The sequence below is a fragment of the Triturus cristatus genome, chromosome 5_2, assembly GCF_964204655.1.
Source record: "Triturus cristatus chromosome 5_2, aTriCri1.1, whole genome shotgun sequence".
Taxonomy (NCBI): domain Eukaryota; kingdom Metazoa; phylum Chordata; class Amphibia; order Caudata; family Salamandridae; genus Triturus; species Triturus cristatus.
The window spans coordinates 746098590-746242768 of record NC_140588.1 but is presented as its reverse complement, the minus strand read 5'-3'; the positions used below and the strand labels follow the sequence as shown (position 1 = coordinate 746242768).

The window sequence follows — 144179 nt, the reverse complement described above, 5'->3', positions numbered from 1 at the left end:
AAGCAAGTAGCGATTCATATCCACATCTTTTTGTAACAAAATTAGTCGAGAATTCCCTGCCCCAGGTTAAGAACAGAGTATTGAAAGTTGAGAGCTCTTGGCAAGCTAATACCCCGTCATAAATGTTACAAATGTTACAGTACCACCAGAATAGAATTAGAGAGGAACATGAACACGAACAAAGACGTATGAAAGACACGAAAATGAAAATGCTCGTCGCCCAGTCAGTTCCACCTGACGGTCATAAAAAGGGTGCGACACAGTCCAGTAATTCAGCGGCTCCTGTTAAAGGGACATGCAACTATTGTAAACAGCCAGGTCATTATATAAACGATTGTGCAGTTCTGAAACACAATATCTCTACGGGTAAAACCAAGGAGAGACCGCGTCCACCTAGACAGGATCAGATCCAACAACAAGTACCTCAGAATGTACAGCCTATGCAAGCTTCACAACAGGCCGTAGCAGTACCACAGCCACAGCCTAGTGCCGCAACACAAAACACGACACAACAGATGTACCAGTATGCACAAAATGATTATCCCGATTATCAGCGATACACATGAAACAGCCTAGAGAGGGAGGTTGGCTTGCCTCTTATTGAGGTTCCCGTAGATCAAGAGGGTCCTTATGTACATAGTCAGGTATTAGGGAAAGACAGAAAGTTTTTAATTGATACAGGGGCAAGCAGAACAACTATAAGTCACGACGAGGTTCCAGGGGCACCCCTCTCAGGCTCACAGAATGTTTCCCTTGGATTTTCAGGAAAGCCTATTGTTAACGAAGTATCGCAACCTCTTCCTCTTGCAGTTGGTCCATTGACACGGACTACAGATTTATTGCTTACAAAATCATGCCCAGAAAACTTGTTAGGTATAAAGACACTGAAAGCTCTAGGAGCTGTAATATGTTGTTCCCCGGAAGGGGTACGACTATTTTTGCGTGACTTTAAAGGTCACTACGTATTTAGAGACATGGATCACCGGTTACAGAATGTCCCTGCACATTTATGGGCACAAGGCCCCACTGATGTAGGTGGTATGCACATTACACCATATCGAGTCACACTCAAAGCAGGAGTGGTATTACCACGAATTCGCCAATACAAGTTACCTCCAGATGCTGTAGTGGCTTTGCTGCAAATCATTGACGAGCTCATTGCACAAGGAGTGGTTGTGGAAACCGACTCCAATGTATGTAATTCTCCTATCATTCCAATTCTTAAACGTACTGATCCAAATGCACCCCCAGTTTATCGATTAATTATTGATCTGCGCGAATTGAATAAATGCATTGTACCACAGTACCCCGTGGTTCCAGATATCTCTTCATTATTGACAGCTATTGATTCAGAAGCAACGTTCTTTACTGTAATTGACCTCAAGAACGCCTTCTTTAGCGTCCCAATCGATCCGGAAAGCCAATATTTGTTCGGATTCTGTTTAAATGGACGAAGCTTCAAATTTGCACGCGCACCTCAAGGATTCACAGAAAGCCCCAGCATCTACAGCCAAGCACTGAAAAGACAACTTGACAGTATCCACATGCCTGTTAACACTACCCTGCTTCAGTATGTCGATGATCTGCTGATCACCGCCCGAAGCGAGCCCGAATGTGAAAAAGCATCACTGACGGTTTTACATTTTCTGGCCGACAAGGGGCACAAGGTGTCCCCTTCGAAGCTGCAATTCTGTGTTCAGCAAGTTGTGTACCTTGGGCACTTGCTGTCCAAAGGGGGGAGACAGCTCACACCTGACCGCATCCAGTTAATTGTAAACATGTCACCACCCAAGACACAAAAAGAGGTGCGGGCCTTCATAGGCCTCACTTCGTACTGTAGACAATGGATTCCCCAATATGCATTTCTAGTAAAGCCACTCATTCAGTTGACAACCCAGGAGGCAGCGACGTCGACTGTCCTCCCTTGGACTCAGGAACATACACAAGCTTTTGAAGACTTAAAGAAAGCTTTATGTCAAGCACCTGTTTTAGCGACACCATGTTACAGTAAGCCTTTTACACTTTTTGTTACAGAACGCGAAAGTACTGCCTTGTCAGTACTCACTCAGGAACAAGCAGGTTCACACAAACCGTGTGCTTACTTTTCTAGCACATTAGATCCAGTAGCCCAGGCTCTGCCTACGTGCCTGAAATCAGTCGCAGCGACAGCTTTAGCGATCAGACAAAGCGATTCCATAGTATTAGGACATCAATTGACAGTGCAAGTTCCACATTCCGTGGAAGTTCTTTTAAACCGAACTCAGACCCAGCACTTGACTATAGCACGACTGACAGGTTATGAATTGACATTGTTTCAGCCCCACATAGAAATCCGACGCTGTAGTACATTAAATCCTGCCACACTTTTGCCGTTAAGCGGAACAGACCCATTGGCACATGATTGTATTGAAGTCATTACTATTACGACGAAACCCAGACAAGACCTGACAGACATTCCATTACCAGATCCAGACCTGACACTTTATGTGGATGGTTCATGCATGAGAACAAGTACAGGAGAGTTAGTGGCCGCTTACGCAGTCACGACAGACACCGAAGTTATTGAAACGAATTGTATTGACACCTTGTCAGCTCAAGCAGCAGAGCTCATCGCTCTGACAAAAGCCTGTATTCAAGCCAAAAATAAAAGAGTTAACATATACACAGATTCGCGTTATGCATTCGGAGTTGTACACGACTTCGGAGTCCTCTGGCGAGAGAGAGGTTATTTAACTTCTCACGGTGCCAACATTCAACACGGTCCCCTCATTCAAGCTCTGTTAGATGCAATACATCTGCCTACTGCGATATCTATCATGAAGTGCAAGGCCCATACAAAAGTCACCGATATCATTTCCCAGGGTAACGACCTAGCAGACCGAACAGCTAAGCAAACAGTGCAGAATCGGACTCATGCAACTGACTTGACAAAGACAATAGTTCCGACATCGACACACTGCATGACAGTTAGGGATCCCGCCCTTGATGTAATTGACATACAGACACATGCTACACCAGAGGAAATCAAGAAATGGACTGAACTAGGAGGGATCCAAACAGATCAGGGATGGATGACGAAGGGAAAATCTACATGGTTTCTCCCCGACTCCATGGTTCAAGTTATCATTAACACAATACATAGTCCAGCGCATCTAGGAGAAAAAGCTATGTTAGACAGTATTCAAAACATTTGGTTCAATAAACACTTACGAGCAGCAGCCAAACAGAAAGTGCGTACTTGCATGATTTGTTGTCAGTTCAACCCAGGTAAAAGCATTCCTGTAGAGCAAGGTGGATTTCAACCTCCCGATCACCCTTTTGAAGTCCTCCAGATGGATTATATCCAGATGGAACGTTGTCGAGGATTCAAATATGTCCTCGTAGTTGTATGCGCACTTTCCCGATGGACAGAAGCATATCCAGTCCCAGATTACACTGCTCCGACCACTGCCAAGCAGCTGGTTCGTGAATTCTTCCCACGGTATGGTTTGCCCCGTATCGTGTACTCAGATAACGGTCAGCCGTTCTCATCCGAGCTAGTGAAACACATTACACTCCTGTTAGGCTATCAGTGGAAATTCCACTGTGTCCGGCATCCCGAGGCAGCAGGTCTCGTGGAGCGTCATAATCAAACTCTGAAAATTCGACTTTCTAAAATCTGCAGAGAGAAAGGCGTCGACTGGATAGTAGCTTTACCAGTTGCGCTCTTTTACATGAGAATGATAGCACATTCTCGAACAGGGCTATCCCCGTACGAGGTGATCTTCGGTAGGCCACCAAATATGTGGGGGACGCCTATACCTCGTAAAATCACTGATGTTGATTGTAATATGCTGACAGATTACCTTGCTTCCTTGATGTCTGCACTACAATCTTGCCGTTCACAGGTAGCTGCAGCCTTTCCCGACAACACCGAGGTGAAGCCCCATGAAGTGGTCCCCGGAGACTACGTGTTTATAAGAAATTTCGACAGGAGGAGCCCGCTGGAGCCTCGCTGGCAAACGCCGAAACTAGTACTTCTGACCACGAGGACAGCAGTGAAGATTGAGGGTCGCAAGGGTTGGCTACATTCGAGCCATATCAAGAAATTTCACGGACTGCCTTCTGATTTGAACTCTCAGCCCTGCCCTCCTCCACAGACTGACTCAAAACTCCCCCTGGCCGAGAGAACTGCTTCCCAGGAATATAAACTGAAACTAAGGTCTAGCAAGTCAGACAATTTAATTGTTTAAGTCCTCTCCTAGGTGAATCGGTTAAATTAGTTTCTGACATGTATCCTCTAGACCGAAATCGAGAGAGAGATAGACAGAAACAGCTCAAGAAACGTGCATATTGTAAATCACTTTGTAGTCACTGTATAGTGACATTATTGATTATGTTTTTTCTAAGTCTTCTGATTATTGCTGCAAGTATACTGTTGCACATATACTACCCTATTTTCAAGCGTGCACATTCTGCTTTCAATGTTACTGCCGAACACTCTTTTAGCGAATTACCTCCGCATGAATTGCCCTACAGACTTGCGCTGTGCAACAACACATTCATTAGTATGTTACATCACTCCCATCAGACCAACAACGCCACAAATTGTTGGATATGTGGCCGACTCCCTCCCTATCAGAAATACAAGGGAGTTCTGCCCCTCTTTCCGTATCCGTTCACACACAATGGTTCCTGTGGTGCATGGTTTAGTTTGATAAATTCTTTGGATTCAAATACCGTAGTTTACCAGAGCAACTGGGTATGGGGAAACCTGAACCTAGTTTTGCTTAAAGCCTGCTATCCTAACAAGGAGGGACTTCCCAAAAGGACAGGAACTGATCTAGAAAATGAAGTATATGGATTAGGTAACTTTACACTTAACCTCATGATTCTGAATGTTGAATCCGAAGCTGCACCAGTCTTGCCTGCTTTGTCAGTATTACCAGTCAAAGGTGAATTATGTGCAAGAAAGAATGGTTCAGTACACCTGGGTCATAGTAAATGTACTACTGTGATCGAATTCAGTGATCAAGGCAAGTCTACATTTAGAGCTTCCCGTCATTCCTACTTCATTTGTGGTCATACCGCATATATATATGACCACAAATGATTGGGATGGTACCTGTTACATTGCATTCCTTCTGCCACCTGTTTTCCTAGCCCCTCCTGATTATCATAGAAATACCCATCTAGTACACAATAGACCCCAGAGAGATCTCCCGATTGTCGACTACACTGAAACGGCATGGGAACAATACACAGACTTCAATAAAGGTCTCTTTCCCTACATAGGTGTTGTCTGTAATAGTAAACTGATACGAAAATTAACCAGAACCCTTGAAGCAGTAGTGAATGAAACTACCTCTGCCCTAGGCAACTTAACAGAGGAGCAGTCTGCGATGCGGATTGTTGTTCTCCAAAATCGTCTTGTCCTTGACGTCATCCTGGCCGATAGGGGCGGAGCCTGTAGAGTCATCGGATCGAGTTGCTGTGTTTTCATTCCAGAAAACGCGCCATCAGTATATAAAGCCATAACTCGTCTGCATAAGATTGCAAGTCAGATACACCAGAATCCAGGCACCTGGACCTGGTCCGGTTGGTTCTGGAGTGTGTTGTCAGCCTGGGGATGGAAAGTCCTATCCTTCCTAGGTATTGCCCTTCTCATAGTATTCAGTCGCTGCCTGTGTCTACAATGTGGGCCAGCGATTTGCGGCCTGTGTGCCACATCATGTATTCCACATTCAAGTTCTCATTCAAAATCCCGTAAGAAGAAAGAAGAGCAAATGATGTTACATGAACAGATTGATGGATTCCTGAGGATCGATATATCATGAAGGGTCCGTAGGGGACAAGGAGGGAATGAGGAAATATGAATTCTTATGATCAATTGTGTCCCCTATCTTAGACCCCAACGGCTCCATGTACGTGCTACAAGTACATGTATGTTCCCTCCACTTCCAGCTATGAAGACGCAAATACATTTGTGTCCAACGTTAACATGTCCTCTTTCAGATCCACCATGAATGGGTCGAATATTCCGTTCCTAAGTATGCCTTGCCACCGTCTTTATATGGTGTACCTTTCACGTTTTTCAGCTCTGGCAAGTTAGGCCCTGAATTCTGCCATCGAGCCTTTTCCTGCCTTCTGCCTCTGAATGCTCCAGCCTGGACCTGCATCTGTATCCATGACCTTTGTCTTACTCCCTGCGCGGCTAACGGTGCCCGGCTCGGCCTGTTGCCTGCCAAGACTGAATTTAGCCTTCAAGTTATCTGCTCCGCTCCTCGAAAATACATTCCTGTCTAGTAGTTTAGGTAAACATCCTTCCAGCTACAGAGCAAAGGGCCCGGCCTTACTGTCTCCGTGCAAGTAATTCATAGCTCCTGTTACCATGGTAGGCCCATGCCCCCTCGCATCTCATGTAGACACGTAGACGCTTATACACGCACTAGCAGTCAGTATAGGATAGCCTCTGCCTGAGAAACCTTTCCTTCCAGATAATACAGTTCCTTAAACACAAGATATTAGATATGATTTGGGATTAGGTTGTTCTGACATCCCAGACTTCTGTCTCCTCATGAAGGGCTAAATGTCAAGTCCCCTTCACCCTCCAGTTATACGTCAATCACACGTCATGCTGCTGCACGCGCATCTCTGCCATGTATTTCTGCTGACATTGTAGGATTCTATTATGGATCCACCCACCTGTGTCAACCTCAGAATGACGTTTCTAGTACACGCCCTTATGCACGCCTATTGTAACGCCTTTTTCATTACGTATGTGTATTCTTATCTCTCTTCTCAGCTGTTACGCCTTCTGCATCTGCCGTTACTGTAATGCATTGACTATATATATGATAACCTGTCAATAAAGTATGCTCGATCCCTTCCCGAACCTTTGTGGTGACGGAACCCGATTGCCTGGTTCGAACCAATTCCTTTCTAAGGAATAAATCCCCTTTTAAAACCTCAAATATCACGGATTCTGCCTCTTATTTATTCTGAGTTATCCTTATTGAACTTTACCGCATAAATTAAGCACAGGTAATTAAAATTTACCACACTTACCCTGTTATTGTTGGTATTAGGACTATGCACACTTTACCACTGCTTATTAGTGCTAAGTGCACTCACTTGCCAGGCCCTAAGCTTCCCTTTTCTTACATGTAAATCACCTCTATGGTAGGCCCAAGGTATCCCCATCGGCATGGTGCAGTATATGTTGAAGGTAGGACATGTACTGGTGTGTATCATATGTCCTGATAGTGAAATCCTATGCATTTAATTATTGACTGTTAAAAGGCTGTCTGCCCCATAGGTTAACATGGCAGCTGCCTTGTAACATCTTACAAGTGTAACTTCCCATTGAAACAAGACAGAGAAATGGAGTTTATGCTCTCAGAACTTGGAATTTAATAACACACCTTTTAGTGAAGGTGGTTTTCAAATTGTCTGTTTGAACATGCCACTTTTAGAAAGTGGGTGTTAGACCTGGCTTTTCCAGCAGGTTCATCCCCAGACTTTTTGACCTCCTGCTTTGGACCCTGTTTTTGTTGGTTTTATGACTCTGGGCCCTTTACCACTGCTAATCAGCGCTAAAGTGCATATGCTATCTCTGTAAATTGTTATTCTGGATTGGTGTTTCCATGATTGGATTGTTTGACTCACTACTAGGTTGCTAGTACAGTGCATTGTGTGTGCCCAGTGCTTGTAAGTCAAATGCAGCTAGTGGGCCTTATTACGAGTTAGGTGGTCTGATCATTCGACGAACACTGAACCAGAGACACCAGTGCTCATCAGATAATCTCAAGGGAAAGGAGTTTGGGAACAAACAATAAACTAAAATAAATAGTCAAAACAAAAAGCTAAAATAAAGAAAGAAACAACTGGTGCGCATTCGTGCCGGTGGAGAAGCAAACTCTGGGTCACAGAACAATCTGGGACATCTGTCCTAAAGCTAGGAATGAGTATGGAGACCATCTCCTGCAGCAGTAGTAAAAGACATATATGTGTCATTGATTATTTGTGTTCTTATTGATGTCTTTTACTACTGCTGCAGGAGCTGGTCTCCATACTCATTCCTAGCTTTAGAACAGATGTCCCAGTGTTTGCTTCTCCACCGGCACGAACGCGCACCAGTTGTTTCTTTCTTTATTTTAGCTTTTGGTTTTAACTTAGTTTATTGTTTGTTCCCAAACCCCTTCCCTTGAGATTATCGGATGAGCACTGGTGTCTCTGGTTCAGTGTTCGTCAAATGATTTCTGGGGATTGTTAGGCTCCAGCTGTCTCTGCGTGTTCAGCAGAGAGAAGAACGCGTTCCAATGTTCATCTTCCCAGATTGGTTCCTGATACCTTGGCAGAAACAGCCAGTGCAGGCCAACCCCAGACAGCATCAAGCTAAGGGGCAGTACTTCTCATTCAGTCTCTCCAACTCTTCTCCTTGGCAAAGGTTCCTCTTTAATTCCAGAAGTAATCTAAAGTTCAGGAGTCTGAGCCCCACTTTTTATAGCACCAATTCCTTTGTTCTCTGGTGGCAGAGATGCTCTTTGCCCAACCAAAACCAATCTCTCCTCCCTGGTGCAGCTGGCCTGCAAGATTTGGAGACAGCATTGTCCAAGGCAGACCAGACCCATTCAGGTGTGGAAGAAATCTCCTCCCCCTACCCTGGATGCAGCCCAGGTCTATTCAGCCCAGCCCTGACTCATTCAGGGAAGGCAGGAGATTTCCCCCCCGTTGTTGTCTGAGAGAATGCACATCCCCAACCCCTGTCACTCCAAAGCCAGATAGTCAATCCACAAACCAGCAGAGGCACACAGGATGGCTAAGCAAGAAAATACCCACGTTCTAAAAGTGGTATTTTCAAACACGTTTTTGTATTCTGAGTTCAGGCATACTAAACTCCAGCTTTCTATTTTGTCCCAATGGAAAGTTATATTTATAAGATGTTATAAATAAACTCCCATTCTATCGAATAGGACAGATAGCCTTTCAATAGTGAAAAAACAAAATTGGAAGTACTTCACTATCAGGACATGCCACACACATCACGGCATGCCCTACCTTTCACATACACAGCACCCTGCCCACAGAGGTACCTTGGGCCTACCTTAGGGGTGACTCACATGTAAGAAAAGGGAAGGGTAGAGCCTGGCAAGTGGGAGCACTTGCTAGGCCGACATTGCAGTACCAACTGCGCACAGACACTGCAATGGCAGGTCTAAGAACCTTTTGCAAGGCTGCTTGTGTGGGTGGCACAACCAATCCAAAGGATCACATGTGCGACCACTCTGAGAATGCTGTACCTGTGGCCTTCTAACTGCTGTATTATGTTATGTTATAGCAATTTATTATGTGTCAGCAGCTTAATAAGAACACAAATACCAGAGGTGTCTTGGCGCTAGCAGTCCTGAGCAAAAAAACCTAGCGCTATTTACTAAATAACCAGGTTTTAAGATCCTTCCTGAGTGTCGTTAATGTAGTCAGGGCCCTTATGCAGGTCAGTTGGCTATTCCAAAGTTTGATGGATCCTGCTATAAAACTTTTGCCTCCCGGTTGGCCTTTCGGATTCTGGGTAGTAGCATGAGATTTGCCCCTTCCGAGCAAAGGGCAGAACCATTTTAAAGGCAGCCTCAAACTCAAAAACTGTAGGCCCATGTTGTGCAATGCCTTATAGGTGATGCATAAGGCCTTGAATTTGATACAACTTCTTACCGGAAGCCAGTGCAGATTTGGAATGTCCTTAGCTACAGATTAGACCTTTGGAATGCCCAGGAGAGGCCTGACAGCTGCATTCTGCTCCATCTGGAGCTTTCTCAAATGTTTTTCCATGTGAGTTCAAGTAGAAACCATTGCAATAGTCTAACCTAGATAAGAATAAGGAGGTAATTATGGTCTTTTTGCTGTGATCAGGAATAAATTGCAAGATTCAAAAAAATGTTTTGAGTAGATAAAAACTGGAAGAAGTGATAGCATGGTCTGATGCCCAAAATACAGCTTTTCATCAATTATCACTCCTACATTTTTAGCCTTGGTCACTGGAATGGGTAAAGGACCTACTTCATCCAGCCACTGCAGGGGGCCAAATAGGGCACAGGTTTCCATACACGACTATCTTGGTCTTTCCTGAATTCAGCTTGAGGCAGTGCAAGCTCATACATGTACTGACAGCTAACATACATTGTGAGTTTCCGGAGGGGCCAGCTGTGTGACTAAAGCAGTATTGCGGTAGTAGGCAATGTATTTCCATATGTATTGATGCCTGTGTGTGCATTCTGACTGCATATGTGTTGAATGCATTATATTTTTTCTTGTCTCAGATATACCTTGGAGATATAATAGGGGACAGGAACCTCTTATCACAATCTAGGTTAGTATCCCTGACCCTGTTTTTTATAGTCCTTCTCTCTTTTGTTAGTTTTAATGCTTTAAAAGGAGAGTCAGAGAAGGCTCATTCCCTCGTCTCTCTTCTTTGTGACTTGAATGCACACATATGCCTGATATATGTGGAAAAATGCCACCTACCTATTGCCGGAGTCCGACCCATATGTGGGCAGTCCCAGTAATGAGTACATGGTACCAAAGCACTTACCTGTATTGCATCAAAACCAGGGCCATATTCCTTGGGGTGAAGATGTAGGGGGGACCTGGAAAAAGGCGGTCGGCATTGTGGTGGCAGTGCAGGCGGTCCAGCTACCATTTTTCGAAAGCCAATCTGCCCAAAGTGTTGTATGGCTGATGGCCTAGTGCCATCAGACCGCCACCGCTGGGACAGCTGTTCACGGACCGCCAAACTCATAATAAGGCCATTGGTGTTGTGCATGAAGTAAGCAAAGGGACTTGTGCATTAGGGAAGTTATGAATCATGCACAGTTCAAGGTAGAAAGCATTATGAGGGTGGAGAATTGTGCGCTGCAGAGGATTAATGTTGGTTGAATGTCACAATATCGACTACAGAAATATCATGCAACAAAGAAAAATGCAGTAACAGTCCAGATTTACTACTCTTAACTACACTTCTATGAAGATATGTATTTATTGTCAACGTACATATATGTGGAGTTAAGTATAGTAAACCCATACTTCCCAAATATAATTACCTTGTAGTTATTTTGGAAATCAGTATTGTTTCTCTAATATTTTTGTAGTATATATAAAAAACTAGATATTCTGGTATCGTGCCATTGGGTGATGCACTGAGAGGTAAAATGTGCTATGTACTGGGAGGCACACATCAATATGTTTCAAATGATCATAGAGTCATGCACAGCTTATCAGCTTCCGTTTTCTTTCTTTCCGTTACGGAACTTACAGTATTCTTTGCAGTATTTTTTTTCAATACAGGACTAAAAGTGCCAGAAGGCATAGAAACATGTAAAGTCTGGATATGCTCACATACGACTATTAGGAAGAAAAAAAGACCACATGCAGTTTGTCTTTCTTTGAGTAATGTATTTTCATGACTTGCTTATATGAGTAGAAAGTTGTTTGGAGTTATGGAGGTACCATAGTTGAACCAGGGTAGCTTTGTGAAAATCTTAAATTACTTCCCTTACTGTTGGGGACACATATTTTGAACAACAGATGGGTCTAAGGTAATTATCTGTAGCTAACCTGCTGCTCTCAATTGTTTCTGTGGGCAGTGTTTATGTTGTCATGCAGGCATGACGCCTGCTGTGAAATAAATCATTACAGCGAGATATGTAAAAGAGACGCCCTAAAACTTCCTCAGTGCACTGCCTGACAACCGCTTTCTGCGTAGGCTGTATTTATTTCCAATAACATCTTAATGAAAAGATGTGAGGCAGTATTTTCAAAGGGACCATGGAGCATAACAAGGCTTTAATGCTGGGTCTCTCGTTTTACAGAGAATAAAAAAGACTTTTATCTGGCCGCTTCTGTGATGCTATGCACAGACGGCGTTCCATTATTTCCACTGAGACATGGCACAATGAAAATAAAGCAACACCTTTATTCATGCACCTGCTCCAAAGTTAAGAAGTAGAAAGAAGCGTGAACAACTGAGGAGAAGACCTTTTGGAAGGGGCACTGGTTGCAGGCCTCTGTGACAGTGATGGTTCTCCAAAGGCAAGCCACATTTATTCCTGAGTATATCCTGATATTGCAGCAGGAGCTGTCCTGCCAGTGTCTTTGCTGACACACTGCAAGCTCACCTCCGAAGGGGGCCTCAACACTGGAAAATCAAAGTATACTGTGGTGTGCATGATGTACCTGTATGTGTCAGCATTGTTGGAAAGAAGTACTTGGAGGGTAGTCAATAATGATATTTTTATGATATGTGTGAATTGTATCTAAGGAATACACAAGTGTCTGTATTGCGCACATGGATTTGTTAATAATGAAAAACTTTGTTGAGATACAAAAATGACAAGCAACGTTTGCCTTGATGACAACTTTTGTAAAGCTGATCATTATAGTGATTAAATAGCAGGACTGTCTGATTATTATTATAAATAGGACATAGTAAATCTTTTGTACAAAGGCAGTGCATTCTGACAGGAGATGTTGAATGGAGATACATGCAAAGAAATAAATGTAAAGTTACAATCGTACAATTACCTTTATGAAACCACTTGTTGAAGAATGTTCTCCTCTTTGTCCTCCATCGACAAAGATATTCTCGCATTAGTTATTAGTGAATATTCATGCACACACCTTTGTTTTACCCTTATAGAAAGGAAGAACGGAGGTATGATAACCGTGTGATTATTTTCTTGAGAGAAAATAAGAAAGGGACTCGATTAACCTCTACAAGAAAACATAAGAGTCATATCAGTAGTCAGTGTGAAACGAGAAATTGAACGCAATGAGGCTCTTGATAAAACTTCTCTAATCATTTTAACCGGAGTAGTAGGAAAAGATTTGAAACAAAGACATCTTACCAATCCACTCCTCATTGATGCAGAAACAGTATTTTTTGCCAAAATAATCAATAATATACTTTATGTTCTTCTCGTCAGGATAGTGGTGGATCAGAAGGAATGCTGCATTGTGTGAGGGACTTTGCAAAGTAATTTGCTGAAGAGAACGACACCAACTCCTCCACCCTGATCGCCAACCTCGTCAACCTTGGACTCAGACAACTCGTCACTACACCCACCCACTCTGCCGGCCACACACTTGACCCCATCTTCTCCGCAAGCTCCCACGTATCCTTCAACCACACCACCGAGCTCCACTGGACCGATCACCGCTGCATCCACTTCACCTTCCGGAAACCCACCACGCACCACCGCACCCAACAGATGCCGCGCCGCTGCTGGAGCAAAGTCACCGAAGACCAGCTTTCCACCTCCACCTCCACCTCCCTCGCCCAGAACCCACCCACAGATCCGACCAACCCCGCCACCGCCACTCGCAACCTCAAACAGTGGATCAACGACTGCGCCAACACCCTCGCCCCCCTCAAGAAGCCCTCCAACACCCACACTAGCAAGAAAGCAAGCTGGTTCACCAAAGACCTCCAGGCCTCCATGCGAACCTACCGAAAACTCGAAAAAACCTGGATCCGTGAACGAACACCGGGAAGCTACACCACCCACAAGAACGCCACCCGCAGACACCACCACCTCATCAGATCCGCAAAAAGAACCTCCTTCAAAGACCGCCTAGACAACAACGTACACAACAGCAAAGAGCTCTTCAACATCGTGAAGGAACTCTCCAACCCCAGCTCCAACACCAACGACATCTCACCTTCACGAGACCTGTGCAACTCGCTGGCCACCTTCTTCCATCACAAGATCGCAGACATCCACGACAGCTTCAACACCGTCACCACCCCGGCAACCACTGAGACCCCCGCTCCCACGACCACCACCCACACCAACTGCCTGATCTCCTGGACCAACAACAACAACACCATCAAGATCATGAACACCGTCCACTCCCGATCCCCAGAAAACCCCTGCCCACACCACATTTTCAACAAAGCCAGCAGCACCATCGCACCCCATCTCGGAAAACCATCAACATCTCCTTTGAGACAGCGACCTTCCCGGAGAGCTGGAAGAATGCAGAGATCAACGCCTTACTCAAGAAACCCAAGGCAGACCCCAAAGACCTCATGAACTTCCGACCCATCTCCCTGCTCCGTTGAAGATCATCAAAAAGGCCGTCAACAAACAACTGACCAGCTTCCTCGAGGAGAACAGCATCCTGGATCCGTCCCAGTCCGGGTTCCGCAGCAACCACAGCACCGAAACTGCCCTCACCAAGGACCCCCACACCACCAAAACCAACCTCCACGAAGCAATGAAGGCCATCGCCGACTGGATGAGGAACAGCCGACTGAAGCTGAACTCGGACAAGCATGAGGTCCTCATCCTCGGATCAACCCCCTCGGCCTGGGACGACTCCTGGTGGCCGACTGCACTAGGAACATCCCCAACACCCACTGACCACGCACGCAACCTAGGGGTCCTCCTTGACTGTACCCTCTCCATCACGAAGCAGGTCAACGCCATCACCTCCTCCTGCTTCAACACCCTCCGCATGCTTCGCAGGATCTTCAAGTGGATCCCCACCAAAACAAGAATGAAGGTCACCCAGGCCCTTATCAGCAGTAGACTGGACTACGGAAACGCACTCTATGCAGGAGCCCCGGCCAAACTTCTGAAACGGCTTCAACGCATCCAGAACGACTCCGCACGCCTGATCCTCAACATCCCTCGCCGCAGCCACATCACACCCCACCTGAGAGACCTACACTTGCTCCCTGTCAACAAGAGGATAACCTTAAAACTCCTCACCCATGCACACAAGGCACTCCACAACACCGGTCCAACGTACCTCAACAGCCAACTCAGCCTCTACACCCCCACCCGCCAGCTCCGCTCCACAGACCGCGCCCTCGCCGCCATTCCCCACATCCGAAGAGTGACCGCCGGCGGCCGATCATTCTCCCACCTCGCCGCCAAGACATGGAACACCCTCCCCATCCGCCTGCGGCAGACCGAAGACATTCTAACCTTTAGAAGACTTCTCAAGACCTGGCTCTTCGAACAGTAGCAGCTTCCCCCCTCCTCCCCCTAGCGCCTTGAGACCCTCGCGGGTATGTAGTGCGCTTTACAAATGCCATGATTGATTGATTGATTGATTGATTGATTGATTGATTGATTGATTGATTGATTGAGATAGGTCATGCTGAAATTGTCTTTGGGTTAGTTGACAGCAGCTCCACAAATCTTTCTTGCAATAAAACACTTACCAATAGATGGTTTTCTTGCGTGAATCTAATGTGTAGGCATGTGAGAGCGAGGCCTTCTTTCATAGTTAAGGAATCTAAAGGTACTTGTACTAATCTTCCAATTAGCAATATGGGAATCACTAAGGTGATAAACATTATAAGCTTTCCTTAATTTATATTTGTGCATGACAAGCTTCATTTTGCTAACCCATGAACCCTTATTTCAGGAGTAGGAGGCTCTGCAGACAGCGAGTGCACCATATGTTGAAAAAAGTGATGGAATGTTTCTAGGATATGGAGTTGACAGACTTAAGACAAAATCCTAACTTTACTGCTACTAAATGCCTTCTGTGAATACCAAAAGTAATAAGGATTTTCTCTCAGATTACTTCTGTGAATCGGGCCCTACGTTTCTGTAACACCTAGACCACATACTTAGTTTCAGGTCAGCTCCCTATGTCTGGGGTATGAGTAATAATGCGTGACAATGTTTTGCATTGTTGCTGAGGCTCTCCCACTTTTGCTTGACTTTGCACCCATAGTCATTCCCACACCTTAGTTGTATTCCTTCCTTCACAGTTCCTCTTGGTTTATGTCCGGAGTCCTCTCTGTCCTTAGTCCTTATGTTTTTTTATTACATTTGTTTTGATTCAAATTGTGCCTCATTCTAGCAGGTGGCCTTTGTTTGCTCTGGCATCCATGGGTATTTGAGTACCCGGTCTCTCAAAGGCTCATTGTTGAACTGTACGCCGAAGAAAAGGGTAAGTCTTTCCTTCACTACTCAGGGCTATATTTAACCATTCTTCTGATTATAACTCCCTTCCAATTCCTGTTCTCCTCTTCTCTTTAATTGGTCCCCCTATTCCTTTTGCTAGATGAAGAATCCAGAGAAAAAGGGCTTACTCTCAGTACTAAGACAATTCCAATACGAAGACTGTTTTTTCACACCCATATTCCTGCTTTCCTTTCCCTTGTGTCCGCCGATATCTCTCTGGTGGTGCTATATTCCCCATTATGATGCTATGTGATTATCAGAAACCTGACAACTTTTTATTTGTTTTCATCTCTACTTGTGACAAGCTATTTATAAAAACATGAACGTGTTTTTGAGTAAAAAATGATGTCAACTTGCATTGGCAGGCATTCTCAGGGATCAGAATTTTGCATAAAAGCCAGATGAATGCTGTTCGAAATTGGGTCTCTGGTTGGCAGAGGTTTGCAACCTGACCAAGTAGGGACCACAATCATAGTCAGGGTAAGCTAGATACATACTTTGCTCACCCTCTGGTAGTTTGGCACAGAACAGACAGGCTTAACCTAACAGGCAATGTGTAAAGTATTTGGTCCAACACGTATACACAGTAACACAATGAAAACACCACAAAAAGACTCTACAAAGGCTTAAAAAAATAGAGAATATTTGTCTGAGTACCATAAGACCAAACCAACAAAAATCCAATAAGTAGAAGTTGAGATATGAATTTGTAAATATAAAATCTAAAAATAGTGGTTAGAACTCAATAGCGCTAAAAGGTTACTTGAGGTTTTGCTGGGCTAAAGTAAACCCAAAGCTCAGGCCGACCGCAATGGAAGGCTGGCTGGCAACAAGACCTATGCAGAGTTTGCTGAAAAAGGACCTGGGATTGAGCAAAGCCTCATCATCAAGAGTCAGTCCAATGCATTGGTTCCACTACACACAGTCAGGTGGATGCATCTGAGTCAAGCCTCACAGTCAGACATAGAATTGGCGCTATGTCTTCGTCAAATCTTGCAGTCATATCCCGCGCCATTATTGAGCCCTGCAGTGATATCTTCAGGTCAACACTGCATCGGCGTCGCAGGGCACTGCATCAGTTCTGATAAGCACAGAGGTGACAATGCATTGATTTTTTAGTTTCTCTCCTATTGATTTGTTTCTTTCCAATGCATTTGCCTTCTAAACCATAACCTGTTGAGACATTGTTCATTGTGAACCCACTTCTGAGGCACAGGAATAGAGGGACATTTCAGGTAAAGGTAGGACTCACAGATGGCATAGTACAGTGGTAACAGGAGAATAGCAAGAAGACTTTCGTGTCCCTGAAACTTCAGAAAACAGGAGGCAAGTCAGCAAGCCCTTGGAGTCCCTCTTGGTGCAAGTATAATTGTTCCAGTCCTTGTCCTCAGCAGGGCAGAGATAAGCATGAAGCACGAGTAGATCAGCACAGCAGTGAAGCTGTTTCTTGGAACAGTCAGTCAAGGAGAGTGGCAATCCTTGCAGTACAGCAGTCCTTACTGCTGGCAAAGTGCTTTACAGGTCCAGTAGTGTATTGTCCTGGTTTAAACCCAATTGTGCCTTTGAAGTGGGAGGTGACTTCAAAGCAGCTCCTTGAATTGCACAGGCCCCCTTTCATCCCAGCTCTGTCTGCCAGGCTATCTTTGGATGGTAATCAGTCCTCTGTGTAGGGACAGGACGCAGCCTTTTCAGATGTGTCAGCTCCCTCCCCCTATCCAGGAAGACTAACAGACTGGAGATGAATGCAGATGAGTCCTCTGTCACACCCACCCTTCCTGTGCATGTGGCTGTCTAGAAGGAATGCACAAAGTGTAGCTGTCACCCAGCCCAGATGTGTATTGGAGACAGGTAGAAGGCACATAGAGTCCAGCTAAGAGCAGAGAAATGTTGACTTTCTAAAAGTGGCTTGTCTAAAACAGGAATGTCAAATCCCACTGTACCACTGAAGAGGATTTAGCATTACCATTACGAAGATATGAAACATGATATTTAGCTTCTCCTTTCTAATCAAGAATTTCAGCTTAAAAACATTTTATGTCATTCTCAATGCTAGCCTATGAGAGGAGTAGTCCTCACAGAAGTGAAAAACAAATGTGCCTGTTTGTTACTACCACTACATTTAAAACTTAAAAGTACATGCCCTACCTTTAACTTACACAGCACCCTGTCCGTGGGCCACCTAGGGCCTACCTTAGTGGTGAATTGTGTTTAATAAAATGTGAGTTTATGGCTTGGCAAGTTGTTTTAAACGCTCCGTTGAAGTGGCTGTAAACTGTACACAGTGGCCTTGCAATAGCAAGCCTGAGACATGTTTGAAAGGCTACTTGTGTGGGTGGTACAACCTGTGCTGCAGGCCCACTAGTAGCATTTAGATTAAAGACCCTCTGTATATGGTATCCCACTTTACAAGGGACTTAGAGGTAACCTAAATATTCAAATCAGGTATTCACCAATGTCACCATGTTTAGTTGAGAAGAACATGAGCTTTAGCACTGGTTAGCAGTGGTAAAGTGCTTAGAGTCCTATGGCCAACAAACAGATATAGCAAAAACGGGGAGGCGAGCAGGCAAATAGTTGGGGGAATCCCACGCTAAGGATGACAGGTCTAACACGATCTACTGAAACTTCTAGGGAGTTCACATTACTAAGACGGAAATTCCTAGATAGACTTCAGCATTGGCGTGGTCTACCCCTGTCCCATGTTCCACCCTGAAGTCCTTACCCTTCAGGGAAATGAACCACCTCAACAATTTTGGATTCACACCCCTCATTTGCATGAGCCACCCAAGGGGCCTGTGGTCCGTCTGAATCAGGAAATGAGTATGGCCTTAACTTCTTCAATACCCAGACCACAGCAGAAGCTTCTCTCTCTATTCTACTCCACCTCTGTTCCCTGGGCAGTAATCTCCTGGAGATGAAGGATACAGGTGGGGCCAGTTCCTCTTCATTTAGCTGTTATAACACTGCCCCTGTGACATGCTCTGATGCATAAACTCCTTGGAGAAGTCAGGAGCCCTGAGCACAGGGGATGTGCACATGGTTTTCTTCGGGGAGTAAAAAACTGTTTGTCATACTTCTGTCCAAATCACATTTCTGGGCTGCTTCTTCGAAGTAGGCCTGGGTGAAAAACTCTGCTCAGCTCGCAGAGTCTGTAGAATTCAGCAACTCCACGTTCCAATGACAATGTGGAGTTACCTATAATCTCTGCATTCCGCAATGGAGCGGAGTTTTTTTTTTGTCGCGCTCAAAGTTTCCTTTTGCCTGTGCTGCAGTGACTTGCCGGGCACTCGCGATCGCCCGCAAGATTTCCTAGCCATTCGGAAGTGCCACAAGATTTGCTAGCCGCCCACAAGCTCCTGTGAGATTTTGCAGTCTCTAAAATGTCTTTCAGCCGAGCCAGCGACTTCCGGCGGATGTTTTGTGATGCATGCGATGGCAAACAAGCATGATCTACCATGGCTGCAATCTGGAGAAGATTCTCTTCTCGAGAAGCATCAGAATCTCCCAGAAATTATGATTTGGAGTAAAAAACTCCTCAATTGGACAGTTGGCATTGGATTTATTTCCAACAGGAAGGTAGTGCCTCATAGTCTCCAACCTCCTAATTCTGTCCAGCAGGCTCCTCCCAGTGCATTTTTCATCTCCTGTTCACTGTTCATTTGGATTTGGAGCTGGAGCTGAAAGGATCTCTCTTTGTGTCTGCTGCATTTATACCATTGGATTTAAAGACTTTGTATTTTGACTTCAAAGGTAAGTTAAAATGACTGTTGTATAATGGTTTTGTTACTTTGATAGAGGGCATGTACCACAATTTCTTTTTTAATTCTTTTTTTTTAGAAATTTATTGTGGTGGGGTTGGCCTTAAGTTTCGGTAGGAGCCGTAGTTAAAAAATTGCAATAATGTTTTAATTCACTATGTGGCCTAATCTGCTGATGTTACAAAAAAGTGGGGCATAACCCAATAAGCCACTGGGACCTGGGTAACGTACAGTACAATAGAGGGAAGTGGTCCCAGTAGATCAACTTCAAGAGCACAATTAAAACACCTGACAGGTATTGAATTACTCGCACTCAAATTGCATGCTCAATATTATCTAATCATATAGAACATCCTAAGATGTTGGCAAGCCAGCAAAACATCTGGAAATTATTTACAACCTAAGTGCCCCAGGCGAAGAGGAGGGGGGAGGTATAGGTGGGGCAATGCCTTTGGAGTATGTGTGCTATTCTAAACATTTTTAGCCCTGATAATTTTCATTTTTGCCATTGCTAAATTAATGCTATGTTCTCTGGGTTACCATGTCTCCTTTGTCTGGCCAGTGTGTGGGTGTATTTGACATAGGCCACCATTTGTATTTGCTCCCCATGCCATGTGGCCAGGGGCCATTTTTTATGGTCAATGTTCATAGGCCTGCTTGTGTTCTTTGTTTTCCAGGTCTCCTGCTTGTTGTTGTGACTATGTGGCTGGTGCTTTTGCAATAGGCCTGCATGTCTTCTTTGTTGTGGCCATGCCACCTTGCTGGTTGTTGTTGTTGTTGTGACCATGTAGCTGGTGGTCATTTTGTGTAGGCAGCCAGTGCACTTTTTCCATAGGCCTGCATGTCTTCACTTTGTTCCCAATTTCTTCTTGCTCATTGTTGTTGTTGATGACTATATTGCACTAGCTGCCAGCCATTTTGTGCATCCAGCCAGTGTGGCCCTTTGCCGTAGGCTTACATGGATGGTTGAGAAATAAGATAGCAGTTTAATAAATTATATGCTTGAGGATAATTTCACTTATTTATATATATTTTTTTATTTTAGGTTTTTTAATTGTATTTCTTTTGTTTTGTTTCTTTACATTAAATTTTTATTTTTTTATTTTTTAATATTATTATTTATTTATTATTTTAATTTTGTAATTATTATTTGTTTAAAAAATGTATATACATGTTTTAATTAATTTTATTTACATTTGTATTTTTTTCCATTTTCAATTTTTTTCCCCATTTTCATAAAAATCTGGAATTAATCAACCCATGTTTGCACAACAGTATTCATTGTCTAAGGATTATTCCTTTGTCATTTGTCAACTGCACTTTACATCTGTATGTTGTTGTTGTTGTTCTTTCTTATCCTTCCTGAGTGTACACCATGAAAGTTTATGTTGATGTGGTTTTACGAATGGATACACTGTATTGTTAACTATTCATAATAACTGAAGTAGCCAGTGACTACACTAAATTATATTGTTTGTATTCTACTAATTGAACTGCAACAATGCCACGTTTCACTGAGGTCCCTCCTGCTTCTTTTCTTTTAGGTGCACAAGAGACATCACCCATAGTACTGCCAGAAAGAAGGCCTGTGAACAGTGTGACGTGTCAGTGACCCACACATCACAGACATTTCTTCAACTTGTGCAACTAAGTGCCACTGCTAACAGGCAGCTTCAAGATGGCCTCAAAGCACCCCTTCCAATGATCTAGACACCACTTGGATTCTGTCTCAGTCTGAGAGTGAGACAAACCACGAGATGAGACTAGGGAAAAGAAAGGTTCCAGAAAGCCTTAGAGTTACAGAGGCAGATGTAGAAGAGGAGGATGACAACGAGCCAGTCATCATGAATGTTAGCCCAGCCCCAGTAGAAACAAGCTTTGCAGCAGAGTGCTATTTCTGCTATCCACTTGACCACAGACATATGGACCAGTTGCCAAGCCACTGATTACATGTGCATCATTGCACACTGGATATCTTTTGTGGGGGTTTGAAAAGTAATATCTTCAGGTTTTGACACTGTTGAGATTTATAATGGCACTCGAAAGTATGCAACAGTAGCCATGTTAGGTATGGAGAAAACCCATACTGCTGCAAATATCTTGGAAGACTTTAACAACAAGGTATTTGAATGGCTGCAACCAGAAGGGCTTAACATTGGATTTATTGCCATGGACAATGGCAGTAATATAGTTAAGGCCATGGCAGATGGTAGCTATTTCAGGGTCCTATGTTTGGCGCACTGCACCAAAATCATTGTGTAGGACTTTAAAAAAAAAAGGACCAAGTCAGCAACTTACTGCCCACCAGTAGAAAAATCTGCACTCATTTCAGCCATTCTTTTAATGCCGTAGAGCAGCTGAGGGTCATTCGGCATGATAATAGAATGACAGTTAAAGCACTCTCACAGGAGGTGCCAACAGGAGGTGCCAACACGTTGGAACTAAACTTATTACATGTTGGGGTACAGGATGATCAATGAATATGTCATGCAAAGAGGGGATGCAACTGTGAAAGGCATTATCATTGAAATGGACCGATGGGGCCTAGCAAAATGCCTGACTGAGATGCTGCTTCCTTTTGAGGTTCTCACAGGGGAAGTCAGAAAGGAGGACAGTGCCATGGGCCAAGCTATCCTGTTGCATATGCTACAGGTACAGCCAAAGGAGGTCTCTGAAATGTACATAGGTGTGGACCAAATAAGATGTGCATGAATTGGTGGAGTGCTTAATCCTATGATTATTTGCTAATACTAGGGTGCAAAGAGACATTGTATCATCCAAACAGTGTATCTGTGCCACAATTACTGATCCACAGTACAAACAATTACTGGCCACTTTCATTCCTTTTTCAGACGGGGATGTTTCAAACTACAAAATGAGGATTGCTGTGCAAGCGAGTAACCTAGAAAAAGAATGGCTGGAATTAGAGGCCCACTCCTCCAGGGTACAAGTTCTGCAGTGCAGCCTTCAACTTTAGAGTCTGAGCTGAGTGCAGTGCTGTTGGCTAACAGCAGCTAAAACCAACAACAACACCAGCAACAACAGGAACGGGCGCATCAACCCTAGAATCTGCATACAATTGGTTTCTAAAGGTGAATCTTAAGTCCAGTGCAGAGGCAAAGGCAAAAGAGGTTGAGGAAGGTCAAGCACCAGTGACTATTGAGAGGATGGTCCAAGCCTATCTAGATGACCCAACAGAGGTCTATCTTGATCAAAAACCATTGGTGTATGGTTTTGGGAAGTGACACCAATCGCCAGGGCTCTGCATGGTGGCAAAAACTACCTGGCTTTCCCGGTAACCAGTATGTCTGCTGAGCATGTTTTCAATGCTGCTGGTACAATTGTCAAAATGAGAAGGACCAGTTTCTCACCCAAAATGTGAAGAGATTAACCATGGTCAAAATTATTCTACACTTTAAACCACTGATTTACACCATACATAAAGTACAACAAGAGGAAGATAAAGGTGATTGGTCAGACTCGGGTCAGGATGTAGTGTTTTAGCTGACATACTTCTGGTTGAATCACCTGAGTTTGATGATGAACTCTACTTCCTTGACCACTAGGCCTAGGCCACCAACGATATAACTTTCTCTCTCTATCACCAAACTGCTTTGTTGACCAAAAAAAAAAAGATATAGCTAGAGGAACATTATTTTATTTTTTTGTTTGTGTCCAACTGACTAATGAAGCCCACTGTTTACGGCATATTTTATTGCCGAATTGGAGTTCCCACCAGTGTTCAGTGAAGAAGCCTTCCCCCGCCATTTCCCTTCAGGACATTGGAGATACAAATTGTGCCTGTCTCTATCCCATGCCTATCTTTCCATTCTTAGTTTATTTCCCTAGCCGGTCTGCCCCACATTATTTAATTTACACGACAGGCATATGTCTGTTTAGTGAAACAATTGATCGGCTCAGTACCATGGCGTCCATGCTTGAATTAGAACAGATAAATGGCATGCATTGCATGTTGAGTATGCTGCTTTTGAGTATGTTGAGATGATTCATGTGGTGGCAGGCAGTGACACTGGGTGCTTATTTAACTATAACCAATAAGCTTGATTTTTTTTGTTATGATTTGCAATGTTGGTGGCCTAACGATGGGCAATCGCTATTTTCCTGAAGGTCATTTTTTCTTTCTCCTTTGACACTTAGCAAGATTCTCCTGCCGGGTCCACACTGCTTTGTTTTATGCATCACACTCCTCAAAGACAGTACTAGTCCTGTAGTGTAGTTCCTATATCCCTTGTAGTGTAGTTCCTATATCCCTGATAGGCTCTGCGCATTGAATTAACATACACTATAGATTTGACAAAGGACTACGGTCAGTATGTCTCTATCTAGTATATTAAACTTAATTACTTGTGTGTGCCAGCTAACTCAGAGGTCACTAGAAACTTCTTGAATATACAGGAAGGGATTAGTCTCTGACAACCGCATAAACATGACAACTTTGTTTCCCTTTAGAATCAGAACAGTCTCAGAATCGTGGAAACAATAGAAATCAGTTTCACTCAGTCAATCGTGCATGCTTCGTTTCTAAAGAGTTGCACAGAAATAGAGAGATGGGCGTTTCAATAAAAGGGTTTAATGAACAGTCTTATTTCTCATGCAGGAGATATGAATTGTTAAAATGTTAAGACAGACTGCGAAGTACAATATGTACGAGGTTAGCAGTAAGATAAAATAATAATGCAATAGCATGGTTTGTGGATATGACATATATTAATCAAAATACATACATAAATAACATAATGCTAAAATGTGATACTCATCTGATGCTTCTAAATTGTTTACCCCAGTGTACCTAACCTAAGTGCAGTACGAGGTTTGAAGTAGGTGTTGTTTCTAAAGTATAGCTACCTATATTTTAGTTTAGCCAAGAGTTGCCAAAAGTTTCTCTAACATCTAGTCAGCTCCATACCTGAGAATGAGAGGGGTTGGAATCTCTATTCTGGACTAGATAGTCTAACCCCCCACAAGGGAAGTCAGAGAGCACTGGAGGTGGATTCTCTGCGAGGAGGATGGCAGCGTCAGGTCTGTGCATCAGGCTGGAACTCGATCTCCTTCCGAACTTGCCGTGGCGAACCACGTAGTTTGGATTGGATCGAATCCTCCGGGAACCACAAAGCAGAGTATCGATATCCATAGGCATGACTGATGGGAATGTCAGACAAATGTCCAGCATGCATTCTTCACCGCATAGCAGCCAGCATAGAACAGGTAAGATGCAATCTTGCCAAATTGGTCTGAATGACAGAAACCAAGTGGTGTTTAATTCTCGTAGACGAGGTAAACCCAGAATTTGGACGATGCGCACACGACACTTCATCTCCAATAGAGTTTTTCCATTGTGAGCTGGGGGTCGCTGGTGATTTTTAATTGCCATATCGTAGCAGTAGGAACAAAAATAGTATCCCTTAACAAGTGCTAAAAGGAGCGGCAGTCCACCAAACACACGAAGTTTGGAAAAATTCCGAGGACTGCTTGAAAAGGTGCAAACAGTCCTGCACACACGTTCTTAAATACATGTACAATACCGCTCGTATCAGATATGTTTAAGATACGACCTAATATTTCCGAGAAATACACAGGGCAGTTTGTATACAAATGGGTATGTATCTCCGCAGAAGTGCTTGCGACTTGGAGATCATAGGTTTCTTTGGCAGAGGTCAAAGGCACAGTTTTTTTGCAAAAGAATGGCTTTCATTCTGCTTTGAGTATCAATTTGTATAGAAGAGATATTCAGTGAAGGCCATAAAGGCGAATCCCTGACTATGTCTATTTGTGGGAAAAAGACTTGCATACAGCAAGTGACCCTGGATGTAACTGTTACTAGATATGGGATACCTGGCAGCATGCCACAGCAGCTGTGATCATTCAATATAATGTAACTCCGTGTAAGTTAATACCCTGACAAAGGAGAGAAACGCTTAGTGCGTGTTCACAGTTTTCACCGCTACGAAACACTTCACATCCCCCACTCCAACATCTGTGTGTGTGAGGTAAAACCCAGGAAGTCTTGATGAATTCTTTACCCAACCTTTCATATTTGTCTGCTGGTATATTTTTTAGGCAATACTGAAAATGGAAAGTCGTAACAGGCAGAGTAATCTTACCCTGTATGATCCACTCAGTAGCTGGTTTTTTCTGCCATTGTGAATGTTCATTTCTCCACTTTTTCAATGCTCAGCACCGTATAGTCTGCTCCCCTTTGTGTCAGTTTGATCTGTCTATCAGTGAGATTGAATTCTGCAAACAGTGACGTAGTATTGATTAAACGCCAAGGCACATAGCCAGAACGCAGGTTTTGAAGCGTCCAGCCTAATAGCATGATAGAACATAGCTGAGACTGACCATGTTGCAACATGACCAAGTCTTGTTCCATGATGTCTATGACAGAGGATACAATGCTGTCCAAAGAATATATCCTGGACCACAGAGTCGTTAACCCATTGTCTACTACAGAGAGAGATTTCTCTAAATTAATATGATCAATTTCTGGTATTCGTTCTGCAGTCTCTGCTTGGGTGACCTTCCATGCTTCATTATAAGCAGCGTAGATACTGGCATATATGAAACGTTTTTGACGCGGTTTTCTTGGACCTAGCAAGAATTCCCTAAGGTCTGCACCTTCTTGAAGTAAAGTTAAGTGTTGTTTTACATCCACTAGTGTAGCTTTTTGTAGCCAATCAAGGCAAAGTTTCCCTACACTGTAAGTTGTTACTACCCCTGGATGTTGTCTTTGGACATAACGTTGGTCTGGCCTATGAAAGGTAAAACCTTGTGTTTTGTTCAGGAATCTATCTTGAGAGTTGTTTGTATCTAAGGGCCAGAGCAACCATATTTTCCATTCAGGATCTGATCTGTTATTTTTCAAAATAGTATGTACGTCGACCTCCCACTGTGTAGTGCTTTCACTTGTAGGTACAGGTATAGACGGAGTGTTCATGTCTTTTATCTTGGCTATTCCAAGGCATGATGTTTGTTGGACAGTGTCGTTCAAAAACATAATTTGCTCAGGGATGATACAGGCTCTAAACAAAGCTTCTATTCCCTGTACTTGCCAATCTTTAGAACCCCAGACAGTTTTTGTCTCAATGTTGTCTTTCCAAAAGTCGTAACCCTGTCTAGACAATTGGGCAATAAAGGCTGTAGAATAAATCTATTTGGTATTCGTCAACATACTTTTCATTCTTGTCTTATTGACATTCTTAAAGTAAAATGTCTCTGCATTCGAATTATTAAACCCTGAAAAATAGGGAAATTTCATTGCAAATGTTTTTGAGCTACCCTTTGGTGGCGTAGGACAATGTTCTCATTGGGTATACATAAATACATTTCTAGGTGTTGCAGATTTATGCAAGAAATGATGACCATAGTGGTTATAACAAAACAGTTGTTCATAGTCTGAAGAACCTTGTAAACATTCATTATTAGTAAATGCAGTTGACATCTCTAGATCAGACATCATATTATTAACAGTCTCGAAGTCCCAATCATCAGAAAAGGTACTGGAGGTCATAAAGTCACTTAATGAAATTTTAAACAAATGTGAAATCTTCAAAAGCTCCGACGGACCAAAACTGTCATCTTCAGTTTTGTACTAAACTATACCATCTGGTATAGGAATGGCTGTGATGTTCACTGCTGACAAGTCTCTTGCTTCACGATGGGATGATTTGTGTGGCTGGAGAAGTAAGTTCACTCTTTTACTTGCTGTGTCCATTTGAATATATCTTCCATTAATTAGCATACCCAGAGTTATTACCAGAGCTAACCAAAGTAGAAAGAAAAATATTCCCAAAACAATCCATAGTTCAATCCATGGTGACACCAGATAAGTCTTTTTCAGTAGATGAAAAGAGTCTGTTGCTTGTTCTTTGAAAGTTCTTTGAGCTGGCTTCGTTTCAGGCTCGCTGGGATCCTCAGAAAACGTATCAAAGTTCATGAAATAGCCAGAAGCAGTTCTGTCAATGGTTGGAATTGCATCCGTATTTGATGAAATTGCTGGAACCAGTTGATCACTTGTTACTTCATTGTAAATAGGTGTATCTGGACCAAACCGTTATTTGGGTCTCAAGAGGTACAAGGTCCATAGCATTGTTACTTAGTTCTCTATTTCTTACTGTTGAATCTTCAAAGGTGATGAGTCTCTCAGTTTGAACCTCTTGGATTGTGGCTAGAGGAGTGCATCTGCTACATTGGCAGAGTCCACTTGGCCTTCAGTTCAGTATCGGCCACATAGTGTGGTTTGATCAGGTCGATGGACACAAATCTTTCCTCCTTTTTACCGGCAAGGGGCGGCAAAACTACTGTTCTTGATCCGTGGATTACTAGGACAGGTACTGGTTCTGAAAGAAGGTCCAAAGTCCTTCTTGTCCGTGATCTTTTCTCTGAATAGATTCCCATGCTTTGGTATCCAGACAGGCCTTGCTGGCACGGCCGGATTTTTCTCAGTGGTGGTTGGCTTCAGGATGACGTTGCTTTGTTGCTTTCTAAGTTCATTTAAGTCCTGTAAAACAGCCAAATTATCTTTGATATCAAATTGTTTGTTTTCCACCACTGTGCCTTTCATATCTAAGTCCGGAACCAACATTCTAGTCCCAAACAGGACCTCATATGGAGTGACACCCCCTAGAGAACTATTTGGCAAGTTGTTAAGTGTGCGCTGGACCCCATATAAATGTTTGACCCACCCATCACCCGAACCTAATACCCTAGCTGTTATAGACTGCTTTATGTCCCGGTTCTATCTTTCCACAACAGAATTTCCCTCATGATAGAATGGAGAAGAAAACCACAATGCTATGCCCAGACTGGCAATGGCTTCTTTGTAAACCCTAGAGCTAAATGCAGGACCCTGGTCAGAATGTAGTGTGCCTATTGCATATGTGCCGATAAAGACTGGCAAATCTTTTATAACAGTTCGAGTGTCAGCCGAGCGCTGAGGCCACATCCATAGGAACCTAGAGCACGAATCCACTGCGACCATGATATATTTATAGTTCCCATCTCTTTGTAAGGGACCGCAGTGGTCCAGGTAAACACAAGCTAATGGTTTATCTGAAATTAACAGGGGCGTCTGCGCAGGACGTTTCACAGTACAGACTTGCATCTTCGGCCATTTCTCACAGTCCAAAACATAATTTCTAGTTTGTTTTCTAATGCCGGGCCACCAGTATCTTTGTTTTAATAATGCTACTGTGGCGGAAACGCCTGCATGGGCAGAGGCGAGCCCTTCATGTGCTGCTAGGATTAGCCCTAGTCTATGTTCCATGTTTGGAATTACTCTATTCCCCACTCCAGGGATTCGAGCAAACGGAACATTGTTCGCGTCAATTATATATGGGTATTTGAGTGGAAACCTTTTTGGTAATGCCGCACCGCTGCCTTTGCTTGATGCATTGACAGCCAGCATTATTTCGCTGTCTATTTTCGTTTTTGAACGAGTGATTGCAGCTACAGAAGCCGTTTGCACAGCCCCTTTCGTGACTTCATCAGCCAATGAATTCCCTTCAACGTGAACACCATCACGTTGGTGCCTCAGCGTGTGTATCACGTGAGTGTTTTGCAGTCTCTTTAGCAACTGAACTACTTGTTCCAAAAGCGTTTTACGCTTGATTGTGCCACCTTTTGCATCTTTGAAACCATTTTGAGTCCAATTCTGTAAATATTAATTGTAAGCTTGAACACAGTAAAAAGAATCGCACACTATGAGTGTGGGGAATTCGTGATCCGTGTTTTCAGTGCCATCTTGAATGCTTGTTGCTCAGCTCGCTGAGCTGTACAATCTCCTAGAGATTGTGTTTTTGTGACCATTGGTCTGAATTTGCCATCTCGCATGCGACCTTTAACAATAGCACATGCTGCACTGTAAGCTTGTTTACTCTCCGTAGCGGGTTGTGCAGATCCGTCTGTATAAATTATAAATCCGTACTGGTCAAGAGGGAGAGTTTCAGTAGGCAGATGACATTTGTGTTCATATTGCAGGAATGCTTGTGTTTTTAAATATGGATCAAAAACGTATTCAACATCAGTTGCAGCAAGAGAATTTAGCCATTGTATCCATCTTGGATGTAAAGCTTTTGCATTTGGAATGATAGCCTTTGTAACTGCCTCTAGGGCTGGTACAGGTGTCACAACCATAATGTGTTTCCCCTGTGCTAGGGCTCTTTCTTTTGCTACAGCGGTTTCAACTGCTGTCAGAATTTTTTCTGTAGAAGTGAATTTCATTTCTGCTTGTGTATATAAGTGGGATTTGTATGCAATTGGTACTTTTTCGCCTTCGTTAAATGTTGAGTAGGTGAATCCGCATTGACCCGGAAATATTAGGATCAGTAAGTTGCGTACCTTTACGCGTGTTTGCAAGTGTTTCGTTGCTAACATGTCTGTTTGGAGTGAACGCAAAATGTCTGTGTGTTTTTGTGTCCAATGTGTGATTTTAAAATCAGGTTTGATTAATTCGTAGAGAGGTTTAACCCTTTCTGCAGAGTTTAGAATGTAAGTTCTTCCAAAAGTCAGGAAACCTAGAATCGACTGTAAATTTTTCAGCGTTTTTAACGGTTGGAGCAGCGCACACTTTTCTAAAAGGTTGGCTGCCAGGCTTTTGCCTTCACTTGATACTTCATATCCTAGGAAAAGAACGTTGAGGTGGGCAATTCTTGACTTTTTAAAGTTGAATTTGTAACCCTCCGAGGCGAAGCCCAATATTATGGTGCTCACCCTGTTCAAGTGCCTATCCAGGTCATCGTCTGTCAGATATATATCATCGACATATGACAATGCCTCGTCATCATAAGTTTGTAGTAACTCTGTTACCCTTGCTGAGAATAACCCCGGGCTGTTTTTGAGTCCCTGGGGCAGTCGACAAAATTGACGCTGGGTCCCCATTATTAGAGAAAGCGGTCAAATATCTGCGTTCTGGTGCAATATTTTGACAAAAGAAACCATTTGAAATATTTAATGTGGTTTTATATTTTTCACGCACAATGTTATTCATTAATGCTGTACTATGTGCATTTTGCACTGCAAATGTTGTGCAGCAAGAATTTAAGTGTCTGTAATCCAAAACTAGACGATATGTGTTGTCTGGTTTGGAGACAGGAAACAAAGGATGAACCAGAAATATACACCTGATGAAATGGCTTGTTAATACAGAAGAAAAGGGGCCGAAACAATTTCATATCAGGTTAACACAAATCAATTGTTGATGTGACAAGGTGGCATAATGTCCCTGTAAGTTTTCAAAGAATTCTGTTCTCTATGAATAGTTCTACTATAAGCAGATTACCATGCCAAAAAAATGAAAAAATAGAAATGTGGAAAAAAAAATTAATCATAGGAAAAAAGTTCCAAAGTTAGTCCCTTGTCTGAAAAGAATGAAGGTCAAATTCAGAGTCTCATAGGAACACTGTGTCCCTGAATCAAATGTCAGAGTGTGGGCCTAGAGAAAACATGAAATCTTCTAATCCTGTAGACAAAAAGTTGTCTACCGTTGTAGGTGAAAGTTGGAATACCTCGTTTAGAAGATTAATTGAACGTAGATCTTAACTATCGCCTTCAGCATTGGTCGCATCAGCAATGTTCGAATCGAATGTTACCTGCATGCCTGTTGCTTCCTCACATACCTGAGCAGTAACAGTTTTCGTCTGTGAGATCTCAATGAATGCCGTCATCAGGATTGGTAACCTCTGGGGACAACACACAGCACGGGCCGTAACCGGGTCAAGCAGAGTATCGATATCCATAGGCATGACTGATGGGAGTGTTAGACAGATGTCTAGCATGCATTCTTCACCGCAGAGCAGGCAGCGCAGAACAGGTAAGATGCAATCTTGCCAGATTGGTCTGAATGACAGAAATTCGCGTAGACTAGGTAAACCCAAAATTTGGACAATGCGCTCACGACACTTCATCTCCAAGAGAGCTCTCTCTATGGTGCCTGGAGTGACGCTGGTGATGAGGATTGCCATATCGTAGCAGTAGGAGCAAAAATAGGATCCCTGCAACGAGTGCTAAAAGAAGCGGCAGTCCGCCAAACACAGAGTGCACGAAGTTTGGAAAAATTCAGAGGACTGCTTGAAAAGGTACTAACAGTCCTGCACACACATTCTTAAATACATGTAGAATACCGCTCGTATCAGACATGTTTAAGATACGACCTAACATTTCTAAGAAATGTACAGGGCAGTTTGTATACAAAAGGATATGTATCTCCGCAGAAGTCCTTGCGACTTGGAGATCACAGGTTTCTCTGGCCGAGGTCAGTGGCACTGTTTTTTGTAAAAGAATGGCTTTCATTCTGCTTAGAGTATCAATTTGTATAGAAGAGATGTTCAGTGAAGGCCACAAAGGCGACTCCCTGACTGTTTCTCTTTGTGGAAACAAGACTTGCATACAGCAAGTGACCCTGGATGTAACCGTAACTAGATATGGAATACCTGGCAACATGCCACAGCAGCTGTGATCATTCAACATAATGTAACTCCCATGAGAAAGTTGGCCAAAAATTGGAATAATCACTGCAGCCGGTGAATCTTGCAGGTGACAGGATAGGTGTGTAGTGGAACCATCACAGGCCCTGTGTAAGTTAATACCCTGGCAAAGGAGAGAACCGCTTAGTGTGTGTTCACAGTTTTCACTGCTAAGAAATACTTCACGTTCCGCACTCCATCATCTATGTGTGTAAGGTAAATCCCAGGATGTCTTGATGTGTCCTTTACCCAACCTTTCATATTTGACCACTGGTGTTTTAGGCAGTACTGAAAATGGAAAGTTGTAACAGGCAGAGTAATTTTACCGTGTATGATCCACTCAGTAGCCGGTTTTTCTGTACCTGTGAATGGTAATTTTTCCAGTTTTTCAATGCTCAGCATAGTGTAGTCTGCTCCCCTTTGTGCCAGTCTGATCTGTTTATCAGTGAGATTGAATTCTGAAAACAGTGACGTAGTATTGATTAAAGCCAAGGCACATAGCCTGCACGCAAGTTTTGTAGCGTCCAGCCTAATAGCATGATAGAACGTAGTTGAGACTAACCATGTTGCAACATGACCAAGTCCTGTTCCATGATGTCTATGACAGAAGACACATTGCTGTCCAATGAATATATTCTGGACCACAGAGTCGTTAACCCATTGTCTTCTACAGAGAGAGTTTTCTCTAAATTAATACGATCAATTTATCGTATTCGTTCTGCAGTCTCTGCTTAGGTAACCTTCCATGTTTCATTATAAGCATACCGGCATATATGAAACGTTTTTGACGCGGTTTTCTTGGTCCTAGCAAGAATTCCCTAAGGTCTGCGCCTTCTTCAAGTAAAGTTAAGTGTTGTTTAACATCCTTCAGTGTAGCTTTCTGTAGCCAATCAAGGCAGAGTTTCTCTACACTGTATGTTGTTACTACCCCTGGATGCTGTCTTTGAACATAGCATGGGTCTGGCCTATTGATAGTGAAACCCTGTGTTTTGTTCAGGAATCGATCTTGACAGTTATTCGTGTCTGTGGGCCAGCGCAACCATTTTTTCAATTCTGGATCTGATCTGTTGTGATGCAAAATATTATGTACATCGACCTCCCCCCGTGTAGTGCCATTACTTGCAGGAATAGGTATGGTCGGTGTGTTCATGTCTTTGATCCTGGCTAATCCAAGGCAAGATGTTTGCTGGACAGTGTCATTCAAAAACATAATTTGCTCAGGGATGATACAGGCCCTAAATAAAGCTTTTACCCCCTGTACTTGCCAATCTTTTGTACCCCAGACAGTCTTTGTCTCAATGTTGTCTTTCCAAAAGTCGAAACCCTGTCTAGACAGTTGGGCAATAAAGGCTGCAGAATAAATCTGTTTCGTATTGGTTAACATATTTTTCGTTCCTGTCTTGTTCACATTTCAAAAGTAAAAGGTTTCTGGTTTAGACAAATTGAAGCTTGAAAAATATGGAAATTTCCTTGCAAAAGATTTTGAGCTACCCTTTGGAGGTGTAGGATAATGCTCCCATTGGTTATACATAAATTCATTTCTAGGAGTTGCAGATTTATGCAAGAAATGATGACCATAGTGGTTATAACAATACATTTGTTCATAATCCGATGAACCCTCTAAATATTCATGATTTGTGGATACTGTAGACATCTCTAGATCAGACATCATGTTATTAACAGTCTCAAAGTCCCAATCATCAGAAAAGGTACTAGAGGTAATAAAGTCACATAATAAAATCTTAAATAAATGTGGAATCTTCAAAAGCTCCGACTGGCCAAAAATGTCATATAAAGGGGCATATTATCAAGCCAGGCGATAAAATTATCGCCGCTTTAGCAGCAGAAAACTGCCGCTAAAACGGCGATAATGGGCTTGATAATATGCTCTATAGAATTCCAATTGAAGCCCATGTTAGACGTCCTTCACATCTAACATGGGCTTCAATTGGAAAGCCCATGTGGAAATCTTTTAGGTAATGCTGCACCGCTGCCTTTGCTTGAAGCATTGACAGCCAGCATTATTTCACTGTCTATTTTCGTTTTTGAACAAGTGATTGCAGCTACAGAAGCCGTTTGCACAGCCCCTTTTGCACCTTCATCAGCCAATGAATTCCCTTCAACGTGAACGCCTTCACGTTGACGGCTCAGCGTGTGTATCACGTGTTTTGTAGTCTGTTTCCCAACTGAACTACTTGTTCCCAAAGCGTTTTATGCTTGATTGTGGCACCTTTTGCATCCTTGAAACCATTTTGAATCCAATTCTATAAATATTCATTGTAAGATTGAACACAGTAAAAAGAATTGCACACTATGAGTGTGGGGAATTCGCGATCCGTGTTTTCAAGTGCCATCTTGAATGCTTGTAGTTCAGCTCACTGACCTTAACGATCACGCATGCTGCACTGTAAGCTTGCTTACTCTCCGTAGCGGGTTGTGCAGATCCGTCAGTATAAAATTTACATTCGTACTGATCAAGAGGGAGAATTTCAGTAGGCAGAGGACATTCGTGTTCGTATTGCAGGAATGCTTGTGTTTTCAAATAAGGATCAAAAACATATTCAACATCAGTTGCAGTAAGAGAATTAACCCATTGTATCCATCTTGGATGTAAAGCTTTTGCATTCGGAATGCTAGCTTTAGTAACTGCCTCTAAGGCTGGTACAGGAGTCACGACCATTATTCGTTGCCCCTGTGCTAGGGCTCTAGGGCGGTTTGAACTGCTGTCAGAATTTTTTCTGTAGAAGTGAATTTCATTTATGCTTGTGTATACAAGTGTGATTTGTATGCAGTTGGTACTTTGTCACCTTCGTTAAAAGTTAAGTAGGTGAATCCGCATTGACCTGGAATGATTTGGATCACTAATTTACGTACGTTTACATGTGTTTGCAAGTGTTTTGTTGCTAACATGTGTGTTTGAAGTGAACACAGTATTTCTGTGTGTTCTTGTGTCCAAGTTGTGGCTTTGAAATCAGGTTTGATTAATTCGTAGAGATGTTTAAACCTCTCTGCGTAGTTTAGAATGTATGTTCTTCCAAAATTCAGGAAACCTAAAATCAACTGTTACTTTTTCAGCGTTTTTAGAGGTTGGAGCAGAGCACACTTTTCTAAAATGTTGGCTGCCAGGCTTTTGCCTTCACTTGAAAGTTCATATCCTAGGAAAAGGAAAGTTGAATTTGTAATCCTCCGAGGCGAAGCCCAATATAATGGTGTTCACCCTGTTCACGTGTATGTCCAGGTCATCGTCTGTCAGATATATATCATCGACATATGACAATGCCTCGTCATCATAAATTTGTAGTAACTCTGTTACTCTTGCTGAGAATAACCCTGGGCTGTTTTTCAACCCCTGTGGTAGTCGACAAAATTGACCCTGTGTCCCCTTTATTGAGAAAGCGGTCAAATATCTACTTTCAGGTGCAATGTTTTGACAAAAGAAACTATTTCAAATGTCTAATGTGGTTGTGTACTTTTTACGCGCAATGTTATTCATTAATGCTGTACTGTGTGCATTTTTCACTGCAAATGTTTTACAACATGAGTGTAGGTGTCTGTAATCCAAAACTAGACGATATGCATTGTCTGGTTTGAAACAGGAAACAAAGGATTGTTCATTGACAAGGTGCATGTTTCAATCACCCCCAGGTATTCAAGTTGATCTAAGATCTCCCTGACCTGTTTTTTAGCTTTTGCTTAACTGGGTACTGCCTTTGTGCAGTTGGTTGATTTTTTAACTGGATTTTGTGATGAGGTGAGTCCTCATCCCATCCTACATGATTATTGTATAATGCTGGGGTCTGGGCCACTGCCCATTTACTGCCATAAGTATATTTTAAATGGATTGGAACATGATTAGAGAAGGCTGGCATAATGATGTCTTCACCATGTGGGCACTCCCTGACAAATTCTGGTGGCCAGTCTCATTCTGCTAGATGTATATCATAACCCTTTGAAAGATGCTCCCAAAAGAGTGCTTTCACTTTTCTTGGTATGTCTCCCTCCATCCGGAGTGCAATTTCATATAACCTATGCGGAGAACTAACCCTGGTGTCTGCAGTTTCAATTTGAATGTCCTCATTCATGTCCACTGTCTCCAGAAGCCCCTTCAGGTTCTGGCGAGCTACCATAACTTCTGCTGCACTGTCCAACATTGTCTGAGCCCATGCTCCGTTCTTGAGTTGCGTTCTCAGAATCCTCTGCATGTCTGATCTTCAGACCTGTTACCTTCTTTTTGAACAATTGAGGTTTTTGTTTGTTTTTCTGAACGTGTTGATCGTCTTTGGACTTCACGCGTTCTTCTTTGTTCTCTGACCGTCCTCTTCTTTCGGATGTCTGTGATGATATCTGAAAGATACGAGAGGAACGTGTATCGATATCTTGATACCTGTCAGGTTTTCTCAAATTATCCCTATTTCTGAGGTTATACCTCCTTTCAGAGGGCTCCTTTTGAGGAGACCTACCTCGGGATTGAGAATCTTTCTCTTTTGAATGTTGTTGGTTATTTTCCCACTTCTTTTTAGAAGAGGTAGGATTGTTTTTAGTAAAGGCCTTATCAGGACTTTCAGACAGTTGTGGTTTTACTGGTTTCCCTCCCAAACTGTCTCTGTCCAATTCTTCATAGGATTTTTCAATTATTCTGGCTAGTTCTTGTGCTTGTTCTGTTGCATTAAATTCCCTTAATTTCTGGCGGATTGCCACTGATGCTGCTTCTCCTTTAATATTGGATAATATTATTGTTGAGACCTGGTCGAAATTGTTAAGTAACTTCATACCTAAATTCAGAGCAGGCTCCGCCCCATATTCGTTTTGAATTTGTTTCAGGACATCAGGTTTTACCGCCATAGATGGAACACCATGTGTTTCAGTGTAGATAGCAGCAAGGACTGTGCCCCAAGTGGTGCAGTCTTCCAGATGTGATGTGATCCCCATTGGTAAACATTGTTAAAATTCTGTGCTTCTCATAAGGGCTAGTATTAGGAAATACTGCTTCGATTTGAGTAATTTTTTGAGCTATCCAGAACAGAATTTGTTCACGTTTTGTGGGCATTTGTCCCATGACTGCGTGTAAAGTCTGTGGAGTGATTTTTAATGTATTGCCCTGATGAGGGGCTGGATTTTGAATGGTTAATGGTGGTTGGACTGTAAAAGTCTGCATGACATATTGAACCAATTGTATATACATTTTGATTAGCTCTTTGAGTTGAGCTAGTAGTTCCACATCTGACATTTGTTCAATGTCAGGATGAGGTGTGTAGCCGGCTAAAATCGGCCATGTTCCTCCTGGTCTACCTAGTGCGTTTTAGGGCGCCTTTAAACCAGAGCTCATGCTCCTGGCATGTGAGTGGAATTTCAATATCCTCGAAAGGAATATATTCTTCAGGTGGTTCATCTTCTTTGTAGAAGTGAAACGGTTTAGTTACTGGATTTGATTCTGGGAATACTATCCATTCATACAATACCTCTGTCTGGTGAGATTCATGTGCCTCTATCACAAAAAATGCTCTACCACCTCTTGGTGTTAGGCCATGTTTTATAAGTTTCAGAGTGATGGCTCTCCTTAAATTTGGATGGATGATTATAACATCCTCGTCGGTTTCTTGAAAACCGGTACGATTAAAAGCTGCTGTGACTTGGTCAGCCACAGCTCCACCAGTATCGGTGTTTGTGCCGTTTTCGGTCATTGTTTAATGAAAGTTTCAGAGCATGTTTCAAGGGAACAAAGATAAGGTGCACAATATTTTGGAACACTGTATCCTTCAACGTTGAACAAACCAAACAGCTAATACATAGGATTTTTGTCCTACTCAGCCATGGCAGGTATTATCCCTACCCACTCCAGACGTCTTATGGAGTATTATGAGTAGGGGTCTCTGAGAAAAGCACGACTGAGTTACTTCAGTATCTTGCATCAAATTAGTGCCTTACCAAACTGTTGGGTGCCATGTAGTGTAATTCTTATATCCCTGATAGGTTCTGCGCATTGGAATACTATACACTATAGATTTGACATAGGACTGAGGTCAGTATGTCTCTATTGAGTACATTAAATGTAATTACTTGTGTGTGCCAGCTAACTCATAGGTCACTAGAAACTTCTCGAATATATAAGAAGGGATTAGTTTCTGACAACCTCATAAACATGACAACTTTGTTTCCCTTAGAGTCGGAACAATCTCAGAACCGTGGAAATAATAGATAACATTTTCACTCAGTCAATCATGCATGCTTATGACAGGCTGCGAAGTACAATATGTACAGAGTTAGCAGTAAGATAAAATAATACTGCAATAGCATGGTTTGTAGCTATGACTTATATGAATTAAAATACATACATAAATAACACAGGCTAAAATGTGGATACTCATCTGATGCTTATAAATAGTTCTACCCCAGTGTACCTAACCTAAGTGTAGTACGAGGTAAGAAGTAGGTGCTGTTTTCTAAAGTATAGCTACCTATAGCTATAGTTTTAGTTTTGCCAAGAGTTGCCAAAAGTTTCTCTAAGTTCTAGTCTGCTCCATACCTTAGAATGTGCAAGGTTTGAATCTCTTTTCCGGTACTCGATATCTAACACCCCGCAAGGGGAGTCAGAAACACTGGAGCTTGATTCTCTGTGAAGAGGATGACAGCGTCTGGCAGTGCGTCAGGCTGGAATTCGATTTCCTTCCGAACTTGCCATGGCGAACCGCAAGTAGGCTTGCCAGGGCAAGTGCAGGTGTATTTATACCTTGAAGGTGTTTAGGAATGCCTGTATTGACGTAGAAGTCGGTCATCGGAACGTCATGAATGAACCCCTAAGGAATAGATGTTCATGCATACTAAATGAGTTCTTGGAGAAATCAATATCCAAGCAAGGAAAAATCCTAAAGGCTTAAGAGTCCGGTTTTCCAAGAACTCATTGTTACGTGGATGGTCAGATGTAGGAGACCATGCCTGTATTTGGTTAGCATGGACAATGCCTAAATAAGGGCTGGATTTTCTATGCCTAAATAGGGGCAATATGAATTGTACCTATATAAGGGCATAAATCAGGAAACCTATATACGGAATCTAAATCTATACACGACAGTCCCTTTAGGTAACAAACTCAAATCTAGTCTATGCAAAAAATGACTCAATATTCCTCTTGTTGTACATCATGTCACACAGGTTGATCTATCGCATTTGATTCAGGACTAAGTCAGTACTGAGTATGGAGTTGGACACATTACTTGGTGTCAGGAGGATGATGGAAGGACTCCGTGCATGGCTACTTCAATAAGTGTCACCAGAAGAAGAAAGTTATCAACTTCACTGAAACCAACCAATTTGGTGATGACTTTAAAGAGGACTACCCAACTCTCTGGAGTGGTGGTGAGGTGAGATTGGTGTGTTGATTTTATTTGATTTGGAAAATGCAATGTTGCTGGGTGTGTGTCCTAGCTGGCTCAAATTTGAAACTATGTGGTGGTTGGGTAGGGGCAAGTTGTAGGTAACTGGAGATAGATATGGGATCATGATCATCACATTATGCACATGCTGTTATGCTACATATTGTTATTATGATGGTGAATTAATGATCATGGCAGTTGCGAGTTTGATCGGCCCAATACATGTGGCCACTTGTGTGTGATTGTTGGTTGTTGTTAAATTGGTCTCACCTAATTGAGCGCCGATCAGTCATAACATGAATAATTGCAAAAAGGACTATTCCTCTCTCTTGCACTGCCTCTGAGTCTTCTTGGTGCACTCCTTATGAAGTTTACCATCCGTCCTTCTCCTTGATTCTACAACATTATTTTTGTTTTATAGTCCGCAGGCCGTCTCTTCACCAGCAGAAAAAGGGAAAAGCACCATAACACCCACGCTTATCTTACTGGACAGCATCAGACAGTCACCCAAGAATGACTGACAGTCCAAGAAGAAGGCAGATGCACCTCCCAATTTGGCAATACAGTGTCATTTGTTTTTTAATATTCATTTTTTAGAACTGTGTGTGTTGTTCACTTAAGTTGTCATGTATTTGCTATTTTTCAAACTTAGGTGACAGAACAGTTAGATATATAACAATATAACTTGGGTCTCTCTGAGTTTGCATTGCATTTAAGTTACTTTACCTGCACTCATTCCTTCATTTCCTTTTCATCTCATAACCGATTGATGATGGTTGGCTGCATATCGGCCAGAAGAATATTGTCTTTGTGTAGTGTTTGTTAGTGTTTGTCTTTGTCACACCTTACCCAAAATCCTGTTTCCCATCCATTCATCAAAACCCTAACCCTCTTCCCCCAGGCTGTGTGATTTATTGAGGTGTGACTTAATTGAAACCATTAATTGATCACACACTTTGTGGTGCGGATGTGGTGAAAGTGTGGAAATATGGATTTTTCTGGTCAGTTATGTCCCCTATCTTGGACCCCAACGGTTCTATGTACATGTTACAAGTACATGTATGTTCCCTCCAGTTCCAGTTATGAAGACGCAAATACATGTGCGTCCACCGTTAACATGTCCTCTTTCAGATCCGCCATGAATGGGCCGGATATTCCATTCCTAAGTACGAAAGGCCACCGCCTTTATATGGTTCACTTATGCCATTTTACAGTTCAGACGAGTAGGCCCTGATTCTGTCATCAAGCTTTTCTTGCTTTCTGTCTCTGAAGCTCCAGTCCGAGCCTGCATCTGTGACCATGAACTTTGTCTCATCCTCTGCGCGGCTCACGATGCCTGACATCAGCTTGCTGCCTGCCAAGAACTGTATTTCACCTTCGAAATTATCTGCTCCGTTCCCTGCCCAATGCATTCCTGTCTAGTAGTTTAAGTAAACATTCTGCCAACTACCGAGCAGAGGCCCGGCTTCTCTGTCTTTACGCAAGTAATTCATAGCCCTGTTACTATGGAAGATTCCTGCCCTCGCATCTAGTGTAGACACTTAGACGCTTGTACACGCACTAACAGTCAGTATAGTCAGTATAGAATAAGATTCTACTCCAAGAAGGCCTCTCTTTTGGATAACATAGTTCTTTAAACATAGGATGTTAGATATGATTTGGGATTAGGTTGACTTGACCCTCTAGACATCTGTCGCCACATGTAGAGCTAAATGTCAAGTCCCCTTCACCCCCTAGCTGCACGTCAATCACACGTCATGCTGCTGCGCGCGCATTTCTGCCAAGTATTTCTGCTGACATTGCGAAATTCTTTCATGGAACCACCCCATTATGACATCATACCTGATGACGTTCCTTTGTTACGCCCAATCACGCCCATTTTCATTACGCATGAATAATGTTATCTTCCTTATCAATTGTTACGCCTCTCGCATTTGCTTCACTGTAAAGCCTATTGTATAAAAGTAATTAATTATCAATAATGTATGTACTTCACTTCCTGAGCCTCCGTGGTGATGGAACCTGGAGTCCACGATTTCGAAATCGTCCATTGGAATAAAGCCCGTTCCTAACCTCTAATACCACGGATTCTGCCTCTTATTTATTGAGCTATTTTTTATTATGTTCTGTATCAAATTAAGTCCCGGTAATTAAATTATTTACCACATAAATGGCGCCCGAACAGGGACACTTTCTCATCTCACGCGCCGGCGGTGCGTTGCAGGCCCGGTCTCCTGCCACAGCTGGACGGACAGCAACGCGTACCAGCAGGATTTCCTGTATCTCCCTCCGGTCAAGCGGGGGCGACTGAGGCTGCGATCAACACCCAGACGAGGCGGTGAGAAGTGCGAAGTATCCCGACCAGAGCCTAGCTGAGAGAGCAAGATCCGAGGTATACAGAGGCCCACCAGGTTTCCGATGTCCTGAAGTGTCCGAAGTTGTCGAGTCGAGTCCAGTCCGGTCCAGTTCAGTTCAGTTCCGTTCCGAGGCCTTCCGTTCCGAGCTACCCGGTGAGTACCATTACTGGGGAGGCGTTCTGGCGTGCACATAAGTTGTGCCGGTCCAGACGGGTTTGGGTACACAAATCCGGTCTGCACTGTTTTAGCAGTGTATCTGTACTGTTTAGCAGTATATCTAGTATATCAAGTATATAAATTCAGAATAATTTCCGTTAATGTCGAGAATTATGTTTTATGATTAAAATTTCTTAGATCATCATCATCATCGCTGCTCATTAAATATTAAATGTTAAATGTATTAATACGTCCTGCATATTGTGGTGTGAATGACTGTTCATTATCGTGGTTTATTGTATTAAGTTTGTTCAAGATCAAGTATCAGACCAGTTCTCAATATGCCGCTCTTTTCGAAACTAAGACAGATCACAACTAGAAAAGGGGTACTCGAAGAAGCTGTTCCCATTCCTCCTAGGGACACTCCAGGGTACTTCATGTATCATAAACACGGCCTAGACGCTATATTATTTCTCGATCTATGGGTAGACTACACTAAGGAATTACCAGAAAGTCAGAGGTGGCCCGCAGCTGGGACCTGGGATGCAGATTGCATCGTGAAAGTAGAGGAAGAATTATGGAAAAAGAAAGCCAGACAGTCACAGAAAGACGCCATTGAATTATGGCGTAAAGAATCGTATAGACGCACAGAAAAAGTACGTAGACAGGAAGAGAAGAGTAAAGAGAATTCAAATAAAGTTCGAGAAAATCTATTAATTGAAGAAGGTATACGAGTAAAATCAGAACAAGTAGACAGACAAAGAAATGCCCTTATGAAGGGTATGTATCCCCTTCTGGCCGAGGGATTACCTAAGGCTACCCCGGGGATACCAAAAGACTTGCCACCCCCATTATTTCCAATAAAAGTACATCCTAAGGGGCATCCTAGAACAGCAGAAGATGTTTTCCTTTCCTCATATTTAGATGACGCAGCTCCCGAGTATGCTAACCCCGCCCCACATAGACCGTCGGCCGGGGAGGTTCAACGCCAAGATCCTGTATCTGTATCTCTACAACAACAAAACCTGACACAAAATCCGGCAAGCACGTCCGTTTCCACATCTGTTCCTACAGCTACTTCTATAACTGTGTCCACACCTATAGTTGCTGTATCGCGTTCTACGAATCCTTTCACGCCCGATACTCCAGACGGGGCTACTGGAGGTGCTACCAACATTTTTTCTACGCCACCCAGAGTAAATAAACTTACCTTTCAAGAGTCAGCACATCCACGTACCCCCAAACTCATAAATGCCCGCACGCTTAAGGAACTTCTAGTAGATTGTAGATATGACCCTGTGCCCGGCAAAGAGGACGAAATGATCATGGCATCATTACGTATCAGACGAGCCGCGGTGTATTTAGGGAAGTTACCAGGAATGACTGTGCATCTAGATAATATATATCATTATGTCCAAACAGGGCGAGATTCTGAAAGTATTAACAGAGCTATGGAATACCAGAAAGTGGAGATACAGGGGGAACTGTTACGTTTCCTCATAAATTGTGTGATCAGAAATCAAGACCGACCGGGGGTAGATCCGGAAATAATGCAAACTCTTACCAGATGGAGCCAGAATATATCAGAAGGGAGACATGATAGGCAAAAATGTATAATAGCCATGTGCAGAAAGATCCGTAAAGAATTAGAACGCCTACACGAAGAGAGATTAGCGGTAGACCAGTTTGAACAAAACGAGGAGGAGGAAGGATCAGGACTGTCCACAGGACAGTCAGAAACCATAGCCTATGTAGGTAGAGGAAGATCTTGTAATAGTACTAGATATTTTACTGACCCGATACGTCCGATATGTCCAGATAATAACAGGAATTTCCAAACACCTATAATAAATATGAGATCCCCCGAGCATTCGTTCCAAGCCGCTGACAAATTACTGCGAGAACGAAGGGGTTATCATTTACTCGATTCTATGGATGAACAAGAATTAGCCAGGTCAGCCGTTCATTGGGTTGACAGTCCCGGAAAATATGGTGATGATACAGTAGCACACACATTTTTGAACCTCACCCCAGATGAACAGCGTTTATCTGGGATTTATATGATTCAACAACTTCTTATACTATATAAAAGCCAACATTCAGATCCTGGTCCCTTACCTGATATATTGACTGAATTACTCACGAATAGATGGAAAGGTTCAGGTACTAAGTTAATTAAGGAAATACTAGAATCCAGAAGGCAGTACATTCTTTTTGTATGTCCAGAACATGATTCACTGCCCATCAAGGAAAGACCGATGTATTACATGGACAGACAGAATCCCTTACGAGAAGTACACCCAATAAAGGGCGAGGACAATCAGTTTAAACGTGTATATGTATATACGCCCATATCAAAAATAGAATTGTTAGAAATGAAGAAAGTGGTACCCAGTCATGACAAAGACCCAGCGGGTTTCCACCGAGAAATTAAAGACATGTTACTCATGGGAGAGTATACCTATCCCGACATTATGACAATATTAAAGGTATTAATGCCTGCTGGCATTTATGAAAAACTCAAGGAAAAAGAGTGGGAGGTAGGAGACCAAAAGATAGATTGGACAGCATTAGAAAATGAAGAAAAGGCCCGAGGTCCAGGTTCGGGGCTTGGGGACAAAACTAAAGCACTACCAGGTTTACTAGTACAGGTACTGCCACGTTTATTAACCACGAAAAAGGAAGACTGGGGTGCAATCTCAGCCTGTAAACAAAAGCAAGATGAAGACACTAGTGATTTCTATGCCCGATTCGAAAAATGTTTTGGTATAAATAGTGGTATAAAAGCAAGTAGCGAGTCATACCCACATCTGTTTGTGACAAAATTAGTTGAAAATTCCTTGCCCCAAGTGAAGAATAGAGTATTAAAATTCGAGAGTACCTGGCAAGGTAATACTCCATCACAAATGTTACAAATGTTACAGTACCATTACAATAGAATTAGAGAAGAACAAGAACATGAACAAAGACGCATGAAAGACACAAAAATGAAAATGCTAGTCTCCCAGACAGTTCCAGCTGAAGGTCATAAAAAGGGTACGACACAGTCCGGTGATTCAGCAGGACCTGTAAAAGGGACATGCAACTATTGTAAACAGCCAGGACATTACATACACGACTGCCCAGTCCTGAAGCATAATATCGCCACAGGTATTACAAAAGAAAGACCACGGCCACCTAGACAGGATCAGAATGAACAAGGAGCACCGCAGCATGCACAGGCCATGCCAGCTCCACAACAGTCTATACAGTTTGTGCCAGCCGCACCAGCGTTGCCTGCTGCTGCCACACAAACCACGACACGACAGCTGTACCAGACCGCACAGTATGACTATCCTGATTATCAACGATATGCATGAACCAGCCTAGAGAGGGAAGTTGACTTACCCCTTATCGAGGTCCCTGTAGACCAAGAAGGACCTTATGTACATAGTGAATTATTAGGCCAAGATAGAAAATTTTTACTTGATACAGGGGCAAGTCGAACAACTATAAAACGTAGTGAAGTTCCAGGGGCACCCCTCTCAGGCTCACAGAATATTTCCCTTGGTTTTTCAGGAAAACCTATTGTTAATGAAGTATCACAGCCTCTTCCACTTACGATAGGACCCTTGACCAGAACTACAGATTTATTGCTTACTAAATCATGTCCAGAAAACTTGTTAGGTATAAAAACACTGAAAGCTCTAGGAGCTATAATATGTTGTTCTCCGGAAGGAGTAAGATTGTTTTTACGTGATTTCAAAGGTCACTATGTGTCTCGAGATATGGATTCCCGACTGCAGACTTTACCGACACATTTATGGGCACAAGGCCCTACAGATGTTGGTTGCATGAACATTACACCATATCGAGTCACACTAAAGGCAGGAGTGGTACTACCACGAATGCGACAATACAAGTTACCCCCAGATGCTGTAATGGCTTTACTGCAAATCATTGACGAGCTTATTGGCCAAGGAGTGGTTGTGGAGACTGACTCCAATGTATGTAATTCACCGATAATTCCGATTCTTAAACGAACTGATCCAAAGGCTCCCCCAGTATATCGATTGGTTATTGATCTGCGCGAATTAAATAAATGTATTGTACCACAATACCCCGTAGTTCCAGACATCTCTTCATTACTGACAGCTATTGATTCCGAAGCAACGTTCTTTACTGTAATTGATCTCAAGAACGCCTTTTTTAGCGTCCCAATAGATCCGGAAAGCCAATACTTGTTCGGATTTAGTTTAAATGGACGTAGCTTTAAATTCACACGCGCACCTCAAGGATTTACAGAAAGCCCCAGCATCTATAGCCAAGCACTGAAACGAGAACTTGACAGTATACACATGCCAGTCAACACTGCTCTGCTTCAATATGTCGATTATCTGCTGATCACCGCCCGAAGCGAACCTGAATGTGAAAAAGCATCACTGACGGTTTTACAATTTCTAGCCAAAAAGGGGCACAAGGTGTCCCCTTCTAAGCTGCAATTCTGTGTCCAGCGAGTTGTTTACCTTGGTCACTCGCTGTCCAAGGAGGGAAGGCAGCTTACACCAGATCGCATTCAGTTAATAGCTAACATGCCAATACCCAAGACACAAAAGGAGGTGCGGGCTTTCATAGGCCTCACTTCATATTGTAGGCAGTGGATCCCTCAGTATGCATTTCTAGCAAAACCACTCATTCAATTAACAACACAGGAGGCAGCCACATCGACTGTCCTCCCTTGGACTCAGGAACACACACTAGCTTTTGAAAGCTTAAAGAAAGCTCTATGCCAAGCACCTGTTTTAGCAACACCATGTTACAGAAAACATTTTACACTCTTTGTTACAGAACGAGAAGGTACTGCCTTGTCAGTACTCACACAGGAACAAGCAGGATCACACAAACCGTGTGCTTATTTTTCTAGTACATTAGATCCCGTAGCTCAGGCTCTGCCTGCGTGCCTGAAATCAGTGGCAGCGACAGCTTTAGCAATCAGACAAAGCGATGCCATAGTGTTAGGACATCCATTGACAGTACAAGTACCACATGCAGTAGAGGTTCTTGTGAATCGAACGCAAACACAACATTTGACTATAGCACGACTTACAGGTTATGAATTAACATTGTTTCAGCCACATATAGAAATCAGACGTTGTAACACATTGAATCCTGCCACACTTTTACCTGTAAATGGAACAGACCCACTAGCTCATGATTGTATTGAAGTTATTACAATAACGACGAAACCCAGACAAGACTTGACAGATGTCCCATTGTCAGATCCAGACCTGACGTTGTATGTAGATGGTTCATGTATGAGAACAAGTACAGGAGAGTTAGTGGCCGCTTACGCAGTCACAACAGACACTGAAATTATCGAAACCAAGTGTATAAATACCTTGTCCGCTCAAGCAGCAGAGCTCGTCGCTCTGACACAGGCCTGTATTCAAACCACAAATAAAAGAGTCAACATATACACTGATTCACGTTATGCATTCGGAGTTGTACATGACTTCGGCGTGCTGTGGCGAGAGAGAGGTTATTTAACTTCTCACGGTGCCCACATTCAGCACGGACCCCTCATTCATGCCTTATTAGATGCAATACATTTACCCATTGCAATATCGATTATGAAATGCAAAGCTCATACGAAAATTACTGATATCATTTCTCAAGGCAATGATCTAGCAGACAGAACAGCTAAACAGACTGCTCAAACTCAAACATCCGACATGACAAAGACAATAGTCCAGACACCAACACATTGCATGATGGTTAAGGATCCCGCTCTTGATGTAATTGACATACAGACACATGCTACTCCAGACGAAATAAGGAAATGGACTGAATTAGGAGGGATCCAAACAGATCAAGGATGGATGACGAAGGAAAAATCTGTGTGGTTCCTTCCTGATTCAATGGTCCAAGTCATTATTAATACTGTCCATAGTCCAGCGCATCTAGGAGAGAAAGCTATGCTAGACAGCATTCAACACATTTGGTTCAACAAGCATTTACGAGCAGCAGCGAAACAAAAAGTTCGTACCTGTATGATCTGTTGTCAGTTCAACCCAGGAAAAAGCATTCCCGTAGAGCAGGGTGGATTTCAGCCTCCTGATCACCCTTTTGAAATCCTTCAGATGGATTATATCCAGATGGAACGATGTCGAGGATTCAAATATGTTCTCGTAGTTGTCTGTGCTCTTTCCCGTTGGACAGAGGCATACCCGGTTTCAGATTACACTGCCCCGACTACTGCCAAACAGTTAGTTCGAGAATTCTTCCCACGATACGGTTTACCACGTGCTGTCTACTCAGATAACGGCCAGCCGTTCTCATCCGAACTAATGAAACACGTTTCACTTTTGTTAGGCTATCAGTGGAAATTCCACTGTGTCCGACACCCCGAGGCAGCAGGTCTCGTGGAAAGACATAATCAGACCCTGAAAATTAGATTGTCCAAAATATGCAGGGAGAAAGGTGTCGACTGGGTAGTAGCATTACCAGTTGCACTCTTTTACATGAGAATGGTAGCACACTCTCGAACAGGGCTATCCCCGTATGAGGTGATCTTTGGCAGACCACCAAATATGTGGGGGACGCCTATACCACGTAAAATAACTGATATTGACTGTAATATGCTGACAGATTATTTGGCTTCCTTGATGTCTGCACTACAATCTTGTCGTTCACAGGTAGCTGCAGCTTTTCCTGACAACACTGAGGTGAAACCCCATGACGTAATTCCGGGGGATCTCGTTTTAGTGAGGAACTTTGATCGAAAGACTCAGCTGGATCCTAGGTGGAGGTCGCCGCAATTGGTCTTGCTCACCACAAGGACAGCCGTGAAGATCGAAGGCAGAAAAGGCTGGGTACATTCAAGTCATATCAAGAAATTTTATGGACTACCATCAGATGTGAAAACCACACCTCGCGTGTCTTCACCCATTGACTCAAAACTTCCTTTGGTTGACTCAAGCAGTCACGAACATTATAAACTAAAACTCAGGTCTAATCAGTCGGGCAGTTTGATTGTTTAAGTCCTCTCCAAGGTGAAGCGGTTGAATTTGTCTCTGACATGTATCCCTTAGATCTGAATAGAGAAAAAACCCGAAAAATGTTGAAACGACATGCATACTGTAGATCACTGCGTAGTCATTGCACAGTGACGTTATTAATTTTGTTCTTCTTAAGTCTTTTAATAATTATTGCAAGTATATTGTTGCACATATATTATCCTATTTCTAGACATGTTTATAATGTTACTGCTGAACATTCTTTTAGTGAATTACCTCCACATGAATTGTCTTACAGATTTGCGCTGCGCAATAACACTTTTATTAGTATGTTACATCATTCCCATCAGGTTAGCAATGCTACAAATTGTTGGATATGTGGCCGACTCCCTCCCTATCAGAACTATAAAGGAATTCTACCTCTTTTTCCATACCCGTTCACACACAACGGCTCCTGTGGAGCATGGTTTAGCTTAATTAATTCCTTAGATTCAAATTCTGCAGTTTATCAAGACAACTGGGTATGGGGAAATCTGAACTTAGTTTTACTTAAAGTCTGCCACCCCAACAAGGAGGGACTTCCCAAAAGAACAGGAACTGATCTAGAAAATGAAGTATATGGATTAGGTAATTTTACGCTTAATCTCCTGATCTTGAATGTCGAATCCGAAGCTAATCCAAGTTTGCCCGCCATGTCAGTATTTCCAGTAAAAGGTGAATTATGTGTGAGAAAGAATGGTTCCATACATATGGGCCATAGTAGATGCACCACTGTAATAGAATTCAGTGATCAAGGCAAGTCGACATTTAGAGCTTCCCGCCATTCCTATTTTATATGTGGTCAGACGGCATATGTACGTTTGCCTCTAGACTGGGATGGTACCTGCTACATTGGATTCCTTTTGCCACCTGTTTTTCTAGCTCCTCCTGATTATCACAGAAATACTCATTTAGTACACAATAGAGAAAGGAGAGATCTCCCAATAGTCGATTACACTGAAACAGCATGGGAAAAATACACAGATTTCAATAAAGGTCTCTTTCCCTATATAGGTACCGTTACTAATAGTAAGCTGATACGTAGATTAACTCGAACCCTTGAAGCAGTAGTGAACGAAACTATTTCCGCCTTAGGCAATTTAACAGAAGAGCAGTCTGCTATGCGGATTGTTGTGCTTCAAAATCGTCTTGTCCTTGACGTCATCCTGGCCGATAGGGGCGGAGCTTGTAGGGTCATCGGATCAAGCTGTTGCATTTTCATACCAGAAAATTCGCCATCTGTATATAAAGCTATAACTCGCCTTCATAAGATTGTGAGCCAGATACACCAGAATCCAGGCACTTGGACTTGGTCCGGGTGGTTTTGGAGCGTGTTATCAGCCTGGGGATGGAGAGTTCTATCCTTCCTAGGTATTGGCCTTCTCATACTATTCAGTTGCTGTCTATGCCTGCAATGTGGACCAGCGATTTGTGGTCTGTGTGCCACATCGTGTATTCCACATCAAAATTTTCGTTCAAAATCCCGGAAGAAGAAAGAAGAACAAATGATGTTATATGAACAGATCAATGGATTGATGAAGATTGATATCTCTTGACGGGCAAGTAGGGGACAAGGAGGGAATGTGGAAATATGGATTTTTCTGGTCAGTTATGTCCCCTATCTTGGACCCCAACGGTTCTATGTACATGTTACAAGTACATGTATGTTCCCTCCAGTTCCAGTTATGAAGACGCAAATACATGTGCGTCCACCGTTAACATGTCCTCTTTCAGATCCGCCATGAATGGGCCGGATATTCCATTCCTAAGTACGAAAGGCCACCGCCTTTATATGGTTCACTTATGCCATTTTACAGTTCAGACGAGTAGGCCCTGATTCTGTCATCAAGCTTTTCTTGCTTTCTGTCTCTGAAGCTCCAGTCCGAGCCTGTATCTGTGACCATGAACTTTGTCTCATCCTCTGCGCGGCTCACGATGCCTGACATCAGCTTGCTGCCTGCCAAGAACTGTATTTCACCTTCGAAATTATCTGCTCCGTTCCCTGCCCAATGCATTCCTGTCTAGTAGTTTAAGTAAACATTCTGCCAACTACCGAGCAGAGGCCCGGCTTCTCTGTCTTTACGCAAGTAATTCATAGCCCTGTTACTATGGAAGATTCCTGCCCTCGCATCTAGTGTAGACACTTAGACGCTTGTACACGCACTAACAGTCAGTATAGTCAGTATAGAATAAGATTCTACTCCAAGAAGGCCTCTCTTTTGGATAACATAGTTCTTTAAACATAGGATGTTAGATATGATTTGGGATTAGGTTGACTTGACCCTCTAGACATCTGTCGCCACATGTAGAGCTAAATGTCAAGTCCCCTTCACCCCCTAGCTGCACGTCAATCACACGTCATGCTGCTGCGCGCGCATTTCTGCCAAGTATTTCTGCTGACATTGCGAAATTCTTTCATGGAACCACCCCATTATGACATCATACCTGATGACGTTCCTTTGTTACGCCCAATCACGCCCATTTTCATTACGCATGAATAATGTTATCTTCCTTATCAATTGTTACGCCTCTCGCATTTGCTTCACTGTAAAGCCTATTGTATAAAAGTAATTAATTATCAATAATGTATGTACTTCACTTCCTGAGCCTCCGTGGTGATGGAACCTGGAGTCCACGATTTCGAAATCGTCCATTGGAATAAAGCCCGTTCCTAACCTCTAATACCACGGATTCTGCCTCTTATTTATTGAGCTATTTTTTATTATGTTCTGTATCAAATTAAATCCCGGTAATTAAATTATTTACCACAAAAGCATTACCAACTCAGTGCAGGATCTTCAGTTTTACTCCTATTACTGAAGCAATAGTCAACACTGGCCCCATTTACCCACTAATGCATAAAATTTATCGATATTTTAGTCATAGAAGATAATCATTTGTCAGTATCATCAGTCAGGCATTGCATGTTGAGTTAAACCCTTAACCAAGAACCATGTCCATTCTAGACTTTAAGTCCTCTTAATGAATCACAATTCAAGTGTTACTTTTGTTCACTTGAAATACTAGCTCTGCATTGCTCTGAATAATTTAGTATTGTTTCTTGTTTCTTATTCAGCATCAGGTAATCAATTGTTGTGTAGTAGTCTGGTCTCAAGGGTTTTTAAAGCTATGATATAATATATAACCCACTAATTGAGTATTTATTTCAATTTAGTTGCCTGCGATGAATAATCCTTCTAAAAGTTCAACCTAGGTGGAAGTGGTACCTGACTTCTGATTCCTGAAATATTGTTAGTGGGCTAGCCTGCTACTGCTACCACAACCATGGCACCTTGGAAAACCCTGAAGCCCTTGCTTCTTGCTTGTATTCAGTAAGATAACTATGGTTCATTGTTCTACTAAGTTGTTGTAGGGAAGGCAATGGCAACCCCCCCATTAGTGGTCAATATAGTACTTGCAGGCTGCAGACAGTAGGAGAGTAGTAGGACAAGGGTACCACATAGGCATTGCACATATCTAATTGTTGTTACACACGATCAGCAAAGTTTAAAACTAGGTTGCGTTAAAAGCCAGCAGTGAAAAGTAAATCACCCCCGAAAAACCTAGATTTGAGGTATAAATAAAGAAACTTAAATATTTATTAATCACCCAAACAAAAAGCCCACTCCTTCAACCCACCTCCAACAACTGGCACACCCCTCTCTATAAACAAATGAAATGTCCCAGGCCCCAACTATTGTCGAACAAAAATTAATGTCCATTTTCCCTGAAAAAGTCCAAACTGGAGAAACGGAACCCCGATCCCAACTCCTACATCCCCAATTCCCCCAGCCACAACAACAAACAAGTACCACCTACTAAAATACAAGTTAACAATGGGGAGAGGCAACTAGGAATGGCGGACCAGGCTCAGGAGCTCATTGAGGTGCATGTCCATTTGTCTCTGCCGGGCTTCAATCCATGTCGGCCGTGAATGGACACAGCGTAGAAGGGTGCTAGGTCTGAGAAGGGGGCAGCAGTGTGTGTTTGCTGGTGGGCAGGTGCCTGCAGACTGTGGTGCCGATATTGTGCATGGAAAGCTGGAGGTGCTGGGGCCTGGCTGCGACCTTGGGCAACTGACTCCTCCTCCTCCTCTTCCTCATCCAGTGCCTACCAGCTGCTGGTACTTTGCCCATATTGCCACCTTTTTCTGCTGCCGCCGCTTGGCTAATACATCCTTGCGAGATGGTGACCTGGAGTAGCTAGAAAGAAAAAAGACAAATTTTAAACAATGCTCTGTACCAAAAGCGTGTTTAAGATTATGTAGTGGGTGGCACCGTAGCAGTACATTGATGGTCCCCTAGGGTCATTCGATTTGATGGGATTAGAGTCACAACCACACAACTCACAATGTGCCCAACTGGTCATAAACTAGAAATATAAAACATAGGAACCACAATACATCTATATAGTTTCCTATATGCAATTGTATGTGAGTTAGGAGTGTTAGATAAAACTATCTCCAGGGGGCAGAATACATTTTCATTCAGTGGTCCACTGGGATAGGATTAAAAAGGAGAGGACTCAGGGTTTTAATTAAATAGACCCCTGTATTTGATTAAAACTCTGAGGGCCATATTATCAAGAATGGCAATAATATTGTTGCCTCTTTAGCGTCAGGAAACTGCCACTAAAACGGCGTTAAGGGGCTTGATAATATGCTCTTGTGAATTCCAATAGAAGCCCAGGGTTGATGTCTTTCACAGCAGAACCTGGGCTTCTATTTGCATTCACAAGGGCATATTTTCAAGCCCCTTTTCGCCGCTTTAGCGGCAGTTTCCGGCCGCTAAAGCGGCGATAATGTTATCGCCATTCTTGATAATATGGCCCTGAGTCCTCTCCTTTTTAAACCTATCCCAGAAGATCACTGAATAAAAATTGATTCATCCCCCTGGAGATAGCTTTATCTAACACTCCTTTTGCACTCTGCCCCCCTTGCACCCTAAAACATTGCTCATCTTGAAAACACATCAGTTCTTTCCACAAGGGCGTTGTAGCCCACACCTAGGACTTTGCAGTCCAGGTGGGAGGAGGAAACCCAATGATGAAGCATGTCACCTTCGGGTGAGTGAGGGTTCTTGTCCTGATAGGAAGTCTCCCCTGGCAGCTTTTGCTTATACTCACATACAATTGCATATAGGACACCATAAAGATGTACTGTGGTTCCTTTGTTTTCTATTTCTATTTTATGACCAGATGTACCTATTGTGAGTTGCACGCAAGATAGGGAGTACTATGTCATTGGTCAGGCCCCTTCTGCCAAATTCTCTGCATAGACACACACTTAGAGTCACAGCCACCATTACCCACTCTCATAAAACTAAAGGCAAATGGCAAATGCTCGAACTTTCTGAAAGGAATTATGACAGAATAAGCACAGCAGCACACCAGTTTTAAACAAGCATTTGCAATGGAATCGGTCTTGCATTTGTGAAAGTTAAAGTCCTTGGTGCTGTATATGACAATGTTTTTTATTTTTGTTTGCAGTGGAGTGATCATTGTCCTTAACATTACCAGGATTGTGCATTAGATATTTACGAAGGTTGTTAGATAGCAGATGAGAGCACATGCACCGGATGTTAAATGAGCAAAGGGAGTATGTAGGTGAATGCTGGGGCGGCTGGTGACATTTGAAAGTGGTGAGCATAAAATGATTGGCATAGTGCACCGTTGCAAGCGAGTGTAGCGAGCGAGCCAAAATCACCATAAGGGGGGGTTCGTTGCGATTCTCTTGCCGTGAAAATTTTGAAAAAAGAGAAGATAAATGGTGCATTTCAAGCAAATTTGAGAAAGCAGGAAGGTTCATAAAGCAATTGTGAAAGTGCCTCTGGGAACTGTCACTTTTCTCTTTACCTATCTCTCTCCCAGAATTCACCACCTTCACCTGTAAGTGGCTGCGAGCTGCTCTATCGGCGTCACTCTCTTCCAGTGGCACTCTCACTTTCCCATCATCTAAGTATCCCTTCCTAGCTTATCTCTTTCGCTATCTCAGCATATCCCCTCCTCTGTCACTGGCTGGGTGCTGCTGACACTGCCCGGTGACTGTCTCTTGCTGCCCCTGTCATTGTCTTGCAACCCCCCATGCTCTCCTCTCTCCCTATCTTGCTATCTCTTTCTATCTTGTTGCTGTCACATCCATCTTGCTTGCTATCCCTCCCTACATCTCAGTATCCCTTCCTCCCTCGTCTCTTTCTCTGTCTCCACACCTCCATTCCCCCATCATAGCAAATGACAAGTAGTTACGACAGAGCACATCTCACACAAGAATCGGATGGACTATCTCTAGACTCTACTATAGCGCCTAATATGTACCGGTGATTGCAGGTGGTGGGCGCTTAGCGCTGCCACTCTTTTAAGGTCCAGCGTCCGGTCCAGGGCGTATATTTCCCATCATCGGCCTTCACCCCCGGCGCAAGAGAGAAAAGTCAGTTAACCGGGGAATAGAAAGAGAAGGAAACAGTGACATAAGGGAACGAGGGTGCAGAAAGGAACGTGTGAGAGTAACGGAGCTGACCTAATGCCCATTGCTTATATCATTACAAAACGAAATCAGAATGGTTTAAAAAGACCACGTTTGTGAATACAGAGCCGCAGTATGCATTTTGTTTTCCAATGCACGCACTCAACAAGTAGGTATTTCAGTACCTCCAGGAACAGTGTGCTTTCCCACCCAGGGAAAACATGGTTGTTCAAAGAGCGATGAGGCAACAAAAGTAGGGCTTCACTGGCAAACACTGTAATGTGGCGCTAATGTGTTTAGGTGTGAATAAATTAATATGGCCACCTTGCTTTAGTTAGTTAGTTATTTTTCATATTTTTAATGTTTTATTTCTCTCTTTACCTTAGGCTGCACTTAGAAATTGAAAAATGTCAGCAAAAGACTACGTTTCCAGCAAGTGTTTTTCTTTTTTGGATCCATTTCACAAGGAAGCAAATAAACGAAAGGAGGAAAGAGAAGGTAATACCTGTTTGTTTTTTGAAGTCTCAGACCGGTTTTTACTACATGAGGAGGAGCGAGACAGAGAGGGAAGAGGGGGAACAAGGGAGAGGGGGGGCAGCTGCCAGCAGCGGGAAAACTGGACACTGCCCTTGTCTTCTTTGGGCACGAAGGAAAAGACAGAGTTCTTTTCCTTCTCTGCCCGTTTCTCCCGTCTCCAAAGGGCAAGCCTTAACCATCGGCCTTGCCCCCTGGTGAATTCCGCCATCGGGGAGGCATGTTTAAGAAAGTAGGGGAACGGACTCAAGCAGTGACTTACAACAGAGCACATCTCACACAAGAATCGGTTGAACATCATGAACTATCTATCTATAGCGCCTAGTGAGAGTAACGTAGCTGACCTAATGCCCATTGCTTATATCTTTCGAAAGCAGAATGGTTTAAAATGACCACGTTTGTGAATATACAGAGCCGCGCGTGTATTTTGTTTTCCAATGCACGCAAAAACATTCTTCAAAGAGCGAGGAGGCAGTCGCTTGGGGGGCGTTGCGAGGGGGGTCGCGAAGGGGGTCGCGAGGGGTCGTGCGAGGGTGGTGGGTCGCGCGGGGGTGGGGGGCCGAGGGAGAATAAAATTAAAATTAAGAAGAAAACTTGCCTGACCGCCTCTGCTCCGCGTTGGCAATGGCACCTCTTGGGTTGAAACAGGAACAGCACTGGGGTGGCAACCCTTCAGCCTCGATTGGCTGAGGGCACAGCTTACTCTTCTCCCGCCACCTGCCCATTAGGAGACTGAGGGGCTCCTAATGGGCATACGCAAGTCAGTGAAAACACAAGTGCGCATGACTGGGCACGGGCTAAAAATTAGCTCACCTTGCCCACTCATGCGCACTTGTGCTGCAGTGCTGCCTGTCCCTGGCTGGTCTGACAATGCATGTCAGTCAACATGACACCGGACCGCCCACGGTCTGACGTCATGCTGACTGACATGCATTGTCAGTTCTCCCTTGGCGTCTCTGAACTTAAGTAAACTAAGTTCAGAGACGCAGAGAGAGCTGCGGGCACGGGCGCAGGCGGGGGCGGGGGGCAACGCCCCAACGCCCCCAATGGACACACCGCACATGGGTGAATGTTAATTGAACAGGCACAATGTCGTACCACTTGTAGGAGGCTGGCTTAGTAAATGGTGTACACTTATTTAAGTGAAGCACCTTGCACTAATCCAGACAACCCTTATGGTGATTTTAGTGGTCTTAGGCAACCATAGAAAGCTCTCTAAGTGGTAGCTGTGAAGTGCAGCCTTCAGGCTAAGGCCAGAAGGAGTGTTAAGCAGCTTGTTTTACCAGAACTAATCATGTAGTGTAGGTTAAAATGAAAAGAACCACAAGTGTAGTTATAAAAAATAGTTATATTTATTATACACTCTCACTAATACAGTGGCAGAGATATAAACACAATACACAGACTATTTCAAAAGGAAACAGCTTAGTAAACACAAATACTCAGTGGTCTCCAGGGGGAGACCAGACGATATACTAAAAGAGTGGAATGCGAACTAAGACCAAAGTTGAGACCTGACCCAGAAGACTTAGAAGTGCTAGGGACCCAAGGAACCACCCGAGGTAAGTTCCTAAGAACCCCACAGAGGATTTGTGCAGAATGGAAACACAGCCACCACCTCAATGCAAATCACAGAGAAGGTTGCGGTTGCAGTTTTGAAGAAGGACCCTTCCCAGTGAACCCTGAAGAATCCCTGTGGAAGATGGAAGGTTGGAGAGTCACCCACCCGTGGATACCCCAGGAACCAGGATACCTACTACAGGAAAGCCAGGTGCAGACGTGTGAAGTGACGTCAGAAACCGCTGTAGACCGTGGATACCCCAGGAACCAGGATACCTACTACAGGAAAGCCAGGTGCAGACGTGTGAAGTGACGTCAGAAACCGCTGTAGACCACAATGGAGGATTTCAGTGAAGATGCCTGCTGGAGAAGAAGGTGACAGAGCCATGTGGAATCTAATTGTGGGTTCTTGAAGAGGAGTGCCTGCAAGCAGAGGGGAAAAGAGTCTATGCATCTCGGGAGTGACCAGAGGGCACAGAAGACCAATGGTCACTGATAATTGAAGCTGCAGGAGAGTTGACGGTGACATTGTCGCTGCAACTCTGAGGACTAGGTGATGCTGTGCAAAATCAGGAGCCTCTCACAAGCTGTCCCACATTGGAAGTCGAGAACTAGGGGGTTGGTGTCCGGCAGGAGCACCAACAAGCATTGGCTGCAGCAACAGATGTGGAAAACTAAGAAGGTGCAAGGTCCAAGGGACTCACCAAGTGCAGGAGAGTCGTAACAGACCCCGAAGAAGCAGGGGTGCCCACTGGAACCAAAGAAGACGCTCAAGAGGACCCACAGGCTGAAGGCACAGGAGTTGCTAGAGGACATCGAGCAGCTCAGATGCATGCGCACAGTGCAGAGGATGTGGGGAGGACTAGGACCTTTGAAGGAAGCGATGCTGGAGGCTGGAGCTTCTTGGAGCCCAAAGATCTCTGGAGAAGAGAGCCAACAACCCTTGGCAATGGCACATCAACACGGTGCACAGGGGTCCTGTTCTAGCAGTTCTGATGAGCGATACTGGCCTCAAATCTGGTGAGCAGGCCTCGACAGAGTTGCAGAACCACCACCTGTGTTGCTGAACCTTTTCGAGTCCGTGGGAGCTCAGGAGCAGCAGACCGGTCAGCTTTGCTGTGGTGCCTACAGATGCAGAGAGTTACTCCTTCACTCCAGGGGGGATAACATAGGAGGTCTTTGACGCTAAGAGGCCTGGAGAAGAACATGGGTGGAGCACAGGCACAGATGAGTCAGAAAACAGGCAGGACGACACGACCAGGAGCAGCAGGAGTCTTCCTTGTTGTAGTCTCGGTTCCACGCAAAGTCCAAAGAAGTCCAAGGTGCCCAGATGGTTGAAGTGGAAGTGGTTTCAGATCTGAATCTTGTCTCACAATGAATTTGAAGAGCCACCCACAGGTAAGCCTTGAAGTACCCAAATGAAAGGGTTGGGACACTTCAGGGGTCCTTCCAGAGGAAGGGCTCGACAGAGGGAAGGATACTCCCTTGTCCTTTGTCCAGTTTTGTACCAGAGCAGGAGACAACGGCTCCATGAACTGGTTTCAACTGGAGTATGCAAAGAGGCTAGCGCCCCAGCCCAATACAATAAGTTCTGTCTGGGAGGTGGTCACACCTCCATGTGACAGGAAACCTTTTGTTCTACCTTCCCCTGCTCGAGCCTGGCTCAGCAGCAGTAGGGCATATGTGTCTTTGGTCGGCAGCAGCACTAGCTTGCTGTTATACCCTGAAAGGCTGGTACCGGGAATACAGGGGGCTTTCTAGCGAACCCCCAGTACCTGGACTCCTACATCTAACTCTGGAATCAGTGTTGGGGTAGGGGTAGGATTCCAACATGTTTAATATCGAGCATGACCGGTTTCGGTGCAGCCAATATATAGTTAGACATCTTGTAATTGACTTGATGTCCACTATATGTATAAAATGGCTGACCGCACTTACAAAGCCGGGAGAATTGACTCCTGGGTTTGTAGGGGGTGCCCTTCTCATTCAGGGCACCCTCACACTTAGAACCGAGCACCCTGCCTTCGGGAGTGAAAGGCCTTCCTAAGAGTTGAGTTACAGGTTTGAAGTGCAATGACCATAGATATAAGGAAACTTATATCTGTTGTGAGTGGTGCTAGCAGCAGCTCACTCGGGCTGCAATGGCAGGCATGTAGTCACAGTTTAAGTGGTCTATAATGGGTGGCATAATACATGCTGCAGCCCATGGGAGACCCCTGGTGTACCTATGCCCTGGGTACCTTAATACCATATACTAGGGACTCAGAATGGTACACCAGTAGCCAAATAGTAAGGTACCAACGTACTTACCACAGTCCAATTCAGGGAGACAGCACTGTGGAGTCTTGATTAGCAGGATCTCAGTCAGACTAATCAGAAAACAGAATGACACCAGCAAATAGAGGGGGTAACCATGAAAGCAGATCCTACTTTCCTACATCTCTGCTCACAGAGATAGGTAAAAAATGAAAGTGGGAATGAGTACACCTAATGAAAACACATGTCTAGTGAACACTACTTAAAGCGTGCTAAAACAACCACATAAACAGTCAAGGCGTGTAAGTAGCTGTGTATAAATAAGAAAAATATTAAGATGTGTAAATCCTATTCAGCTGACCGCTGTGAGTAAAGGGAAAATAAACAAGCTCTGTGCATTCGTGCACATTAATGCTGAGGGTTTAATCACTATGGTGTGAAGGTTTAAAAGTCCAAATCGCTGCCTCATTAATCTGTGATTGCTACCGCAGACATAACATTACATCCCCGAGTGCCCAGCATTGTCATATATTACTGTGCAGAGTTTAGCAAAAAACAAGATGTTATACAAAAAATGTAGCCTCACCGTGCATATGCATATAATGTGGGAGTAGAGTATGAATGTTTATTCAAAAGTTCAAGTTTGGTGCCATGGTAGATGAGTGAATTTCCAGATTTTTGTATTGTGCTTATGTAGGCTGAGTTTCAAGAACAGAAAGGACTCAATGTCAAAGAACAATCAGTCACCGCCATTTTTAAATGGTGTAAAACTATACAGCGAAGCACTGTATTATAGCTCGTTCAAGTGTATTTCATGGAACATTTTGATAATAAGCATGATTGAGTAATAAATCAAAACGACCAAGCGAATAAGGGTGTGGGTAGCACTTGTTCTAGATAAGAACAAGAAAGTCTCAATAATTATGTGGCAGGACCTTGGAGGAGTGAGCTGGGTAACAGGGCTATAGCACACAAGAATAAAGCTTGGCTCTGGCTAAAAAGGAATCGCTAAGAGTAAATAAGCAAAACCAAAAATGGAGTAGAGCATCCAGGGCAACTCCACTAGATACAGTTGAGGAGCAGAAGTGTGAAAGTAAAGATAACTATATTTTTACTGGAGCACAGTAAGGAAGGACAGGGCATCGGTAATGGTACCTCAGATGAGAAAGGCTAAGAAGCTCATCCCAGCAGGTGACCAAGTGTCATGAAAGTGACCTGGGGCTGAGCGGGTGCCCATGCCTCTTGCTGCCTCACTCCAAGCACACGGAAAGGGAGGGGGTGGGTAATGGAAATGCTGAGTTTGTTCTCGAAGGGTGGGGGAGGGCTCCAAACATGAAGCAGCAGGGAAATACCTAGTAAAGTACATGAAATAAGTGATCTAAAATAAAGAGTGTGCAGTGCACGCTGATGTACATACAGCACTGTGAATGATACCCCGCATTGCGGGTTAGGGGGCGCAGAGTTGTGAAAGGGCAATTCAAAACAAGCAGTTTCACTGTAAGTTAAGAGAACATATGTTTTGTCAGCATCTAATGCAAACAAGCACAAATGGTGTGAAGCGGGCGCCGCAAGAGGCCCGGAGGTAGCGGCCGCCATTTTGCAGGAGAACTAGCTGCAATTAAACAAAAAACAAGTAGTTAAAGTACGCTGCTCATGAAACGGGTGCCGCAAGAGACTCTAAAGCGCAGAGTGCTGGGCTGAAAGTGCTCGGTGTCAATAGATAATAAGTATTTAGCCATGCAGTGCAGAAATGAAGAAAAGCGTGTGCAGCAGCAAGCCACCAAACGTCACCTAATATGAAAACAGTGCTCACAGAGAAGTCCATACCTGAATACAGCATGTCTCGAAGAGACAGTGCAAGCACTGCCTAGACAAGACCAAAAACATACATTTGCATTACTGATAACCGATCCTGCAGCAGCACACTTGTAAGTCTCATAGATGCCAATAGACCCGATGCAGGCCGCAACAAAAGTTAATGGGAGAATACATTTTCACGATTATTTTTTTAAGAGTCTCCCACTTTCCTCCCAAAATATTGGCATGTATGTGTATGTGACAAACATCTTTGAAGGGTTTTCAAATGCTTTTTTGCATAATAAATATTAGGAAACGCAATTTAAGAGACTACTGGTGGACTGCAGCATCCTACGCACCATTGCTTCATGGGAACGGATTGAGACTGCTGGTGGCTGGGCAAGCAGCACCTTTGGTATTCCACGTGCACCGGTCTAGTGATTGGGAGAGTGGTGGCCTGCACTGTGCAAAGTGAAGCACTTGTTGTGGGATCATTATAAGGGGAGCCTGATTTCAAGATGTAATGGACACTCCAGAGCTCCAGAGTAGTGAAAGAGCCTGAACAGTAGATACATAACTCCCCTTTGTGGTTTTAGAAATGAAACAATGGGGTATATTTACAAAGGGATAACAACACCAGAGTGTCACATTTAGTGACTTTCTGGTGGTGCTCTGCCCTTCTCCATATTTACAAAGTGGCGCTAAGCCACTTTGAATGACTTAACATCGCCTTGTAAATACGACCCTTTTACACGCATCACTTTGCGTGAAAAGGGCATGCAATGAGTGTTGCTGTGGGCGTTCCACCGCAACACCCATTGTTGTTTGACACTGCCCAAGATTTACAAGGATGTGTAGATATGAGGCAGTGCCAAAAACTAACGTCATGCAACAGCAGGCATTAGATTGGTGCTACAAAGAGAAATACTTTTATTTCTTCCCGTTTTTGCTTTTTCCATGTGTGGTGCATTCTGCTGCATACACAGAAACTGCAAAACGACAATAATGATTGTTTATGTGCAGGAGGGTTTCCTTTGATGCATAATAACAATCGTTAAATGAATTTTTTTTTTTACAGCGCACTGCTGCCCCAGCGACGGGGCGTCCTGGCGCTTGTACTCATACCGCTGTGGAACCCTTCCTGGCTTTCCCTGTGAAATGTCCACTCCTGGGCACCCCCAAGGTGAAGCCAGGCATCCCCAGCGCTGTTGGGGCCGTTGTGGAGATTAAGCAAGCTATTGCCCAGAGTTGGACCCATGATTAGAGTAGGTACCGAGGCGAGAAGTGACAGGTTCGAGGAAATTGAGCCCAAGACCCGCCGAGGCAGGAATAGAACCCTGGTCCCGGGCCAGATCTCTGCATGATGGTCTGCCGCTCTAACCATTGAGCCACACTTCTCCACTATATACACAAATAAAAGCAATTTGCTACTTCTATATGTGCTTCAGAATACAGCACACATATTAGTAACAAATCGCCATTATTGATTAGCATGCAGGCATATAACTAACCCCGGGTGGAGACCTCCACTCTGCCTGCGGAGTGTGCGGAGATTTTCCTTCTCCGCACTCCGCGGAGAACACGGAGAAGGAAAATCTCTGCACACTCCGCAGCGGAGCGGAGTTGGCCAGCCCCTGCCTCCACCTCCATTATAAAAATTAATTAAACATCATTAAAAAAAAAAGTAAAACCACTTACCTGACAAGCGGCATCTCTGGCCTGTCCTCTTCCTCTTCTTCACCGTCTTGCTAATCCCTTTTAGAACTGCGCCCGTGCATGCGCATTTTCTAGCAAGATCACACTAAGCTCAGGGTTACATATAACAGCCACATTTCTATTGCTGGCGTTAGAGGTTTAAAAAAAATGAGGTCACTATGGGGCATATTATCAACGGCCAGCGATAATTATCGCTGGCCGTTCATCGCTGAATATTATCGCCATGATAACACTATATTTACAATGCATAGCGCTATGGCGATAATATTTCAGCGATAGCGGTGTTTTCAATGGAACATCGCTGGTTTTCCAGCGATGTTCCATTGAAAACAGCGATAACATTGCTGATAGGACCCTGTGGTCCTATCAGCATAATCCATATCCCATTAAAAGTATGCCTTAGTCAGGAATTTAACAGGTGTTAAATTCCTGAGTTAAGGCTGAGGTAGCGCGATTTTTTTTATCGCTGCACCTCCTTGTTAATATCGCGAAGCTGCCTTCACGATATTAACATGTGTTGTTTTCACAGCTACGCCTCTTTTGCATCTCATTAGCGAGGCGAGGCTGTGAAAAAACGGGCTCTGCATCAAGGAAACACGCGTTAGCATGTCCTTGATGATATTGCGATATAATTATCGCCGCTTTTCGCCCAAAAACGGACGCTAAAGCGGCGATAATTATATCGCCAGCCCTTGCTAATATGCCCCAAAGTAGTTACAGAAGGTAAACTTATGAGCTTCATTGCAGATGGAGAGAGAATGGAGAGGGTTTTAAATCTTTTTATAATTGAAGTAGGGAAGGAACAAGAATCAGGTGAGGGGATGTCTTGCTGCAAACAGAGATTAATCCTTTGCTGTGAAAGGAATGTGTGGGCTATATGTGCCTATGGGGTATGTGTGACATTTAACGATGAGCAAAATACAGAACACTGAAGCATATGCTAATCTTGACGCCCAAAACCTCTAATGCTAAACATAATGTCAATTAGCCCATATTAATTTTTGTATGTGTTATCTTTAATGGTAATCTTACTGCTAAACAAACACTAATCCTACATCAGTTTTGAACCTGAAGTAAAAATAAACCTAAATCTAATCTTATTGCTGGCCATAAGAGTGACTCGAAAGTAGTCTCACATAAATACAAGAGGGACAGATGTCAAGCACACAATACAATTTATTGAAACTCATTTGCATAATAAGTGATTAATCTGAAGACCTGATGGGAATGAGACCAACTAATGTTAAAAGGTGGGCGTCCTGTTGGAATTTCACTTAGAGACTAAAAAACAATGGGTAAATACTTGAATGAACGGGAACCACTAGCAATTACTCTCAGCACTGTCCCATTTGATAAGCTACGCCCTCTGAACAGGAGCACAATTAACCACAGGCATGCCTCCTTCCAGTGGGCTCTGCACTCTGTGTACAGTAGAACTCAAGCTGCACCTCAGTGGTGGCTGTCATAAGGGGAAACATTTGGGTTTGCATATGTTCCCATATAGATGTGGCCTTGCAGTTTGAGCAGGGCCGTCTCTCTGTAAAACAAGTGAGGCACCGGAATGCGACACAGAGTATCTATGACTCAGATTGATTCTATCAATAAATCCGTAACTTTAGTTTTATCATTTTTCTGATGGAATAACATGAACTTCGAAAAACAGCAATGTCAACAGTTCAGCATGCACTCAAAGGATACCAGAATTGTACCCATTCACGGTTCACCCGAAGTGAACTCTCGCTGCACTGCTTTGTGCACACAAGACCTCTGCCGGGGCTGAGAGTGCAAATCTGGCGCTGAAACTATTTGGCAAACTCAGATAAACCTAAAGTTGGAGCTCAGTATATTAAGTCGTATTGATATGCACTAGCACCCCTAAATGTAATGTGTACTTTGTTTCTTTTGAATGACTTATTATTGTCTCAATAATGTCCCTGAGAAGAAATTCGTATCACCTTATCGATCTCTAATAATGTCGCATCCTATGTATATCTTGAATCAAATGTCAATCTCTCACAGTAGCTCTTGCAGACGGATAACAGAGGGTCAACAATCTCCTACACCTTCATAACAAATGCTGGCAGAACAGTTCGTAAAGCCTCATTAATCTTGATGGCTGGTTAAATTCGGGTTACACAAACCTGTACATTTTGGTGGGTTTGTAGACACTTTAATGTACACTTGTTTATTGGGGATCCATTGGTTGGGAGCGGTTCCTACCCCCTCTTGGGGGCAGGACGCAAGCCACACCGTGACAGATGCTTCATTATTCTTGAGGTATTAGGGGGGAAGGGAGGAGGTGTGGTTTATTGGAAGTTACGTTATTTTTAATGTCACAATGTAGTATTACATGTATAGAGTCCAATCGTATCATACCACCCTCATATTGGTCGTTTTGCATGTCAATTAACCGATATGACTGAATCCCAGCCGCAGAGTTAAAACATTGTTAGTTTGAATGTCCTCAGCCTGCTGGATAAGATCAAAAGAGGGGCCATACTCCGCCAGGTCTAGCGCTACAATACAGATATTCTTATGGTAGAAGAGACCCATTTACTGGGAAATAAGACACCCTGCCTTCCGCGCTTTGGCTTTGTTCAGACCTCCCTCTCTGGATTCACTAGGATATCTAGGGGGGTTGCGATATTAATTCATGGCAGGGTGCCATTTGTGCAGGACCGGACCTGGTCTGACCCCCAGGGCATGTATATAGTGGCGACAGGCACAGTATACGGCGAGTTTCTCACCCTAGTCTGTGTATATGTCCCCCCACCCCTGTCGTGGAACTTGGTGGAACGACTGACTTCCCATTGGGCAGAGATTTTGCAGGGCCTGATGATAGCGGGGGTGATTGGAATGATGTTATGTCCCCCTCAATGGACAGATGGCGTAGGACAGAGCGAAACTCCAAACATTGACTCAGGGTCTAAGATGGGTGGATACCTGACGGAAACTACATCCGACTCTGAACAAATACACATACTTCTCAAGCATTCATGACTCCTTCTCTCACCTTGATTATAAATTCATCTCTGCTCCCCACAAGCACAAAATTGTGACAGCCGGGATCTTGCCCCAGGGCTTGTTAGATCACTCTAAAGTTACACTAATATTACACTTTGGCCTCAGATGCTCCCTATCCCGTTGGTGCCTATCCTCATGGCTACTACAGGATGATTACTATCATCACCAGATGTATACTGCCATTACCGAATATTTTTTCAACAATGTCGGCACCGTTGACTCTTTCGAAACTTTTTGGGAAGCTATGAAACCAACGCTAAGGGGGGTGGACATTGCCTTCTGTACTGCAAGACTTCGGCAGCATCGTGAAAAGAAGTAGTCCTGAAGATGGCGACGGGACTCGCAGTCAGCTCTCCATAACACAGCAAATATATGCTAGTGATCTCTAGGACGAGGCCAAGACGTATTGGCTCGCTGCGCTTAGCCGGATCTATCCGTGGGGAGACAGATCTAGTGCCCTTCTACATTGTCTATGCCAGCAGATGCTCCGACCCGTGACTCTTTCCGAAATCCACAGCCCAGATGGTGATGTGCTTACAGACCCTGCTCAAATCGCTACCAGCTTTGTGGATTACTTCACAGACTTAAACACACGCTGGTGATTCTCCCTGAGCCCACAATTGACCGATTCCTGACTGATCTGCCCCCGAGGTCCTTGCCAGACTCCATGAGCGATGATCTAGATGCCCCGATCTCGACTGAGGAAGTTCATAGTACTCTCATGGACATGAGCATGGGTAAAGCACTGGGCCTGAACGGATTTCCTTGTGAATTCTTTAAGAAATACAAGTCTCAAATATGTGCATACTATTTGGCAGCACTCCATGCAGCGATGGAGGACGGCCGGCTTCCAACTGTCTGCCGCCATGACACAATAGTGATTTTCCTAAAACCAGACCAGCCCCCGGAACTGCATACCTCATATAAACCGATTTCCCTTCTAAATGTCGAAGGCGAAATTGTTGGCCAAAATCATTGCAAATCGCATTGTCCCGCCAATAACAGAATTAATTCACCAAGATCAAGCGGGCTTTATGCCCAGCCGCGCCACCAGACATAACATCCGTCGTGCCCACAATTCTATTCCCTCTGTGGACTGTCTGAATGAGCCAGCAGCGCTCCTTCTTACCAATATCGACAAGGCCTTTGATTCCATTAGCTGGACCTACCTCTTTGCTCTTCTAAACCGCCTGAACATTGTCCCTCGACTGCTTAAATATATTTGCCTTTTATACACAGACAGCACTGCCTCGGCCCAGATTACTGATTCAACCTCGCAGCCATTTTGCATCGGAAGGGGCACAAGGCAGGGATGCCTTTTATCTCCCTATCTCTTTGCACTTGCCATGGAGCCACTTGGGGCGTGGGTAAGAATAGATGCCCAGGTATAGGGCTTCGAGTGGTCAAGTGAGGTCTCTGATTGTATAGCGTTGTAAGCCGACAATGTCTTATTTTTTCTCACATGCCCTATTAGTTCTGGCCCAGGCCTGCTTAGAATAATTCAAATTGTTGGTGAGAATTCCGGTCACTACATGAATGCTCATAAATCTTTTCTATGGCCCATGCGTGGGGTTGATCAGCTCGGGACTTGGACACTTGAGGTTACGGTAGTCCCAGATGGCTTCAAGTATCTTGGGGTGTTTTTGTCCGCATTACAACCCGCCTCCTGGAATAGGAATCTGGCCCCTCTGACTCAGATCAAAGAACAGGTGCATGTCTGGTCACATTTGCCCTTATCATTGTTCGGCAGGTCGGCCATTTTGAAAATGGTGTTGTTACCCCGTCTTCTTTATCAACTTCAAAATCATCCCTCACCAATATTGCATGCATGGTTTCGGCAATTGAACACAATCCTCTGTCATTTCTTTTGGGGGGGCCCCGTGCGCTTCGCACTAAGAATGTGCTTACAGTCCACATACTGCGGGGGCATTGTGACTCCAGACATTCAGGCGTACCATGCGGCATCTCATCGCCTCATTTTAAATGATTTGTGGTATAAGGATCGACATGACCCTGCATACGCCGTCAAGCATTGGTTAATGAACTCTAGGTCTTTACACACAATTCTACATTCTAGTGTGATGCTCAAACTCCTGCCCCCGCTACTCAGACGGTCTTTATGATATGGTGACAGGTGCTGCGTAGGATGGGGTGTGGAGCAAACTCACGAAAAAGACTTCTCTTTGATGCAATGGCCTCCTGGCCCAATTAGCTGACCTATAGGGCTTCGTGGGATTGGATTCTAGAGGTGTATCAACAGTCGGCGCTGTCCTCCAGGGTCAGACCCTGAAGTCGTCCAGCAGCTGCAAACCAAATTTCAAATGCCATGGTCTCAATTTTATAAATATTTACTATTTTTCCACTCGTTCTACACATACCTTGCCCAGCAAGACAATATTCCCGACTTAAATCCCGTCGAAGCCAAGGTTTTCCTTGGTGAGGTGGGCCAGCACAAAATCGCAAAGTTATATCGCACCTTGGTCACTAATCGCCACACTACACTCATTAAGACCAGAGAGGCCTGGCAGAAAGATCTTGGTCCACTTGATAAGAATGACTGGGTTGAGGCTCTAGAATCCCCGCGTGGGGCGGCCATTGCTGCGCGCCTTCGTCTTATACAATTTAAATATCTTCACCCTGTGTATTTCACTCTCTATAGACTCTGGCACGCCGGGATGATTAAAATCCTCCTCTGTCTGTGTGCTGGCTTGTCTATCTGAGGTGCTGGGTTGGGACATTCCACAGTCACCGCATCTAACTATGCTTCATATTACGGTGGGTATTGGAGGTAACAGATACAAAAGACATGCTATTCCTGGGCCTTACTCTCGCTAAGCGAGACATTGCTAAGTCTTGGAAGGCAAGTTCACTGCCATCCGTAGGGGCCTGGAAACGGGGCCTCGATTTTTTCCATGGGGTTAGAAATACCGATCTTCTTGGCATGTGGATGTCCTCAGAAACATCTGAAGTTTGTGAAAGCAGTGGGCTGATTATCGGGGTCTGTATCTTGAACCTGTTCCCCCTGCAATACGTATTGAAGATTTGCCATAAAGATCAAATGTGGGGAATATATTTTATGAATAATTGTATCAGTACTCAAATGTTGCGATTGGAGACTTTGTATGACAATATACATATGGACTCTGTGACATCGTTGTTTCTAGTTAATAATGTTTATATGCATTTAATTCCGTTTTCTGCATATTCCATCCTGCAACAACTGTATATTGTTAAAATTGACATCTTTATCATCGCTATAATATGTATACAAATGCGGCCCTGGTGCTACCTGGGCCTACAGTGTCTGTAAACAATAAAATCTGTTGTGAAAAAAAAATGTCAATGTAAAGCACTGTCACGTCCCCCAAGATAATGTTTGTGCTTCCGGAAAAACTGGAGATAAAATATAATTCAATCACAGCAACAAATATGTCCCACGCAATGCCATGTGCATTGCTGCTAAGAGAATTCTGACTCTTTTAAGTTCTGCCAATACACAAACAAGATATCCATTCATTCATTCATTCACTTAATGCAATATATTGCTGGAGTGGTAAAGGAGAGTGGGCTAAATGTTTTAATGGCTGCGATTTCACACCACTCTTTTTCTGTTTATACTGTCTCTATACCTGCACATCCTTTCATATGTCAATCTGTCTACCCAGCCTTCTTGTCTGACTTACACCACCTATCTGTCCATCCATCTGGGTTTGTCTTCTCCTTTGTCCATGTGTCTGTTTACTTACTCAGCCATTTACCCGTCTATCTACCTACTACCCATCTCTAGAGTTATTAAGTATCCCCTCGCCTCTATTACAATGCCTTTGCCCCTGTTTCTGGAGATGAGGGGTGGATTCCACTCTGGTTCTTTGCCTTTGACTGCGTGATGATGTGTATGGAGCTTGGCTGCAGCCTGCAGCGTGCGTTTGCAGTGACGTATTTTTGGCACAACTGAAAGCAGCACAGGGACGTTTATAGCACCGTGGCAGATACAAGTGCCAGCTGCGGTTTTTGTTTAAAAAATTGTCACCAAATTGCAAGAGGTGCAGACCATATTTTGTGCCCAACAAAGATTATTGTTCCCACCACTTTGAGGTCTACATTGTGTGTTGGTGAGTGTGTGCGTGAGCGGGTGAGAGGTGTAAGTGTGTGTGTGTGTGGAGGTCCTACTGGATGTGTGCATGTTTGTTTGTTGTTGTGTACGCGTGTATGTGCTACTGTTTGACTACCTTTGATTGTGTGCATTGGCCTGTGGTTTTCTCATAGTGTCTTATTGACAGTGTGTATGTGTGCGTCTGTGAAGTGTCTGTCTGACAATGCGTATATGTGTGCCTGTGAGTGCTGATGTGTGTCTGTGCTTGTGCTTGATTTGCATTCCTGTATGCATGCATGTATCTCCATAACACTCTAGTGGTGTGTGAGTGTGTCTGTGGTTATATCCCTGTGTGCCACTATTTGTTTGGCTGGCTGAGCCTAAAACATAAGGGCACAGAGAAGTGAGAGAACGCGTTAGCTCACTAATGGCAATAACTACCACTATCTCAGTGACAGGACACGGGAAGCTCTGCATGACTTCTTAAAGAAACAGTCCAAGTGAGCACCAACGCGTAGGACTAGGTAGCACCGCAGAGCACCTAGCTACTCTAGGATGCTCACATAATATTTGTAGCATAAACTTAACTTACCTGAGTGTGAGCAGCATGCTTGCTATTTGGGATTGTATTTTAGCATAGATAGAACACAACAAATAAATAATTATTACTCACCAAGCTGCCAACGTCAACACCTAGCGGTTCGTCCTAGTCCCTATCAATGATGTCCACCCACAGGTGAGTAAGCTGATGTTTAGTGCACTGGATCCTGGTGCACAGCCTGATGCACCCTGCCCCACCGCTGCTTATGCCTGGCGGTCTGGTGCCAGGGTGGAGTGGAGGTAGCACGCACATGAAAAAACTACTACAGCCACCTCCACCATTGTGAATAACATGAGGGGCTGCCCCCCATGCTGATTCGGGGAGCCTGGTGCTGCTGTTCATCTGCTCTGTCATGGCACTGGTTGTGGGCAAGGGAAGAGAAGAAAGTAGATAAAACAAGAAGGAAAAAGAAGGAAGGAAGGAAGGAAGGAAGGAAGGAAGGAAGGAAGGAAGGAAGGAAGGAAGGAAGGAAGGAAGGAAGGAAGGAAGGAAGGAAGGAAAAAGTAAGACATTAAAGTAAAAAATACAAAAGTACTACAAAAGTCATGCAAAAACAAGAAAATGAAAAAAAAACATACAAAGACACAGGGTAATGTAAAGATAACAAATGAGGGATAGAAAGGGTTCAGAATGGTAGGAATAAAGAGAATAGGCTGGAATTGAAAAGTTTGCTCAGTACCATAAACAGAGCAAAAACCAAGATGGCCACGCCCACATAAACTGCGTGGTGCTGTTTGCATGCGAATTCCAGCATGAGAACGCACTTTGCATTAAGTATGCCAGAAAGCATCACTTGAGCAGGCGTGACAAGCAACTCTACCCGCTTGTGGAACTCTGCCCAGCGCTGCAGAGGTTTTTTTTCACTCTACAAAGTTCCACGTAGTGCGGCTAAGTGAACTCCGCCCAGGCCTACTTAGGAGTGAGCTCTGTCAATGGAGCAACAATGGTACCATATTCCTTGACAAACCTCCTGTTCTACCTGGTGAGGCCCAAGAATGCTATGACCACAATCTGGGTTTGGGGGGGCTCCCAGGCCATGATAGTCTCTATCTATGGCTTGGAGGGACTGCACGTACCCTTGCCCACCAGGAGTCCCAAGTACACCACAGACCCCTACCCTATCTGATAAACACTGACCTTGATAGTCAGACTCGCCTGCTGCAGAGCTTACAGAACTTCCTGGAGGCAAAAAAGGTTGTCATTCTAACTGCTACTGAAAAAAGCTATGTCATTCAGATAAGCAGCTGAGAAGGCCTCCATACCAGCAAGTACCTGGTTCACCAACCTCTGGAAGGCGGCAGGGGCATTATTGAGTCTAAAGGGAATCACTCTAAATTGATAGTGACCCTCTGGAGTGGAGAAGGCTGACCTTTCCTTAGCACCTTCTGTTAGGGTGATCTGCCAGTACCCCTATGTACGATGAAAGGTACTTAAGTAGTGGGCAGCCCCACCCTGATAATCCACTCATCCCCTCTGAGGAACGGATAAGCATCAGTCTTTGTCAAAGAATTTAGCCATCTATAATCCACACAGAACCTCAGTTCAGGTGTGGTTCCAGCCGGGGTAACCTTTGGTACCAGAACCACCGGACTGGACCTGGGTCTACTGGAGGGTTCTATCACCCCCATTTCTAGCATCTTAGAGGCTTAACTCTTGATGCTGGCCCTCACCTTAACTGACAATCTGTAATTTTTATTCTTAACAGGGAGCCTGTCCCCTCTCCACATCACGGGTAAACAGGTGAGTAGTCATTGGAATAAGGGATAACAGAGTGTACTACTGTCCAAACATTTGGTGACAATCCCTCTGCTGCTGAGGAGTTAGACTAGACCTATCCTTCTCCTTGGAATCCAAGAGATCAGGGAGAGGTTCACTCTCCTCTTCCTTTTCTCAATCTGTCAACAATTGCCTGGTGACCTCAGACCTCTTAAAGTATGGATTTTGGTAGAATTGATGTGAAGTAGCTGGTGGGGTTGACTGGGGATCCTAGGGTCTTTCAGGTAGGTGGCCTTATCTTTCTTTTCAATCACCTCAAGGAGGTCCCAGTTTTCCACAGGTTCCATCACCTACACTTTCTACCCAGGCTGTAATTTTGGTTATATCAATCTTTCATTACAGCTCGAAGTTGTCTGAAGCTTGCTTCCACAACTTAGCCATCTGGTTTCTGAAGGCCAGCATGCAGCTCATGACAGAGAGCCTACCTGTGAGCTTGCTCTCACCCTACCTTCACCAGACTCAGAGGTCACCTAACAGCATGCCCATTGAGAAGCTCAAAGGGGCTAAAGCCCACCCCTTTCTGTGGTACATTCCTCAGGGCCTAAGGTAGGCCTCTACTCATGCCTTTCAAGGTCTTGTTGATGGTAATAAGAAGAGAACTTGTAGATTACCCCACACTTCTTCATCATTGACTGCATGTATGCAAACATGAAGTTTGTGGCCCAGATGGTAAATATCTGATCAGGGCCTTTGCCACTGTAGGTGCAGTAATGGTCCTCAGCAGGATTGCCTCTGGGTACCTAGTGGCATGATCCACCAGAACCAGGATGAACCTATTGCTTCAAGCAATCTGGGGATCTACAGGCCCTACACAGTTGGTGCTCACTCTCTCAAAGGGTTATTGGGGGCTGTAAGCCTTTGCCCTGTCTTTCCCCTTGCCTTGCAGGTTGCACAGGTCCTGCAGAATGCATCAGAGGATGTCTTGATATTGGGCCAAAGGAAATGTGGGACAAGCCTTACAAATGTTGTGACTTTGCCTAAGTGTCCTTCCAGCCATCTCCAGTAGGAAGGCCTGCAGCACTGGGAGACCATCAGGGCTCTTGCTGTGCCATGCACAGGAGACTTAGGCTCACTATAAATGACTCACTCTAAAGGAAGTTTTCACCCAGTCAATGTGATAATTGCCAGAGACATCACCTGCTGCTTGGGCTTCAGCCTGTTTCCTCATGCCCTCAAGGGTTGGACACTCCCTCTGTGCCCTACAAAACTCCTCTTTGGTGGGTCCTCCTTCTACATGCAAGCTATCAAGTACAGGCAGGTCACTAAGGGAAGCAGTGCCCACCTCATTGGACATTGGGGTGGCCACCGCAGGTGCCCCATCCACCTCACTGGGAACACACTTAGGGACTGGCTTACCACACCCTTTGCCTTTCTGCTTTTTAGCAGCTGACTGAGCCACGGTTCCAGGTCCCATTCCTTTTTGACTCCCATCCTGGGCAGTCATGGACTTTGTCTTTGCACAGATTTAATCAGGTAACCCCAACATCTCCACATGAGCCTTGAGCTTCACTTCCTTCCAGATACTTTGCGCATGGTCATTACCCAGCAAACGGTCCACAGGCATGACAGGGCTCACAGCAACTTTCAGAAGACATGTAATCAACCGCCACTCAAAGGGGACAAGGGCTAGTGGGCAGTGACCCTCTTTGTTGTCAGCCGCCACGACCTGGTGGAATGCATTTGGAATTACCAGCTAATTCCTTAACATAGTCATGCTGGTACCTGTATCCCTCAGAGCCTCAACACCTTGCCGATTAATGGTGACCCATGCTATTGACTTCTAAGCAATGCTTTTGTAATTTTTATCTTGTTTTACTCAGATAGTCTCTATTTTTTCAAAACCTGTGTGGAGACTTTTTGTGGTATTTTCATTGTATTACAGTGTGTATTACACAAATACTTTACACATCGCCTCTTACGTTAAGCCTACCTGTTCTGTGCCAAGCTACCAGAGGGTGAGCACAGCTTAATTTGAGGTGTGTATCGAGCTTACCCTGACTAGGATTGTAGTTCCTAATTGGACAGGGTGCAAGCCTCTATTAAATAGAGACCTAATTTCTAACATTGATGGCAGCAGTGGGATTCACAGATGGCAGAGTCCAGCAGCCCCAGCAGAATTGCAAGAAGTATTGTGTGTCCCTGAAACTTCAGCAAACAGTAGACAAGCCATTGGAGTTACTCTGGGTTCAAGTGAGAAGGGTACAGTATTTGTCCTCAGCAGGGCAGAGATCAGCAGGCAGCAGGGGCAGATCAGCACAGCAGTGAAACAGTTCCTTGGAACAATCACTCAAGCAAACTAGCAATCCTTGTAGCGCTGCAGTCCTTACTCCTGGCAGAGTTCTTCACAGGTTTAGTAGTGTACTCTCTTGGTGGGGTCAGAGCCCCAGTACTGGTACTCAAATGTGCCTTTGCAGTGGGGGTGACTTCAAAGCAGCTCATTGAAGTGCACAGGAGCCCTTTCATCCCAGCTCTGTGCGGGTGTAATCAGTCCTTTTTGTGGGTATTCAAATGTGTCAGCTTCCCTTCCTGCCAGGAAGGCGATCAGACTGAAGGTGAATGCAGAGGAGTCCTCTGTCACACCCCCCTTCCTTTTTTTGTGGCTGTCTAAAGGGAATGCACAAAGTATAGTTGTCACCCAGCCCAGACGTGTATTGGAGATAGGTAGCAGGCACAGAGAGCTCAGTTAAAAGCAGAGAAATTCTCACTTTCCAAAAGTTACATTTCAAATATAGTAAAGTCAAATCCCACTTTACCACTAAAGAGGATTTATTGTTACCATTCCAAAGATATGAAACATGGTTTAGCTACTCCTTTCTAATCAGGAATTACAGATTAAAGGTGTTTTAAGGAATTCCCAATGCTACCTATGAGAGTAGTAGGCCTCACAGTAGTAAAATAAAATAACTTGGATGTTTATCACTACCAGGAGATGTAAAACATAAGCGTACATGTCCTACCTTTTACTTAAACAGCACTCTGTCCTTAGGACTACCAATGCCTAACTTAGGGTGACATGTGTAATAAAAGGGGAGTTTAAGACTTCGCATGTGGTTTTAAATGTCGAAGTGGCAGTAATCTACACCCACAGGCCCCGCAATGGCAGGCCTGAGACAGGTTTGAAAGCTTACTTGTGTGGGTGGCACAACTAGTGCTGCAGGCCCACTAGTAGCATTTAGTGTACAGGCCCTGGGTATAAGGTATACCACTTTACAAGGGACTTACAAGTAACATAAATATGCCAAACAGGTATACACACGTTACCCTATTTAAGGGAGAATCACATGCACTTTAGCACTGGTTAGTGGTGGTAAAGTGTTAAGAGTCCTAAGGCGAACAGAAAGATACAGCAAACAGTGGGCGTGAGTAGGCAAAAAGTTGGGGAAAGACAACCCTATTGATGACAGCTCTAACAAATGCATTAATAAATGTGTAGAAATATCCAATTGAAGAATGTAAGAAGTTCCATTTTTTTATTTATCTCAATGGGTTTGTATGTACTTACGCTTAGGATACCTTTTTCGTCTTATTTCCAGCCATACTTGCACAAAAGTGCTTTAGGAGATTCTGCTTGATAGACCCGACATCCTTGGCATGGATTTCTCCCAATTTGTTCTTTCAATCCTCCTGTCTTTGCTGACTTCGGTTTTGCTGGCCATAGGACTCTGTGCACTTCAACACTGCTAACCAGTGCTAAAGTGCTTCTACTGTCTTCCTAAAACATGGTAACGTTTGCTTACACCCAATTGGCACATTTAGTTTATCTGTAAATCCCTGTGTGTGCCCAGGGCCTGTAAATTAAATGTTACTAGTGGACTTGCAACGCTGATTTTGCCACCCACCTAAGTAGCCCTTTAAACATGCCTCAGGCCTGACATTGCAGTCTGTGTGTGGAGTTTTTAAACTGGCATTTTGGCCTGGCAAAATAAACCTTTTACCAGGCCTAAACCTTCCTTTTTGATACATATTGGTCACCCTAAACAGCCCCTTGGGCAGGGGTCAGTATATTTAAAATATTGGACATGTACTTCTAACTTTTACATGCCCTGGTAGTAAAAAACAAAATGTGTTTTTCAGTACTGCAAGGCCTGCATCTCCCATTGAATAACATTGGGTTACATTATTACATAGCTTTCAATTTACAGCAGGTAAAAATATCGAATTTGGTGCCTCCCATTTGGTGCCTTCAGCCTGTTTCTAGGGTCACATGACTAGTTGTAGTTGGCAGTTGTTCTTTGTATATAGCTCCCAGGCAGTGAGACTAAGGGGTATTAAGAATTGGCAAGATGGGCCATGACCTAAAAGTGGGTGGAGTTGTCACCTACCAAACTTGCACATCACAAAGCCTCTGTCTCAGCACACTCACAAAGGGTTTGACACTAGTCTTTTGTGACCCCAGATAACCTGGGGCTAGCGCAGGAAGTCAGGTAATTTCAGGCACCTCTGGGGTTGAAACCCTCTAGAACTTCTCCTACTTCAAGCTGGCACAAATATTAATATTGGATCCTCAGACTCAACTCTTCAGTGCACCAATGGAACTGTGGAAGACTGAGAAGGACTGCTATGCTGCTTTTCTTCAAGAAGGAATGCTACTCTGTTGTCCTGCTACTCTGCTGCCATGCTGGCTGAAAAGGAAGGCTGTACTGTACCCTTCTTCCCATGCTGAAGTGACTCCAAGGATCATCTGACTGACCACCTGTTCTGAGTTACAGGGACAAGGGACAAAAGAAGCTCCCTGCATCTGACCAGATGACCTGCAAACTGGACCTGCCTGCGCCCTGCTAGCATCTGCTGGAGTGAGTTCCTAACCCCCAAGAAGTGCCACTCAGGTCCTGGACCCTTGGTAAGGCATCATGTGAGGTCCCCCTTTTTAGAAAAGGAGAACATTTGAAGATTTTGGTGCTTCCCGACAGCAAACAGGCCTGTTCATATTAAGATCTTGCCGCCCAATCCAACCGCCAACCCGAAACTCCGACTAACCTGACTTTTCGTGCTACAGCAACCGCTAGCGATGACTGGCAACACAAGAACTGCATTTTGGACTACAGCCTGGACAGTACGTGATGGCTGCCAATGCGAATCTCCAGCAGCAATGGTCTACAAAGCCTGACAGGATCTTTGCACTACAGCGATGGCGGCCCGCAGCACCTGACCAGCTCTTCATGCTACAGCAAAGACCATCTACGATGCTTTCCCTGCTCCTCGTGACCTGCTTCATTCTGGAAAAATCTTTGTTCAACTCCTTTTTGTTGGACCACATTCTTACTTTTTCCAATATGTTTTACACAAAACGTTTATGGTGGTATAGTCATTTTTAGGTTTCACCCGTACAGCGCTTGCCCTGTACTTGCAAAATCACTTGCAATTAAAAACCAGGCATTCTAATTCAATAGGTCTCGCATTTTATTGTGCTAGAGCTATTGGCATTGTAAATGGCTTAAAGCAGCATGAAAGATCACATGCATGTTATTGCTGTGGGCTCTATTACTAAATAGTTTGATTTATTGAAAATAGATACAATGTGAAAGGCATCTCCAGAGGGAAATTATTCTTTGTGATTATATGAACACTAAAAAATGGGGGCAGCTGCCAAAGACTGGAAACCTTTCGGAAGACGGGGCCATGGTTGACTGCACAGGGGAGAAATGGGAGAGAGGCTTAAAATTTCTTATTGGAAATATTTTAGGTTTTCCTCTTTTTCTGAGAACCTGCTGTAGGTGCGGTGATAGGATTGTGCCTGGAAGGGCTGCAGGAATTTAATGAATTAATCAATAATTGCGTTGTTACTGGCACTACGCACAAAGTTTAGAATATAAAAATGTCAGAAAAAGACTGCAATCCATCAAAACTGTTTCTTTCTTTTTTGCATCCATTTCACAAGGGAAAAAAGAGTAAGAGCTATTTATTGTAGTATCAGTTTTCATTCAGCAAGTGAGGAGGAGCAAGACAGAGACTGAAAGAGGAAGAGAGGAAGATAAAGAAAGAGAGATGGGGTGAAGCTAGCAGCGGCAGAGCAGGAGATGCGGACACTGTACTTGTCTTCTCTGGGCAAGAAGGTAAAAGACAAAAGAGAATTGTTAGAAATGGGATTGCTGGTTGGCTAAGGCTTGCGCCAAAGCCAGGCAGAACCACCACTCTAGTCAGGGTAAGGGGGAAACACACTGTAGAAAACCCCTTGGTAGCTTGGCACGAGCAGACAGGCTTATCCCCAAGGCAATGTGTAAAGTATGTGCACCAACACTCACAGTAATACAGTGAATCACCCCAAATGGACACTACACCAGATATCATAAAAAATAAAGTTATTTTTATATATAGATTAAGGTCAGATCAAAAATGTTAGCAAACCAACATATCAATAAAGTTACTTCAAAAATCGATGGCTCTCTTGTAATGTTGTCTATCTTCTCAAAGACTAGTATGAAAAGCGTTTTCTGTCTACCTGAAAAAGGATCACTTGTAGGCTCAGTATGACTGGGAGCCTGTTTCTTGCGTGTGGAAGTGACTGTTACCGCAACAGTGGAGCTGTAATAGTTGATTTGGCCGACAACGCTGTCCCCAACGTGGAGGAATCGTCACCACACTTGACAGAAAGATTGCACTCCCTCCGGTACTGCCAAACTCCCCTTTTCACCGGGCTCGAGTGCGCGTCATTACTGCCAGCTCTGAAATCACCCTCTACCTAGGGGCGCGTAGCCCAGACCGCTCTATTGTGGTCTGCGCTACTTCTAAGCAATGAGGAAGTCAGATTCCACGCAACCGTGGAGTAAGGGGCTCCTCCACAAGGTCCCTAAGTATTTGTGCACAGAGGGCTGTGCTCACACCCAAGACTTGCGCTCCCCGTCTCCAATGGTAACCATCCTCCGCTCTGCCAACTGGTGGGGGCTGTTACCTGGTTGCGCGGTCTCTGTCGGGTTGCCGATCACGCCGCAGTGGCTCCCGGGACACTCCGTACTTCCTGGGCCAGCATGGCTCTCGCAGCTGACGAGCCCCTGGTTGCTGGGCAACGCCTCGCACTGGGTCCAATCCCAGCTCTTACCTGATGTCAGCAGGGAAGCGGACACAGTGTCCCGAGGCTCCCGGGCTGGCGGCGGTGATTTTTCTGCACTCAGCACCTCTCTCCTTTCTGGTACCGGGCTGGCGGCGGTGATGTCTTCCTGGCACAGCGCTTCTGATGCAGCCCCCAGGCCGGCGGCGGTGAAGTCCACACACAAGCAGCAATCTAGGGCAAAGCAGACGCCCCGCAGACCCTCGCTAGTCTGCAAAGCCCGCTAAATCACAATCCTGGGCAGATCGCGCTTCAGGCAGCGCAGTCCTCACGACAGGCCCCCAGCTGTGTCCCGATGAGCACACCGAGTCTGGAGCACACGGGCAGGTTCGCGAAGGTGCAGGCTCAGGAGGCCACAGTCATGGTGCGAAGACACATACAAACAAAGCAACAACAACGACGGACCACAGTTAAGCACTTAAATTCCAAAAATGTTCTTGTAAAGTATATACAATAAATGTATAAGTGTGGTGTAACGACTTCCAACATCCGTCGTTGTTGGATGTAAAGTGAATCCAAGAATTTTACATAACGGAAGGTGCACTCAGAAGAAAGACCAAATTAATACATATATTCCAAAATTGCTTTATCTTCCTTAATAGCGGACAGCCAACGCATTTCGTTCCCTTAGCACAGGAACTTCTTCAGGGCTGTAATCAATTACAGAATAACATATAAAAACAACGTATATAATGACAGCATACATACAAACAACATATAAATATGACTTATAAAAACGACATTAAAACCAAATCAATAAACAACAAGACCAACCTCACATTGAATATACACATGTATACACATATCAGTATATTAAAATTTGTGTGCATAGAACATTGCACTTCTAACATATTCCATCAAAAACCAAAGACAAGTAATATATACCCCATATTGCCATAAACATGGAAAGATTTTACACCAAATTGAGGATTCAAATTATTCAATGTATATAAGAGTATACAATAAAGACACAAGAGAAAGAGGAGGAGAAAAACAGAATAAAACAAATTTCGTAGCGTGCGCTGCAGGCGATGCAGCGATTGCTACGAAATTCGTTTTATTTATTTAATTGTTTACTTACCTGCATTTATCCATATTCCGTTTTTTAGAACCCCCCACCCTGACCCTCCCCCGCCCCGCCTTACCGCCCCACGGAACTCCCTCCACGGGCCGCGGCTGTATCAAGCCCATTATCGCCGTTTTAGCTGCAGTTTTCAAACGCTAAAGCGGCGATAATTTTATCGCCTGTCTTGATAATATTAGGCCTGGGCTAAAATTTCGTTCCGTTTGCAGAAATTGCGATAATTTGACATTTTCGCGTTCCGCGGAAAGCGTGAAAATGTCAAAATTTCCGCATTCCGCAGCTTGGCGATAATTTGTTTCTTGCTCGCGCTGTAAAATAATACATTCTCGTGCGCGCGATCGCCTTACCTGAATCCCTGCGTTCGCCGACAAGTTTTCTTGATCCGGTCGCGTTCTCCATGAGATGTTGTATTGTTTTTAGCCATTTGCGCTGTCTCGCGACAGTTTGCGCCCGCAGTGACGTCCTGCGTCGCGCGATCACGTCTTTCTTCTCACGATCATGCACCGCGAGACAACTGAAAACAAGATGGCCACGCCCGCGAGCAACCACATGGGTAAGTTGGCGAGCCGCAACCATGCAGAAAATCTCGCGAACATGCGGGAAAAAAACTTCTGCATCTTCGTGATATTTCCGCGTGTTTGCGATAATTTTTAACATTTTCGCGATAATTTGCGAAAGTGGATTTGGCAAATTCCGCCCACTCCTAGATAATATGCCCCCAAGTTTTTAAATTTTATACCTTTTCCTAAGCTTGAGCTCTTTTATGATCTGATTTCACTACATGTGGCAAAAAGTCTCTGTGAGATTTAGATTAGATTGTTTACCCCTAAGGGCATTCAACACACGGGCTATGAATTGAGTTACACCCACATGTCCAGCATCTGGTTCTGCACTGGAGACAGTTGAACATATTTTGGGTTTTTTGTACAGAATATTATCTTCTCTGTAAAAAATGGATTCGCCCCGTTTGTGCGATTAGGGAATCAGACGTTATCAGGTGGCACTGAGGATGTTAAAGTCTGATACTACAACATCTATTGTTTTTGTTGTAAGTAGGTTTTTTATGAGCGTCTGGTTCAGGCAACATACATTTTTGTTCCAGGTTAGCCAAGAGGTTCGAGTTCAATCTGAGTTGCATTGATAGTCAGGATAAAACGATTATCATTGCAGGAATTCCAATTTCGGATTGCTTGCCCTTTTGAGGCACCCAGCACTTTGTGGATATTACAGTGTGGTATTGACATGTTTTACGAATAGGAGTTGTTATCCTGTTGGCCTGGATGTTAGCCTTTTATTTACTGTGCATGGCCTGAATCAAGTGATGACATTTTAATATTGTTGAAACAGTCATGAATCTTTTTTGTTTTTAAATGACATACACTGATTGTGTGGATCTGACAATTGGAGGCTCAAGCTGTCTTGGGTCCACCGACTGTATATGACCATCTGGTAATTTCACGGAATCCAGTACTGTGTATTTATTTGGGCCGCTATATACGTAATGTACTGTACGCATTTAATGATATACATTTTAATGGTGATTTTACTATGGTTGCTATATTTTCATGAATTGTCTGCATGTATTTTATTGATATGCACTAGAATGGTCGCATGACCGAAATAAAGTATGAAGCGGTGTTCTTAATATTGGTGCCATTCTGAAAGACCCACAGTACTATCTTGAATCCCGACCCAGTCATGAGGAGAGACCAACGCGACCTTTTTGTTTTTGACAAGATCAGCTAGCTGCACAGCTGAAGTTCTGTATTTGTTAGCTTGCTGTGTAGTTTAGTGAAAAGAGCAGCGCTAAATAACAAGTAGACAGAAACGCTTGTAAAAAGCACGGCGCTCTTAAAGAAATGACGTATGCAGGAGCAAACAAAAGCAGGCGCCCCTCATACTGAAAGTGATAGATAGCGCGAAGCACGGTGAGCTGACTAGATACGTAACTTGACCCAAGGGAAAAAAAAGTAGTCCTCTGTGGAATACTTAAACACGGACTCTATACGAATGCATGTGTTTAGCACTGACTAGATCCAAAGGTGTCATAGCGCTTTACATGAGCACCATTTGCACATAGATGGACACATTCATTTATGGGCATGGAGAGATTAAGTGATTTACCTAAAATCACAGGATGTTGAGACTCCCGCCGAGATTCAAATCTGGTTCCCCAGCTTCATTCAAAGTCAGCCATTCTAGCCGTTGCGTCATATCCTCTCTCATCCTCTTGTCTGCCCCATTCAGTGGTCGAAGTGGGCGGGAACGGCAGGGCACGGCGTGCCCCTACTTCTTTAATTCTATAGATTCCGAGCCCCTACTTTTTTATTTGGAACATGCGTCCCTGGACGTAAGAAATATCCAAGCACTGCCGTGAAGGCTGGCATTAGTGGCTGTTTGGGGACGGGCGGGGAGCAGAGAAGGAAAAGGTCTCCGTCTCTTGCTTCCTGCCCAGACATGACAAGGAAGGTGTCCGCTTCTGCTCTGCCGTTGGCAGCTGCCCCCCCCCCTCTCTTTCTTACTCTTATTCCCTCTCTGTCTGTCTAACTCCTCCTCACTTACCGAAAACCGTGACTCAAAAAATGGTTCTCACCCTCTCTTTCTTCCTGTCGTTCATTTGTTCCCCTGTGAAATGGATGCAAAAAAGAAAAACACTTTTGTTGGAAATGCCGTTTTGACATTTTTCTATTCCAAAGTGCAGCCACGGAAATAAAAGGTTCAAAATATGAAAAATCAATAAATAAAGCAAGACGGCATGTTCTTAAAGTGCCCAGATTGGTTTTATTCAAACCCCAAAAACATTAGCGTCACTTTACTCAGTTTGCCAGTGAAGCGCTGTTTTCCCCCGGTGGGGAAGTGCGCCAAAGCTAGGTACTGCGATACCTGGTTGATGGGTGGATTGGAAAACAAAATGTGTACGGCGGCTTTGTGTTCACGAATGTGGTCTTTTTAACCCGTTCGACGCTTGTGACGGAGCGGTTCCGTCACGTGCGTCGGTTGCGCTGTGCGCATGACGGAACCGCTCCGTCATGGCCCCGCCCGCGCACGGAATCTTCAGCGCGGCGCGGAAATCCGCGCCGCGCTGAAGGGGTTAAACCATACTGCTTACGTTTTGTAAGCATATAAGCAGTGGACATTGAAATGGGTCCTTTCTGGGCCCTGTAGTTTTCAGGCAGAAGCACTCACTGATTTCTGAATAGTGAGTGTAAAAGCGTTAAGTTCACCATGTTGTTCCTGCTTACATTTCACAAGCTTTATTTAATCTTTCATTCCCAATGAGTGTTTGCTTTTTCCAGGATGTTGTTACTTTTTCCTTTAGGGAGCATATTGCTCTTGCCAGTGCTTAATTTGAATTGAGTCGCATCCAGTTTCTTATAGCAGGTCAAATTGGATTGTAGTTGAAGGCAATGTAAATTTCTCTCAGTGGGGCAGTATGGTGTTCAGTGAGGGAGCGGATGTAGCACTGGGTCCAGAGCTGCCGAATTTAGAACTGAGGAAACAGGTTCAGCCTTCATGAGTAGTCCCCCAGACCACTCTCCTGAGTGAGCACATTCCCACGCTAGACCTTAGAAGACCCTGCAAATCCGGAAAAGCCTGGGTGTCTTAACACCAGCAGGTGGACCCTAGCAGGGGCGTGTGGGTTCACCTTAAAGGCTTGCCCACCACAATCCACACTGAAGTTCACCTCCAGTCTTGCTGGCAGGCCTAAGAAGTAGCAGACCCTGGAGCAACAGTGAGGTCACAGGACCCCTGAGAAGAGCTGGCACTAGGGTGATGCGACCGGTGTGACCGCAACGGGTGCTGACTTTGAGTGGGGGCATTGTATATTATGGTTTTAAAAGCATTTGCTGCCTCCTTCCTGGCCTACAGCAATTTTCGGCAATAATAAAAATGTCATGATAACTCCGGTAAATAAATGTCTTACTAGAGCGAGATCAGAGTTTTGTCTAGTGGAAGTTTTGACTCATGGAAAGATAGCTCAGAGGGTTAATGTGCCTGCTGCTAAGAACATGTACCATGCCCATCACAAAGTGCACATATTGTAAATAGGTTAGTGGGTTACTGGCTCTCTTGTAATGTTGTCTATCTTCTCAAAGACTAGTATGAAAAGCGTTTTCTGTCTACCTGAAAAAGGATCACTTGTAGGCTCAGTATGACTGGGAGCCTGTTTCTTGCGTGTGGAAGTGACTGTTACCGCAACAGTGGAGCTGTAATAGTTGATTTGGCCGACAACGCTGTCCCCAACGTGGAGGAATCGTCACCACACTTGACAGAAAGATTGCACTCCCTCCGGTACTGCCAAACTCCCCTTTTCACCGGGCTCGAGTGCGCGTCATTACTGCCAGCTCTGAAATCACCCTCTACCTAGGGGCGCGTAGCCCAGACCGCTCTATTGTGGTCTGCGCTACTTCTAAGCAATGAGGAAGTCAGATTCCACGCAACCGTGGAGTAAGGGGCTCCTCCACAAGGTCCCTAAGTATTTGTGCACAGAGGGCTGTGCTCACACCCAAGACTTGCGCTCCCCGTCTCCAATGGTAACCATCCTCCGCTCTGCCAACTGGTGGGGGCTGTTACCTGGTTGCGCGGTCTCTGTCGGGTTGCCGATCACGCCGCAGTGGCTCCCGGGACACTCCGTACTTCCTGGGCCAGCATGGCTCTCGCAGCTGACGAGCCCCTGGTTGCTGGGCAACGCCTCGCACTGGGTCCAATCCCAGCTCTTACCTGATGTCAGCAGGGAAGCGGACACAGTGTCCCGAGGCTCCCGGGCTGGCGGCGGTGATTTTTCTGCACTCAGCACCTCTCTCCTTTCTGGTACCGGGCTGGCGGCGGTGATGTCTTCCTGGCACAGCGCTTCTGATGCAGCCCCCAGGCCGGCGGCGGTGAAGTCCACACACAAGCAGCAATCTAGGGCAAAGCAGACGCCCCGCAGACCCTCGCTAGTCTGCAAAGCCCGCTAAATCACAATCCTGGGCAGATCGCGCTTCAGGCAGCGCAGTCCTCACGACAGGCCCCCAGCTGTGTCCCGATGAGCACACCGAGTCTGGAGCACACGGGCAGGTTCGCGAAGGTGCAGGCTCAGGAGGCCACAGTCATGGTGCGAAGACACATACAAACAAAGCAACAACAACGACGGACCACAGTTAAGCACTTAAATTCCAAAAATGTTCTTGTAAAGTATATACAATAAATGTATAAGTGTGGTGTAACGACTTCCAACATCCGTCGTTGTTGGATGTAAAGTGAATCCAAGAATTTTACATAACGGAAGGTGCACTCAGAAGAAAGACCAAATTAATACATATATTCCAAAATTGCTTTATCTTCCTTAATAGCGGACAGCCAACGCATTTCGTTCCCTTAGCACAGGAACTTCTTCAGGGCTGTAATCAATTACAGAATAACATATAAAAACAACGTATATAATGACAGCATACATACAAACAACATATAAATATGACTTATAAAAACGACATTAAAACCAAATCAATAAACAACAAGACCAACCTCACATTGAATATACACATGTATACACATATCAGTATATTAAAATTTGTGTGCATAGAACATTGCACTTCTAACATATTCCATCAAAAACCAAAGACAAGTAATATATACCCCATATTGCCATAAACATGGAAAGATTTTACACCAAATTGAGGATTCAAATTATTCAATGTATATAAGAGTATACAATAAAGACACAAGAGAAAGAGGAGGAGAAAAACAGAATAAAACAAATTTCGTAGCGTGCGCTGCAGGCGATGCAGCGATTGCTACGAAATTCGTTTTATTTATTTAATTGTTTACTTACCTGCATTTATCCATATTCCGTTTTTTAGAACCCCCCACCCTGACCCTCCCCCGCCCCGCCTTACCGCCCCACGGAACTCCCTCCACGGGCCGCGGCTGTATCAAGCCCATTATCGCCGTTTTAGCTGCAGTTTTCAAACGCTAAAGCGGCGATAATTTTATCGCCTGTCTTGATAATATTAGGCCTGGGCTAAAATTTCGTTCCGTTTGCAGAAATTGCGATAATTTGACATTTTCGCGTTCCGCGGAAAGCGTGAAAATGTCAAAATTTCCGCATTCCGCAGCTTGGCGATAATTTGTTTCTTGCTCGCGCTGTAAAATAATACATTCTCGTGCGCGCGATCGCCTTACCTGAATCCCTGCGTTCGCCGACAAGTTTTCTTGATCCGGTCGCGTTCTCCATGAGATGTTGTATTGTTTTTAGCCATTTGCGCTGTCTCGCGACAGTTTGCGCCCGCAGTGACGTCCTGCGTCGCGCGATCACGTCTTTCTTCTCACGATCATGCACCGCGAGACAACTGAAAACAAGATGGCCACGCCCGCGAGCAACCACATGGGTAAGTTGGCGAGCCGCAACCATGCAGAAAATCTCGCGAACATGCGGGAAAAAAACTTCTGCATCTTCGTGATATTTCCGCGTGTTTGCGATAATTTTTAACATTTTCGCGATAATTTGCGAAAGTGGATTTGGCAAATTCCGCCCACTCCTAGATAATATGCCCCCAAGTTTTTAAATTTTATACCTTTTCCTAAGCTTGAGCTCTTTTATGATCTGATTTCACTACATGTGGCAAAAAGTCTCTGTGAGATTTAGATTAGATTGTTTACCCCTAAGGGCATTCAACACACGGGCTATGAATTGAGTTACACCCACATGTCCAGCATCTGGTTCTGCACTGGAGACAGTTGAACATATTTTGGGTTTTTTGTACAGAATATTATCTTCTCTGTAAAAAATGGATTCGCCCCGTTTGTGCGATTAGGGAATCAGACGTTATCAGGTGGCACTGAGGATGTTAAAGTCTGATACTACAACATCTATTGTTTTTGTTGTAAGTAGGTTTTTTATGAGCGTCTGGTTCAGGCAACATACATTTTTGTTCCAGGTTAGCCAAGAGGTTCGAGTTCAATCTGAGTTGCATTGATAGTCAGGATAAAACGATTATCATTGCAGGAATTCCAATTTCGGATTGCTTGCCCTTTTGAGGCACCCAGCACTTTGTGGATATTACAGTGTGGTATTGACATGTTTTACGAATAGGAGTTGTTATCCTGTTGGCCTGGATGTTAGCCTTTTATTTACTGTGCATGGCCTGAATCAAGTGATGACATTTTAATATTGTTGAAACAGTCATGAATCTTTTTTGTTTTTAAATGACATACACTGATTGTGTGGATCTGACAATTGGAGGCTCAAGCTGTCTTGGGTCCACCGACTGTATATGACCATCTGGTAATTTCACGGAATCCAGTACTGTGTATTTATTTGGGCCGCTATATACGTAATGTACTGTACGCATTTAATGATATACATTTTAATGGTGATTTTACTATGGTTGCTATATTTTCATGAATTGTCTGCATGTATTTTATTGATATGCACTAGAATGGTCGCATGACCGAAATAAAGTATGAAGCGGTGTTCTTAATATTGGTGCCATTCTGAAAGACCCACAGTACTATCTTGAATCCCGACCCAGTCATGAGGAGAGACCAACGCGACCTTTTTGTTTTTGACAAGATCAGCTAGCTGCACAGCTGAAGTTCTGTATTTGTTAGCTTGCTGTGTAGTTTAGTGAAAAGAGCAGCGCTAAATAACAAGTAGACAGAAACGCTTGTAAAAAGCACGGCGCTCTTAAAGAAATGACGTATGCAGGAGCAAACAAAAGCAGGCGCCCCTCATACTGAAAGTGATAGATAGCGCGAAGCACGGTGAGCTGACTAGATACGTAACTTGACCCAAGGGAAAAAAAAGTAGTCCTCTGTGGAATACTTAAACACGGACTCTATACGAATGCATGTGTTTAGCACTGACTAGATCCAAAGGTGTCATAGCGCTTTACATGAGCACCATTTGCACATAGATGGACACATTCATTTATGGGCATGGAGAGATTAAGTGATTTACCTAAAATCACAGGATGTTGAGACTCCCGCCGAGATTCAAATCTGGTTCCCCAGCTTCATTCAAAGTCAGCCATTCTAGCCGTTGCGTCATATCCTCTCTCATCCTCTTGTCTGCCCCATTCAGTGGTCGAAGTGGGCGGGAACGGCAGGGCACGGCGTGCCCCTACTTCTTTAATTCTATAGATTCCGAGCCCCTACTTTTTTATTTGGAACATGCGTCCCTGGACGTAAGAAATATCCAAGCACTGCCGTGAAGGCTGGCATTAGTGGCTGTTTGGGGACGGGCGGGGAGCAGAGAAGGAAAAGGTCTCCGTCTCTTGCTTCCTGCCCAGACATGACAAGGAAGGTGTCCGCTTCTGCTCTGCCGTTGGCAGCTGCCCCCCCCCCTCTCTTTCTTACTCTTATTCCCTCTCTGTCTGTCTAACTCCTCCTCACTTACCGAAAACCGTGACTCAAAAAATGGTTCTCACCCTCTCTTTCTTCCTGTCGTTCATTTGTTCCCCTGTGAAATGGATGCAAAAAAGAAAAACACTTTTGTTGGAAATGCCGTTTTGACATTTTTCTATTCCAAAGTGCAGCCACGGAAATAAAAGGTTCAAAATATGAAAAATCAATAAATAAAGCAAGACGGCATGTTCTTAAAGTGCCCAGATTGGTTTTATTCAAACCCCAAAAACATTAGCGTCACTTTACTCAGTTTGCCAGTGAAGCGCTGTTTTCCCCCGGTGGGGAAGTGCGCCAAAGCTAGGTACTGCGATACCTGGTTGATGGGTGGATTGGAAAACAAAATGTGTACGGCGGCTTTGTGTTCACGAATGTGGTCTTTTTAACCCGTTCGACGCTTGTGACGGAGCGGTTCCGTCACGTGCGTCGGTTGCGCTGTGCGCATGACGGAACCGCTCCGTCATGGCCCCGCCCGCGCACGGAATCTTCAGCGCGGCGCGGAAATCCGCGCCGCGCTGAAGGGGTTAAACCATACTGCTTACGTTTTGTAAGCATATAAGCAGTGGACATTGAAATGGGTCCTTTCTGGGCCCTGTAGTTTTCAGGCAGAAGCACTCACTGATTTCTGAATAGTGAGTGTAAAAGCGTTAAGTTCACCATGTTGTTCCTGCTTACATTTCACAAGCTTTATTTAATCTTTCATTCCCAATGAGTGTTTGCTTTTTCCAGGATGTTGTTACTTTTTCCTTTAGGGAGCATATTGCTCTTGCCAGTGCTTAATTTGAATTGAGTCGCATCCAGTTTCTTATAGCAGGTCAAATTGGATTGTAGTTGAAGGCAATGTAAATTTCTCTCAGTGGGGCAGTATGGTGTTCAGTGAGGGAGCGGATGTAGCACTGGGTCCAGAGCTGCCGAATTTAGAACTGAGGAAACAGGTTCAGCCTTCATGAGTAGTCCCCCAGACCACTCTCCTGAGTGAGCACATTCCCACGCTAGACCTTAGAAGACCCTGCAAATCCGGAAAAGCCTGGGTGTCTTAACACCAGCAGGTGGACCCTAGCAGGGGCGTGTGGGTTCACCTTAAAGGCTTGCCCACCACAATCCACACTGAAGTTCACCTCCAGTCTTGCTGGCAGGCCTAAGAAGTAGCAGACCCTGGAGCAACAGTGAGGTCACAGGACCCCTGAGAAGAGCTGGCACTAGGGTGATGCGACCGGTGTGACCGCAACGGGTGCTGACTTTGAGTGGGGGCATTGTATATTATGGTTTTAAAAGCATTTGCTGCCTCCTTCCTGGCCTACAGCAATTTTCGGCAATAATAAAAATGTCATGATAACTCCGGTAAATAAATGTCTTACTAGAGCGAGATCAGAGTTTTGTCTAGTGGAAGTTTTGACTCATGGAAAGATAGCTCAGAGGGTTAATGTGCCTGCTGCTAAGAACATGTACCATGCCCATCACAAAGTGCACATATTGTAAATAGGTTAGTGGGTTACTGGCTCTCTTGTAATGTTGTCTATCTTCTCAAAGACTAGTATGAAAAGCGTTTTCTGTCTACCTGAAAAAGGATCACTTGTAGGCTCAGTATGACTGGGAGCCTGTTTCTTGCGTGTGGAAGTGACTGTTACCGCAACAGTGGAGCTGTAATAGTTGATTTGGCCGACAACGCTGTCCCCAACGTGGAGGAATCGTCACCACACTTGACAGAAAGATTGCACTCCCTCCGGTACTGCCAAACTCCCCTTTTCACCGGGCTCGAGTGCGCGTCATTACTGCCAGCTCTGAAATCACCCTCTACCTAGGGGCGCGTAGCCCAGACCGCTCTATTGTGGTCTGCGCTACTTCTAAGCAATGAGGAAGTCAGATTCCACGCAACCGTGGAGTAAGGGGCTCCTCCACAAGGTCCCTAAGTATTTGTGCACAGAGGGCTGTGCTCACACCCAAGACTTGCGCTCCCCGTCTCCAATGGTAACCATCCTCCGCTCTGCCAACTGGTGGGGGCTGTTACCTGGTTGCGCGGTCTCTGTCGGGTTGCCGATCACGCCGCAGTGGCTCCCGGGACACTCCGTACTTCCTGGGCCAGCATGGCTCTCGCAGCTGACGAGCCCCTGGTTGCTGGGCAACGCCTCGCACTGGGTCCAATCCCAGCTCTTACCTGATGTCAGCAGGGAAGCGGACACAGTGTCCCGAGGCTCCCGGGCTGGCGGCGGTGATTTTTCTGCACTCAGCACCTCTCTCCTTTCTGGTACCGGGCTGGCGGCGGTGATGTCTTCCTGGCACAGCGCTTCTGATGCAGCCCCCAGGCCGGCGGCGGTGAAGTCCACACACAAGCAGCAATCTAGGGCAAAGCAGACGCCCCGCAGACCCTCGCTAGTCTGCAAAGCCCGCTAAATCACAATCCTGGGCAGATCGCGCTTCAGGCAGCGCAGTCCTCACGACAGGCCCCCAGCTGTGTCCCGATGAGCACACCGAGTCTGGAGCACACGGGCAGGTTCGCGAAGGTGCAGGCTCAGGAGGCCACAGTCATGGTGCGAAGACACATACAAACAAAGCAACAACAACGACGGACCACAGTTAAGCACTTAAATTCCAAAAATGTTCTTGTAAAGTATATACAATAAATGTATAAGTGTGGTGTAACGACTTCCAACATCCGTCGTTGTTGGATGTAAAGTGAATCCAAGAATTTTACATAACGGAAGGTGCACTCAGAAGAAAGACCAAATTAATACATATATTCCAAAATTGCTTTATCTTCCTTAATAGCGGACAGCCAACGCATTTCGTTCCCTTAGCACAGGAACTTCTTCAGGGCTGTAATCAATTACAGAATAACATATAAAAACAACGTATATAATGACAGCATACATACAAACAACATATAAATATGACTTATAAAAACGACATTAAAACCAAATCAATAAACAACAAGACCAACCTCACATTGAATATACACATGTATACACATATCAGTATATTAAAATTTGTGTGCATAGAACATTGCACTTCTAACATATTCCATCAAAAACCAAAGACAAGTAATATATACCCCATATTGCCATAAACATGGAAAGATTTTACACCAAATTGAGGATTCAAATTATTCAATGTATATAAGAGTATACAATAAAGACACAAGAGAAAGAGGAGGAGAAAAACAGAATAAAACAAATTTCGTAGCGTGCGCTGCAGGCGATGCAGCGATTGCTACGAAATTCGTTTTATTTATTTAATTGTTTACTTACCTGCATTTATCCATATTCCGTTTTTTAGAACCCCCCACCCTGACCCTCCCCGCCTTACCGCCCCACGGAACTCCCTCCACGGGCCGCGGCTGTATCAAGCCCATTATCGCCGTTTTAGCTGCAGTTTTCAAACGCTAAAGCGGCGATAATTTTATCGCCTGTCTTGATAATATTAGGCCTGGGCTAAAATTTCGTTCCGTTTGCAGAAATTGCGATAATTTGACATTTTCGCGTTCCGCGGAAAGCGCGAAAATGTCAAAATTTCCGCATTCCGCAGCTTGGCGATAATTTGTTTCTTGCTCGCGCTGTAAAATAATACATTCTCGTGCGCGCGATCGCCTTACCTGAATCCCTGCGTTCGCCGACAAGTTTTCTTGATCCGGTCGCGTTCTCCATGAGATGTTGTATTGTTTTTAGCCATTTGCGCTGTCTCGCGACAGTTTGCGCCCGCAGTGACGTCCTGCGTCGCGCGATCACGTCTTTCTTCTCACGATCATGCACCGCGAGACAACTGAAAACAAGATGGCCACGCCCGCGAGCAACCACATGGGTAAGTTGGCGAGCCGCAACCATGCAGAAAATCTCGCGAACATGCGGGAAAAAAACTTCTGCATCTTCGTGATATTTCCGCGTGTTTGCGATAATTTTTAACATTTTCGCGATAATTTGCGAAAGTGGATTTGGCAAATTCCGCCCACTCCTAGATAATATGCCCCCAAGTTTTTAAGTTTTATACCTTTTCCTAAGCTTGAGCTCTTTTATGATCTGATTTCACTACATGTGGCAAAAAGTCTCTGTGAGATTTAGATTAGATTGTTTACCCCTAAGGGCATTCAACACACGGGCTATGAATTGAGTTACACCCACATGTCCAGCATCTGGTTCTGCACTGGAGACAGTTGAACATATTTTGGGTTTTTTGTACAGAATATTATCTTCTCTGTAAAAAATGGATTCGCCCCGTTTGTGCGATTAGGGAATCAGACGTTATCAGGTGGCACTGAGGATGTTAAAGTCTGATACTACAACATCTATTGTTTTTGTTGTAAGTAGGTTTTTTATGAGCGTCTGGTTCAGGCAACATACATTTTTGTTCCAGGTTAGCCAAGAGGTTCGAGTTCAATCTGAGTTGCATTGATAGTCAGGATAAAACGATTATCATTGCAGGAATTCCAATTTCGGATTGCTTGCCCTTTTGAGGCACCCAGCACTTTGTGGATATTACAGTGTGGTATTGACATGTTTTACGAATAGGAGTTGTTATCCTGTTGGCCTGGATGTTAGCCTTTTATTTACTGTGCATGGCCTGAATCAAGTGATGACATTTTAATATTGTTGAAACAGTCATGAATCTTTTTTGTTTTTAAATGACATACACTGATTGTGTGGATCTGACAATTGGAGGCTCAAGCTGTCTTGGGTCCACCGACTGTATATGACCATCTGGTAATTTCACGGAATCCAGTACTGTGTATTTATTTGGGCCGCTATATACGTAATGTACTGTACGCATTTAATGATATACATTTTAATGGTGATTTTACTATGGTTGCTATATTTTCATGAATTGTCTGCATGTATTTTATTGATATGCACTAGAATGGTCGCATGACCGAAATAAAGTATGAAGCGGTGTTCTTAATATTGGTGCCATTCTGAAAGACCCACAGTACTATCTTGAATCCCGACCCAGTCATGAGGAGAGACCAACGCGACCTTTTTGTTTTTGACAAGATCAGCTAGCTGCACAGCTGAAGTTCTGTATTTGTTAGCTTGCTGTGTAGTTTAGTGAAAAGAGCAGCGCTAAATAACAAGTAGACAGAAACGCTTGTAAAAAGCACGGCGCTCTTAAAGAAATGACGTATGCAGGAGCAAACAAAAGCAGGCGCCCCTCATACTGAAAGTGATAGATAGCGCGAAGCACGGTGAGCTGACTAGATACGTAACTTGACCCAAGGGAAAAAAAAGTAGTCCTCTGTGGAATACTTAAACACGGACTCTATACGAATGCATGTGTTTAGCACTGACTAGATCCAAAGGTGTCATAGCGCTTTACATGAGCACCATTTGCACATAGATGGACACATTCATTTATGGGCATGGAGAGATTAAGTGATTTACCTAAAATCACAGGATGTTGAGACTCCCGCCGAGATTCAAATCTGGTTCCCCAGCTTCATTCAAAGTCAGCCATTCTAGCCGTTGCGTCATATCCTCTCTCATCCTCTTGTCTGCCCCATTCAGTGGTCGAAGTGGGCGGGAACGGCAGGGCACGGCGTGCCCCTACTTCTTTAATTCTATAGATTCCGTGCCCCTACTTTTTTATTTGGAACATGCGTCCCTGGACGTAAGAAATATCCAAGCACTGCCGTGAAGGCTGGCATTAGTGGCTGTTTGGGGACGGGCGGGGAGCAGAGAAGGAAAAGGTCTCCGTCTCTTGCTTCCTGCCCAGACATGACAAGGAAGGTGTCCGCTTCTGCTCTGCCGTTGGCAGCTGCCCCCCCCCCTCTCTTTCTTAGTCTTATTCCCTCTCTGTCTGTCTAACTCCTCCTCACTTACCGAAAACCGTGACTCAAAAAATGGTTCTCACCCTCTCTTTCTTCCTGTCGTTCATTTGTTCCCCTGTGAAATGGATGCAAAAAAGAAAAACACTTTTGTTGGAAATGCCGTTTTGACATTTTTCTATTCCAAAGTGCAGCCACGGAAATAAAAGGTTCAAAATATGAAAAATCAATAAATAAAGCAAGACGGCATGTTCTTAAAGTGCCCAGATTGGTTTTATTCAAACCCCAAAAACATTAGCGTCACTTTACTCAGTTTGCCAGTGAAGCGCTGTTTTCCCCCGGTGGGGAAGTGCGCCAAAGCTAGGTACTGCGATACCTGGTTGATGGGTGGATTGGAAAACAAAATGTGTACGGCGGCTTTGTGTTCACGAATGTGGTCTTTTTAACCCGTTCGACGCTTGTGACGGAGCGGTTCCGTCACGTGCGTCGGTTGCGCTGTGCGCATGACGGAACCGCTCCGTCATGGCCCCGCCCGCGCACGGAATCTTCAGCGCGGCGCGGAAATCCGCGCCGCGCTGAAGGGGTTAAACGATACTGCTTACGTTTTGTAAGCATATAAGCAGTGGACATTGAAATGGGTCCTTTCTGGGCCCTGTAGTTTTCAGGCAGAAGCACTCACTGATTTCTGAATAGTGAGTGTAAAAGCGTTAAGTTCACCATGTTGTTCCTGCTTACATTTCACAAGCTTTATTTAATCTTTCATTCCCAATGAGTGTTTGCTTTTTCCAGGATGTTGTTACTTTTTCCTTTAGGGAGCATATTGCTCTTGCCAGTGCTTAATTTGAATTGAGTCGCATCCAGTTTCTTATAGCAGGTCAAATTGGATTGTAGTTGAAGGCAATGTAAATTTCTCTCAGTGGGGCAGTATGGTGTTCAGTGAGGGAGCGGATGTAGCACTGGGTCCAGAGCTGCCGAATTTAGAACTGAGGAAACAGGTTCAGCCTTCATGAGTAGTCCCCCAGACCACTCTCCTGAGTGAGCACATTCCCACGCTAGACCTTAGAAGACCCTGCAAATCCGGAAAAGCCTGGGTGTCTTAACACCAGCAGGTGGACCCTAGCAGGGGCGTGTGGGTTCACCTTAAAGGCTTGCCCACCACAATCCACACTGAAGTTCACCTCCAGTCTTGCTGGCAGGCCTAAGAAGTAGCAGACCCTGGAGCAACAGTGAGGTCACAGGACCCCTGAGAAGAGCTGGCACTAGGGTGATGCGACCGGTGTGACCGCAACGGGTGCTGACTTTGAGTGGGGGCATTGTATATTATGGTTTTAAAAGCATTTGCTGCCTCCTTCCTGGCCTACAGCAATTTTCGGCAATAATAAAAATGTCATGATAACTCCGGTAAATAAATGTCTTACTAGAGCGAGATCAGAGTTTTGTCTAGTGGAAGTTTTGACTCATGGAAAGATAGCTCAGAGGGTTAATGTGCCTGCTGCTAAGAACATGTACCATGCCCATCACAAAGTGCACATATTGTAAATAGGTTAGTGGGTTACTGCTTTTGACAGTAAGATCCTTTTGCTACTTGCAGTTTATAAGTTAAAATCCTAACAAAGAACAGTGAGCTATTAGCTTTCATCTTAGAGCTGCATACAAACTGCAAGGTATAAACTAGAGCTTTATGTTTTTTTTCCCTAAGCCTTTGATTATCCTAATGTTGCAAAAAGTGTTCATTTGGATAGAAATCAATAATGATTATTAAAGGGAACCTCCAATCATGGTATTAAGTTTTAAATTCTGAGTTTGTGTTTCTCCAGATCAATCACTCTTAAAACTATACCACCTACTGATATGGTTGTCATGTGACTCCTACACCTTGTAGTCCTTTGTCTGATGTAACATTTCCCATACAGTGATTTACACACGTAAAATTGATTCTCTCTGTGTATATTGCTGACAACAGAAAATCCATGGCTCAGAAACAAATGGCTTGTTCTTCCACTTTTAAGCATATTTGGGACATTCTGTGATTAGAAACATATCCCACTTTGTGAATTTATTTTAATGTCAATAACTCATATTAATCGTTAAATAATCATGTGTATCCATTGGTTGAATTACATAACATAATAAGCTGTAAATGGTCAGTGAAATGCCAAACAAATACTAACGATTGGGATGTTTTGCCAATCCTGGCCACACCTCTAACTCCGCCCACTGATCCAAATCTCAGGTTATTCCCGACCTCTGATTCTCCGCCTACAGTTCCCCTACTTTTTTTCCCCACTTCGACCACTGGCTCCATTCTGCTCCCTTCCTCATCCCCAACACCTTCCTTTGTGCCCACTTTTAACCAACATTTTCTTACAACAAATAAAGAAAGAATAGTGTTTGTTCATAGCTGTGCAGTGTGCTCTGTTGACCACTACTGTAACTAGTCACTGATTTCCCCTTGCGCCTCAACTAATTGATTGCTGAGTCAATGTTGTCCATGTAACAGCTCTTTTTTAAATAAATGTATGCTGTGTTGTACAGCAGACACTGCTGCTGTGCAACATGTCTTAAAATAACATTTACAAAACCAATCGATTTTGCAGAGGCGAAACCTATTTGCTTTGCCAATGCTTGTTACTGCTTGCTACCTGGACAGCAACAGAGCACTGAACAAGGGTTTGCATCCTGAGTTACCACTCAGGATAGCTTACAGTAAATCAGAGGTTGTTCAAGGGCATTGAATCCTGTCATATAAAGATGTAGTGTTCTCAGAAGATGTGGGCCTTCAGGTATGGTTTGCAGAAGGCGTTTGGGAGCTCTGATGTTGGTGAGGTTGGTGTTCCAGACCATAGGAGTATAAATAGAGAAGATTTGTCTTTTATTCTTCCCTTTTTTTGTAGCTTTTTCTTTCAGTCTGGAGATGTCCTGGCTTCTTGTACAGCTCTGTGTAACAGGTGTTTAATTTCTATGACAGTTATGAAAGGGTTAACGGTTATTCTGGCCTTGTGTGTGATGAAACTTATCTTGAACATTTTGGTCTAGTTTGGGAAGGCAGGCATAGCTACATCAGGGTTGGAGTGGAATACTCCAACATCTTTAGGCCTTTCATTAAACGAACTGCTGTGGTGTCAGACAGATGAAAGTGCAGGGCATTGTTTTCATCTACAGGTGAGAAGGAAAAGGCTTGAACTGTTGTGCTGAATTCACTTTGGAGGAAGTTGAGTTTCACATTCTTCAGGATGGAGAATTGTTACCATGCTATGTTTGGTCCTTCTTGGCAATGTGCTCTTTGAAGGACAGGCCGGTGTCAAGGGCGAAACCAAGTGATTTTGCCTGTGGTTTCATTTAGGGAAAGAACTTATATAATTGAACTTTAGAAAGCAGGCTTGATTTTTTAAAATTTTGGTACAATTGGAAGAGGGAAGACATTTGATTTTGGTTCTGTTGAGTGTGTAAATCCCAAAGGTTAAATAACAGACCAGGTATAACAGAGAGTAATATGGAATGAATCTCAATAAGAGTTTCAAATACATATTATGATATGATATGATATAGACATTTAATATAGTGCACAAATCACTCCTGAGGAGTGTCTCTGTGCTGCACTTGAGACAGGAGAAGCTTCCTGAAACAGCCAGGTCTTCAAACCCTTCTTGAAGGAAATAAAGTCTGAGCATAAGCAGAGGCTGGGGGAGTTTATTGCAATGATAGGGGACAGTGTAGGAAAAAGATCTACTCCCTGATTTGAGGTCCGAATGCGAGGAATAGACAACAGAGCCTTATCCGAGGATCTAAGGCATCTTGCGGGTCGATCTGGTATTAAACTCATGGACAGGTAGGCGGGGTGGGATTTGTGAACTGTCTCGTGTGACATACAACAGATATTAAAAATAACCCGTTTTCTGATAGGCACCCAATGGAGATTGCGAAAGAATAGGGGAAGAGAGGGAAGGAGAGGAAAGATTACAAATTAGTCTAGTGGCAGTGTTCTGTACCACCTGCAACTTCATCAACAAGGAGTCGTTTACTGATGTTAACAGAGCATTCCCGTAGTCCAGGCAGCTGATTATGAAAGATTTGACAAGCGTTTTTCTAGCATTGTCGGGGAGCCAAGGAAGAGCCTTTGTTAGAAGCTTCAAACTATACCATATAATTTGAAAAGACAAACTACTTAAGTAAGAGGATTGGTCAGTCTGCTACGAGGCAATGCATGTAAAATATATGGGCTTGGAAATGCTGCCCTTTTACACAAGATGTATTACTTTCGGCACATTGGATCCAGTTATTCTAGTGCCAGTAATAAACTCATATATTTATCCACAGGTTCCATTCAGGGAAGTTTTTTTTCACAATTTTGGGGTGAACTTTGTCATACTAACAATACTGTATCCATTATTGGTCTTTCAATGATGGTATTTCCATTTTTGAAGCACTGGTTGATTGATTTTGTGGCTTGATTTAATCTTTTGTAGAAGAATGTTTATATACTTCAAAAAGTTACATATATATGCATTTAAAATTCAGAAGAGTTGGTAGTTGCAACTACTAGTATTTTTTTGGGTGGTCAGTAACATGGGTTAGTTGAGGATGCATAACAAAAATGAATTAGTGCGGTAGTCATCAAATTACTAGGCTTTGCTCATTTCAGTTTAATGCATACACAGCCTAATGACCAAACCTACCTGGAAAAAAGCAATAAGAGGGCTCTACTGAGTGAAATTCGATTTAAGAAGAATGCAGGTGCTAAATTTAGCTGCCTAACACCAACACAGGCACCCTTTCACCATAGTACAAGAATTTCTGCGTTGCAGGGAAAGATTGTTTATGTGCAGGAAAGTGTACCTTCCTCTACATAAGCAATCTTTAAATTGCATTGTGTAACTTCTATGTGTGCTACTTAATTCAGCACACATTGAAGTTGCAAATGTTTTTTTTTTTAATGCCCTTATACAATCAATGGCGTTTTGCTGTTTTCATGTGTGCTGCAAAACACAGCACACATGGAAACAGCAAAAACAAAGAGAAATTAATATTTCTCCTCATTGCGCCATGGTGAGGCAAGGTTTTCCTTGGTCTTAATTTCGGCCCAGCCCATATTTACGCCAGCCTTGTATATATGGGGCAGCATCATAATCAATGGCTGTTGCAGTGAAATGCCCACCACAGCACCCATTGCCCTCCCCTTTCAGGCTAAGAATAGTGTGAAAGGGTGCCTTATTTACAAGGCAGCGTTAAGCTATGTTAAGTGGCTTAATTCCATCTTGTAAATAAGGTGAAACCCCTATCATCACCACAATGCCGTATAAAGTGATGTTGTGGTGGAGACAGGGGCTTGCAAATATGACCCCAAGAGCCAATGTAAAAATGTAAGTAAATATCATTAGTAAAAGTGAACTTTGAGCCTGTTGCACAACATTTTAAATATCATGTGTGTTAAACTATTTCTAAGTGAGTTCTTCAAAATATATGACCATCTAAAGGCAAATTCCACTATGGTTGAAATATTTATATTTTTACAGATCTCACCTTAAAGACAGAAGCTGCATATGTCAGATCTATTTCCAATGTAATTGTTTTGCCATTTTCTCGGGATGTAACATACCACGATGTGATTAACAGTTTACCAAACCAAGTCTGGGCATGTAGTTTGAATGCCAATAATAAAATAATAGTTGTGAATATTTCACAACTTAAAAACAAAATGCAAAAACACAATTTTCTATCACACCAATAAACCCACCAGATGGACATTATCATGGCTACTTTTCACTCTAGGAAACTGAATTGTTAGGTAAGGAAAGCAAGGTGTAGTGATTCTTGGTATGAGTGAGCTCCCTCAAGGCTCGAACAATTTGATTCCAAAAAGTATGACTGGTTTCTAGACAGAATACCAGGCTCACGGTTAGTAAATTGTATCATGTGGTAAATATGCAATACCACCAAACCAATAATACGTTTAAAGAATAAATATCTTTAAAAGTCTCAGAGTGTTATCTGATATGAAAAAATAGGAGAACTGACATAAATATCAGGACACAGATATCAGGAGGTGGTGAAAACACAAATACTTTTCCGTAAGAAATGATGGGGAAATCAGTGGTATTCCATGGCATCTTGTAGACAGGAATCTAGGCACCATCAGTTGCCCACCGGAGTTGTAGCACTGTTGGTTGATACCAAGGGGCCCCATTATGTATAGTGCATACTTCCCCTGTTGGCACCCTATCGCACCTTAAAACAGGTGTGCCGGATGCAAAGTCAAACAGGGAAAGTGCACCCTATTACATAAAATGCGCTAAACTCATGCTGTCCTGGGGGCAACTCATTCATGTGAAAAAACAGAGCGGCTGCTTTAATGCTGCATCGTGTTTTTAACAGTGCAGGCAGCAGCCCCAAGCATTTTTAGAGGCGATTAGCAATCCCCTTGCAAGCGGGTGCAGTCAATGACTGCACCGGCCTGCAAGGGGATGTCTAGGGGGCCCATTGGATCCTCTTTTCCCCCTCCAGAGGGCTGCTCTCAGGGTGCTTACTGACAGTGGGCCACCTTTTAGATCGCGCACTGTAAGTGCACTTCCTGAAAGCTTTGTTGTCTGTAATACAGAATGAGCGTAGACGCAAAGGGATTCCCTTATTTGCATGAGGCGAATGAGGGAACACCTTCTGGTGATAGCGCTGGTTCATTATGTGTGCCAGCACGATCTGTATTACAGAAGGGGCTGCAGAAGCGTCTATGACCTGTTCTGTAATACCAAAGCGCCCCGGGGAGTGCAAAGCGGGTGCAAATGCCCGTTGCGCCCCCGGGGCACTTTCATAATATTGCCCCTGACTGTTCATTTCAGTGAAACATTTATCTTGACACTAAGAAAAAAATAGGAAGCTGACATTCAGTGAAATAAGACTGGACGATATGGCTGAGAACGGATCCACAATGCTGCTTTCCTCTTTAGGGTGATATTGTAGTAGATTCGAACTATGTAGTCAAGATACGAGTGGGGAAATATTGTTGCAAAGGTTCTATTTATTTCAGGTGGTCCAATGTATTCCAAAACAATAGGAAAGGTTCTTTTGGCAGCAGCCCATGGGCTTAATTTGGAGGAAAGCTAGCCACATTCTAGTTCAGGTCCACCGCACAATACATAGTACAATAGATTGACTTGATTCTTCCGCATCTCAACAAACTCCTGCAAGACTTTTTCACTACCACCTACAGGGGATAACTGTCACACAGATACAGGCAGGACAATTGACTACTAGTAAACTGACTCTTTTCCAACCAGACAATTCTTCCACTCCATCAAGGATCTTCTGCACTCTCCAGCTACAGGCAGGAGATTACCCAGATAAACAACTGGGGGCCATATTCATAAGGAGCTATTGCCGAATTAACAGCACTTTAGCACAGCCAAAGTCATGATAAATTTACCTCCCCATTCACAAGCTGGTGCTAACAGCCCACAGCGCCAGTTTACCCGCGATAGCAGCCGCAAAAAACATTGCTACAGAGGAACCCCGCAACTATCGCTAATGAGATGCAGAGTGGGCGTTCCCGTGCCAAAAGCCACGACAACATCACACCTCAACATTCTCAACGACCAGCCAGATCTGCAATAAAAACACAAAACCGGCGTTAAGGCGCGTTAGCACCAGGAAATCTACACCTGCTCTGACCTGGTGTTAAGTCGGACGACAGCCTGCACCACAAAAGGAAGCACAGCCCAGGGCCACATCTGAAGGGCAACAGATGCCATGGAGCCATCCATCATGCGGCCCGGACACCCAAGAGGGCCACAACACCCACCAACACCACCCCCCGGACCACCCCTCCCTGGCACCCTCCCCAAAAAAGACATGCAACATCAGGTACACAAAAACATGTACAAAATATTCTGCATGATGTCGCACAATCACAACAGTTGAAATGCATGTGTCGTCACAGAAATGAGCATCACACATTCACTTTCGAAGCAATAAATAAAACTTTATTAAAATGAATACCAAAATTAAATGAAGACACATGGCGGCTCCCCGCGGGACAGTCCGTAGGTCACAGCCTGCAAGACAAAAACACATAATGAGAAGGTGTGTCCTGCGCACATCAAAGGACAGAGAGAGAGCAAAGGAGAGAGAGGAAGAGAGGGAGAAAGACAGAGAGTGAAAAAGAGAGAGAGAGGAAAGAAGAGAAGGAGAGAGAGAGAGAAGAAGAGAGGGAAAGGGGGAGAGAGAGAGAGAGAGAGAATACAGGGAGAGACAGAGAGAGACAGAGAGAGAGAGAGAGAGAGAGAGAGAGAGAGAGAGAGAGAGAGAGAGAGAGAGAGAGAGAGAGAGAGACACCCCGTGCACCCAGGCCACACTGCTCACCTGCTGCCACCGGTGTGTCTCCAACCACGTGCCGGTATGTATAGCAGTACAACAGGACACACATCTGAGTCAGAGCTGTCATCTGAAACAAAGTCCAGATACATGACTGGCACAGTACACACACTTGCACAAGATAACATTGCCTACCCGCCCATGCACACCCAGGCACAGGCATCACAAAGGCACCTGCCACCCACGGAGCATGCCCGCCCATGCACACTCAGGCAGAGGCATCACAAAGGCACCCGCCGCCCACAGAGCATGCCCACCCATGCACACCCAGGCCTCACTGTTCACTTTCCGCCACCGGCATGTAGACAGGATGTTCCACCACGTGCCGCTGCAAGCCACAAGCCCGGGCCCACAGACATGGCACCCTCCACACCATGCAGCCATGCTCCGCAGGCCACCAGGTCTCATGTTTGTTGCTGGGCAGTGAATACACCATGGCAGAGGACATACCAGTGCACCCGGCAACATTGCAGGCTGCACACCCGCTCAGTTATGATTTGTTCATCATTATGTACATCAATTGTGTGACTTTTGCACACCCGATCAGCCCAATGGGTGCCACTAAGTCTGTGACCTGGAAGCGAGGCCACGTGGCGGTAGGCCTGCGCTGCCCACTAGCTCTGGCCTACACTGCGGTCCAGCAGGGCACACAAAACCTGAGTTGCCTGGACTGCCGCGACGGGGCATCATCGCAGGGTGCCCACCTGCTCAGCAGCTTCAGGTGCCACTGACTCAGTGCACCCAAAGTCACCGTCCCGTGGCGGGGTGTCTGTGCCTGCCGCAATGCGCCGGGTGCGACTAACCCTGTGCAACCCCAGTCAGTGCCACGTGGTGGTCGGCCCGTGCCGTAAGCAGGCCTGGGTTGCCACTAACCCTGTGCAACCCCAGTCAATGCCACGTGGTGGTCGGCCCGTGCCGTAAGCAGGCCTGGGTTCCCACTAACCCTGTGTGCAACAAAACTCTTGTGGCCTTCATGATTGGAAAAACGTGGCGCCCATCATCCAGTCACCACGGGAAGAGGAGAATGTGACGTCGTTGGTCCCTTATGTTGGCGGAGTCACATGGCCTGTGACACCTGTGCCAGATGGGTGTGGTGTGCGTGCAAACCTGCCCTTAGGGAATGGCTGTGACATACTGACAACTAGACCAGTGACCTGCTCACCACCAGCGAGTACACCTGCAACGTGTAGCAATGAGGGCCCCCCCTCAGAGCATAGCGGAGTGGTCTGGCCTGCCATATGTCAGACCAGCGCAGGGCTTGCCACAATGACACGTGGGCTCTGGGCGTGGTTCAGTCCATGTCCGGACAAGGAAGTGAGTGATGTGTGTGTCTCTGTTGTAGTGTCCACGGGACCTGGTACACAAAATGCAATGTAGCACCCCCTGACTGGCATCCCACAGGACGAGCCTCATTGACGCAGGGGAAATCACTGTCCCTACATTCATCCACACATGCATACATGACTGATGAAAGACATGACACAACAGTGCGTCAATGGATGTTTATTGCACATCCAGTGCAGTTATGCAGCTGGAGCAGTTCAGGGCAATGCCCAGCACACTACACAATATGGGCCTTTGTCACCGGGGATGACAAGTCCTGCTGAAAGGAAGGGTACAGTCCGCAGCCTGGACGCCGTGTCATTGGTCATCAATCTGGAAGTGGCAGTCCAAGGTGAGTTCATCGGAGTGTATCGTGGGTCCGTGTAAGGTCATGAGGCCATGTGCGGGACCAAGCAGAAACAGGCCAGGTGGCGGTAATGATTGCTTGTGCCTGGTCCTTCTGACCACAGTACCGTCCTCATCCCCGGGTGTGTGCCCTGCCCCACCTGTGGGTGTTGCAGAACCGGCTGTCGCACTGTGTGCCACTGACACATCAGGGGCCTGAGTGGATCCGGCTGCCGCACTGGGAGGCAGTGACACACCAGGGGACGGGTATGTGAATGGTGTGGGGGCAGCAGCATTCATCAGCGCCACGCGTTGTGGCAGCAATGCCCTGGTGGAGGTCTGTAGGGCATGATAGATCCCAGCTACATTTCGATGATGTGCAGCGGTGGCTGCCATCCTTTCCACCTCCAACCGCACCATGTCCTCCATGAGCCTCCGTATGTGAGCCAGCTCACGGCTGGCATCACTGGAGCCACTCTGAGCAGACAGCTGTTCTTCTCTCCGTGTCATGACCCAAGCGATGTCAGTCAGGGCTCATTGGAGACCATGGGGTGGACATAGACACCTAAGCATGGCGTCCAGTTTGGCAGCCATGATGCCGAAACCAACCTGCACCTGCTCAGCCGTCTCCATCTGGCACTCCAGCACACGGCGTTGGAAGGCCATGTGTTGTTCCTGGAGGTCTTGGGAGGGTGCCGGGGCTGTGGGTGCCTCCTGCTGGGTGGTTTGGGCTGCCCTGAGCCTGGAGGTGAGTGGCGGATGAGGTCAATGATGTCTTGAATGGTTTGGGTGTCGATGCTGGCGTTGTCCTCCTCGTCATCTGTGAAGAGTGGCTGGGACCGCTCTGCAGGAGGTGTTGACGGTGCCTCTGCGATGTGAAGGGGAGCTGGTGTATTACAATGTGTCCACATGTGTGTAGACGCATGGTACAGGTTGACATTCAGACAGCATGGCATTGTACATTGTGACAGTCTGTAGAACTGGGCGACGACCCAGAGTCATTGTGGGTGTGCACTGTGCTCTACTTGATTGTGCATGTGTGCCATTGTGCTCATCTCCACATGTCCCCCCAGTAACTGGTGGTCACTCACATTGTTGCGGTTGTGTTGTGTCCTGTCGAGCACTGTCCGGTCTTCCGACTCCAGCCACAGTCTCCACACAGATGACTGTTGACACCAGTTCCTCCATGTCATCCAGCACGAGCTGTGGTGCTGGGTCCCCACCTCCAGTCTGCATTGATGCCTTCTGGTTGGCTGCGAGTTTCTCCTTGGTCTTTCTCTTGATGCCATTCCATCGCCTCTTGACCTCGTCCATTGTCCTCTTGTGCTCTCCGACGGCATTCACCTTGTCCACGATGTTCCAGTTTTGGTGCCCAATGACACGTTTGAGGTGACAAAGAGTTGTTGATTGTGTTCCATCACCTCCGTGACTATGCTCCTGTTCGCCTGTGCACTGAACTTCGTCTTCCTCGTCTTCTTGTCCTTGCCCTTCCCTGTCCCTGAGGTCCCAGGCTGGTCGTCCGGGGTGCTTGTGTGGTTGCGCTCGTCCTCTGCGCCTGCTCCGGCTGACTCCATGGTGCTTGGGTGTAGGTCAGTTTGTGTGGGGGTGTTTTTTCTGCTGTTATTGAGATTTTCCCCACCTGCCAGGTGTTTGTTGCTGGCCTGGCACTGCTTATCGCTGATTTCCTCATAGCGCTTTGGCCTATCGCAGTTTTTTGGTGTTGTGGTTTGTGATTTTATCTCCATCGAGGTGGTTTTATCACAGACATTGTCTGCGGTTTTGGCAGACTATCGCATGCTACCGCCTTGCTGTGAATCCCACGTTGTCACAGGTTTATTTTCCCGCAATGGGCTGCGATATTGAAAGTTGCGTTACGCTACTCTTGCAGTAGTTATCACACGTTCTTGTGACTATACCCCTTGATCTCTTAGCAGGACCTGTACCCCAATAATTGTGTACAAAAACAGCAGCTTTCCAGTCACAGACATCCAAAACATTTCTGGAGAAAGAATTTCTTCACACTCATCTTTCAAGTAAATAGCCATTCTTTGACTTGAAAGAATCTTGGAGCTGTAAATGCCACTCACAAGGGAATGTGACCTTTAAGTCTAAGGGTAGTGTCCATTCGTTTTCTGTTTCCTTTGTGGGTCATTGCCTTTGAAGTTTGTTGCTGGCTTCCTCATTCCCACGAAGATGAAGTGTGACAAGCAGGAGGCTTGCCAACAAAGGTGAATGTCCTCCTTATTGAATAAGACAACTATCAGAAAGTCATCCTTTTTCCCGGTTCACTGACATTACTTGCTGAATGATATTGGTGTTAACTGACTCTGACTGTACCCTTGGCTCTGCATAGTATATGATAGGGCTAAGGTGTTTAAACAACCTGTAAGTCCCTAGTATGTAGCAGGGCATGGATGTTTAGAGGCCAGCAGATTTCATGCACTTACATGTGTGCATTGCTGAGTGCCTGCTGTCATTTTAAAATCAGCCTGGCCTTGTAGTCTGTCTTTAAAAGTAAAATTGTGTGAAAACTCGACTTTGGTGGTATAGGCACTTCTAAAGTAATATTCTACCTTATTGTTACATATTAGGTACCCACAGGGTCTCCCCTCTGTGTCCCAGAGGTGGGGGCCTAATAAATATAAGAAGGGCCTTACAAAAGATGCTTTGTTGGAAAGGCGTTCGCCGGAGGGGGGTTCGATGCCCGTCTTGCCCACCCCTTTGACCCACCTCTCCCACGTAGGCCGAACTAGGCACGCACACCCTGATATACACTACGAACAGAGTGACACCACACGTATTCTTTGTAGGACGATAGGTTCTTTTATCGATGATTTTCAAGGGATCTTTATGATCCAAGATGCAAGTAGTACAGCAGTGGCACAAAGTACCACCAATCGGTCGTGGGGAATGGGGGTAGCGGGACAGTCTTTCAAGATAGTGTCTCTGCGAAATACCCTGCGGATAGCTCACAATCCTCGAGCTGGAGGGTGTCGAGTCTCTGGACGATCTCTTACCGAGTCGTCCTCAAGGGGGAGCGCCGCGAGTCTCTCAGCAGGCACAGGTGGTCGGAGTTCGGGAGCCGCGGTTCCGTCAGCAAGGCTCAGATGGTTCAATAGCTGGGGGCCGCGAGTCACTCAGCAGGCCCAGGTGACTTCAGCGTTCAGGAGCCGCGACAGCGTCAGCAGGCTCGGATGGTTCCAGGTCTTCTCTGCCTTCGTTTCTCCGGCACCCCTTGTTATACTCCGCTTGCTTTTTGAAGTCCGGGGTCCTCGCAGAGGGGGGACTGGGGTGACGGAGGGGGTTCCGCGGGATTTCCTGCCGCTCACTTCTTTGGTCTTTTCAGGTGGGTCTGGGAGGGACCCCAGACACTCGGCAGGGGAGGCGCCTGCTCCCCAGGGGCCTGGTGGCCGATCGAGTCTTCCCGGGGAAGGCGACCGGAGGTGTGACTGGGCTGGCGCCTTTGGGTCTGGCTCGAGGGTTCCCGCTCCCTCGGTCGGACATGCGTGGTAGGGTGTCGAGTCTGTCAGGGCTCTGGCCGGCCCTCGGATCTGGGTGGCTGGGGCGGCCGGAGTCGGAGATGTCGTGTCTTGAGGGTGGTTGCAGGTTGGCTGGATGATTGGGAGGGCAACGCCGTGAGGCCGGTCTCACATGCTTTATATGCCCTTGTGAAGGAAAACTGCCCATTTCATTTCCCCCCATTATATCTATTTAGCTCCATAGGCTAACATTGCAATATTTTATTTGGTTAAAAATATTTCTAGGAAAGGAGAAAATATCATTCAAGAACTTAAAAGATTGGTGTTGATAAATGCAATAACTTGCCACTGTTGAATTTGTCATAACTAGTACAGAAGAAAAGTTATGGAACATTTTCTTCTGTAAGCCAAAATACAGCTTTCTAATGATCTGTGCTGATTGCTCATCTTTAACAGGCTTAGCCTGGCTGCTTTGGTTAGGTGATAGGTTTCCTGACTGAAGCAGAGATTATCTGATAGAGAGAGCTCTGAAGCTGAGGAGGAGAAAAATCATCCATTTGGATTTTGGAAGCATTGTAATTTGTGGGACAAAAATTTGGCACAATTTGGAGGAAGTTGTCAGTCATGCTTTTGAATGGCACCCACCATCTCATGGGACAGAGGTCCGTCACTCCTTGTTGCCACAGAACACTGAATAAATATCAGAGAGCTGCATAGTTTCTCAGATCTGCTGTCTGAAACTAGAAGGAAAATAAGGACTGCCAGGGCGGAATCTGGATCTGCACACAAAGGCCTGCACTCTGAATGACTGAGCCTGCTGAACAACCTGGTACTATAGCCCTGGGCACTGTGCCTTGCTTTAAGAAGGATTAAGGAGTGGAATCCCTGCAAGGTACAGGTTAACAGCACCCCTATATCATCTCCACCAACAGTCACCATCCTGGAGTGCGTCCAGTGGACTTTTAAGGATTTTGCCCGGTGCATTGTGCTTAGTATATCATACCAGGGCTCCATCTCAGTCTCCAATCAAACCTCGACTTTGTCCCGGTCAAGGGCGACCAGATGTCCCAGAGTGGCACTATAGGTTTTTAAGCACTATAAATAGGTTAATCTTTGAAAACTCAAATCTCCGATTAACTACATTCATGCGATGTTTGTGTCTATTTGTTCATAACAATCTTTCGTATTTTTAGATATTGGTGTGGGATTTGTATGGTGTGTTGTGTCTTACTTATCGGATGCATTGGTGTTTTTAAAAGCTTTACACTCCTGTCTCCTAAGTTATGCCTGACTGCTCATAGTCAGCTACCAAGGGTTGAGCAAGGGGCTAATTTACTCAGACCTTTACTGGACCCTATACCTTGTTAGTGGCCATATTGCTAGTGGTAAGTGCATACTTACCCCTACCAATAATCCACTTTCCCAAAACAACAAAACTTTTCACAGGTTATATTTAATAATTTAAATGGTTGAATAATAGTGTAGGCAATAAACATGTTACACTTCCGTTGATTTTGTCATACTGATTTATCTAAATGCTGAGAAACTGAAGTTTGTTGATTTTTGTTAACAGATGATAGCAATGCTCAGTTGTTTAGCCATGTTGCACTTTTGAAACCTGGCCTTTGCATCCTCCTGAAACAAAATCATGGGGTTTAAAGAGCATCTCAACTTTTTAGATCCATATAGAGAAAACATTCCCTTCATTCCAGAAATTCATAACTTAACTTTGTGCAGTACACTTGCCTTACAAAAGCATTAATATGGACAACTTAAAAACAAAAGCCATTCTCTTTTTCAGAGCAGAGATCATTTTTCTACAGCATGCATCAGCGACTCTGAGGTTAAAGAGCAGATGACAAAGACAAATAAATTAGGAGGTGAGTTTCGTTAAGTCACCATTTGTATATCCAGAAAAATAAAAACCTATTCGCAAACCTCTATGAACAAGCATTTGCACTGTAAGAGGTCTTGCATTTGCGAGAATTTGAGCTATTGGCATTGTAAATGATAATGCCTTTTTTGTGTCTTGGTTTTTAAAACAGATAAATAAAAGGCATTGTCATTTACAATGCCACTAGCGTAAACGCTCACAAATGCGAGACTTGTTGCTTTGCAAATGCTTGTTTCAACTCTGTAATGAAAACAAAGCAAAAGGCTGCCCGTCAACAGGGCTTCACAGCTTGGCCCTGAAGCTGTTTTGCTATGAAGCAACAAGTTCAGGGCACACAAGTCTGTCAAGCAAGCACACAGTCTTTGTTTACTGTGTTTCACACCTATAACACGCTCTGCACGGGTTCAGGGTTCTCCCTACCCAAACAAAAAGACACAACAATTAGTAAATAGGGCTTTAACAATCATGAAAATGGAAAATCTCCCCAGTTGGAGCTGGGGCAGTAGTAATGTGGACTTCACTGGCTTGGCGCATGAGCTGATGCTTGGGGGGGCATCAGTGGGTGGTGGTGTGGGACTCTTGTGGTCATGCATACTCGAACAGCTAGAGCTGTACCCCTTCCTCGCAGTTAGGGAACAGTTCTGTGGGAGGGATTCAACAAGCTCCATCACAGGGCCAAACTTGCGGTACATCAATTAGCATAAATAGGACAAAAGATAATGGCATTTTGGTACATTGACATAAATGACAACCATAAACGTTCATATGTTAAAAACAAAACAACATGCCACACGGGAAGTTCATCAACACACTATAGAAACCCTGTGACTCGCTTTTCATAGCCCCAGATGCACACCTGGGAGCAGGTCAGCGACCCTTGACCTTGCTGGTAGGTCGCTCCCCCACCACACAGCTCTGCCTGTGTGTCCTGATGCTGCCACTGCTGCTGCTGTAGAAGTTGAGACTCTCCTCCACCTACAGGCTACCACCTGCGCCTCATCCCTGGTGGCCAGTGGTAGGCCTTAGGTTTGTATCTCTGTCGCTGTCTGTCTCCCTTGTACTGCCTGCAGTTTTATCTGTGCCCGTTTTGCTTGCCTTTGCTCCCCTCATTGCCCCTTCTTTCTGTGCCCTCTTACCTTCTGTTCCCCCTCGCTGCCCCTGATTTGTGCCAGTTTTTGCCTTCTGTTTCCCCCTCGCTGCCCCTGATTTGTTCCCGTGTTGCCTTCTGTTTCCCCCTCGCCGCCCCTGATTTGTGCCCGTTCTACCTTCTGTTTCCCCTCGCTGCCCCTGATTGTGCCCGTGTTGCCTTCTGTTTCCCCCTCACTGCCCCTGATTTGTGCCCGTTTTGCTTGCCTCTGTTCCCTTTGTTGCCCCTTCATTCTGTGCCCTCTTACCTTCTGTCCCCCCTCGCTGCCCCTGATTGTGCCCGGTTGCCTTCAGGTGTCCTCGCCGCTCCCGTTCCCACCGCTGCATCCCCTGTGGCACGGACCCCTCACTGCCCATTCGCTGCCCCTGCCTCCCGCCTCCCAGCTGCTCCTCCCTCCCACATCCCCACGTATGGCGGCCGCTGTGCAGCCGCGCCGCTGGAGGCAATCCCCTCTGCGCCAGTACGTGCCTGGAACGTGCCCAGCGCCAGAACCCCTGGTCCCCGCACCCACCACGACGACCACCACCGCTACGATGCTAGCACACTCCACGCTCTCAACCCCGGACGGACCCACACCTGTTTCAAGGCCGCCCCGAAATGCACACACGGTCCCTTCACCTGTTGGAACTGCAGCTACACCAGCCTCAGAACCGCCGAATAACCCACCAAGAAAGACCTTAACCACCTCCGTTGCATCCTACTGAACACCCGCTCTGCACACAAACACGCCGTTGAGCTCTGGGTCCTGCTCGACACATCATCCCCGGACATCGCCTTCCTAACAGAGACCTGGATGAACAACTCCTCCGCACCAGACATCGCTATAGCCATCCCAGACGGCTACAAGATCACCCGCAGAGACCGTACCAACGGAGTCAGATGAGGAATCGCCATCAGGGTCTTGACCAACACCGACGACACGCTCAGCACCGCCGAACACATGCATTTCCAGATCCACACAGACCCCAACTCCACCCTCAGAGGCATCCTCATCTACAGACCCCCCGGACCCTGACCCCAGTTCATCGACTCCATCGCCGACTTCATCAGCACTCACTCCCTGACCTCCACCGACTACATCCTCCTCGGAGACCTGAACTTTCATCTGGAGAACAACAACGACAGCAACTCGACAACCCTGATCGATAACTTTGCCAACCTCAGACTGAGGCAACTCGTCACAACGCCTACCCACTCCGCAGGACACACGCTTGACCCCATCTTCTCCGGAAGGCCCCACGGCGCCTTCAGCCACACCACCGAACTCCTCTGGACCGACCACCGCTGCATCCACTTCTCCTTCCAGAAACCCACCACACACCACCGCACCCAACAGATCCCTCGCCGCTGCTGGAGAAAAATCACCGAAGACCAACTACATGCAAACCTTGCTCTCAGCCCACCCACCAAACCCTCCAACACTGACGACACTGCCCCAACCTCAGACGCTGCATCGACGACTGCGCCAACACCCTCGCCCCGCTGAAGAAACCCCCACACAGATACACCAGCAAGAGGGCCAGCTGGGTCACCCCAGAACTCCTAGCCTCCAAGCGAGCCTGCCAGAAACTAGAGAAGAAATGGCACAGCGAACAAACTCCGGACAGCCATGCAGCCCACAAGGACGCCACCCGCAACCATCATCACCTCATCATGACTGCCTAGAGGACCTCCTTCAAAGACCGCCTCAACAACAACGCACACAATAGCAAGGAGCTCTTCAACATCGTGAAGGAACTCTCCAACCCCAGCTCCAACACCAACGACATCCCGCCGTCGCAAGCCCTGTGCGACTCCCTCGCCACTTTCTTCCACCGTAACATAGCAGACATCCACGACAGCTTCAACACCCAGACAGCCCCAACAGACAGCAACACAACAGACTCTCAGCACACCATCGACCATGACTCCCTGCTAGCCTGGACCAGCGTGAGCTTCGATGACACCATCAAGACCATGAGCACAATCCACTCCGGCTCCCCGTCAGACCCATTCCCACACCACATACTCAACAAAGCCAGCAGCTCCATCGCACCCCACCTGTGCAACGTCATCAATCTCTCTCTCAAGACCGCGACCTTCCCAGAGAGCTGGAAACACACCGAGATCAACGCCCTACTCAAAAAACCCAAGGCAGACCCTAGAGATCTCAACAAAATCCGGCCCATCTAGCTGCTCCCGTTCCCGGCCAAGGTCATCGAGAAGATCGTCAACAGACAGCTAACCCGATACCTCGAAGAAAACAGAATCCTGGACCCGTCCCAGTCAGGGTTCCGCAGCAACCACAGCACCGAGACCGCCCTCATCGCCGCCACCGATGACATCAGGACACTGCTGGACAACGGTGAGACCGCAACCCTCATCCTCCTAGACCTCTTCACCGCCTTCAAAACCGTCTTGCACCGCACACTACGCGCACGCCGTAGGGATCCGAGACAAAGCCCTGGAATGGACCACCTCCTTCCTCTCCAGAAGAACCCAGAGCGTCCGCCTCCCCGATTCCAATCTGAAGCCTCCGAGATCATCTGCGGCATACCCCAGGGTTCCTCCCTCAGCCCGACACTGTTCAACATTTACATGGCCCCGCTCGCACACGTCGCCCGACAGCACGACCTCAACATAATCTCCTATGCCGACGACACTCAACTAATCCTCTCCCTCACCAAGGACCCCTTCACCGCCGAAGCCAACCTCCACGAAGGAATGAAGGCAGTCGCCGACTGGATGAAGACCAGCCGACTGAAGCTGAACACGGACAAAACGGAGGTCCTCATCCTCGGCTCCAACCCTTCAGCCTGGGATGACTCCTGGTGGCCGACGGCACTGGGGGCAGCCCCAACACCCACCGACTACGCACGCAACCTGGGAATCATCCTCGACTCAACGCTCTCCATGACCAAGCAAGTCAATGCCGTCTCCTCCTCCTGCTTCAACACCCTCCGCATGCTCCGCAAGATCTACAGGTGGATCCCGACAGATACAAGAAGAACAGTCACCCAGGCCCTCGTCAGCAGCAGACTCGACAACGGAAACGCCCTCTACGCGGGAGCCCCGACCAAGCTCATCAAACGACTGGAACGCATCCAAAACGCCTCGGCACGACTGATCCTCGACGTACAACGCCACGGCCACATCACTCCCCACCTGAGAAACCTGCACTGGCTGCCCGTCAACAAGAGGATATCCTTCAAGCTCCACATCCACGCCCACAAGGGACTCCACAAAACCGGTCCAGCCTACCTCAACAAACGACTTTCCTTCTACATCCCCAACCACCAGCTTCGCTCCGCCGACCTCGCACTCGCCACCATCCCGCGCATCCGAAGAACAACCACCGGCGGGAGGTCCTTCTCCCACCTCGCCACCTTAGGGGTGCCCAGGAGTGGGCACTTCACAGGGAAAGGCCAGGAAGGGTTCCACAGCGGTATGTGCACAGCGCCTGAGAGACCCTTTCTTGGGTGTGCGGAGCGCTACATAAATGCACTACATTTACATTTACATTTGCCTACCCTAAACCGCACTGCACTTGCCTAGGGGGTACAGAGAGAAGGATGGGCATTTAGAAAGGGTTAGGACCTGTTTCTGTTATAACTGTCTGCCCAGTGGTGGAGGGCAGAGCCAGACTCCAAAAGCATAAAACTGAACGAATTCAGATCTGCCACGACTAAGCTGCGCCTGTGCACACCACTGCACATAAAAGATACAGAAATAATTGCAGTTTTGGGACTGACGGCGAGACAGGTTAGCATACCACATTCTGAGGAATTTAATAAACAAGTAAGAGAACACTGGACACGAAGGTAAACAGATCCATGGGATAGCAGCTGGAGGTCATCATTTCGTGACTGCTCTTTGCTCGCAGACCTGGCTCTGCCTCCTGCCATAGGCGTGCTTACCCTACCCAGCACTAACTAACACAAACATGCAACCCGAAAGAGGAGCGCGGGCTCTCGGGCCGCTTCCGGCTCATTACTTTAAAAACACACCCACTAGCACTGCAGTCTCAGAGTCCACCTCAGCTTTGTATACTTTTTAGAGGATGGTACTAAAGTCACGGCGTGCCACAGTGCTTATGATCTCTGGTATTACACGGTAGAGGAAAAAAGCACGGCTGTCTTAAATACTTAAATACGGACCGAGATGTTTCCTTGAGAGATGATTGAGCACGGATCTGAGGAAGACCCCGACGTAAGGGACAGACTTACCTACCACTACCAAGGGGTCAAAACGTCGACATTTACCACACTAGCCAGTTTGACCAACAGTGATTCATCACTGTGATTTTGTTTGGAACTATGGCTATCTAACATTTTTACCTTATGTGAACAACTTGGCTCTTGTATGAGCCTCTTTTTGTTTTGTAAACTGATTATGTGAATTGTACACTGTTTCACTCACTTCCTTATCCTTACTTCATTCACCATACCCCCACCCTTCATTCCTGGGGTACTGCCTCATAAATGTGTCAGCAAATGAAGTGAATTACTGGTTGTTCAGTGTGATTAAACAACACTGTACATCAAGAATACTATGTTTTTGTTTATGTTCTGTTTATTATTTTTTATTTAACTAAATATAAATTTGTGGTTCTGTCATACACACTAATCCGGATACTGGGACCATTGTTCTAATGTACCGCTCTATCCCCAGGTCCCAGTGACGTTATTTGGGTTTACCCTTCTAGGTAACTTAAATATAAATAGGCTATAAAATACAGAATATACAGACACTAAATTCTTTTTACATGCGTGAGATCTCAGGAACTGCTTTTCCCAGAATGCACTTTCCTGGCTTAATTCAAACATCCAGGAAAATACGAGCATCAGAAGGCAAAGAAAAGTTGAGGTTTTGAATTCACGCTAGGTCTATGACTGAGATCTCTGGCACTGTATGGGTGTCATATCAGCACATTTACAAGAGTTTCTCAACAGGACTACAAGATCCAGGTAGAGTTAAAACCGAGACTCCACACCCCACGTGGGACAGCTCAAAATATCAGCAATGGCCACGTGAGCATCTCCGAGCCTCGCCCCTTTCCCTCAAAAATGCTCACTTGGCCCTTATTCTCACCTCTCGAAGCAGTATCTGATGATCATGAAGATCAGTGCGTCTTGCATGGTAATATAAATGTGCGAGGCCTTGGGCAGCACCAGCTTGTCATTATCTTCTAAGTCGCCCAGGTGTAGTTAGTGGGCAGACAGAACCGGTCCCACCAGAACCAGTCCTGCACCATCTGCAGCATTGTGGTGGACGGACGAGGGTACACCCAGACCCCAGCAGGAAAGCAGCCCTCCGCCCAGCAGGCAGCTTGAAATAACAGCTACAGGATGTGAGAGCCCTGTGACTCGCAGAGTAAACCACACGAGCAGGAATCAGCCCTCACTCTCCCTCCACTCTCCTCCCTCCTCTAGATCTGGCTTTCTCAATTTTTTTTCTCTTCAATTACTGAAGCTTTACAAAAACAACCCATCGCAGTTGTCCCAGCAGCTTCAAAAGAGAAAGCATGCACAGGGCACTGGATGTTAACAAAGCACGTCGCCGTGCCTCATTAGGACAAACTCAATAAAGAAAATAGTGCTTTCAACACTAAAATAACACTTACTGCATAAGAACCTAAGTAAAGGGGCCAGTAGCTATCAGAGGACACACATGACGACATGGCCATACTAAGGATGGACTACTAAGCCTATTAAGGAATCAGACGCCAGCATTTACGAAGGACAAAGACACAAGCAAATGAAAAATATGGGTGGGGCTTCTCCTCCGTACTCTACCTACAACAGATTGCCAGAGCAGTATTTGCGCACTGGCTCAGGCTCGACCTAAAAATGACAGCAAAACAAATTGCAGACATTCCATAGCACAGTGTTTAGTGAGAAAAATGCAGGCTAGCAGCATCTGGTGGAGTCAATACCCCCAGCACTTAAAGTTGCTGCAAATTATATACACTAATATTTACCACACCCACATAAAAACCTTGCTGATACTGCATGCATGCATTTGCCACATGTGATGATAGAGGGCCTACAAAATATGGCAAAATGCATGGCACTAAAAGAAACCAACAGGAACACAGTAAGGGGAGTGTGCTTTGTGTGTAATGCCATTGCAATGTTAGCAGAACAGACATTGAACTGCTCAGTGCAGGTGGTAAATGTCTGCATTAAACTCCTAGAATAGTGGGATACCTTGTGGAAATCTACCCAGTAATTCCAGGACCAAAGAGTTATTCTTCATTCCAAGGAATTTAGCACATAGTTGCAGGAATTCCATGAGGAGATTTCGGCTGGTATAGGTAATTCCAGCTGCGTGGAAATTCCGCAGTACTTGTACTTGGGGCCTGTGTGGCGCTACAAGTGACTTGGCAATTCCGATGTAGGTTTGACATTCACTGAGGTACAGGTCACAGGAAGTTTGATGGGCGAAGAGGGTTATTGTAATAGTACATTTTTTAAATTGTAAAATTAACATCATATTATAACAATAATAAACACAAAATGTTAAAATGAATATTTTACCATTCATTTGTTGCATAATTTTGATGATATTAACTTTCTACAGTTGTAAAAAAAAAAAAAACATAAGCCATTTGTAAGGTGATATTTAATTATTATTGCGTTTGCATACGTTGGTTTGCTGTGTTTTCATAATAAAACTCTACTTCTATAGGTGTTTATTGAATTTCTTAACTCATAAGCTAGTATTTTTTTTATCTTAAAAACACCTTAATCGTCTATATGTTAGCAGGTACGAACATGTATGAATATTAGGAATTTTTATGGCAAAATAATTTTTTATTCATAGATATACTCCAAGGGCCCGATTCACAGAACTAACATAAGACAAAATCCTAAACTTACTACCATTTTGGTATTCACAGAAGGCACTTACTCATTTTGTTATTCTTAGAAGGCACTTACTCATTTTGGTATTCACAAAAGTTAGTAGTCCTAACTTTAGGACTCCTAAATGCCTTCTGTGAATACAGAAAGTCTTAAAGTTAGGATTTTTCTCAGTTTAGGAGTAGTAAAGTGAGGACTCCTAACTTTAGGACTCCTAAATATCTTCTGTGAATGCCGAAAGTCTTAAAGTTAGGATTTTTCTCAGTTTAGGAGTAATAAAGTTAGGACTCCCAACTTTACTACTCCTAAACTGAGAAAAATCCTAACTTTAAGACTTTCGGTATTCACAGAAGGCATTTAGGAGTCCTAAAGTTAGGACTCCTAACTTCTGTGAATACCGAAATGAGTAAGTGCCTTCTGTGAATACCAAAATGAGTAAGTGCCTTCTGTGAATATCAAAATGGTAGTAAGTTTAGGATTTTGTCTTAAGTTAGTTCTGTGAATTGGGACCCATGTGTTATAAAATGTAACAGTTATGTGGTGGGCCCCTTAGTCGCAACAGTTGCAAACTGAAGGACCTGCCCCAAGCGTTTGCGCCACACCAGGGGCTCTGGGCACATGCGAACATCAAGGGAAGGATGATCCTGCTCCCCCACAGAGACCACAGGTTTCTCAAGCGGATGGGACCCAGCCGATAGAGTGACGTTGTACGACACAGTCAGCGACATTTTTATCCTTGTTTTTCCATTGGGGTTCGAATTAAAGTTGCAGCTTAAATATGATTTCATCAGGCTATTTCCGCTCACTGTTCATTCCATTGCAGCGACGGATGCTTCTGGGTAAGAAGTATTGGGTGAGGGGTAATGGAGGGTGGTATGTGGGGGGAGTTTGGCCCTGTTGGCCCGCAGTTCTACCTGCTGTGTGCGACAAGTAGGATTAGATGAAAAAAACTTGTCTATTGATGTAACTCTACAGGCCAAGCAGATTGTGACCACATCCGGTGCTCTCAATATGCTACAGTGTCGCAGTTCAATCCTTTCACCTTTACTTCTCGATCCTATATGATGAGGGCCACGATCACGATCACAATATGGAATGTCAATGAAGAAATGGATAAAATAGGGGATGGTCCCGGGTTTTGCACAATGGCATAAGCTGGAGTTATTGCTGCTCAAAGAAACATGCCTGTTAGGTATGAAATGTCAATTCATGGCTCTGCATAGTTTTGGCAGCGTATACTACGTGGGGTACTCCAGGGACCCTGGGGGGGAAGAGATTCTTCTACACTCATGCTTTCCCATAGTGATGTCCCAGGTAACAGCAGATGAACAGGGTAGCTTGGTGCTTGAGAGGCTGGTTTTGGGACAGGCTTACAATTTAATGGACACCTATGTGCCCCCACAGCTAATAGGACCTCCCTAAACAAGATCAAAGAAGAGATTCTTCACATCCCTAGCAGACACACAGACATGGAGGGTGATTTTAATGAAGTGATGGATACTCAGATTGACCGCTTGTGAGGAGAGAAGGAGGTAGAGGCAGGGAGACGGGACAAGTGACTCGGGCAGCCAGCCTTAGCCTCTGCGACACCTGGAAAGTATGGCACAAATCAGCATGAGAATTTGCACAATCCCCAGGAGTGAAAGGCACAAGTCATACATAGATATTTCTTTATGCCAGTGACTGACTTACTGGTGACCATAAGTGCAACATCCTTCCAAGGGGCATCTCTGGATACTAGAGTTTGAACACAAGTACACAGGAGTTTGCTTCCCATGAGGCGATATCCACTGCCTCCACAGATTATTATCAGGCTCTGTATGCACACTGGGAGCCGCCTCCCCAATACGTCACTACTCCCCTAATAGCTGACATGCCTCTGGCTTCTATCTCTGCTCTAGACTGTATTGAGATGGAGCACCCCATATTGCTAGAGGAGCTGGAAGTAGAAGACCCCGGGACCAGACAGGATCCCTTTAGAATTTTATCACAGTTTCCAATCTAAGCTTCTTCCACTTCTGCCAGCCATGTACAATGATGCCAATGACAAAGTTTGCTTCCCGTAAAAACTAGATGAGGCCACAATTGCGGTCCTCCACAAAGAGGGTCTCCCTCCAGCAGAATGCTCCTCTTATCATCCCATATCACTGATCTACAAAGATCTCAAGATCCATGCCAAGATACTTGTTATCCATCTCCTCAGGGTATTACCGACAGTGATCCACCCAGATCAGTGAGGCTTTGTGCCTCAGCATAGCACCAGAAACTGTATACGATGTATCCAGGCTTCTCTGGCCTGTAACATGACAGCAGCAAGGCCCTCTGCCATCCTTCTCTTTGAGAAAGCATTTGACTTCCTTGACCAGAAATGTTTATGGGATGTACTCCTGTGAAAAATAAATATATATAAAAATTGGTTTGGGTCCATGGTTTATAAAATGCGTGAGGGTGCTATATGCATCCCCTAGAACCCGCGTAAATAGAACCCTATTAAGGACATTTCAGATTCAGCGCTGTACCAGGCAGGGATGCCCTTTATCCCCTTTGCTGTTTGCATTGGCTATGGTACTATTAGCTGCATGGGTATGCTGTGCCTCATAGGTTTGGGAAATTGTGGTAAGAGTGGGCCAGTGGACTGCATCACCCACTATGCCGATGACATCCTAGTTTTTCTGTCCCACCCCAAAACTACCGGGCCTGGCTCCTTCACATACCAGATCTTTATTGTCAGGTGTTGGACCTCTTGGGTTCTACTGTTCCCAATCAACGGGGAGGCGAGGATGAGCGCCTGGCATGCCCGAATCACTACCCATCGGATTAGCTTTCAATTTCCAGGAGTGCATATCTCCCCATTACTGGATCTAGCTTGACCGTTAAACCTGACCTTCCTGGTGGCTAACATAAAAAGGGACCTGGGCAGATGGTACCACTTGCCTCTTATTATCTTCGGGAGATAAACTCTCTTTAAGATGATTATCTTACATTGTTTCCTATGTTCTCTTCAGGACTTCGCATACCTAAATCTACACACATGGTTTATAGACGTCTAAGCAGGGGTACGGTGTTTACTTTAGGTGGGCAAGCCTCCACGCATAGCCTTCAGGAAATCTTTTCAGTCCACTTATGATGGGAACATAACTACTGCCAATTTACAGCTTGTTAAACCTTGAACCAGTGGCGTGGGTCTCCCCTGCATATTTGCCTTTGCCTCCTGTATTTTTGATGTGTGTTGGACTCCGTTTTGCTGGTCTAGATGCTTTGGGCACATTGCCACTGCTGTTCAGTGCCAAAGTGCAAGTGCTCCTTTTGTAAATTGTTGCTATGGATTAGTGATTCCATGATTGGCATATTTGATTTACTTGTCAGACCCTAGTATAGTGCACTGTGTGTGCCCAGGGACTGTAAATCAAATGCTGCTAGTGGGCTGCAGCACTGATTGTGCCACCCACAGAAGCAGCCTGTAAAATGTAATTCTAACCTGCCATTGCAGAGACTGTGTGCAGCCTGGGACTGTCATGTCGACTTGACAAGTGCGCACACTTGCCAGTCCCTAAACCTACCCTTTTCTACATATTGGTCACCCCTAAGGTAGGCTCTATCAATCAATCAGGGAATTATAAGCGCACTACTCACCCGTGAGGGTCTCAAGGTGCTGGGGTGGTTCAGCAGTTCCATATCAGTCCAAGAGCCAGGTCTTGAAGGTGTTCAAGGAGGGGGCACGTCTGATGTTGGTGGGGAGCTCGTTTTAGGTGTTGGCTGCAATATAGGAGAAGTACTTTCCCCCAGTTCTGGCTCTGAGGATGCGCAGGGTTTTGGCGAGAAGGAGGTTGGTGGAGCGGAGGTTTCGTTTGGGTACGTGGAGGGTGATTCTGTCACTGATATATTGGGGTCTGGTGTTGTGTAGACATTTGTAAGCGTAGGTGAGTATCTTGAAGGTGACTCTTTTCTCGACGGGGAGCTAGTGGATCTTGCGTAGGTGGTGGCTGATGAGTTTGTGTCGGGGGACCCTGAGGACTAAATCTGGCAGTGGTGTTTTGTATTGTCTGGTGCTTGCAGAGTAGGGACTTGTTGATGCCGGCATAGAGGTTGTTTCCGTAGACCAGCCTGCCGGTGATAAGTGCGTGGATGACTGTTTTTCTTGCCTCGGGGGGGTCCATTTGAAGGTCTTACAGATGATGTGGAGGGTGTTGAAACAGCTGAAGGTGACGGCATTAACCTGTCTATTCATGGAGAGGGAGGAGTCGAGTACGATTCTGAGGTTCTTGGCGTGGTCTGTGGGAGTTGGGAGGGTGCTGAGGGCCGTGGGCCACCAGGAGTTGTTCCATGCTGAGGGGATGTTTACAAGGACGAGGACTTCCGTCTTGTCTGAGTTGAGTTTTAGGCAGCTGTTTCTCCTCCAAGCGGCAACATCCTGCATTCCTTCCTGTAAGTTGAGTCTGGTGGTGTTGGGGTCCTTGGTGAGGGAGAGGATGAGCTGGGTGTTGTCGGCATAGGAGACTATGCTGAGGCTGTGCTAACGGACGATAGCGGTGAGGGGAGCCATGTAGATGTTGAAAAGGGTTGGGCTGAGCCATGATCCCTGTGGGACTCCGCAGTTAATCTCCGTGGGTTCGGAGAGGAAGTGTGGCAGCCTGATCCTTTGGCTCCTGCCGGTGAAGAACGATCTGATCCAGATGAGGGCGGGGCCTTGTATGCCGGCGTTGTGTAGTCTAGCTGCAAGTGTTCGGTGGGAGACTGTGTCGAAAGCTGCTGATAGGTCAATTAGAATCAGGGCTGCGGTGTGGCCTTGGTCGAGGGGGGTGCGGATGTGGTCAGTGGCAGCGAGTAGGGTGGTCTCGGTGCTGTGGTTGCTTCGGAATCCAGATTGGAAAGGATCAAGGATGGCATTGTCTTCAATTAACTTTGTCAGTTCTGTCCTGACTATCTTCTCAGCGACTTAAGCTGTAAAAGGGAAGAGGGAGATGGGCCAGTAGTTCTTGAGGTCAGTCGGGTCTGCTGAGGGCTTCTTAAGCAGGGGCCTGACTTCTGCGCGTTTCCAGTCGTCGGGGAAGGAACTGGTCTCGAAGGTGGTGTTGATGGTGCATTGCAACATGGGTGTGATGTTGGTGGCGACTCTGTGGTATATGTGGGGTGGGCAGGGGTCCGTAGGGGCCCCGGAGTCGATGCCTTTAATGGTTGCAGGGGTCTCCTCGTCGTGATCGGTGTCCAGGAGGAGATGGTGGTCTGGCTGTCGGTGTTGACGGGCAGGCTGACTGTAGAGTCAGGCGTGTGGTCGTTGAAGGTGTCGTAGAGGTTTTTTATCTTCAGGTGGAAGTAGGATCTGAGTTTGTCACAGAGCTCCTGGGAGGGGGTGTTGTCCGTGGCTTTGCTGCGGGGTTTGGTGAATTCCTTGATGATGCTGAAAAGTTTCTTAGAGTTGCTGGAGTTGGCAAGGATTCTGTTGTGATGAAGGTCCTTTTGGTGGCTCTGATGCGTTGATGGTATTCCGTCATAGCGTCCTTGAAGGTGGTGCAGTTTTCGGGTGTCTTGCTGTTTCTCCAGTTCTTCTCCATGCATCCGCAGGTGTGTCTGGTTTCTTGGAGGTTGGTGGTGAACCAGACAGCTTTCCTGGGGCGTAGCTTGTTGGGGTTCCGCAGAGGGGCAAGTTTGTCTGCGCAGTTGTCGATACAAGTGTGGAATTCCCTGGCTGCGTGGTTGGTGTCGGTTGCAATGGAGTGGGTGTTGCTGTTGAGGGTGGAGTTGAGTTGTTCCTCAGTGACTCTGCTCCAGTTCCTACACGGGGGAGCAGAGCAGGTTGGGGTGGCTTGGGTTTGTTGACGAGGAAGTGTACGATGTGGTGATCGATCCAATGGAGCTGTGTGGTGTGGCTGAAATGAACGCTGTTGCCACCAGCGAAGATGGGGTCAAGAGTGTGTCCTACCTTGTCGGTCAGTGTGGTGATGAGTTGTTTCAGTCCAATGTTGGCGAGGTTGTCACAGAGGGCGGCGGTGTTGGGGTGGTTGAGGTTGTCGAGGTGGAAGTTCAGGTCTCTGACGAGTATGTAGTCCGTGGCAGCGATGACGTGGGGGGTGATGAGGTCGGTAATGGGGTCAGTGAAGAGTGATTGGGGCCAGGGGGTCTGTAGGCGAGGGTGCCATGGAGTGTGGAGTTAGTGCTGGCCTGGAGCTGGAAGTGCTGGTGCTCAGCGGCGGAGAGGTTTTCGTTGGAGTTGGTGAGGCAGAGGGAGTTTTTTTGTGCGGTGGCGATTCTCCCTCCCGAGTGGTTGGGTCGGTCCTTCCTCTGGATCTTGCACCCGACCGGGATGGCGGTGGCGATGTCAGGGCAGAGGAGGCGCTGGTCCAGGTTTCTATGAAGAAGGTGACGTCGGGTGAGAGCAAGTCCAGGAGGTTCTAGATTTCCATGGCAGTTGTTATTTCTTCCAGGGTTGAGTGCGAGGAGAGTGTCTGGCTCATAGTGGTGTATGAAGGGAGATCCTGGGTCCCTGGCGCTGTTCACGGTCAGATCGTGGACGGGCGCAGGCCGGCTTGCCTTTGGTGCTCCTTTGGCGTGCCAGAGGCGCGGCAGCTGCACGCGCCCGCCATTAAATAGGGGAGAGTGGAGGGATGAGAGGCTGAGAGGCGGGGCGGGAGTGGGGTCTGTCCAGGGGGAGGGGCCATGGGGCAGCAGCGGCAGGAAAACAGGCAGGGAAAGTAAAAATTGTGAAAATAAGGAGAATAATAGGAGATTAAAAAGAAGCAGGGGCAACCAAGTATTTACAATATTTGCAAGTGGGACAAACCAGCGAAGGCTCAGGGACTGAGGCAGGCAGGATCTAGGCAGCGGAGCAGAGCGAACCTCACCAGGAGGATGAGGTTGAAGAGCTGCGGCGCAGCAACGGCACAGCGGAGCTGCATGGGAGAGAGTTTGACCCAGAACAGAGGTCAAGGTACCCCTATGGGCAGGGTGCATTGTATATGAAATGTAGTTCATGCCCTGATGTGTGTTGCATGTCCTGATAGTGAAATACTGCCAATTTCGTTTTTCACTATTGCAAGTCTGTCTGTTTCCATAGGAGAGAATGGGGAGCTCGTTTATAATATCTTATAAACATAACTGACCCTGGGAACAAGATGTAAAAGTAAAGTTTAGTATGCCTGAACTCAGAATGTTAAAGTGCATCTTTTAGTGAGGGTGATTTTTACATTCTGTGTTTGAAAATACCACTTCTAGAAAGTAGGTATTTTCTTGCATAGTGTGCACGGAGAAAGGTGCCCCCTGATTAATATAAGGTCCAAGAGGGGGGGGGGAAGTAAACAAAAATAGGACAAAACCTCTTATCTGACCTATCTCATTTCAACAACGGTAATCACTCAAAAATTTCCCCATAAACAGAATCTCATCACATATAATTTTTCTCTTGATTTTATTATCTATCAAAACACTTACACGTATTTGTTTTTTTTATATATATCATAGTTATCTTTTTTTCTGTGCTAATGTGATCATAAAAACAAATATAGACAAATTCATATAAACTTGTATATTTGATTAAACAATATAGGATTACATTTCTCAATTGTGGTAACCCCCACATAGAACCATCAAACCTCCATTCTCACCTCTCATTCTCATCAAACATACTATCAGACATACCACACAAGGAATGACAATAAAATACACATCTGTGACGGGATACTACTAGCCATTAAAGTCTATCATGATTTTGGATATCGAATTCAGCATTCAAGAAGTCTGCTTAATTGTTTCTCATTGATTATTCTTTTGTATGGTTATTGGGTAGGATTCCCAGATGTGTAATAGATGGTCTACGCACGTTTCGGTGAAACACAATTTTAAATCACCTTCTTCAGGACCAAATAAACATTTCTGGCCTGGGGGTTCTCTGCAAATACAATGGTGATTTAAGTAAGACACAGGGAAATCTCATATACTGTCATGATTTAAAGACAACTTAGTTGCTACATAGTCATGCTTATCTCATATTTAGCCCTTAAAAAAGTTAGTATTAATGCGTCATCTCCTTTCTCCTGACAGGTATTCGACCGTGCTCAAAAGATAGAAATGATGTGGAGTTTTGATATTAGACATTAAGAAATCTCCATTGTGCCCATAAGAGCAAAGAAAGAAATGTGAAAAAGAATATTTGTGAAACATGCTTAGAAGTATAGGTGAGTCACCATATTAAAGAAAAAGTAATAATTGAATACAAATCCTACATGAGTTGTTTAACGTGGGATTGTCTCAGGTTCAAAATAAAAGGCTTTTTTGACCTCCAAATAGGGATCATCAATAAGGTATATTATCAAGGAATCATGTTTCTGTAGTCAGAAATAAAAATTAGTTACAATTAGTCCGCCATCCTTGTTCGACTTTCTATTTTTTGGGGCGAGATTTTACATATATAAAGACAAAGGGGCAGATTTATGTTCCCTGGCGCATCCCTGCAAATGAGCAGGGATGCGCCAGGGAAGATGCATCATGCAAGTTTGCCCTTGCGCCACCGCAGATGCGCCGCATTTACTATGCGGTGCATCGTGGCGCAAGGACAAGCAGATGCGTGACGCATCTGCCGGGGTAAGGTTGGCGCAGTGCTGAAGTTGTGTCGCAAGCGCGACGCAACTCCAGCACTGTTCCAACCTGCCCTATCCCTAACATGGTGCGTCATGCCTTATGCCGGCTTGAAGCAGGCGTAAGGATTTGACGCACCAGCGTCGGAAAAGTGACTGCGTGAAATCTTGTAGATTTCACTGCGTCACTTTTCCGAGGCTTTTTCCGACGTAACGCCCACCCTGCATACATTAAACCTGACGCTGGTTTAATGTGGCGCAGGGCTTTACAACGTGACGCATCTCACTAGATGCATCACGTTGTAAATCTGTCGGAGCATGGCGCTAGCTTTGCGCCACCGCTGTGTCACAAAAGTGACACAACGGTGGCGCAAAAGTGGGGCAGGGGGCTTGTAAATCTGCCCCACAGTATTGTCTTACCCCTAATAATATGTTCGTATCTGGGTAAGGGATTTTCTGTATTGGTCGAGGTCCAATCTAGTCATATATTCAGGTTGTTATGTGTCCACCATCTCTGTCGATTGTTATAGTTCCATCTGTAATAATAAGGTCCAAGCAATATTTTATCGATCGTTTCCTATTTCAAGGGTCTGCTATGGTCAAGCGCATTAGCTCTGGTAATAGCATATGCTATAATAATCCACATTTGTAAAGCGCAAACAATCACCCGTAAGGGTCTCTAGGCGCTGGGGGCCGTCGGGAAGATTAAGCAAGCTATTGCCCAGAGTCACATGATGCTGGGCTAATCTGCCGCCAGCGCCGGGGATCAAATCGTGATTCCCAGATTCCGGAGTCAGTCGCCCTGGCCGCGGCGCCACACCTCTTCTATATGTATCTTACCATTTAATGGCAATATTGATATTTCATAGTAGGCCCATTGTTCAGTGCTTGGGAAGGTTATTATTGCTTTGTAGAGTCAAATGGTTTCGATCTGCAACACGTAAAAACTCAATCAGAAAAAACAGAACGCTCCAATCCAGTCAATGAAAAGTAAAGTGTGCTTATTTAGATACACATTTCATCTAGGGTTTTATTTGTGTCATAACTCGGGTGCATATGATGTTCAAGGCTAAGATTAAAAAATATCACTATTGATCAGCCATTATCGCTAATGCCTTATTGTTGTGTTTAAAACTATTGTTTAGGAAGATACATCCTCTCTGATATAGGTATAGGATGAGAGAATGTACAACAAGGAGCAGCTCGTGTCGTTAGGGTGGTATTCTCTCTCCAACTTGCTCTTTTTTGGCGTCAATGCCCCAAGATGGAAGAAAAACTTCTACACTGGAACACTAGAAGGGTTATTAAAGGGAAACTTTACTGTGTGGTAGACTATTTGCTACAACCTTATAGCACCCTTTCCTACCAAATCAGGAAGAGAGGACATATGTATTACTGTGTATACAACCTATTACTTTGGGCTGCCCTTGTTTCAATATCTGCGAAGCACATGGCAAGACGGTTGTGTTAGGGGGGTGCGTGCAGTTTATTGTATGACCAGTTTAAATGCACATCATTTTACTCATACTTGCAGGCTGTCTGCGCTCGTTTATTTAAAACTACATCTATTAGATGCAGATAACACTTCCAGTTCTCTCTACAACTTGCTCTTTTTTGGTGTCAAACACCCCAAGATGGAAGAAAGACTTCTACATTAGAGTGGTTATTAAAGGGAAACTTTGCTGTATGGGAAAACTATTTGCTACAACCTTATGGCACCCTTTCCTGCCTCGCAAGGAAGAGAGGACATACGTATTACTGTGTATACAACCTATTAATCTGGGCAGCCCTTCAATCACTGCATGCGCAGCACACAGCACCGCGGTTGTGTTTGGGGGGTGAGTGCAGTTTATTGTATGTCCAGTTTAAAAACACAACGTTTTACTCGTTCTGGCAAACTGTCCGCGCTCGTATATTAAAAGCTACGTCTAATAGGTGCAAATAACGCTTCCAACGACAAGCAGCCTTCTTACCGGAATTCTTTCACGCGTGTATTCCTCTGAGTTTTGTCATGTAGTTTTGTTTGCCGGCTCCTCCACGCCAGTTTTTATGACGTTGCATATGCGTACCATATGAGCCGCTCTCGCGATGTTGCGAGTGTAACGGGGTTGACATCCTGAATAGTGCTTTCTTCGGAGGTTGACATATTAGAACAGTGAAATTTGGTTATTACACATACTTCTACTTGTTTGAATGACATAATCGAAGGCGACTCAGACTTTTAACTGTTTAAATATTTAACTTACTATGTTGTTATTGATGATGCCTGCATTTGCGTCCACCTGAGCCGTTCTAGCGGGGTTACATATGTTACGGGGTGAGCATCCTAAAGAGGGGTTTCTTCTAAAGTGCCATATTGAAACGGTAAAATTTGATTTTTACACACAGTTCTATAATTAGTTTGACATGATAAAAAGCGACTGAAACATCAGAGTATTTCAAATTTTAACTTACTATGCTGTTATTAATGCATACATGTCATAGCTAAGGTATATTCAAATAAGTGGTTGAAAGGATGTTATGAGATCTAGCATTTTATCGAGACCAGATGGGCGCCAAATTAATTTGAAGTATTTTTTTCCTTTGGGTCGCCTTATTAAGATAGTGAAAGTAGGTAAAGACCAGTGACCTAGGATTTATAAGCGGCTCATGCAATGAATTGCAGAATTTCCATATCGTATTGTTTACAATGATGCCAATGATTGCCATTCTATAATCTTATTCAGGAGAAAGGAGATGACGAATTAATACTAACTTTTTTAAGGGCTAAATATGAGATAAGCATGACTATGTAGCAACTAAGTTGTCTTTAAATTATGACAGTATATGAGATTCCCCTGTGTCTTACCATTGTATTTGCAGAGAACCCCCAGGCCACTATATAGATGTGAAGAAATGTTTATTTGGTCCTGAAGAAGGTGATATAAAATTGTGTTTCACCGAAACGTGCGTAGGCCATCTATTACACATCTGGGAATCCTACCCAAGAACCATACAAAAGAGGAATCAATGAGAAACAATTGAGCAGACTTCTTGAATGCTGAATTCAATATCCAAAATCATGTAAGACTGTAATAGCTAGTAGGATCCCATCACAGACGTGTATTTTATTGTCATTCTTTGTGTGGTATGTCTGATAGTATGTTTGATGAGAATGAGAGGTGAGAATGGAGGTCTGATGGTTCTGTATGGGGGTTAACACAATTGAGAGATTTAATCCTATATTGTTTAATCAAATATAAATGTTTATATAAATGTGTCTATATTTGTAAATGTTTTTATGGTCACATTAGCACAGAAAAAAGATAACTATGAAATATATAAAAAAAAACAATAAGTGTAAGTGTTTTGATAAATAATAAAATCAAGAGAAAAATTATATGTGATGAGATTCTGTTTATGGGGAAATGTCATTTTTTGAGTGATTACCATTGTTGAAATGAGATAACTCAGATGAGAGGTTTTGTCCTATTTTTGGTATTTTCTTGCATAACCATCCAATGTGCCTCTGCTAGGTTTGTGTATTGCATGTCTGGCTTTTGGATGACAGGGGCAAGATTGCGGCAGCGGCTCCACAAGTCTGATTAGTCAGGGCTGGGCTGAATAAGCCTGGTCTGCATTTGTAGTGGCGGGAGAAGTAACACCTTCAACTCAATAGGGCTGTGCCTGCCTCCCACAATGATGGCTTCACCCCCCCTGTGGTGTGTCTGGAGCCAGGGCCCACACTGACAATGGAGGTTGTTGTGCACTTGCAAAGTGCTCCACAGAACTGGTTTTTGCTTGGTACAGACACTCTCTGCCTTTAGAGAACAAAGGATTTTGGTGTATAAAACGGGGGGCCCAGACCCCAGACTTTTAGATCACACCTGGGAAATCAAGAGGAACTTTTGCCAAGGAGAAGAGCCGGATAAGCTGAGGAGGAATACTACCCCTGTGCTGTTTGCTGTCTGGGGTTGGCCTGCAGTGGCTGCTTGCTAGCACGGAAAGGAGAAAAAGGACTTTGCTGTTTGCTTTGTCACCTGCTTGAAGAAAATATCTCCAAGGGCTTGAAACTGAGCTTGCCTCCTGTTTCGAAGTCTCAGGGACACAAAGACTTCACCACCAGCTCCCCTGAATTCCCTTGCTGGGAATTCCAACCTGCAAAGAAGTGCCTGCTGCTGTTTAGAACCTCTGGCGACTATTTGTCTCTGGGATCTGGAAAATCGACACAACATCGAAGAAGCATGCCGCATCTGTGCCTGTATCTGATGCATTGCCGAAGAAACCGTCGCAGCGCCTGCCACGGCTCGAGAAATCGCCACACAATGCATCGGGTGTAACAATCTCCGAAGTCCGAGATCATCGCACCGATCCCGACGCAAGGCTGCTGTGCGGCTTCACAAAACCACGTATCGTACCGGATCAACGCATCGCATTGAGGCACCAAGACTGTCGCCTCGTTGGGGGCCGCAGTAAGAAACAGACCCATCAACTCTCCACGCATTCAGAAAACGACGCATCACCTCTTCTACGGTAAGGAACCGACGCATCAACTCCCCTGCCCTGCAGTAAGGAACCGACGCATCACCCTCCCAGAGCAAGGAATCGATCCATCACCTTCCTTGCGACATTTTGTTTTTTTTGCATGACACATTTACGGTACTTTTGAGAAAAGTGTTGCATTTACTACTTGTATTGAACTGAACTATTACTACCATTTGAAAGCCTTATATTTAATACTGTATTGTGGATTTTTGTCATTTGGTCTTGTTTTGTTTTGGATAAAGTTTACTTATTTTTCTAAACTGGTGTGGTGTCCATTTGTAGTGTTTTCACTACAAATGGTCACTACTGTATATGTTCACAGATACTTTACACACTGTCTCTGAGATAAGCCTGTCTGCTCGTGCCAAGCTACTAAGTGGGTGAGCAGGGGTTATTTTAGAAGTGTATCCCACTTACCCTGACTAGAAGCAAGGGTCCCTATTTGGACAAAGGTTCCTACCTCTGCCAACTAGAGACCCCCATTTCTAACACAGCTGTACTGCTGGGGCTCTCAATTGGTGGTTCTTAATGACTGGATCCACAGAGGCAGGGCAAACCCAGCGGTCAGGAGAAAGGTGCAAGGTAGGTGGTGGGATGACATCAGAGATATACTATATTTGGCCCGATCCCTAGATCTCTCCTGGAGCCATCGTGGGTGGTCCTTTTAGTATGGAGAGCAACCTTCCAATGGACAGGATGGGATGGGAGAGTTTCCCTGAAGACCTCCTATGGAGAGGCAGATGGCTGGGTCAGGTGCCCAGTCTTCAGGGATTTGGTAAATGGGATCTAATCAGAAACTCAAAGCTTGGGAAAATATGGAAGGGGTCCAAATGAAATCCTTCCAAGAACTGCAGACAGATGTTGTGCTCTATCACTTGCAGTTCTATAGAGTCCTCCAGCTTCACCACACACTGGAGGCTCATTAAAATGCAGAGAGAGGTCCACACATTTATGCACATGAAAGCCCAAGTTCAAGCCCAATGATCACCAAATGCACTGACAAAGTCACCCCACTGAAATCAGCAAGTGACAACAAAACCTAAAAACAAGCCAGTTGGTACACCCCAGAGCCCTGGACCACCAGTGCGATGGTGCATCACTATAGACCCATCTGACAGAACCGCTCACAAAGCAGCCCTCATCAACTACCACCTGCGCATCAAGGAAGCCAATAGAGCAGCCATTACTGCCTGCATTGACATTGCGACCAACCACATGAAGGAAATCTATAAAATTGTCAAGGAGTTCTCCAACCCGACAGCCAAAGATAACACCATCCAGCTCTCCCAAGAACTCTTGACAGCCTCTCGGGCTACTTCCAAAGCAAGACTGGCACCATCTACAAGAACTTCGACCCACCACCTCACCACTCTCAGCCTTGACATCCCCTACCAACCAGCGAACATCAACCAAACGATCACCACTTGGTCTCTGCTCACCACGCAGACGACCCCAGCCATCATGCCGTCTATCGACTCCAGGGCACCGAATGACCCCTGCCCCCAAAAATTCTTCAACCTAGGAACCAACCAAATCAGCACAGAACTCACCATCATCCTCAACACCTCCATAGCAACCTTTCCAGACAGATGGAAACACGCAGAGGTCAGACCCATTGTAAAGAAACCGTCTGCTGACCCCAGAGACATTAAAATTTCTGACCGATCTTCCTGCTCCCCTAGGCAGCCAATGTACTTTTAAAAGCCATCAACCAACAACTCACCGAATACCTGGAACAAAACCATCTAATCAATGCCTCAAAATCAGGATTCTGAGACAACCACAGCACTGAGACCATGCTGATCGCTGCCACAGACATCAAAACTCTCCTCGACCACAGAGAAACGTTGACTCTGATCCTCCTCGACTTCTCTGCTGCATTTGAGACTGTCTACCACCACACCCTCATCGACAGACTCTACAACATTAGCATACAGCAAAACGCCCTCATGGAACACCTCTTTACTTACAGGACACACACAGAGCATCCAAATGCCTCCCTTCACCTTTGCACCCAATAACATTATATGAGACATACCGTAAGGCTCATCCCTCAACCCAACTCTGTTCAAGATCTGCATCACCCCCCGCAGGTGTCACCAGATCCCATGGACTCAACGTAATCTCCTATGCAGACGACACTCAACTAATCCTCTCGCTCAGAGGACCCTGCAAACACCAATCCAACTTCTGCAATGTCATGACCAATGTAGCCAAATGGATGAGAGACAACTGCCTTAGACTCAACTCAGACAAAACAGACGTACTGATCTTTGGGAAGAACACATCCCTATGGAACCACAGCTGGTAAACAGCAGAACCCAGACCAACACCCACACCAACTGACCCTTTGCATGCTCCGGAGAATCTTCAGATGAACCCCTATCAACACCAGAAAGACTGTCACGCAGGCCCTCATCATCAGCAGCCTCGACAACTGCAACACCCACTATACCAAAATTTCCACCCAGCTCCTCAGAAGACTCCAGATCAAACAGAATACTGCAGCCAGACCCATCCTGGACCTCCCCAAATGGATTCACATAACCCTCACCTCAGAAACCTCCCTTGGCTCCCCATCCAGAAGAGATGCCAGTTCAAGATCCTAAAGACACACAAGTGATGGATGGAATGCATAACAAATCAAAACATTCACCCCCAGTCAAGAGAGCTGAGTTAAATCCATCATTCTTTTGCTCACCATGCCACCCCAGTTTAGACCTAGCCATATGCAAATCAGTCTTGACCCTGTGCCTCATGGGAACAGTCCAGCCCGAACTGCCAAGCCAGGTCCTCCCTGGACCGGAAACAAGTATCCTAGGACCGGTTTCGGGGTTTCACCCCTCTTCAGCCAGGATAGCTTGATTCCAGTGGCACAGTGAGCTTAGGACTCACGCCTGAGCATACCTGGCGCACTTAGGGCGAGAAAGCTGAAGACGCACAATTGATGGACGGAAAGCAGAACAAATCAAAACATTCACCCCCAGTCAAGAGATCTGGGTTAAATCCGTCATTCTTTTGCTCACCATGCCACCCCAGTTTAGACCTGGCCATATGCAAATCAGTCTTGACCCTGTGCCTCATAGGAACAGCCCAACCCGAACTGCCAAGCCAGGTCCTCCCTGGACCGGAAACAAGCATCCTAGGACCGGTTTCAGGGTTTCACCCCTCTTCAGCCAGGATAGCTTGATTCCAGTGGCACAGTGAGCCCAGGACTAACATCTGAGCATACCTGGCGCACTTAGGGTGAGAAAACAACAGACACACAATTGATGGAAGGAATGCAGAACAAATCAAAACATTCACCCCCAGTCAAGAGATCTGGGTTAAATCCATCATTCTTTTGCTCACCATGCCACCCCAGTTTAGACCTGGCCATATGCAAATCAGTCTTGACCCTGTGCCTTATGGGAACAGTCCAACCCAAACTGCCAAGCCAGGTCCTCCCTGGACCAGAAACAAGCATCCTAGGACCGATTTCGGGGTTTCACCCTTCTCCAGCCAGGATAGCTTCATTCCAGTGGCACAGTGAGCCCAGGACTCACGTCTGAGCATACCTTGCGCACTTAGGGCGAGAAAGCAAAAGACACACAATTGATGGACGGAATGCAGAACAAATCAAAACATTCACCCCCAGTCAAGAGATCTGGGTTAAATCTATCATTCTTTTGCTCACCATGCCACCCCAGTTTAGACCTGGCCATATGCAAATCAGTCTTGACCCTGTGCCTCATAGGAACAGTCCAGCCCGAACTGCCAAGCCAGGTCCTCCCTGGACCGGAAACAAGCATCCTAGGACCGGTTTCGGGGTTTCACCCCTCTTCAGCCAGGATAGCTTGATTCCAGTGGCACAGTGAGCCTAGGACTAACGTCTGAGCATACCTGGCGCACTTAGGGCGAGAAAACAAAAGACACACAATTGATGGAAGGAATGCAGAACAAATCAAAACATTCACCCCCAGTCAAGAGATCTGGGTTAAATCCATCATTCTTTTGCTCACCATGCCACCCCAGTTTAGACCTGGCCATATGCAAATCAGTCTTGACCCTGTGCCTTATGGGAACAGTCCAACCCAAACTGCCAAGCCAGGTCCTCCCTGGACAGGAAACAAGCATCCTAGGACCGATTTCGGGGTTTCACCCTTCTCCAGCCAGGATAGCTTGATTCCAGTGGCACAGTGAGCCCAGGACTCACGTCTGAGCATACCTGGCGCACTTAGGGCGAGAAAGCAAAAGACACACAATTGATGGACGGAATGCAGAACAAATCAAAACATTCACCCCCAGTCAAGAGATCTGGGTTAAATCCATCATTCTTTTGCTCACCATGCCACCCCAGTTTAGACCTGGCCATATGCAAATCAGTCTTGACCCTGTGCCTCATGGGAACAGTCCAGTCCGAACTGCCAAGATCCTAATGCATGCATACAAAGCCCTACAGAATCAAGGACCATCCTCCACCAACCATCGACTGAACTTCTTTCTGCCCAGGACAACTGTGCTCCGCCTTACTTGCCTTCACACACCCCGAGATCTGTCACAGCCTCACCTGAGCTGATCCTTCTACACTGCTGCCAAGACCTGGACTGACTTGCCCCTCCACCTCCGAACAGCACCCTCCCTGACAGACTTCAGAAAGAGACTCAAGACCTGACTTTTCGACTGAGACACTGCACCCTCAGAGCCCAGATACCCCTAGGGGTGACTGTGCAGTGCTATACAAATGCAGATTGAGTTCTGATGGGACCCCTGGGGAAAGGAGAAATATCCTGAATTAAAAAGGCATTGGTAATCAACTCACCTAATATCTTCCCACCACTAACATCTAGATGGGATGGCAAACTAGAAGAATCTGAGAGGAGGGAAGCCTTAATGCCGCCCAGGGAACTGGCAATTTCCTCCAGGCTCTACCTGATTCAGCTTAAATACCTACACATCACATACCTGATGCTGGTGAGACTCGGTAAGCCACACCTACGTCGGTTGCCAGACTGCCATAGGTGTGTGAAGGGAGAGGCAAACCTCCTCCACATGGTATGGGGCTGTCCAGCGATACCGGGAGGAGGTGTCCCGCACTTTATCCTGAGTCCTGGAGCGCACCGTAGATGTCTCCCCATGGGTGGCACACCTAAGACTGATTGAAGATGTGGATACTTCGGGGGAGGGGGGAGGGAGAGGTCACTAGTGGGACTGGGAACCCTAATCGCTAAACGTGATATTGCCAGAGCTAGGGCAAGTCTTAACCCCTATCAATCAAAGCTTGGCACAAAGAAATGGATTGGTGTGGAAAATTGGAAGAGGCCGTGTACATTGTCAGGGGATGCCCGTACGAACACAAAACGATTTTGAGTCGATGGTGGTTTCATCACAGACTGGAGTGATGAATGGACTCTTTAGTAATGACTAGCCTGTAATGCTGTATGTAATAACCAAATGCACTGTTTGGTTTTTTCTACTTTGCCGTATCGATAAAAAAAAAAAACTATTCTGTAACGCAAAACAAAAAAATAACAGTCACTAATAAATTTACAAAACACCTCACAAACGGAATTGTCGCTAGACAACTCCTTGGTACTCATATTATTTAACTTTGGAAGCAATAACAATGCTAAATTCCCTCACAAAGGTGACATTAAGCACCTGTCTGATCGAATGTGCTTTCACTCCTAGACGTTCATTGTTTTTACAGCAAAGTTACGCATCATGTATTTCTTCTAAGAAAATCTTCCCCCAAAAAAGTGACAGTAAGCTAGATGAACAGAGACAATGGGGCAGATTTACGTTCCCTGGCGCATCCCTGCAAATCAGCAGGGATGCGCCAGGGAAGATGCATCACGCAAGTTTGCCCTTGCGCCACCACAGATGCGCCGCATTTACAATGAGGTGCATTGTGGCACAAGGACAAGCAGATGCGTGACGCATCTGCCGGCGTAAGGTTGGCGCAGTGTGCGTGACACAACTCCAGCACTGTTCCAACCTGGCCTATCCCTAACATGGTGCGTCACGCCTTACGCCTGTTTGAAGCAGGCGTAAGGTTTTAACGCACCAGCGTCGGAAAAGTGACTGCGTGAAATCTTGTAGATTTCACTGCGTCACTTTTCCGAGGCTTTTTCCGACGTAACTCCTGACGCGGGTTTAATGTGGGGCAGGGCTTTACAACGTGACGCATCTCCCTAGATGTGTCACGTTGCAAATCTGTTGCAGCATGGCACTAGCTTTGCGCCGTTGCTGCGTCACAAAAGTGACGCAACGGCGGCGCAAAAGTGGCGCACAGGGCTTGTAAATCTGCCCCAACGTTTGTAACACGCTGAAACAAGGGGTGACCAGAGGAGCGTTATTTTCCCGTGCCATTGCTGTCTGTCATAGGTAGAGCACGCAAAATGAATTCTAAGCGCTTGATTCACAAAGGTAAACTTTTATGACGTTTTTTGGTATTCGTAAACTACGAGTTAATAGTAAATTTACGACTTCGGAGTCTTCGCAGTGGCAAACGCACCATTAACACGTAGCCGTAGCTTGATAATAGCAAAACAACGTAAATGTACGCTAAAGTGTAAGTTTTTCTTTGTGGATCAGGCCGAGAGTATTTTTCTGAGAAAAATAATGCTATACTCGTTCTTCTAGATAATAGATATGCAAAATATTTCGTCACTTGTAGTTTTCAATGTCTGCCTGTTTTTTGCAGTTTTGTATATTCCTAATGGACAAACTAAACTAGCTTTCCTCTGAAAAAAAGCAAATTACTTCACAGAAAAAAACAACACATGTGCCGCAAGCTAGCTATTTAAAATGATGAACTGTTGACGTCTAACCTGAGGCGAGTGTACACTGTTGCTGGCTGTCATCACAGCGGTCCCGCCTGACTGACAGATAACAGCACCACGAGCGCTGATATCTCGCACTGGCTCCGAGTATAAGTACCGCGCAGCTCCTCTAATGACCTGTGTGCACAGGACGAATGCAGACGGACACACGGACTAGAGACATCTGTGACCGCATGAGAGAACAAGGCGCGGGTGGGAGCTCACACCGTGCTAGGCAACTGGCAAACGGCGCCTAAATGATTGTTTACGGCTGGAAAAGCCTGGACAGGAGTCAGCAGAGCAGTTAAATTTCTAATTGAATTTCTGCTAAACTGCCTCTTCATTCTGTGCACGCATTTTACTGACAAATATTTAAACCCAATCTCACTGTTAGCTCACATCCATGCGTTAAATTGTTTCATCAATCTTAAGCAAAGCTGATCAATACTTCATCGAGTTAATGTGGTCTAAGAAAACTCAGATTCCAGCATTATAAAATATGAGCTCCAACGGTTCAACGTCGAATTAGAGGGGAGTTGGGCTCATTTTCAACCTTTCTTCTAAGTCCTAGGCGGGCTTGCAACCGTGCATTGAATCTGGACGGGTGTAGTATGTGGCAATGCGGCAGAGGGCATAGTATGGAGTGCAGTCACATGTCTATACGTGTTTGGTTTACTCAAAATTTGAAAAAAATATTTTGAAATGAAATACAGATTAAGTCCCCTTATTTGAATTGGGTAGACGCGATATTCATCACAACATGCCCCTCCTCCATACTACAAGGACCTCAGGAAAAAATGCACTGGCTGACAGTGGAAGTGATGGAGTTTCTTTTCATCAAAACTTTAAGTGAAACTCTTAATATCCGATGTGAAGGAATTCCAAATTTAGGGGTAAATTTACAAGCTCCTTGCGCCATTTTTGCTTCACTTTTAACATGGGAAAAGTGACGCTTGTAAATCTGCCCCTCAGTTTGTAAAGAGCATATCATGCTTCTAATGTGTGAAGGGGAGAATTGTATTCTATTGTCTCTAAACTGACAAAATGGAAGGTGGTAATCCGAGCTATAATCTCCCCTTTTGTAGATGTCCGATAATCATTTCATTCTGGCCATATCATTTAATTTCCCGGGGCATAAAACTGCAAATATATGAAATGTTTTGCAGCTGTATGAGAAGTGTAATTGAACAATTAAAATGTGTAAATCCCACTTGATGTTCATTTGCCTGTATCGTATCCAAATGCCACATAGTGCCCATTCCTCATCAGGTAGGAATGTGTGTATAAGCACCAGAGCATGGGGCATATTATCAAGTCAGGCGATAAAATTATCGCCGTTTTAGCGGCAGAAAACTGCCGCTAATGCGGCGATAATGGGCTTGATAATATGCTCTATGTCATTCCAATTGAAAGTTAAACCAATTGAAGCCCATGTTATACTCCTTCACATTAAACATGGGTTTCAATTGGAATTCCATAGAGCATATTATCAAGCCCATTATCGCCGTTTTAGCGGCAGTTTTCTGCCACTAAAGCGTCGATAATTTTATCGCCTGGCTTGATAATATGCCCCATATTTCTAAGATTTAGGGGCATATTAACAAACCAGGCGATAAAATTATCGCCACTTTAGCGGCAGAAAACTGCCGCTAAAGCGGCGATAATGGGCTTGATAATATGCTCTATGGAATTCCAATTGAAACCCATGTTAAATGTGAAGGAGTATAACATGGGCTGCAATTGGAATTACATAGAGCATATTATCAAGCTCATTATCGCCGGTTTAGCGGCAGTTTTCTGCCGCTAAGCAACAATTTTATCGCCTGGCTTGTTAATATGCCCCCAAGTTCCACAATTTTTTCAGTAGGGGTCAGAAGTACAGCATCAGTTTTGCCGAAATTACTGATGAAGTAGATATTGCTAATTCCGGGATGCAGGAATACTGCGGTATTCCAACTCAGACCCAGATGTTGCCCTCCACAATGGGAGGGTAAATAGGAAATCAAAGTCACTGCACCTGGTTTCTTTGAAAATTCTGCTTTTCTTCAGACCATTTTTCAGTTTCAATGCATTTAAAAAGGAAATATGCACAACATTCTATGATTGCCACAGAATTGAGATGCCGGGCACTGTCAAATCCAGAAGCAGGCTGCTGGTCCTTCAGGGCGCAACAAGTTTGTGCTCTGTGCCAGTAATCCTCGGGCTGCAACTTCTTAGATTTAGCAGTAAAATATGCAACTATTGAGGAGAAGATGCGGGAAGCACAGCAAAGGGAAAAATGCTAGCCCTGGCTAGCTTTCTAGAAGAAAGTAATGGGCAAGAAATGTTGAGGAGAACATAGAAGCAGACATAGGACCGCAGCGGTGTTTTTTGGAGAGGTATAAGGCCGACTCCTCTGTGGTGTTGGGCCTCAGGCCCACATGACGGCGATGAATGACACAGACACAGGGTAGTGAGGTACAGTAACTGGCCATGAGCACGTGCACTCGAGCCTTTTTATTAGCGGGGTCACGTTACTCATGACACCCATGATGGATGGGTGTGGAGGTGCATGTGTGTCCAGCCCTCAGGGGAGTGGCTGGAAGTACAGCTTCCTGAGGGGCACTAGAACGTATCCCGCAGGACACTACATTCCTCCCCAACTTTATTGAGGAACAAACAAAACGTTAGTTCAACCTGTGGGGACAAAAACAAACAGTTAACTGAATGCCACAGGGTCCATCAGTCTTCTGAGTCAGGTGGCAGGACAACGTCAGACAGGAGCTGGTGACTTTGCTTGCAGCAGGACTTTCTCGGCGGGCGCCCGTAGTTTAACCTGAGGAGTTCAGGACACGACCGCTGGCTTGGAAATGCCCGCTGCGTAACGTCAGTTCACTGATGACATACCTTGCGTGGCTCTCATCTCGCTGACGTCGGTGATGGTCTGTGGTGAGTTCGAACAGTTCTTTATAGTGGGTTGCGTCATGAAAATGGATGGAGTCCCAGGTGAGAGTTCTTGGAGGCGTTGTCTGATCATTTGTCTCTGTGGAACCTTTTGGCTGCTGGCGATGATCTGTCGGTGGGGCAAAGTCTCTCTTCACTTTCCCGCCTGGGGAGGCCCGTTGTCGGGGTTGCTGCGGGACTGCAGGAGGGCTGCACTGGTGGCTGCTTGTGTGCCGACTGGAGGCAACTGCAGGGCCACCGAGGAGCCGTTACTTAGTCGCACGCACAAATCTCTAGGGCGGGTGAGTCTTGGCCGAGACTTGCTCTCGCTGCCACGGTTCAGGTGTAGGCCAGGTTCACAGGTAGCCTCTGGTTCTCTTGTCAGCTGGTGTGGCAACGGTGCAGGACTCCAGTCCACTGATATTCTGGGAGTGGTGTTGTTTGACGCAGGTGCTGATGGCTGGCATGATGGCGGTTGCCAGCCATGTGGTGACTCAGGATGACAGGTGGTGGTGACTTGCTGGGAGAGTTGGATGTCAGGAGGGACTTGGCAGCCATGTGCCTCCGCCTTGCTGAGGTGGTGTGTCTGTGGTGGCTTGACATGTAGAGTGTGGGGATCCTCTCTTGCCTGGCTTGGGGCCACTGCTGACTCCATCTTGAGGCGGTGTGAGGATGGACACTCAGTGCTGATCTTCACCCGTTGCATCTGCGGGCAGGAGCAGGGATGCCACTTGACTTAGACTGTCGACACTTGGGGATGGACGGTCACCTGGGGAAGCCAGGAATGAGACGCGGTTTGCGCTTGCTGCGGCTTATGTTCGGTTCACTCGTGGAGCTGTATCCAGGGACGTCGGTCCGCCTTGGTTGCTGTCTGGTGTGTCAGGGTGTGGTCTTGGCTTGCTAGGCGAGTCCTCGGTCTTCTCCCTTTTGTTGGTCTATTCAGCCCACCTGTGTTCCTCCGCTTTTTGGGGTGACAGGGCTGTCACTCTCTTCTTTCTTCGAGGGCGTTGTGCTTGGACCTTGAGGTGGCGCTGTCATGGCGCCGGCTTCTGCCTTCGCTCCGGCACGCTCCTTGCCTGCTGGGTGACATGACGTCCGGTCGAGTGTCGCTGGTTGTTGGAGTGCATGTAGCTGTGGCGGCTTGCCACGTGGGGTATGGGACTCCTCTCTTGCCAATCTTGAGTCGCGGCCGACTCCGTCTTGAAACAGTGTGAGGGCGGACACCATGTGTGGTCTTCGGCCCACTACGGGGCTTAGCTTGTGTAGTAGAGATGTGGTTGCTCTCTGTGCTGCGTTCAGCAGTGCTTCCTTGTGGAGATGTCTCTATCTCCCGGGCGCCTCTGACCTTGCGTGCTTTGTCCTCTTGCTGGGCGCTCTCTTCTGGCACTTGGTGTGCCTGTGGTGTGGCTGGCGGTTGTGCCCGTTCACCGGTGAGGAGCGGGTGATGCGACTTCTTCACTTGTGGTGGCGTTGGGCAGCCACGTGTGGCTCTGTACCAGTCTTTCTTGTGCTTGTAGTGGGGTGGTTGTCTTGAGACGTTGCTGTCTGGCTGGTCTTCCACTCTTGCTAGTGGGGGTTGTATTTGGTGTTGCTGCTTGAGTTTGGTCAGTGTTTGCTTAGGCTGGAGGAGCTTCGGGCTTCCTGGGGGCCCTTGGTGATGTGTCACCATCTTTCTCTTTTGAAAGTCTAGGCAGCCCATTGCGGTGGCGCGCAATGCACTCCATCTTCGTGTGCTTCTTTTGGGGCTTACCGTCTTCCTGGGCTTTGCTGCATAGAGACAGACACTGTAGGCCTCTCATGTGCTTTCATCTTGCAGGGCAGCTGGGTGCCATCAGTTCTTGTGCTGGCTGTGCTTTGCAGCCTCAGTTCTCCTTGAGCGAGGGCGGTGCAGAGCTGTAGATGTCCCTGTCCTCATCCGTTAGTTTAGGGGGGGTTGGGTACTCTTCTCTGTTGGCGCGCATTGTCTCTTCTCCCTTTGTGCTGTGGGCTCAGGCTGTGCTGCTTTTGGGCCTTTGGTCACCCTGTTCTGGCTGGACTTTGCTTGGGGACGCAGGTTTGGGCTTCATGCAAGCTCCCTGCGGGGTTACCTGTCTCTCTTTTGTGCTCCTTGTGTTGTCTCTGCCCACTTGATGAAGTCACACTTGAGTAAGCTAGTGCTTCTTCTGATGTCTGGCATGTCTGTGCATCCACTTTAGGGCTTGACTGAGGTACCTTTCGAGGTATAGGTAACTATGAGGTTTCCTGGCTCTCACCAGGGACTCAGTTGCTTCTCTTCAGCCTGCTAGAGAGTCCTCAGGGTGCGTGCTGTGCACCGGGCTATCGGCCAGCAGCCTCTGCACTGCAGCCTCGTGGGGCTGTGCTGCGTTCTATCCACTAGACTCACGGTGGCTGCGTCTTGCGCCAGTGCCTCGTCACAGGCTTTGACCTCTGCTTCTCAATGGCTGTTGACCCTCCAAACACAGGGCACTGCTGGCCCCTTTTTTATTCCAGCGCCTGCTCCTCTGTCACTCAGGAGCTCGACTTATAAGCTGTCTGGGGAACAGACATGCTGGTCCCTTCCTTTGCTGCTGTGGCCGTTGCAGGGTTTGTGTCCGAGTCTGCATGGGAGCCTGATGCAGCTAACATGTTTGGCATGACCGGCGCTGCTAATCTGTCCTCTCACTCTCTGGTGCATGCACACTGGTGGGTCAGGCAGGGTGGGCTGTGTCACACAGTTTTCTCACTTCCCAGTTGCGCCGCTTGGTGCCCTGAACAGCCGCTGGAGGGGCTAAGGCGGTGA

At 45.3% G+C, this 144179-nt stretch overlaps 1 protein-coding gene across 4 annotated transcripts; it reads right to left on the bottom strand.

The window, feature by feature from the left end:
- Positions 1-52802: 52802 nt before the first annotated feature.
- LOC146829216 (uncharacterized) lies at positions 52803-129201 on the bottom strand. Of its 4 annotated transcripts, none has more exons than XM_085606663.1 (5): positions 129125-129175; positions 126426-126466; positions 103543-103624; positions 103180-103235; positions 52803-53315 (listed from the first exon to the last, which is right to left on the bottom strand). In XM_085606663.1, exons 3-5 carry the CDS (start codon positions 103622-103624, stop codon positions 53070-53072), a joined length of 384 nt encoding a protein of 127 aa, XP_085462789.1. In that variant the 5' UTR covers positions 126426-126466; positions 129125-129175; the 3' UTR covers positions 52803-53069. The 4 variants fall into 4 exon arrangements, 3 of the variants coding, with proteins under 3 accessions (XP_085462789.1, XP_085462790.1, XP_085462788.1); XM_085606664.1 differs by having other exon boundaries at positions 126398-126466; positions 129125-129174; XM_085606662.1 differs by lacking the exon at positions 126426-126466 and having other exon boundaries at positions 129125-129201.
- Positions 129202-144179: the final 14978 nt, after the last annotated feature.

Bases quoted from the DNA above. Each gene is read 5' to 3' on its own strand.
- LOC146829216 (XM_085606662.1), bottom strand. From the start codon at position 103,624: ATGACAGCTCTGACTCAGATGTGTGTCCTGTTGTACTGCTATACATAC. The intron at 103,236-103,542 runs GTGAGCAGTGTG...TTTGTCTTGCAG, and splicing joins AGACACACCGGTGGCAGCAG to GCTGTGACCTACGGACTGTC. The intron at 53,316-103,179 runs GTATTCATTTTA...TTTTCTTTCTAG, and splicing joins TGTGTCTTCATTTAATTTTG to CTACTCCAGGTCACCATCTC.